This window comes from Lissotriton vulgaris, chromosome 3_1 (assembly GCF_964263255.1).
Source record: "Lissotriton vulgaris chromosome 3_1, aLisVul1.2, whole genome shotgun sequence".
Taxonomy (NCBI): Eukaryota; Metazoa; Chordata; class Amphibia; order Caudata; family Salamandridae; genus Lissotriton; species Lissotriton vulgaris.
The window spans coordinates 1,307,708,914-1,307,853,092 of record NC_141689.1 but is presented as its reverse complement, the minus strand read 5'-3'; positions in this window follow the sequence as shown (position 1 = coordinate 1,307,853,092).

Sequence of the window (144,179 nt, the reverse complement as noted above, 5' to 3'; positions counted from 1 at the left end):
TTCATCTGCCTCTCACTTTGCTTGGACTTTTCACCTTTCCTCAGGTTTAATAAGTTTGACATTACGCTATACTACAAATATTCTTTTCTATACTCTTATGCACCACGTGCTCGTTCAACCCCCCCCCCTTCTTTTTAATACAGATCATCCGAACTGGCACACTGTGATACAGTTATTATCTCATCTCACTTTATTTTATTGTTACATATTCCGTATTCCTTTTCGTACACCATCTTTTCACTAACCAAACCATTCACTATCCATAATGTCAGAGACGTGATGACATTATCCTCATTTGAACCGCGGTCCTAATTTGAATGAACACTATAAACTCACTTCTCTGGGACAATCACTGCCCCACCCCCATATTTGCACATTTCACTTGAGGTTGGTTGGGTTTCCACGTATGGATTAATCACTCGTACTAGTGATGTACAGGGCTTATGTTGTAAAGCCCATGGAAGTTTTTGCTTAAGACATAATCAATCATGTATATTCATTGTATCTGGTCCCAGCCCTGAAGAGGTAGCAGAGCATCACTCCTTTGTGTGACAAAAACATGTGTCGGCTGGCTTATTCTACGTGCCTTTAATGTTGAAAAAGAATTAAAAGATTTACGTATTGAACATTACACTCAAATCATTTGAAGACTTTTTTCCCTCCATCCTGATGATACTTGTTTTCTCTTGACATTGCTTTTCACTTCAATTTGATTCTCGTTTATGTGTGCCTAGGCGTTTGTTTCTGTACAGGACGTTGCCATAGTCCAACTGCGACACAATCATTGCTGACACTGCCATTTGTAGTGCAGTAAATGAGGAGGGGAGCCATCCTCCGCAACTGCCTCAGTAAGCCCACGCAAGTCCCAGCCACAGTGGACACCTGGTTCAGCATGGAGAGCTGGGTATCTATTTTTATGCCAAGGCTTTTTACAACCAGGACTGGGGTAGGGGTAGTACCCAACACTTGTGGCCAGAAGAGGTCGCTCCACGGGTTGTTTCTAATGGTGATGGCCAGAACCTTGGTCTTGTCAAATGATTTTAAGTGAATTGGCTTTTACACTGTTAACAGTATACCTGAGTATATTTTGCATGCATGCGTGGGCAGAAGAGGAATTATCAATCTGGATGATTATTTGAGTATGATTAGCATATTTGAATACTTGGCAATCCATGTGGGCCAAAGCCTCTGCGAGCGGCTGTAGACAGATGTTGAAGAGAAGGGGGACAGCGCTGAACCCGGGGGGACTCTGCATGTTAATGAGCCGATGTTGGACACATGGTCACCCAGCTGGATCCTTTGGGACCAATCTGACAAGAAGGACGAGATCCATTGATAGCCCACAGATTCCCAGCTCTGAAATCTGCAACAATAGTTGGTCATGATTGACCGTGTCGAATGCCGCGGATAGGTCTAGTAACTCAGGGCGACTGGCTTCCTGCTGTCTATTGTGAGTCTAAGTTCGTCCATCACTGCCAGCATTACCAGCTCTGTGCTGTGATGTGCCCTAAAACCATCATATCGCACCTAGAGCAGCTGCTGTTCCTCAATGAAGTTTGATAGAGTTTTAAGGACATATTGTTCCACGGATTTTGTCAAGAAGGGAAGTTGGGAGATGGGGCAGTAATACTGAAAGTTGACTGCATCTGCCCCTGTTTTTTAGGTTTCGCCTATTATCATTCGCTTGCGAATGTAATAGGTGAAAATTCAAGGGCTTGATCGACTAGTGAAACCACTGGTGTTTCTTCACAGTGCATGTGAGGTCACGTGACCACAAAAGCGGGTCACGTGACCACAAAAGCACGCGCATCTCCCTAATCCGCCTGCCTCCCCTCGCTCGCATTCACGCCCCCCCACCAGGCTCTCCCGCCCCCATCAGGCTTCCCTCCTAATCCACCTGCCTCCCCTGGCGTATTCACGCCCCCCCACCAGGCTCTCCCGCCCCCATCCGGCTTCCCTCCTAATCCACCTGCCTCCCCTCGCACGCGTTCTCGCCCCAGGCTCTCCTGTCCCTATCCGGCTTCCCTCCGCGCACATAAAACATCTCGCGCGATGGCTGTAAAATGCTAAAGTCAGCATTAGTACAGAGCTGCGGTCACAGGGCATTGTGCGCCTTGTTCACTTTCTTTCTCTTTCTGTATCCCCCCATCTCCTGTCACATTTCTTCCTTTGCCTTTCTTCCTTAACTATTTCACGCTTTATATTTCCTTTTCTTTATTTCTGGCTCACTGCATTTCTCTCTCTCCGGATACCCGTCTCAACCAATTTTTTCACATCAGCCCAACATTTTGTCGGATCTTTCTTTGTTTCTTTTACCCAATTTTCACCCTCCCATCCATTCCGCCTTTTCTTCTGTTCCTTTTTCCACCCACGTTTCCATCCCTCCGTGGGCCCATGGTCCTCCACCCACCCCCGTCCACATGTGCCTCAGTGAGCCCACACCCTTCCACGGTACCTAACGAGGTAGAAATAACTCCGGTTTTAAACAAACAACCACCCCCAAACAGCAGAACCGCAGAGGATGACAAATCCATGGCCTAGGGGCCCAACAGCCACAGTCGGGCAGGTAGAGGCGCCGGCATGTGAGGCTCGTTGTGCCAAACCCGTGGCGAGGAACGCGAGACCTGCCGCAACACGACCCGTGGCAGAGCGCGTGCATTCCTCCACGCGCCATCTCCACCCCCGTTCCTGCTGTTATCACCTTCAATGCAAACACGTTGACCCAGGCAGGGCTATAGACAAAAGATCTAGCATTCCAAAGCCTACTTGTCTGGAGCAGAGTCACTCACGCGTCAGATCAGAGCCTCGCTTTTGATTGACCCCAGCCCAGACAGGCAGGGCAGAGCAGACCCGATCCGACCCGTGCTTCTGCTGCCCTGCAAGTTCAGAGATCGGACAAGAACTAGCTGAGAGAAGATTTATGGGAGCAGGTAAAAGAGTTCTACATGACCATCTCTTCCGATCAGCAAATCAATCATTAACAGTGGAGTTAAAGGGACTCATTACAAGTTTGTTGTATTTTGACCCGTGTGTAAATCCCTGTTTACACAGAGGTTCGAATTACCAGTTGACGATAATTCGTCGATAATTCGTCTAACTGTCCGAACTTTAAAGTGGGACAGGCACGCAGTATTCAATCTATCCTGCAGATTTGAGTTTTGTAAAACACTAAATCCACATGTTATTCGCTACCAACTGTAAATATTGTAAATCCGTTTTTGTAAAGCACAAACTACTCACCCTTATGAGTCTCAAGGCGCTGGGGGCCGTCGTGGAAATTAGGTGAGCTATTGCCCAGAGCCCCATGGTGCTGAGCTGCCGCCGGAGCCAGGGATCGAACCGTGAACCCTGTGCTCCAAAGTTAGCTGCTCTGGCTGATGCAACCACACCTCTCCATAGGTGTTCTTTATTACACCCAAAACGTACCCTGGGTATTGTTATTTATAAGGTGCAATAAATTGGACCTAAACTCAGGGCACAAGTCCTAAAAAAACAAGCACTGGCGTTGCCAATAGGTTTCGCATTTGGAAAGTTGGAGCTATTGGTTTTGTAAATGACATTTTATATATATATATTGTTATTGACAATGCCAATAACGATATATAAATATAAAATGTCATTTACAAAACCAATAGCTCCAACTTTCCAAATGTGAAACCTATTGGCAACGCCAGTGCTTGTTTCAGTAGGGGGGTAACCCTGGCTTCCTTGAAGTTGGCAGGGACACAACCTGTTTCTAGTGACCTATTGAGTAGTTTGAGGACCTCCCTTTCTACCCTGGGTAGAGCCATTCGGACACCCTTGGTGGGCAGGGGTCCGCTGGCGAGCTGGACTTGACACGGCCCATCATATGGATCAGAGAGTCGCAGGCAACAACCAGGGGCCCTGGTCAACAGGCAGATTGTGTATGTCCGTTAGGATGTCCCTGACTTAATGGAGGAAGAATGACTGGAACTTATTACAATCTTCCAGGCTAGCAGTGGATTTCTGTTCTTGTTTCTGTTTAAGATCTTTTAGAATTTAGAAAGTTTCATTCTGCTTATTATTAGAGTCCAAAATCCTGGACTCATAGTATTCAGCCTTCTTGGTCATAATGGCTTTTTTATTTGTAGCAAACACATCTTTGTATTTTCAGATAGGGAGAAAGATAGAATTGTATTATCTTTAAATATGGTCACCATTTCTCGATATGTCCCACTCTCTACAACCTTGGATATTGAGCCATATGTTAGTTGGATAGTGACCCTTGAGTTAAGATTTTACCTGACCTGTTTAAGATTATGTTTTTTTTTTAAATAAAAATTTATCATAAAAGTATATACATTTTCTAACCATAAAAACAGTCCAGAAAATACATTTAGCCAAATTACAAGACAATAAATACAATAAAAAGGCGTATATACAATAAAAACCAAGAGGCCTAAAGTACTACAGCAATATAATTAAGGACAATAATCATTATATCCTGCCGTCATCTAGATCGTATTGCTCTTTATCAGCTTTGTGTGCTTCTGTCAGGCATTTCCCAAGTACTTTGCTACCCCACACACGATGGTCAAAGATGTGGTGTCTGTTGTTAAAATACGTTGGGCCATCCTGTGGTGCCTAAAACCCATCTCTTTGCATATTGCTTTCAGCCATCTTCGTCTAGCCACCCTATAGGCTTTACATGCAAACAGAAAATGGGGTAGTGACTCGCTGGGAGCAGGGCACCCTGGGTAAGAACCGTGAGGGAACCTGGACTTTTTCCAACCCTCAGTAAATTCGTTAAGTGGGAGGGTCCAATACCTCAGCTTTAAGTAGAGCGACCTGTCTCTTGGGTTTTGGATGAATTCGAGAAATGGTTCAAGCTTCCTAACAGGTTTATGCTCCAAAAACTGTTCAGTTAAGGGCCCCCATTTAGGGCCATGTAACTCCTCTGCCAGCACCCAATCCCAGTATATTTTCTTAACAATTTGTTTGGGTGGGGGGCATTGGCTCATCCAGGTTTCACCCAGCCCCAGGTTTATGACCAGCTGCCTGTTTACTCAACCACAAAATCTTGTTGCAGCTGTTCAATTTGATGAGTTCATTAAGGGCTGCCGCATAGTTTGCCAATTCGGGCGTCCTTCTCAGGCGCACCCAGAATAATAGAGGGCAAAGGAGAACTATGTCTTTAATTGAGCCTTTACCCAAATCTTGGAAAAGGGGCTTTAAAGGGGTAGAGACTGGGAGGGAAGTTAGATCTCTCAGGAACTTATTCTCAGATCTGACCAAGTCAGTAGTGTTCTCAAACCCCCACAATTCTGACCCGTACACTGCTGAAGACAGTGCCTTACCCTCATATACCACAAGAGCCGGGGCTATTGGTCTACTGATGGATCCCTGTTGTTCTCTTAGGATTGCTCCTGATACTCTTTTGTGCTTGAGGAGCATTTTGTCCACATGGGAGTTCCATTTCATCCTGTTATTGACCCTAACTCCCAAGTAGTAAAACGCCTCAACCACCTCTAGCGGAGTCCCATTAAGGGTGATGTTATTCCTCCTTGATCTTTTTAACAGTGACAGTATCATTAGCTTTGTTTTGGAGGTATTGATGGTTAATCTCCTTTCTTCGCAGAACAAGCTAAACCTGTCCAACAATTTCTGGAGGCCCACAGGGGTTTTGGACATCAGGAGGGTGTCATCGGCGAAAAGCAGGTTGGGTATTTTCTCCCCCGCTAGGACTGGGGCATCGGCTGGGTTCTCTCTCAAATGGTCTACCACCCCATTAACAAAGAGAGAGAACAAAGTCGGGGCCATCAGACAGCCCTGGCGAACACCCCAGTTCACAGCTACCCTCTCTGTCAACTGACCCTGATTCCCCAATCTAATTTTAGCGTAATTACCCTCGTGGAGTCTCTTGATAAACTCAAGGAGATAGATGGGAAAGCCCAGGTCTTGTAGCACCTGCCAAAGTTTGCCGCGGGACACCAGGTCGAAGGCGGTCTTTAAAGCTATAAATGCCAGATATAGGCTGCCTTTCCCGATGGACACGGTTTTCCAGTAGACGGCAAAGAACCTGAAATCCTGGTCCATCGTGCCCACCTTCTGCCTGAATCCGGCCTGAAAATGCGTCAGAATGTTCCCTTCATCCACCCATGACCATATTCTAGAGACGATGACCCTGCCAACTACTTTCTGGACGACATTGATTAAACTAATCGGCCTGTAGTTGGCAGGGTCCTCTCTTCTTGAATATTGTTACAACCTCGGCTCCCTTCCACGAGTCGGGGATAGATTGCCCCTGTGCAATCAAGTTCATTAATAGGGAAATTAAGTTGGCCCAAAGCATAGGGTCGTATAAGAGTAAATCCCTCGGCAAGCCATTTGGCCCCGCAGCCTTTCCCGGGGCTTTGTTCTTAATAGCCAGGTGTACCTCTTGAATTGAAAAGGGTTCTGCTAGAATGGGGTTCTCTAAACAAGGTCCTACAGGCACACTTTGCGGTATCACTAGTTCTACCTCACTACAGTACAGTTTAAAAAAATGGCTGTACCATTGATGTTCTGTAATGTGGTTTGGGATGGGGTCGGCTCCCCTTGTGTTGGATTTATTAATAAGTTCCCAGAACAACGTTGAATCTTTTATCGGGGCCGCGGTTTTGAGCTCCTGCCAATGATGTTCCTCCCAGTCCCGCTTTGCTAATTCTATAGTTTTGGTACACTCCTTTCTAGCCACTCTTGCTGATGTAACATCTTTTTTGCGCAGGGCTATAGTTAATGCCTTTCTCTTTTCTCTGCACAAAGCCGTATACTATAGGTTACCAGATTTTGCTAGTTTACTTCTGTGCCTTCTGGACTCCTTGGTAGTAAAAAACGATCCCAGCTTCACTATTGTATTTTTGTAAAATTCGTTCAAGTGGAGAACCTGCATTTTTCCCTGGGCAGTGTTGAGCAATGCCAGTTCTGTGCTCTTCTGTTCTACGAGCTCCCTAATGCTGGATAATTTATCCTCATGACATGCAACCTTGTGCCATTTCAGTCTACGATTACAATTGGATGGGACTACCTGCTTGGTTAGTAATAACGGGGCATTAGATCACTTTTCAGTGATTCCCCATCTAATTTTCATATATAGAGGGTTATGATACGCTGTCCTGCGGCTGCTTTACCTCCATGTCCACTAGGTCACCCCAGAGGTGAGTATCGAGCAATATGTAGTCTATGCGCGAAGGACAACTAAGTCTGTTATAGGTATTGGCCCCTTTTAGATCAGAAAGTGTCCTGCCATTTAATGCTCGTACATTATATTCTAATGTTAAAGCATTAATTTGGATCACCCTGGGTGACCATTTCCTGATTGGGGCCAGAGTCAGAGTGGGAATAGACTGGTTAGCATCCTCTTCATTAATTCCCAGGAAGTCTTCCCCACTTAGGGGTTCATATGTGCAGTTTAGATCTCCTCCCACGATAATATTAATCATTGTGCCAGCTAGTTCTGTCTCTAGAAATGCTATAGTGGCTGAGGTTTGGGCCCCTGCAGATCCTCTTGCATACACATTGAACAACTTCACGTTGTTGTCATTATGAGGACCTTTAATTGTTAGATGTAGAATGTCCTCCGAGGGTGAGTTATGCATGATAGTAGCCCAGTTCAGAGCGATAGTAACCCATATGTGGAGACCCCCCGATGGCCGACCCTTCCCTATACTTATGGCGGGTATGAAGAAGGTGGTATACCCTGACTTATGTAGGGGAGTCATGCTCCAGGTCTCCTGGAACAGGCAGACTTCGTGCTTATCGATGAATTTGTTCCATTCCGGGATGGCCGTTTTTTTTTTTTTTAAGACCTGCTATGTTCCAGGAGAGGAGCTGAATCACCCTTGGGTTAACATTCTCTATCCATGCTAAACCATGTGTGGTCCATCCCTTCCCTTCCCTGCTAAGGGGTCTTGGGATTACTCTGTTTGTGCAAGGAATGCATCCATGCTCTCCCATATCTTGTGTTTCAAGTGGGCGATTCGAGCAGTTGTCCTTGGTTAGTCAATCTATTCTATTAAGGTCAGATTCGTCTGGTTCCCTGTCTATAGACCAAGTGGCAAGCGTCTAATTTGGATATCCAAATGCTTAGGGGGGGAGGTACGGTACTCAAGGGCTGCTAGGTTCTCTGCAATTACTGGTTTGCTTAGCTGCAAATCAATGCAGTCTGTATAGGAGCTAAACAAGGACATCCTTTTTATCCTAATCATATCTTCCCTGATGATTGATCTACAGCCCCTCACATGACGCAGCCAGTGGATTGCCTTATTATGGATGGATTCGCTACTTTCGTGGCCAGCGCTGCTACTAAGCTTTGGGTCCTTGGTCATATAGGCATTTGTTGCTGGATTTCTAAGGAGGGTGCTATTTGATGGGACACCCAGGTCATCTCTCACACTCTGTATTTCTCTAACCGGGGGACTTCTGCTGCTGCCCATGTTGCTAGGATGAGGATCCGTACTCTTGACTCTCTCACCCCGTGGTTTCATAGTTTCTCTATATGAGCTAAAGCTAGTATGCCCTGAAGAAATAGTCGTACCAAGTGGCCTTTGAACTGTGGTCCCTCTCAGGGATGACCTCACTCCTGTCATTGGTTTAGTGGGTGGAGGTCCCCTGGTTACTATGGCCGATTGGATGGATGTTAAGGGCTGGCGATCTGTCGCCCTAGACACATCCGCTTTCCGTATTAACTCCTCCATCGATTTTCTTACGGCGGCCAAGTCCCTTTCAAGATTTTCCAGTTTCTGCAGTAATACCTTATTAGAATAAAGGCATTTAGTGCATGCTAAAGGGCCATCATTGAGGGGCTCTAATTCCTTGTTTTCATACACTATATCAACTAATAAATCTCCTGAATCCAATTCTAAAACAGCAAATCTTTTCGAGCAAGTAATACCTTTCTCGGCTGGTGCCTCCTGTGAAACCTTTTGATTGGGGTGCTCTAATATCTTATTGGGGGTTTCAGTCACATTAAATATCTCCGTGGGGCCTTCAAGAGAGCTATGCACTTCACAGATGAGAGGAATGAGTGATGTTTTTTTTACTAAAAATGGCGAATATCACTTTTTTCCGATGCTGCTTTAAAACCTCGGTAAGGGTATCAGTATTTTCCATTGCGTTACTTATAGTGCTCCCCACTAGAACATACTTACACTCATTGACAATGGCTTCAATTCTTGTGAGGGCGCAGTTGGTGGCTGCATGTGATACCTTTTTTGCCTTTTTCCCTTTTTTAGCAAGTAAGGCTGGTGCTCCGCCCTCCATTGACTTCCTTTTTCCCATTTTTGTGCCAAACTTATAGTGTTACCCACTCTTGCACGGCTTAACACCCAACGCCATGCACCTGTATAGGAATGATTCAATCAAGGGGACGATGTTCGATATTTTACCAGACCACAACCCCCTTCAAAATCCCCACAGTACCTTTTGTCCTTACATGTCGTATCCCCGTATTCCAGATGTTAGATGGGGGCCCTGCCCTGCCTCTTTCTGTCACGGACGGGCACGTCCTGGCGCAGCCGCGAGGACGCGGGGGCCCGCGACAGCTGGGGCCGCCAGGAGATGTAGTTGATTGTTGCAGTTCCCCCCGGACTGGTAAATGGCCAGGTAGGTCCGGTGCCAGTTTCAAGGGGCCAAGGGTGCTGGTACTGGCGTCCCGCGCCGCGGGTCCCCTGGTGCGATCTTAAGGCTCCTCCTGGTGCTGCCGCAATTACGCGGGGGCCCGCAGCAGCTGGGGCCGCCGGGAGATGTAGTTTCCTTAGCGCGCGTTAGCTGTGCGCTTGTTGCACTACCCCCCGGGACTGGGAAATGGCCAGGTAGGTCCGGTGCCGGTTTCAAGGGGCCAAGGGTGCTAGTACTGGCGTTAAGATTATGTACAATTCATTACCTAGGGGCTTTTCCTCGAACAGTGTCTTGGTTTAAATCACTCCTGTGTTGCCCATGTGATAGCATTTCAGCTCAATCTACCTTAGACTTAATGCTTTTTTGCACACTGGATCACACTTTTCGAGCCCATTATTTAAATTGTTTTTTACGGGCCAGGAATTTGGTGGCACACATAGTAAAATTGGAGCGAAACAGAGGAGATTATATGGCCCCTGCGCAAGGCCATGCTTGATGAACACAAGTGCAATAGCAGAGTGAGAGATGACCCAGAGAAAAGAATCAAAAGCAAAAAATTTGACATCAGATAAAGGGCAGAACAGGAACGCATAATTTGCAAAAAGAATTTGAATTTCTTTTTTTTTTTGAAAACCTTTATTGAATTATCAAAGCATTACAAGCGCAGGCCTACAACCACATGGGCCGGCCGCAAACTCAGGATATAGATTCAGGTGGCATGCAAATGTATACGACCGCGTAATATCAACGAGTCAAGTATAGCTTATGATTGCATGTGCCATTAAGCAAAGGATATCAAAGGTTTCATTTTTTTGGTTATGAAGAAGCAGTAGTGGCTGCACTATCGATGGCGTCACACCATAGAATAGAATTAAGAAGAGATGGGGGGGACGCACCCCGCAATGTAATCAGAACCAGGTGATGAACATTACAGCCTTAAACATACTACGCCCGCTAAGGCAAACAAGGAGCCGAAATCAGTATAATAGCGAGCGATTCAGCTAGAGCATCATCCCGAAAATCCCACCCTCCAGAGAAGTAAGGCATAGGCAAGTATAGACGCCAGATAGAGAAAGAAGTGAGATAGAAAGAGACAGCCAACCTACTGAAGAGGAAGGAAAGCCCCACCTGAGAGAAAGAGAAAAGAAAGAGAAAGAGACCATAGAACAAAACAAACTAAAATAATAACCCCCCCCCCAACACCCACCACCCTGCACCCCTGTAATGGCTACGGCCAACCCCACTAACAGCGTGCCTGTCGCCCCAGAGCTGCCCTAAAGAAAGGAAAGAAAGCGGAGGAGGAGAGCAATAGACACACTCCCGGTCCTCATTACACCCCACCAGCAGCAGCCTCCCCAAATTCCATGTCAACTATTAAAGCAAGTATTGAACACGTACATGGGGAGAACTCCAATAAAAACCTCCCGTCTCCCAGTAGCATACACGGTGAATATCTGGCATAAAACAGATAGAAAAGCTAACCCCGAATGTCAAAGTCAACCTTGACCAGTTCGGTTCTTCACGAAAGCCCATGTCGTCCAAGCCACAACAATCGCGAAGAAGGCGAAGCGTCCAAGACAGTTCAAAACAATGGCGACAGATCGAGGAGAGGAGACAAAATGGCGGCATCTGAAAATTCAACAATTGAGGATAAAGAAGGAAGGCAAACCTCTCCAAAAGTCACTGAAGAACTGTCCTTGGCGGTAAAAACCTTTAGCAACAATGTTACGTCGAACAGGAATGGAGCAGGGAAAGCCAACGACGATCACAGGTGCACCCTCCATAAGGCCAGAGTCATCAAGATAGGCTAAAACAGGCTTCCGTCCGGGCGTCTCTAAATGGTGCGGAGAATAATCCACGGGGTCCAAGGCATGCTGACAGCTTGTCGGATTATCCGCTTCCGGTTCCAAGTGCGCGTTATCCAGCTTTACAGACATCCGTTGGCACAGGACAGCAAAGTGAGAGTGGAGCGCCCCAATGGCGGCCATTACGGACCTCAGTGTAGGTGTACCGTCAGTATCCCCCATTTCCTCCGGCATGAGACGAGGCAGGATTCGGATCCCTGAAACACCGTCCAGGAACCAGGCACACACAGGGCGTATGACAACAACGAGCGCTCACACAACAGGCAGGGTCGGTATTTCGCAAATCGCGGGGGCCAGCCCGACAACCCGGGCTCCCTAGGGGGTCACCGGGCATAGGACCCCCGACCGTGGTCACCGATATCACATGCGTCACTGTGCCGTGTCCTTGAATGAAGTCGATTACTCAGTTGCCAACTGGAATTAGATGGATTGGACCGAGGTCGGGAGACCGGAAGCAACCCTGGTCCCACAGCCGATGTTGATCACATCCAACCCGGATGGGTCAGAAATCGAGGTCCCGGTGGAAGCTCTGGAATAGGCCGAGAAGTAAATTCGACGTAACTTTGTCACCCGGTAAGTTGGAGGGTCCGGGTTTGCACCGCAGGAGTCAGGAGCACTTCATACATGTGGGAGTCCGGCGTGCTTGAAGGATAAAGGGCAGGATATACGAGCTGCCGGTGGAGGTCGGCAGAGCCGGGAGCTTATGCGGCCATCTTGGATCGTAGCGTAGCTCCTCCGAATTTGAATTTCTTAACCCTAAAGTCACTCATATCCCAGTTATTTATGGGGTCCCAAAAACTCCTAAGAACTTGTTGGATCCACCTCTTCGTCCCATCGTATCAACAATTGTTGCGGCCACTCAACCCCTATCTAAATATATTGACATGTTTTTCAAGCCATTGTTTGAGCCTTCTACCCTCATATATTAGAGACACTGGCCACCTTATTTCCAAGATAGAAGGGATTCCATTTAACAAGCAAAGACAAATATTGGCCACAATGGATATCGAGCCCTTATACACCATTGTGCCTCAACAACAGGCACTTGAAGTGGCCCAAAACTGTTTGATCTCGGTCAGGATTGAACATAAATGCAACTTTCTTAATCAGTGCATGGATATTGCCTAAATAAAAACTTTTTGGAATTTGACTGAGAGCTATACAAACAGATCAAGGGGGTCAGCATGGGGGCAGCCTACGACCCCAGTGTAGCTAACCTGTATATGGGCAACTTCTAAAAACAATTAATTCATAAAAAATTGCACACTTTTTTGAAAATATACCAGCCTATTACCAGTTCATCAATGACCTCTTCGTCGTCTGGCATGGCGAAGAGGATGATTTGGATCAATTTCTGGAGTGGGTCAACAACGCACTCCAGAACAAATCAAACTCAGATTCACTCCAAAAAAAGTAGTGACAGGGTCAAATTCTTAGATAACTGGAGAGAGCAGGATAATCAACATCTTTCTGGATCTCTCTATACCAAACCCACCAAAAGAAATACATTACTCCATTACAGCAGCTTCCATCCACGTGGTAAGAAGGATGGCATTCCTTTTATTCAATTTCTACGACTACTCAGAAACTATGTAAACATCTTGGGGTTCGTTAGACATGCTGAGACCCTTAAGCACCAACTTTTAGCTCAAGGATACCCTAAAAGACTGGTTTGTGATTCATTCAAAAGAGCGAGATATTATAATAGGGTAACTGTTTGCCCCCAAAAATAATAACACGGAAGAGAAATTAGTTTGTGTTACCCGACACTCAAGCCTAGACCAAAAAATCAAACAGGCCATATAGTCGGAGTGACATCTCCTCAACATGAGAGGATGTCGCCAAGTTACCCAGACCCACGTTTGCCTTTAGACGGAACATGAATCTACGTAACTTCCTAGTGAGAGCTAAACCTAAGGCAACAAATACATTTGCGCAGAAATCTATTGCAGGCACCAATCCCATCAATGGCAACCATAGATGCTGGGCATGCCAGGCATGTGACAATGCCATTACATCTGACCGAATCGACATTGGCCATAAAACTATTTAACTTACCAGTATGACCAACTGTAGGACCTCTATGTGGTATACTGTATCCTCTGCCGGTGTAGCCTTTGTTATGTGGGGGAGACGGGCAGAGAGATAAGAACGCGCATTGGAGAACACAAGTCGAAAATTCTCACAAAAGATTTACTGCTCCCCTAGTCCAGCATTGGCTTGACCTAGGACATACCGACAAGGAACTTTTTTTTAAAACATTTATTTAAAATTTTTCCCAACAAAGACAATCAATACACCATGAGATCCACAATTATACACTTCCACCACAACATGACAGTTTGTTTCATTCTGTTCCCCTGATTACATACATTGTAGAGCGTAAGAAATACAACAAGTACATTATTACGGCTCAGTAGTGGGCTCCGGGTCAGTTTGCAAGCTCACCGAGGTCTGGACTAACAGGTACGATTTGTATGGCTGCCAAATATCAAGACGGTGGGAGGCATTGGGCTGTAACTTGTGTACAATTCTGTATTGGTGTTCCAATAAGTTATGCTATACAACCAGTCCTTCAAAGTGGGGGAGCATTTGTTTCCCCCAAAAATAGTGACCTCCCTTTTAATCCAACAATAGTGCGAGTGCACAAAAATGCCTACAGGTCTTGGGGAGATCTCCAACATATCCCAGAAAGGCCATAAGGGGGGAAGGGGAGGGGTCGGTCAAGCATTGAAGATATCACCTTGAGCACTTTACCCCAGAATGAGGCAACCTTGGCACAAGGCCTTGCCATGTGTTTGAAATCTGCCATGGGGGTCTTACACCGAGGACAAGTGTGGGGCCTAGAGGAGTCCATCTGGTGGACCATGCTCGGCGTGACATATGCCCGCCCAAGGTATTTGAAATGGAACAGTTTATGCCTATAACTAAAGGAAATCTTATGGGTTTGTTCACAACATTAGTGCCACTGGGCATCTGAAAGGGGCTGGCCCAGGACGTACTCCCATGCCTGTCTCAGTTTCAAATCCCTGGGAGGAAGAAGTGCGATAGCGGGCTCGTACATTTTGGACCTCAAGTGGTCACCACTGGTATCCTTGAAGAGGAGTGACAACGGAGGAAAGTCAGGAGGCTGTATAAGGTAAGTCGGGATAGTAGACCTCAGTGCACTCAAGAACCAGCACAATATGAAATGGTCAAGAAAGGTGGCCTCAGAGAAGTTGGTGTCCTCACAGCGTGAGAAGACATGATTATTCGGGAATAGATCTCCAAATGTTCCCAGGTTAAATTTTGAAATGATGCACTGCACTATAGCCTCCTTGGTGATGGGAATCCATAGGTTCACAGCCAACGGGAGGGATGGAGAGTAAAGCAATGCCGCCTGGTAACATGGGACAGTTGTTTCCAAGCCCAACTGGTTGCGGAAAGGGTTTGTTAGTCTTGAGGTTCGCAATGCCATCCCACCGGCAATAGGGTTGATAGGGGGGAGGGGAGGGCGAGGTCTACTTCTGGCCTGAGATTCAGAATTCAAGCGTCAGCGTGGAACCAGTGACGCGATAAGCTACACTGCACAATCAAATAATAAATATGGAAATTAGAAACCCCGAATCCCTTGCTTTCAAAGGGCAGAGTAAGAGCGTCCAAGCTGACCCTAGGCTGACCACCCCTAACACCAAGCGCAGAAGCTGAGAGCGAAGAGTCACAAAGAATCTTCCGCACAACGGAATAGGGATATTCTGAAACAAGTAAAACAATTGCGGGAGCATGACCATTTTAAAGAGAGCCATTCTGCCAGCCATTGATTTATTTATTTATTTAAAACATTTATTAAGCGCAACTGTCACCTTGCAGGTATCCTGGCGCTGGTGGCTACTCCTGGGTTTATAGACAGGGAGGTTGAACTTTAACTAGCAGGCTAAAGGGGTGAAGGAAAGAGCCAAGTTTTGATTCGTTTCCTAAAGGGTAGGAGATGAGTGATTTGGCGGACATCGGCCGGCAAGCTGTTCCACAGCTTAGCTGCAGCCACTCTGAAAGATCTGCCTCCGACCCTGGACTTCTTATATTTGGGGACTTTCACCAGGCAGGCAGTTGTAGACCTAAGTGTTCTGGTGGGTGTGTACCACGAGAACAGGCGTTGGAGAGGTCTAGGTCCTGCACCGTGTAGTGCCTTGAAGACCAGACAGAGGGCCTTGAAGGCAATACGCTGCTTCAGCGATAGCCAGTGCAGCTCGGCCAGCGCAGCGGTGGCAGAGGATCTTCTGGTCCAACCAAGAGCCAGTTTGGCTGCTGCCGACTGAACTCGGCTGGAGTCTGTCCAGTAGTGTCACAGGGGATTCAAACAGGAGAGCATTACAATAGTCAAGGCGACTAAGAATAGTACACCTGACTATCAATGCTCGGGCCGGGGGTGGTAAAAGAGGCAGAACCTTGCGCAGTGAGCGCATGAGGGCTGAGCAGGTAGCAACTGTTCTTGAGACCTGCGTTTCCATGCTCAGCTGGTGGTTTAGCATGACGCCCAGATTGCGAACACTGGTGACGGGTGATGGGTTATTAGAGTTTTCCGGGGGCCAGAACTCAGCAGGCAGAGGGCGGGGAATGCGGCTCGCCGGACAGAACAAAACCTCGGTTTAAGGGAATTATGCTTTCGGAGAGTTTCGCCAAGGCCGGACTATAGTTGAGTTGAATAATTTGTGATTGATCTCTTTTAATGTGTTCACCAAGATATTTGATGGAGTCGTCACACCACTTGAGGGGAAACTCCAAAGTGCAGTAGCATTGGGCATCTGTTAGAGGAAAAACCTTGGACTTTTTGAAGGGGGAAGAGTGTGTGACATTTAACCGTATTCTGACCATTGGACGTGTGTATAGTAATGAAATCACAGAAATAAACCTGGGTGAAATGCCAAGTCTAATCAGAGTAGCCCTAAGAAAGGGCTACTCCAGTGAGTCAAAGGCTTTCTCAGCGTCCAGTAGGACCACCGCAGCCGGAAGAGGATTGACTTGATGGAGACTGGCGAACAGAGGTTGCAAATTCAGTGCGGTGGACCGGCATGGAATAAAACCTGCCTGTGCGGGCGATATCATCTTATCAATGATCAGGGAGAGCCTTTTGTCTAGCATTTTTGCAAGAATTTTGTAATAAAGATTCACTTGCAAAAGGGGCCTGTAGGATTCGCACTGCTGCGGGTCTTTGCCAGCTTCAGGAAGGATTGTCACAACCGCTTCACAAAGCATGTGGGGTAGTTCACCACACTCAATGGCCTCCTGAAACAAATCAATGAAATGCGGGCAAGGGTATTTTTGAAGAATTTATCAAAACAATCGGGGAACACATCAAGACCATGCGCTTTTGAACCATTCATTGTTAATGTGTATACTAAATTGAAAATAGAGCGTTGATATTATAGTTATTAATACTACACTAATAATATAATTCAGGCTTTATTTTTACCCGATCTGCTGAAGACTATATCTTTGAACAATATGGTGAAAAAGAAAATGAATAAATCGATCACGGGAAAAGCCTCCCTAGATCTGAAATCAGATAGCATGTCACTGGTGAAATACCTAACTGGGGCAGTGGAGGCGATTGAAAAACAAATTTCCAGCGTGGAAGGTGCACTGATCAAAGATAGGGAGGCTTTGAAATCTGCGGAGTGCAGTAGAGCCCTGAGTCCCGCAGGGGACCTATCCCCAGAGCTGCTCAGATCTCCAAAAATACCATTGGACTTAAACAACGGTTGCTTCCTTGTAGGGGGGGACGAGATATCGGCAGACGATTCAGATGCATTGTCATGCCCACCTCCTAAAGAAGCGTATATTAAGACCAAGAAAGCACTGCCTATAAATCTTTCTCCTTTAGTTCATAACAACCCTGTGAACACCCCGACCATGGTAATTGATCCTACTCAAAAAAAGATATTTCCACCCATAGGTGCCAATAAGACGAAGAGTAAGATAAATCAGGGGGAAACCAGTAATAATGGAAAAAGTAACAATAAGGGTCAAAGAACCACTATTAGTACAAACGAACTTGAGAGTCTCTTTTCGGATCTTAATATCAGGTTGAGGGCCCTTTTAGACCCTATAGAGAACAGGCTAACACAGATCGAGTTTAACCAAACGATCCTCCTGAGTAAAGTAAGTGAATTAGCCCCTAGAACCCGTGTGACAGATGGTGTAAATGACGACTTAACAACTAGGAATAGTACTAACAAGTCCCCGATGAAAAATGTACCTAAAGGAACTAAAGAACATAACAACGTCCAAAATAGCACCATACATTTAGGAAGGGAGGAAACACATCTAAGGAACAATAGGCTATGTCAGCAGGGAGAAGGGGGGGCCTAAGAATTACACAAACCTGTACAGAAGTAAACAAGCACAGTGTCCATAGAGAAGGGATTATGTTAAACCTACCGCCCGCTGCGGCCCCTTATACTATTATTCTTGCAAACGTCCCAACATTAACAGAGCCTGACAAAGAATCCTGGACTATGCTATGGAACAAAACCATCCACCATTTAGGCAACAAGAGCGGTCTAACAAAGGAAATGTTTGGGGCCTTCAAAATGGTAAGACGAATCCCTTGGGTGGGCGCGGGCAAAAAGTCCTTTAAGGGGGACTGTGTAGTTTTAACGTTGGGTTTGCCAGCCCTGGTCCATGAAGTTTTGACCCGCACTAGCCTCTACAACCTGAATCAGGAAGGTATAAACGTCCTTCCCCTTGGCTTCTTCTACAGGCCCTACATAGACGGGAGAAATTCTTTCATGGGGAATCAATACCAGGGGAACCCCAAGCAAGCATACCATCAGTTATATAATGTCCCAATAACCAACAGGTTTGACTCACTACATTATTTGGAGGACGTGGATTGACTTAAAAAGCACCCAAATGGGATACGTAGTCGTAATTCAGGTGGGGATATAGATAGCAATCAGCACAAAAACAGCGATATAAATGAGGCTCAAATACACGCTTCTTGTACACGGAAATTACTGCCCCCCCAGATGATTGACAAACAAAGGGCAAATAGGGAAAACCACCACCTACAACTTACTATCCCAGATATAAATAGGGGGGAACCTAATATTAGAGCTGAGCCCCATCCTGAAATACCCTCCATACGTAAAACAAAAGCAGATAGTGATCCTCGGGCCGAAGGGAGGAGGAAACATGTTGAGGGCACATCTGAAAAATTGTTCACACACACATCAAACCTGGGAGTAATAAAAATTATATCATGGAATGTCTGTGGTATTAAGTCAAAAATGGCAAATTGCATATGGGGGGACTTTGTCAGGAAACATGACATTTTATGTCTACAGGAGACATGCTCACTACTAGAGCAGCACTTGGATGGATATAAAACTTACCATGTACCAGCAATTCGGTCCATACATGGGAGAAACAAGGGAGGCATATGTATCTATTTGTCAAACATGATAAGAGCTTTTTATCAATGGGGAAAGGATCACTTGTCCTGCGAAAAACTTAGGTCTGCAGGTTTGGTAACTGGGTGTCTCCCAATAAAATGACCCTCATACACGTGTGGTTTTAGATCGTTTGCGGTAGCGGTATATGAGGTGTCCCCGCTTATGGCACACGTGCGTGCGTAATCATAGGGTCAAGTCATTCGTGTGCACCCTCCACCAGGAGGTTTTACCTTAGTTTTAAGGCAGTAGTGATCGTGGAAATGGGGTGATTGAAGTGGTGATAAGTGATTAGATAAAAAAGCTAGACTCTCAGAACAAGGAATTTATTAAGTCTGGATACCAGCTTTGGTTAAAAGAAAATTCGTGCTGCTACCGAATCTGTTTATGGATTCAAGCGCACTCAAAGGTCATATAAAATGGTCGACATGTTTCAGCTGTGAAAGACTTTTGGTCTAATAGCTTTCTTCAGGACCAGGGGGTGTAAAATAGTGAATTAAGTGTTAGAATAGGAAAATTATAACCTGATTCTTGAAGTGAAGAGAGGTCTCATTGTACCTGTAAAGAAAAGCACACAACAAGAAAGAAAAAGAGGGGGAGACAAAAAAGGGGTTGGGGGTAGGGGAAATGAATAGGGTACAAACTTATACACATTCGTTTAAGTAACCGTAAAATGGCAATGCTTCGCACAAATTCACTCTCATGTCAGGTGTCAACTCACCCATTCTCATATCAAAAAACGGCGTGAGGTGACTGTGCAATACTGTATTGTGGTGCTCTTAGATCTAGCCGGTCACTGGTGTAGTAAAATGCTCTCATACGGTGATGTGGCATGCTAATGGCTCAGAATATCAACATTGTGGCATTTGTCAGAGGTTATTTGGTGCCGTTAGTGTTTGCGACATCTTTCACGTGGTGTTTGCTGTGGTATCCAACGTACAGTGGCTTGACTATACTTTGTTGTGGTGCTCTTAGGTGTAGCCAGTTATCGCTGTGTATAAATATTTCTCATGCAAGGATACTGGCATGCTAGTAGCTCTGAGTTTATGTGCTATTGATGTTTGGCAGAAATTTTCATTGGGCCGTTTGTGGCATCTTTATCACGCGGTGCTCTAGCGTGATTTTATGGCTTGATTATCTGGGGTGAATGCGGACGGCTATTTTGAATATCGGATTGAGCCTACCTCTTTGTTTTAAGCTACTTGCTTCATCAGGAGGTGGAGGTTGTGAACAGGACGGTAGCGCTAGGGGAAGGTAGATAGTTGTTAGCATAGAGGTAATACTTGCGTTTCGCGTATGGCGGAGAGTCAGGGCTTCCGTCTTTTACCTTGTGCAGTCGCGTCCTCGCTCGCAGCATGTGCTGTCTCTGCCTCCGTCCACCCGGAAATGGTGGCGGTCGGCGAGGTGGATGTTTTTAAGAGCAGAGAAATGAGAATGGAAAAAAGACTTGGTGTTGCAAAGATGCTCTTATTTACAAACTATTTTTTAAGTTGATTAATATCACTAGTAAATTTTTAAAGACAAGAGATATCTTATTTATTTATTCGAACTGCAGAGAAATTTGGCAAATATAAGGTAGTTCGGCAGTTGGCTACCTCAACTTGTTTGTTTTCTCAGGTATCGCCATGTAATATGGTATGACATGTGGGTAATTGATAGACCGGGTTTTGAGAGTGGGTTGATAAGCCTTATTAGGACCGCATAGGTGGTATTGGGAGCAATTGTGAGTGGCACTAAGAGCAAATTTAAGGGATGAACTTGTTTAGTTAAGAGCGAGCCAAGGAATGGAGTCATTCAGTCCATGGGTATCTGTTTTGAGTCTGTGTACCCAACGTTGTTCCTTTTCGAACAATATTTTAGAGGCATTTCTGTCTATGGTGTCTAGAGTTTCTAGAATGACCCACTGCAGATCTTTGACTGTGTGTCCCAATTCTTTAAAGTGTGTCGACATTTTCATCTGGCACGGACATGTTATCATATATATAACATGACTCGTAGCTCTTTGGTGGGTTTTGTTGTTTCACAGGCTAGGCAGGTGCCACAGGGATAGTGTCCTGTTATGGGGGTGGTGTTCCATAGGCCTGGTTGTTCTTTCTTCTTTTGGTGGTCTAGTATGTACTAGTAGATCTTTGAGATTCCTGCTTCTTTTGTTTGCAAAGCGAGGTTTGGGCCACCTCGCTTTGCAAACAAAAGAAGCAGGAATCTCAAAGATCTACTAGTACATACTAGACCACCACCGAAAAAGAAGAAAGAACAACCAGGCCTATGGAACACCACCCCCATAACAGGACACTATCCCTGTGGCACCTGCCTAGCCTGTGAAACAACAAAACCCACCAAAGAGCTACAGTTACTACCAGACCTGCTTTGGAAACTCAAAAGACACACCAACTGCAACACGAGTCATGTTATATATATGATAACATGTCCGTGCCAGATGAAATACATAGGCATGACATGCCGAAAGGCCAAACAACGGATGTATGAACATCGCAGTAATGTGAACTGCAAGAAGACAACAACAAAAATGTCGACACACTTTAAAGAATTGGGACACACAGTCAAAGATCTGCAGTGGGTCATTCTAGAAACTCTAGACACCATAGACAGAAATGCCTCTAAAATATTGTTCGAAAAGGAACAACGTTGGGTACACAGACTCAAAACAGATACCCATGGACTGAATGACTCCATTCCTTGGCTCGCTCTTAACTAAACAAGTTCATCCCTTAAATTTGCTCTTAGTGCCACTCACAATTGCTCCCAATACCACCCATGCGGTCCTAATAAGGCTTATCAACCCACTCTCAAAACCCGGTCTATCAATTACCCACATGTCATACCATATTACATGGCGATACCTGAGAAAACAAACAAGTTGAGGTAGCCAACTGCCGAACTACCTTATATTTGCCAAATTTCTCTGCAGTTCGAATAAATAAATAAGATATCTCTTGTCTTTAAAAATTTACTAGTGATATTAATCAACTTAAAAAATAGTTTGTAAATAAGAGCATCTTTGCAACACCAAGTCTTTTTTCCATTCTCATTTCTCTGCTCTTAAAAACATCCGCCTCGCCGACCGCCACCATTTCCGGGTGGACGGAGGCAGAGACAGCACATGCTGCGAGCGAGGACGCGACTGCACAAGGTAAAAGACGGAAGCTCTGACTCTCCGCCATACGCGAAACGCAAGTATTACCTCTATGCTAACAACTATCTACCTTCCCCTAGCGCTACCGTCCTGTTCACAACCTCCACCTCCTGATGAAGCAAGTAGCTTAAAACAAAGAGGTAGGCTCAATCCGATATTCAAAATAGCCGTCCGTATTCACCCCAGATAATCAAGCCATAAAATCACGCTAGAGCACCGCGTGATAAAGATGCCACAAACGGCCCAATGAAAATTTCTGCCAAACATCAATAGCACATAAACTCAGAGCTACTAGCATGCCAGTATCCTTGCATGAGAAATATTTTGACACACCGATAACTGGCTACACCTAAGAGCACCACAACAAAGTATAGTCAAGCCACTGTACGTTGGATACCACAGCAAACACCACGTGAAAGATGTCGCAAACACTAACGGCACCAAATAACCTCTGACAAATGCCACAATGTTGATATTCTGAGCCATTAGCATGCCACATCACCGTATGAGAGCATTTTACTACACCAGTGACCGGCTAGATCTAAGAGCACCACAATACAGTATTGCACAGTTACCTCACGCCGTTTTTTGATATGAGAATGGGTGAGTTGACACCTGACATGAGAGTGAATTTGTGCGAAGCATTGCCATTTTACGGTTACTTAAACGAATGTGTACAAGTTTGTACCCTATTCATTTCCCCTACCCCCCAACCCCTTTTTTGTCTCCCCCTCTTTTTCTTTCTTGTTGTGTGCTTTTCTTTACAGGTACAATGAGACCTCTCTTCACTTCAAGAATCGGGTTATAATTTACCTATTCTAACACTTAATTCACTATTTTACACCCCCTGGTCCTGAAGAAAGCTATTAGACCAAAAGTCTTTCACAGCTGAAACATGTCGACCATTTTATATGACCTTTGAGTGCGCTTGAATCCATAAACAGATTCGGTAGCAGCACAAATTTTCTTTTAACCAAAGCTGGTATCCAGACTTAATAAATTCCTTGTTCTGAGAGTCTAGCTTTTTTATCTAATCACTTATCACCACTTCAATCACCCCATTTCCACGATCACTACTGCCTTAAAACTAAGGTAAAACCTCCTGGTGGAGGGTGCACACGAATGACTTGACCCTATGATTACGCACGCACGTGTGCCATAAGCGGGGACACCTCATATACCGCTACCGCAAACGATCTAAAACCACACGTGTATGAGGGTCATTTTATTGGGAGACACCCAGTTACCAAACCTGCAGACCTAAGTTTTTCGCAGGACAAGTGATCCTTTCCCCATTGATAAAAAGCAATTCAACAGGAGTTTAAAAGGATCTTCTCTCTTTCTCCCTACTCCAATTGATTACCACAAACATGATAAGAGTACAGAGCATTAATATGATAAAGACTACTCCCTATTACCAAATGGTCTCTATCGTTATGTCATCCCGTATTAAATTTTTAACTGTTAACTTCTATAACAATATTGACAGTGACAAATATATGACTGTGCTAACAAGTTTAAGTGAGGACTTAGCTAACCATTTGAATAGTATAGCAAATGATGTAATCTTGGTGTGGGGGGGGGGGATTTGGATGTTAGTACTTGTAATTTGAACTTGTGTATACCAGGCAAGAATTGCAAAGATGAACTGGGACCCACCAAACATTTTGTGCACACGTCCAGGGGTGAGAAACTAAATGAAGTCATGGCAATATTTGATCTTGATTTTGTTAATACTATATGTTCCTTAACCAACAACTTTGATCCCACCTACATCGGAAGGGACTTTAGAACTGTGATTGATTTAAATATTATGCCAGCGCGCTACGCTGGCATGGTAAAGAAATTTAGGATCCACCCGGTTGGATTCAGTGACCATCTACCCCTTAGCGTGGATTTACTGGTGACTGGACATATTATTAGGTCCACAATAGAATGCTTGTCATGGGTTCAAGACCTGGTATTGTCTCCCCAAAATGTTTTCACATTAAGATTGGGGGGCGAAAAACCCGGCTCCCACCAATAAAAACAGTAAACAGACATAATATCGAATCCAAAATATAGACTGGACATAATATCGCTGAAAAAATATAGACTAGACAAAATATCGACCAGACATAATATAGACTACAAAAATATCGAGTTATATCGATATTAATAGCCAAAATATCGAATCAAAAATATAGACTAGACATAATATCGACTAGATAGAATATAGACAAAAGAAAATGGAAAATAAGGTAAGTTTTTACAAATTTTTAATAATTGTGTAACATAAATCTGTAGCGGGTAGTGGGTTTATAGGGGAATAGGGTGGGAAGTAATTTAAATATAATTAATTAATTAAGTAATTAATAATAATAATTGTAAAATAATTAATAATTGGTAATTAAATAATAAATAATTGGTAATTAATAATAATTGATTAATTGATAAATAATTAATTTATAGTAAATTAGTTTCCGTAGCGGGTAGTGGGTTTATAGGGGAATAGGGTGGGAAGTAATTTAAATATAATTAATTAATTATGTAAATTATTATTAATTGTAAAATAATTAATAATAGGTAATTAAATAACAAATAATTGGTAATTAATAATAATTTAATAATTGATAAATAATTAATTTATAGTAAATTAGTTTCAGTAGCGGGTTGTGGGTTTATAGGGGAATAGGGTGGGAAGTAAATCAATAATTAAATAATTAATTAAGTTAATTAATTAAATTGTTTAATTAATTAATAATTGTCCATGAAATTATAATTAATGTGGAGAAGTGTGGCTCAGGGGTTAGAGGCGGCAGACCCGGAAGCTGAGATCGGCCCTGGACCAGGGTTCAAGTCCCCGCCTCGACGGGGCTTGGGCTCAATAATTCCACGGACTCGATAATTCTCGCTCCGGTGCCTACTCGACTCACGGGTTCACACTCTGCGACTCTGGGCAATAGCTTGCTTAATCTCCACAACGGCCCCTCGCGGCGGGATGCCTGGCTTTCACCTTGTGGATACCCTGCCGGGGTTATCTCACAGGGGAATACCAGGACGGGTTCCCTAAGCAAGCGCTTAGATGCCTGCGATGTGGGTGGTTTGCGCTATATAAATACTTGTACATAATTAATTGGTAAATAAAAGTTATTGGTATAGGAAATTAAATTTACTTGGTACTAATCTTTCTATAAACTATAATTAATTATGAAGTTTTGCCTTTTTATACTGTTGCACTCACTGGAGTGGGAATAGTAATTCTAACCCCTACGCTATCCAACGCTTTCCCTACTGTTGCACCCACTGGAGTGGGAATAGTAATTTTAACCCCTACGCTATCCAACGCTTTCCCTACTGTAGCACCCACTGGAGTGGGAATAGTAACTTTAACCCCTACGCTATCCAACGCTTTCCCTACTGTTGCACCCACTGGAGTGGGAATAGTAATCATTACCCCTACACTATCCAGCGCTTTCCCTACTGTTGCACCCACTGGAGTGGGAATAGTAATTTTAACCCCTACGCTATCCAACGCTTTCCCTACTGTTGCACCCACTGGAGTGGGAATAGTAATCTTTACCCCTACACTATCCAGCGCTTTCCCTACTGTTGCACCCACTGGAGTGGGAAAAGTAATTTTAACCCCTACGCTATCCAACGCTTTCCCTACTGTTGCACCCACTGGAGTGGGAATAGTAATTTTAACCCCTACGCTATCCAATGGTTTCCCTACTGTTGCACCCACTGGAGTGGGAATAGTAATTTTAACCCCTACGCTATCCAACGATTTTCCTACTGTTGCACCCACTGGAGTGGGAATAGTAAATTTTACCCCTACGCTATCCAACGCTTTAGCTATTGTAGAATTCACTACAGTTGTTACAATAAATTTTAACCATTTTGCTATGCTATGGTAAAATTATTATATATGTTTATTTAATAAAAAAAATTATATAAATATATACGTAGTATTTTTTAAATATTTTTTTTAATTTACAATAAATAATTATTAATATAACATTAATTTAATAATTTTAAGTAAGTTTATAATAAATATATTTATTATTACATTAGTTTTAACTTAATTTAAAGACATTTAAAAAAAACGATATTTTTACAGTCTATATTTTAGTAACTCGATATTTTATAGTCGATATTTTAGTACTTACCTGTTTAAAGATAGCCAGTCGATATTATGTCCATCGATATTTTATCAACAATATTATGGCAACTCAATATTTTTGAGGTCGATATAATTTCAGTGATCCAATAAAAACATAATTACAAAGGCCCTAACACCCATTTTTAAATGTCTAGATGAGGACGCATCTCATAGCGACGTCTTAAAAGCCTTCCTGCAGATCACTCAAACCATCCAGGAGATTATGACTACCCCTGGATATAAGAGACAAGTGAAAGGCAATGGATGGTCTGATAGACAATGTACTAAGACATATAAACTACTTAAGCTGGCTCTAAGTTCATCAACCAGGGATAGGGACGAAGTTAGAGAATGTAGAAAGGCCTACAACCTGGCAAGGAAAAAACGTAAAAAGGAGATTAAGGAGCAGGCATGGGAAAATTTATACCAGGCTGCCCAGAGCAGAGATACTTGCCTATTCTGGCAGGCCGTGAAAGCAACCTTTCTCGCGAACAAAGAAAGTGCAAGGTTAGAAATCGCTATTGACAAGAATAACTGGATCAAATTTTTCTCAAAAGTGTATAGACAGAAAAATAATAGTGAAACACTTACATTAGGGAGTGAAGAGGTGAAAGAACATAATAGTATGCACTCGCCAATCATTATCGAGATTACTCAGGAGGAGGTGCTGCTGGCAATAAACCAAAGTAAGGGCAAAAGCCCCTGGCCCTGACGGGATTCCAATTGATTTATTTAAATCTATTGTAGATCTTTGGGCTCCACTTTTAACACGCGTTCAAGAGGCCTGTTGCTCCGAAGGTTATTTAAGTTCCTGGTCTGAATCAGTAATCGTACAATTGTTGGATGTTGCCTGTAAAGTCACAATTTTACTGTATTGATTGTGAGAGTGTAGAATACTCCAAAGTAAGTGTATACACCATGCATGTGGAATTTTCACATATGCAAAGGGGTAAAGAACCTTTACAACAAAACGTTTACAACGCACTACCATTACGACACAACTTTTACAACGCAAATCATTACAACGCATTGCGCTGGGGGCGCTCTAGGATAGGGAATAGGTTTAATGTACTATCCAACACCTTCCCTACTATCCACGGGGACTGGAGTTGGAATAGTAAATTAAACTATTCACTATCCAGCGCCCCAAAGCACTATGCGTTGTAAAGGCATGCGTTGTAAAAGCATGCCTTGTAACGTCATACATCCATGCAAAGGTTCGTGAGGAATGCAGAAAGAGAATCCATCAGTACAACGTGTTTTGTTGGTCTTAACCCCAGCAGGCAATGAGTGCTCAACCACATTTAGAAACAAGATAGCGGGTGGCTGGCAGAGCCCCTCTGGCAGACCCCCCCCATGCAGAACTTGTCCTTGTACTTCTCCAGCAGGGGCAGGGAGCGGAAGGCCATCTTTCACTTCCGACAGAGGTAGATCCCCAGCTCGTCCATGTTGCCCCCAACAGGGTCAGGAGTGGGACGTGGGTCAGTCAGGTCGGGTAGATACCTGTGCTCTGGGAGCTTCCTGGGGGCTGGGGTCGTGGTGGTCGGTTCTTCTCGAAAGGGTGCCTGTCTCTTCTCAGGGCCTCATTTCTCTTTTGATGCACTGCTGCCTCTTCTTTTGCTCTTGGGGTTGTCTCCTCCTTCAGTTCTCAGCTTCCTCTCAGGGGCTCTGTCTTTTCTGTCTGCGCTACTCCTCCCAGAGGCTCTGTTTGTGCTGTCTTCTCCCGGGATCTCTGTCTCTGTCTGTCCTCCTCCTCTCTTGGGCTCAGCTCTGTCTCTGGGGCTGCGCAGTGCGCTGCCCTCTTTGTCCTCTCTTGTTATGCTGATGCCTCCTCTTGTGTTCTCGGGGCTGTCTCCTCTTTCAGTTGTCTGCGTCCTATCAGGGGCTGTCTTTTCTATCTGTGCTCCTCGGCCCCTCTCTGTACTCTCAGGAGCTCTGTCCCCTCTGTCTGTGCTCTCTCTCCTCTGAGAACGGAACCACTGGAACCACCTCTCCCCAGGGACCGTGGCTCTGTCTCTGCTCTCTTCTTCCCGGAGTTCTGTCACTGCTCTCTCTCTCCTCCGGGAGGTACTGTCTCTGTCTGTGCTCAATCTCTACTCCTAGAGTCTCTGTCTCTCATCTCTCATTTCTCATGGGCTCTGTCTCTGCTCCCTCTCCACTGGAAGGCTCTGTCTTGTCTGGGAGTGTGCACTGCGCGCCCCCCTCTCTGTCCTTTCAGGAGCTCTGTCCCCTCTGACTGTCGCTCTCCTCCCAGGAACCCTGTCTCTGTGTTCTTTCTCCCTCGGGGGGCTCTGTCTCTCCACCCGCTCTCCTCTCAGGGGCTCTGTCTCTGCTCTCTCTCTTATCAGGGTCTCTGCTCACTCTCTCTCGGGAGGCTCTGTCTCTTCTGGGAGGGTACCCTGCACTCTCTCGTGTGCTCCTCGTCCGGACCCCGCTGTCTCTGTCCGGGATCCGAGGCGGGAGGCCGGTGTCTCAGGGCGGCGACTGTCGTTGCTGTGGTAACGCACCCGGTCCAAGCCCTGCCCTGGGACAGGCCGCTCAGCCAGGAGCCTGAGGGCCTTGGACACATAAGACAATCCGGGGAGCTCTCAGTGTGACATTTGTAGACAGGTCACGTGCATTTGGTAATATCAAGCGTTGGTAGCAAATATGTCTTATTTAAACATTAACGTACCGCATAGAAACAAGCACGCTCCACAGAGCACTCAAGGGAGGGGGAGGAACAGCAAAGAGTGGGGTGGACGTAGAGTAGCGAGGAGAGGGAGGGAATTCCACTTCTTTTAAGACTACAGAGTCTGCTGTGATCCCTCTGTCCTCCCCATGAACTCCTGTGCCTGTGAGCTCCATGCCTGGCCGGAGTAGTTAATAAATCACTCCTCCACTGATAAGAAAGTTAGTTACTACAGTTGTAAAGCAGGCCATGTTGTCCGTAGGGGCTGTCTAAAAAGCGGACAGGGTGGCACCTGAAAACACTCCTGTCCATTGGGAAGCCAGCATTTACCATTAACGCTGACGCTACCCAATGGAAAGGAGGGGCAGGGCTTACAGTACCCTTTTTCTAACAATATCTCTCTCAGGGCGTTGCAGATTTGCTGCTCCGCCCAAGAGACACCTAAAAAAACTGCATTGATTTCTCATGCATGCGTACGATATAAGGCATCGTGCGCATCTGAAACAAAGAGTGCAGTTTGGACCACCAATCAGAAAACAAACAAGCACTGAAAATGCAACACGACTCATATTTAGGCGAGCCCTGTTGCATTTGAAACAGAAGTGCGGGCATTAAAGAGGGCACAAATTGGAGGGAGTGGGGGCATGCTTGTGTTGAAAAAAATTACGGACGGCAGGAGGGAACGGTTAAAGGCAGGGGAACAAAATGTTTTTTACAGTAAAGGGGTAGCCAGCTTCGGAAGAATAATAATGATGACCGTCAGGAGGCGGGACTAAGAAGCTAACAAACATTTGCAATGCAATAGGTCTTGCATTTGGAAAGTTTGAACTATTGGTCTTGTAAATGACAATTTTTTTATTTATGTATTGGTTTCGAAAATAGCTAAATTAATAGCTTTGTTATTTACAATGCCAATAGTTATAACTTTCGCAAATGTGACACCTATAGCATTTGTAATGCAACATGTTTTGTATTTATGTGACTTAGACGTATTGATATTACAAATAACAATGGCTTTTAATTTTTTTAAATAATTAATACTTAAATAAAAGTGATTCTAATTCAGAATGGCAATAGCTTAAACTTTTGTAAATAACTTTTGTGAAGATTATGTTCAGTGTATTTTATTGTGATGAAAAACCAAGAACAGAAGTGAAATATTAACATCTTTTTGTGACATTTGTAATAAAGTTTGAAACATTGAGAGAACATATTTGAACCAGTTGTTGTTGAATGGTTGCAGAGATTGAGGCTGTGATGGCGTGGAGTGATGCTGGGGTTGCGCTGAGTGATGCAGGGGTTGCGCTGAGTGATGCAGGGGTTGCGCTGAGTGATGCAGGGTTTGCCCTGAGTGATACAGGGGTTGCGCTGATTGATGCTGTGATGGCGCTGAGTGATGCTGGGGTTGCGCTGAGTGATGCTGGGGTTGCGCTGAGTGATGCTGGAGTTCCGCTGAGTGATGCTGGGGTTGCGCTGAGTGATGCAGGGGTTGCGCTGAGTGATGCGGGGTTGCGCTGAGTGATGGTTGCGCTGAGTGATGCAGGAGTTGCTCTGAGTGATGCAGGGGTTGCGCTGATTGATGCCGGGGTTGCACTTAGTGATGCAGGGGTTGCGCTGAGTGATGCTGGGGTTGCGCTGAGTGATGCAGGGGTTGCGCTGAGTGATGCAGGTGTTGCGCTGAGTGATGCAGTGGTTGCGCTGAGTGATGCTGGGGTTGCGCTGAGTGATGCTGGGGTTGCAAGGGGAAAAAAAAGAGTCTAACAGAGGGCAGAAGGGCACAAAAAGCAAGTCTAACAGAGGGCAGAAGGGCAGAAAAACAAGGGAAAACGAGTCTAACAGAGGGCAGAAGGGCACAAAAAATGAGTCTAACAGAGGGCAGAAGGGCAGAAAAACAAGGTAAAAACGAGTCTAACAGGGGGCAGAAGGGCACAAAAAACGAGTCTAACAGAGGGCAGAAGGGCACAAAAAATAAAAAGGAAAAAACAAGTCTAATATGGGCAGAAGGCAGAAAAACAAGGGAAAAACGAGTCTAATAGGGGCAGAAAGGCACAAAAAAAACGAGTCTAACAGGGGCAGAAAGGTGATGCTGGGGTTGCAAGGGGGAAAAAACGAGTCTAACAGAGGGCAGAAGGGCACAAAAAACGAGTCTAATCCACTGGGCAAGAATGTAGATATTGCCTTATTGCATCCCCGAATTCCTGGTAGTTTAAGCATTTGTGTAGTGTCCGCAGTCATGGCATTTCTATGCAGATTGAACTGAGCAGCTCAGAACATAGTGAGTGTTTCATTTACGGGGTTTAATTATCAAAAACCGTATATTTAAAAAAAAGCCACTAGGTGGAGCTGCAAGCATAGAAAGACAAACAAAGTTAATTTTAAAACACCCATGCACGCAGCGTCTGATGAAAAAGGAAAGAAACCAAGTTGTAAACCAGAACATCGCCGAAAAAAGCTTTTAGGGGCGGGAGAGCGGATCCCTTTGAAGCACCGCCTCGCGGCCGTGAAAGAAGTGTGAAACAGCAGGTATGTTAATTAGGGGGGAGGAGAAGTGAGGCCGAGCGTGCTGGGGAAGCAACAGATGGCTTTGATGTGGACGTGCTTTCCGCTCCACTAGTTCACAGGAACTGTCCAAAATCCGCAATGGTTTCAAGCCTTGGATTGCCTACTATAATTCTCGACAACAAGCATTGCTAAAAGCAATGCTTTTAAGTCGAGACCTAAAAAACAATCAGAATGCTCAATTTATAATGGAAGCCAATGAAACTTATAGATGGAAAGTGGGCGGAACTTTCCCCAGCTATAGTGTATGCTTAATGCCTCGCAAAGCGATGGCAGCGCTTTCGCGCTGCATCACTAAGCGAGACCTAATAAGGAAGATGTCCACTAATTGATTATGACTGAGTCCTGATCTTTTGGCAAATTAGTTTTATTACAACACTTACATTTCTTTTTTAAAGGTATATAAATGGTTTACGCTACACTAGCAATTTTTGGATAACATAGCCAGGTTTCTCTGTATCTGTCCCCTGTGGCATGTTTGGGAGACTACCATTTAGTTTTGACTTTTTAAGCTTTAACTTTTCCTTGTGTATTGGTTATTCATTTTTTCATGATGTACATATATTATATGTGTGTTTTTATGGTCATTAATTTGGCCGAATAAAGAATTTTGATTTGATTTAACTATCAATTTGAGAGGTAACTATTTTTATGAAGTCTTACAACTGTATACTTTTGATATTCCTAGTATTGTGAGTTATTCCACTCTCACTATTAGTAATTCACTATAGAATTACCGAGCGCTATATACTTAAACTGTGTTCTCTTTTCATGCATAAGATGACATAAAGGTAACAAAACGCGTTCCACCATTCATGGATCTGTCATTAAAAACATTCTATTCTGTACTAGCACGGATGTGGTGCTTTTTACCTATTCTAAATATTGGATAGTCATATACTGTGTGTGCATGTAATCTAATGTATCATTTGTTTAGTTGAGACCAAATGAATTATAACTAAAATAATCAAAGGAGGAAATTATTTGATAACTATGTCAGATGCCTGGCTTTTTACTGACTGACGGGAAGTTTTAAAAAACATTTTTGCTGACAAATTTAAATTGCCTTTGTATTTCTTTAGCCGCTACTAACCAATCTGAGGCGACCAAGTGGTCCAACACATGTAACCTAATAATCCACTGCAGGAAAGTGCCCTTTTTGGAAAGTGAACCTCACTTTTTGCACTAGATGCTGTGGTATTAGATCTGAAAGTGCACTGGGCCCCAATGCCAGTGCTCTTTCCCTCAAATTGTATGTGAATTGATACACCCAATTGGCAAGATACTTTAGCCCCCCCTTTGAAGTCCTTAGTACTTAGTACCAGTGGTGCCCAGAGCAACTGGATAAAGGGATCATCAGTGCTGCTGCACTAGCTGTGCAACCCTAAGTGACCCGAGTAAAAGTAAGGTCTGCAGGTCTGCTATTGTACCATGCACAATAAGTTCTGCTTGAGTGCGACACAGCACAAACCATGTGTGACAATGTCCCCCTCACTGACTTGATATATATGTCACCCCTACGATCAAGAAGCACTATGCACTTTGACTAACCACTTCTACTTTTTTTGACTATTTATGCTTTTACTCATGTTATATATGATACCTGCTGGTCGCCGTTCATGTTCATTTTTAATCTTTTTTGATCTATTTTAAACTGCTTTCATGGTGGGTCTCCCTTCCTTAATTCACTTGCTTTAATTGATTGATTGATTTACTGATTGATTGATATATGTCACCCCTAAGGTAGGCCGCTTGGAGCATAGAAGACTGGGATCTTTATATTAATGGTGCAGGTATATATGTACAAACATATATACCTCTACAGTAACCTTGCCATTCAAGTTAACTATAAGTGAACGGCGGACCATAGGTTAACGCGGTCAGGCTACCGGATAAAGTTGAGATAGCCAGCTCCACAATGACACTGGCGACTTTAGTCATGTTTAGTATCAAACACTGTGCTTTTCACACTAGACACATTTCTTGTGTTGAGGATGAACTGGCATGCACCCAGGTGCAACCCTTAGGGGGTGCCCGCCAAGTTACCAAGTTCCTTTTGCCTTGGTGGGCTTCTAGACCTATTTGCCACCAAAACAGAAGTATGACCTCCTGCTGGTGAGTGCTATCACTCCCAGAGGACATGATACAAATGGCCTCCACAGGAAAGAGGTCACACCTCCCCCTTCCTAGGATGGCTAGTGAATGACCCTGCAGGGGGGTGATCCTTATAGGCTTTGCCGCCTCTGATATGTAAGTGGCTTGTCCTCCAGTGGAGATAAAGTTCTTCCCTACCCCCAGGCACTTGTGTTTGTGAGCAGGAGGGAAATTAGGTATGCAGGATGCATACAGCTCCCAAAGGCTAGCCACACCTCTAGGGTGGCCTAATTAGCATGTACAGCTGAGAATGGTTGTGCTATTTCAAAGAGTCACAAGAATAGTGGTAGATTGGTGACATATACCCCAGAGTTGGATTAGCCACAGGACTAGTAACCCATTGGCTACTAGTCCTCACACCACTAAACACCCCCTAAATCCAGGATTTAATGGGTTCCACTGACACCAGAACTCCAGATCTCCACTGAAGAAGAACGAAAAAGTAGAGACCCTTGTCAGCACAAGGTAGGGCTCCACAAAAGAGAAGGTACAAGCTCTGTATCCGTGGCAGCTCCTTGCACCACTCGACTATGACTCGTCCAGAACCAGAGACCAGTTCCACAAAGAAGGCAAACCCCTCTACAACCTAAAGACTTCATCAGGATTCCTTGGGGCAAGAGGTACTAGTCCCCTCCAGTCTACAGGCACCAACTGCTCTTCCACAATCTGAGACGGACTGGTCACGAGCCCTATCATAGGCCAGCCCAAACGTAATGAGCCAGGTGCCTTCTGGGAAGCTTAGTCCTGAGCCTATTCGAGTCTCAGCCCTGTACAGTGTTACCTGCACCTCTGGAAGAAGATTGACCTTGTTTTGACCCTTGCCAGAACCAAGGCTTTGGTTGACCCCCTCCTCTTCTGTGGTGCAGTTGTCAAGACCTTGCATCCGAAAGATTGCGTTGTTGGCACGCCTGGTGACTTAGAGCTAGATGTAGGTAATTTAGATTTACCGATTCTAAAATACCGAACTTTACCGATTCGGTATTTTAGAATCGCAAAATCTGATGTGGGTAATAATTCAGTATTTTTTACCGAATCGGTAAGATTCGGTGTTTACCGATTCGGTAAATTCCGAATCGGTATTTGCTATTGAATCCTATGGACCTTGAAGCCCATAGGATTCAATAGCAAATACAGATTCGGTATTTACCGAATCGGTAAAAATACCGAATTGCAAAGGGGGACAGGATGTCAATTTGACACCCTGTTGCACCCCTGTAACTGGCTTGTGCGCCATGTGGCACACATACATGCCCTTAGGGCATGTCTGTGTGCCACATGGCACAGGTGTACATGCACAGACGTGCATGTACACAAGAATTCGTTATTTACCATGCAATTGTACTACATGGTAAATAACGAATTCTAAAGGCCCTGTAGCACTGTTAGAAGTGCTACCTACATAGGAAAACAGATTCAGTAATTTTACCGATCGGTAAATTTACCGAATCTGTATGTTTTCAGTGCCCCTACATACCAATGTCAAAATACCGGTCGAAAACGGCCGAAAATCGGTATTTTCGGCCGATTCCGGCCGGTATTTTGACACCTACATCTGGCCCCAAGTTCCTGCAGTCCTATTCAGCACCACGGAAAACCAGTTATGTCCCTGCACCCAAGACGCCAGAGAAGAGAGTTTTTCTATAACTGAAAGAAAGATAAAGCCGACATGTTGGGTCAGTGAGTTATGAGGTTTCTTCTGACAGCTGGATGTAACCTCCAGGTCATGTCTTTGTGCACCTTCATGACTCAATAAGTCTTTCATCCTCCTGAGTTTGATATGCTGGGCACCCTAAAAAAGGGTGTAATAAAAGCAGTTGCCATGTACGAAGGTTATAAATAGCAAAAGTGTGGCTTTGTTACTGGCACTGCAGGGAAGTGGTAAAACAAAGACATGGAGGAGAGAAAGTTATTCCTCTTGTATTGCAACATTTACCTTGCTCTTTCTACCCCATGTGGTGCGCTAAGGCCCTTGCCTACATATCTAGTTTTTTTGTCTTTTTTTAATCATGTTTTGGAAGTGTTTCCACATCATCTGTGATGACCTCTGAGGTCTGGTCATTGTGCTATGGGATGCAGAAATTAGCAGTATGATGGATGAAAAAGTGTGAGAAACAGGCGAGCAGTTTATGGTTTTCAGTAAGTTGGCAGCTTTGACCAGCTCTGTACGTCCCTTTGTGGCATTTCTTAGGATCACAGTCACTCAGCTGATTACTGTATCACTATGTCTATTTTGAGATATTTAAGTTAAGGTTTATAGTCCCGAGCAGGCATAGGGTGAAGGAAGACATGGTGTCAAGCAGTGTGTATCTGTGTATGAATATATATGGAATTTTTTAAGTGGAACCTAACCAAAGGCAGCAGAGAGCTGTGCAGATCAAGGTTAAGCGTAAAGTCAAGCGGTGATAAGATAGTTAACTGTAACATGAGCGATTTATGTACTGTGATATATTGTTCTTCAAAAATGTGATTCCTCAACTCTTTCCTAAATGTGAGCAGTGTTGGAGCAGTCTTGATGAATACTGAATGTTATTGTTCCATACCCTGGGTGCATAGTTATAAAACGGCTGCTGCCTTGTTTTTTCTTTTTACATTTTTAAGTCTGAAGTCTGACGATGTTCATGCTTCAGGTGTGCCATGAATCACCATAGTTGATGATCTTGTCTGCAAAATAAGCCATGGTGTTCAGTTGTGATGGCTTTGTAAATAATGCAGCTGGTTTTGAAAATGGTGTGGGCTGGCAGGGGCGTGATCCGAGTTCGGTCATGATGGAATGATGTGGTCATATTCTTGCAGGCCCTTGGTGAGACATACTATGGTGGTGTGTATCACTTACAACGCAACTATTACAACGTAATGCTGTTACAACGCAGCTATTACAACGCAGGATCCATTACATCGGATGCCATTACAACGCATGGCATTACATAGCAGATGGTATTACAACGCATACCATTACATCGTAAGTATTGGTAAGTATATAATTTTTTTTTATTTTATTTAATATTATATAATTGATTTAATTATTATTAATTATAAATAAAAATATTTATTTCGTTCTTAAATATTATAAATTAAATATATTAATTTAAGTAATTTTTTAAATAAGTATGAGTATAGGAGTATATGTTTTGGGGTACTGATGTATATGTTTTGGGGTGTTTGGGTATTTTTAGGTTTTAGGGCAGGGTTTGGGTTTTGGGGTACAGGGGTGTTTTTAGGTTTTAGGGCTGGGTTTGGGTTTTGGGGTACAGGGGTCTTTTTAGGTTTTAGGGCAGGGTTTGGGTTTTGGGGTACAGGGGTGTTTTTAGGTTTTAGGGCTGGGTTTGGGTTTTGGGGTACAGGGGTGTTTTTAGGTTTTAGGGCTGGGTTTGGGTTTTGGGGTACAGGGGTCTTTTTAGGTTTTAGGGCAGGGTTTGGGTTTTGGGGTACAGGGGTGTTTTTAGGTTTTAGGGCTGGGTTTGGGTTTTGGGGTACAGGGGTCTTTTTAGGTTTTAGGGCAGGGTTTGGGTTTTGGGGTACAGGGGTGTTTTTAGGTTTTAGGGCAGGGTTTGGGTTTTGGGGTACAGGGGTTTGTGTTTTGGGTTAATTAAATTATATTTACCATTTTTAAATTAATTAATATATATTTAATAAATTTAATTAATTATTTTACATTAATTACATTTTTAAATTAAATTAATTAAATTAAATAAATTATTATTATTAATTTAATTTAATTTCAATTTTAAAAATATGTACATTAAACTAATTTCATTATTTTAATTTATTTAAATTAATTATAATTTTTATTAAAATTACATTTATTATTTAATTAAATTAAATTAATGACTATTTTAAAATGTATTTTATTTAATTTAATTAAATTAAATTAATTAAATTAACTTAATAACATTTTAAAAAAAAAGGTATACTTACCTATACTTACGATGTAATGCCATGCGTTGTAATACCATCTGCTATGTAATGCCATGCGTTGTAATGGCATCCGATGTAATGGATCCTGCGTTGTAAAATCTGCGTTGTAACGGAATGCGACGTAATATTTCGCGTTGTACTGACACCAATCCACTATGGTGTGTAGGATGCCCTTAAGGGGTGCCCGTGTGGACTCTGAAAGGCCCTGGAGCAGTGTGTTGCTATAGTACAAATTAAGAGTACAAGAACTTTAAGTTGTAGGTCACTTTCATCAAGAATCTTTTTTACAGTCTTTAGATGGGATAGCTGGTACCAGGCCTTCATTGAGTTTGTGGTAATGTGTTCCTTGAGGGTGAGATTGATGTCTGAGGTGAATCCAAGTGACTTAGCATTTGGGGAAAGCTGGGGTTCTAAACTATCAAGGTTCATGTCATTCAGCCAGGTTTGTAGGGTTTCTTGTTTATTATTATTGACAAATATGAAGATTTCTATCTGGGTTGCGTTTCAGGTAGGCAATGGGCATCCAGGTCTCGATGATATGCAGGCAGTGTTTGAGGCTTTGAATGCCTGAAGCAGGGGAGACCTTTAAGTAGAGCTGGCATATTGGTAAATCCTGATGCTGTTATCTGTGAATAGTGCACTAAGTGGCTCCATATTGAGGTGAAGATGACAGGAGTCAGTATAGAACCCGGTTGATTTGCAGGGATGCGCCAGGAATCGTAAATCTCCGGTAGAGACAGCGGTAGAGACAGTGTATATGGCGCACACACCTGCAGGAGAAAAGCCACAGACCAGCTGGATGTATGTCGTTACAACGCATACTTTTACAACGCATACCTTTACAACGCATTTTTTACACCGCAACATCCATTACAACGCATTCCATTACAACGCATACCATTACAACGCATACCATTACATTGCATGTATGGTAAGTATTGGATAGTGTAGGGGTTTTACTATTACTATTCTAACTCCAGGGGGTGCAACAGTAGGGTAAGTGTTGGATAGTGTAGGGGTAAAAAGTACTATTCTAACTCCAGAGGGTGCAACAGTAGGGTAAGTATTGGATAGTGTAGGGGTAAAAATTACTATTCTAATTCCAGGGGGCGCAACAGTAGGGTAAGTGTTGGATAGTGTAGGTATGCATTGTAATGGTATGCGTTGTAATGACTGCGGTAATGACATGTGTTGTAGTGGTATGTGTTGTAGTGACATGCGTTGTAATGGTTGCATTGTAATGGCATGCGTCGTAATGGATGTTGCGTTGTAAAAGTTTTGTTGTAAAGGTAGTGCGTTATAAAAGTTGCGTTGTAAGTGTTGTTTCCCGACCAGCTGCACCAGCGCAAATCCATACTGTTAGGGCAGGGGACGCGCTTTGCTGTGCCATTACTTGCCACTATTTGCTGCCACTTATCGGATCTCATTGCCAGCACACCGGGAGACTCAGCTTTGGCCAAGGGGAACCGCTCGTCCACACGCGGTGAATCTACTCGCTACCCTCCATGTCCGGGACTACAATACTCAGAAGTCCTGTGGGTGCAGGCCTAGCTTGTCACTGGGAGCGCCGTGAGGTGCTCAAAACACCCGAGCCCTCATGCGCTCGTCAGCTGCCGGCGGAGGCTGGGCTGGGTCACCCCCTTTCATCTCTACACTGGACTGCTCATCGATCTGGTTAGTGACATTATTGGTCTACTTTATTGGAGTACTCGAGCTTTGACTGTTATTTTTTTGACTGCTTTGATTATTCTCCCTGTTGGGTATTGCAAACTATGAGCAGTCATTTATAAGAAGATAATTGTTGTTAATACTGCCACTGTTGTACTACGCAGGGTTTACTGAGATCCAGCTAACTGATGGTCATTTAAGTTTGACTCATGGGGAAACGCAGGACCCAAGTAAACCCGGTTGAGGTCTTGGGTAAGGCCAAAGTAACAGTGACCACTATGGATGCATTTCTGAGTAGAGTTTCTACAGTGATAGATCGGGAGATAGAGATGGTAAATAGGCGCCTCTCGAGATCTTCAACTGCCGGCCCAGTGGTACTTTTAGAGGGGGACGCAGTCCAATCAATTATTCATTCTGTTTATGTTTATGTTTATGTTTACGTAATGTGTATTGCGCGACAAATACCCTAAGGTGTCTCAGCGCATTTAAAGATTTCATGGGGCAAGAGCCAACTGGTGGAATCATTGATCAAATAACCAGGTCTTCAAGGATCTGCGGAAGGAAATGAGTGTGGGACAGGTTTTGATAGCTATGGGTAGAGAGTTCCAGAGTCTGGGAGTTCCCACCAAGAAACGTCTGTCTCCCCAGGTGGTGGTTCTGGTGCGAGGGACAGGTACTAGGAAGGTGGAGGCTTATCGCAGATCTTCTAGGCACATAGATCCGAAAGGCTTGCCTAAGGAAACCAGGTCCAGTCTCGTGTATGGCCTTGTAGGCGATACAGAGTGCCTTGAACTTAATCCTGCTCCTGACTCGTAGCCAGTGGAGGTGGCGTATGTCCAAGGAGGTTGAGTGGTGTTTAGGGATACCAAGCAGGACCCTGGCTGCTGCATTCTGAATGGACTGCAGCTTATTAAGATTTGTTCTTGTGAGTTGAGGAAGAGGGCGTTACTGTAATCAATTTTGGAAAAGACCGGGGTGGTGATCAGTGTTTTACCTGCTGAGGCTGGAAGGTATGGAAGCAACTTTTTAATTTTTCTCAGCATGTAATAAGAGGACGAGACCACGGTGTTCACGTGATGTTTAAAAGACAATTTGTCGTTGAACATGACTCCCAGGTTTCTGACCTTGGTCACCGGGACCGGGGGGGGTCCCATTTGCTTTGGTCACCAAATGGGAGACCAGTCCGGAGAGAGGTTGCCAAAGGTCATCACCTCGGTCTTATCAGAGTTTAGTTTCAAGCAGTTCCTCGACATCCAGGAGCAGATGGCTAGCATCCCCTCCTGGAATCTCGAGGCAACTGCTGGACCATCCCTGTGTACAGCCAGCACCAACTGAGTGTCATCCGTGTAGGTGGTTAGAGACAACCCATGTGCCTTTATGACCCTCGCTAAGTCCGCTACATATATATTAAATAATGTAGGGCTCAACGAGGATCCCTGGGGCACCCCGCAGGGTAAGGTGAAGAAGGGTGAGTAAAATTCCCCTAGCCTAACTGCCTGCGTACTGTTGGCCAGGAAGGATGTGAGGAGGTTTTTGGCCAGATGGTTAACCCCCAGGGATGCGACACGGTCGATCAATATGGAGTGATCGACCGTGTCGAAAACGGCAGACAGATCTAAAAGTATAAGGACTGCCGCCCCACCTTGGTCTAAAATGGCCCTGATTTCATCAGATGCCTTTATCAGGGCGGTTTCTGTGCCGTGGTCCTTCCTGAAACCAAATTGAGTGTCATCCAGTAGTTGATGCGTGTCAATGAACTCAGAAAGCTGCTGGTTCATTACAAATTCAAAGCTTTTGGCAGAGAAGGGAAGACAGGCGATGGGTCTGTAGTTAGCTGAATCTCCGGGTCAAGAGAGGGTTTTTTAGCAGTGGTTTGATAACTTCTTTTTTCCATATTTCTGGGTAAATCCCTGTTTGGAAAATGGAATTACAGATGTCCGTCAGCGGAGGCGTGATGACCTCCATGATGGAATTGGATATGGAGGGTGGGCATGGATCTAAGGGGGAGCCAGACTTGATTGCAGTGGTGAGTTTACTGATTTGTTCTACTGAGACTGCGTGAAAGAAGGAAAAGGTAGGTCTCTGTGAAAGAGACGGAGGATGGGAATGGGAAGTTTCAGGACCTTTGGGGGTGGAAAAGGTGGAGTATATTTTGGTAACTTTGGTTGCAAAGAAAGTGGCTATGGAATTACAGAGATCTTGAGTTGCCTCAATGGAGGGTCCTGTGGGGGGATCAGCAAGGAGATTAACAACTTGGAATAGCTTCTTGGCTGAGTTCTGAGCAGACTCAATTTGCGCTGAGAAATTGGCGCTCTTGTGTGTAACGATGGCTCTTTTATATATCGCCAGGGCACTTTTGTATGTGAGTTTATCTACGGGGCTATAGTGCTTTCGCCAGTGTCTCTCGAGGTTCCTACAGTGCAGTCTGTGAAGTCTGAGTCCTCGTGAACCATGGCGCAGATGGCGCTGCTCGATTAGGCGAAATACGTTTGGGCGGGACTAACTGATTAGCCGCCTCCAGGATCCATTTGTGGTACCTTTTGGACCCTAGACTAGGGTCGGAGGAGGCCTCGTAGGGGGAATTGATAAGGGTAGTGGAGAGTAGAGGGATATCAAGGTTCTTCCAAACTCTGGTGTTCTTGGGAACGTGGGTTTTGGGCTGAGGGGGGTTGGGATTATGAGCTGGCATGGTAAAGACAACTGCGAAGTGATCTGACCACGCTAGAGGGAGGATAGTAAGCAGCGAGATGTCCTTATTGTTGGTGAATAAGCCATCGAGAGTGTGTCCTGCTTGGTGGGTAGGGCCGGTAACTAATTGTTGAAGTCCTACTGATTGAAGATCAGTGATTAAGTGGGTAGTGTCTTTGTCATCTGAGGCTTCTAAGTGAAAATTAAAGTCTCCCAGAATCGTATAGTCAGGGGGTTCTAGAGTAAACTCTGTGAATTGGTCTAGAGAGGCACGAAAGCGTATGCGTGGACCGGGGGGACGATATAGCAGAATGCCTTTAAAGGCTTGATTGTGGTTAAGGGATATGGCGTAAGCCAAAGCCTCACAGTCAGAGCGATGGACAGGTTCTATTTTAACTGAATATGTAGCCTTATAAATGATAGCTAGGCCACCTCCATTACCGACAGCTCTTGTCAAGTCTTGCCACACCGAAACCATCAGAGGTTGCTGCGTAAAAATCTGGGCCAGAAGCCGCATCCCCCCATGATTCTGTGATGAAAAGAATGTCTAGTTCCTGGTCAGTGATGCACTCCCTAATTTCCAGATGATGTTTGGGAAGGGATCGAGCATTGATCAGTTGCATGTGGTAAGGTGGTCTGGGATTCTGGATTTTAGGCGGGGGACTAGAGACTGAGAGGGGAGAGGGGATTGTGAAAGCACAACCTGGGCAGATTTCAGGAACTGAGGTGCAAGAAGCAGGGAGTGGCAGTGTCTTACACCGTCGATTGATCTTAATGATGTTAAGATCCCTTAGATGTCTCGCAGAGTAGCGCAGAGGGGTGCCAGTGGAGTGGGCGATCATAGGACCAGGGGGTGTGGCCCTGAGCCCGGTACAGGCGTGGACGGGCGCAGACGGGCTTGCCTTAGTCGCGCCTTCGCGTCCCGGGAAGCATCCGGTTTTTATGCTGGTGGTGGTGAGCAGCTAGACTGCTACCTCGGCGCAAACAGGAAATGTAGATTACACACTTCCTGTTTAGGCGATCTATCCCTCCACACTATCTGAAAAATCAGTGGTGGACCGGGGAACACGCCTGACAGAGCACAAAGTAAGGTCTTCAATCAAAATACATTTGTGACAGTTAGGCAAGAATATAAGTGACTTTCAATTTTAAAAACCGCTAGGGCGCTTGTAAATGCGTTTCCGTCGGCGATTTAAAAAACAGGTTAAAACAAGAGTGAGGAGTGCTTGTAGGTAGCGCTTGTTAGCTGGGCCTTGGTAATCAATGCTCCGTTCAGCGTGGAGGTGTCCCAGAAATAATCCACGACCTGAATGATTCAGTGGTTTTTATGCCGGTGGTGGTGAGCAGCTAGACTGCTAACCTCGGCGCAAACCGGAAATGTAGATTACACACTTCCTGTTTAGGCGATCTATCCCTCCACACTATCTGAAAGATCAGTGGTGGACCGGGGAACACGCCTGACAGAGCACAAAGTAAGTTCTTCAATCAAAATACATTTGTGACATTTAGGCAAGGATATAAGTGACTTTCAATTTAAAAAACCGCTAGGGCGCTTGTAAATGCATTTCCGTCGGCAATTTAAAAAACAGGTTAAAACACAAGTGAGGAATGCCTGTAGGTAGCGCTTGTTAGCTGGGCATTGGTAATCAATGCTCCGTTCAGCGTGGAGGTGTCCCAGAAATAATCGGATGTTACTGCGAATCCCACTTCTGCGCAGGGTCTGGAGAACAGTACTCTAAATTCGGGAGTGCTTTCTCCTGTCTCTGAGTTGCAGTCTGAAACTATTCCTGCTCCGCTAAATCCTGAGGTTATTATAAACAACAACTAGGGGGATGCTGATCTAATTCAACCAGCTCTGTGTAGTACTGGTGAGGGGAGATGTTTGCCCATTAACACACATAGTAATACTAAGACTGCTAGTGAGACAAACCATCTGGCTCAACTGGGGGGGGCTAACTGCTTTACTGGCAGCACAAAACAAAAAGGTAAAGAAATGGGCAGTACGGCGAAAAAATCTAAAATTTCTGTCCTAACACCAAGAGATGGGGCTGTCCTACTTGAGGCCAATCCCCCTCTAATATAAGTATTTAAATTAACCCTGCTCAGTGTATTGGAGGATAAACTACGCCCCATTATGACCAAACTGTAAAATATTGAGTAAAGCATAGCCGATCAGCATAACATTCTACAATCCTTGCAATGCCATAGAAATACAGTAGTGGTTGCTCCCCCGGTTGCTAACCCAGAATCAGCTAATGTGCCGGTAGAGTGGTTGATTGATGCCTCCTGTCCCCAAAATACCAACGCTTCAAGAGCAGGGGGTCTTAATAGGGACCAGGGTGGGGCCACAGCAAATGATCAAACAACGGGGGTAGAATGCAAACAGCAGGGAGCGCTAGTAGTGTATCCACTACTGGTGTTAGCTACGCCAATCCTAAGCCTCAACAAAGGTCTCTCGGGATTGCTGGGACCCGGGGGCAGGCCGATAATAGTAACGATGGTGGGCCAGACAAGCTCCCTTACCTCCACCTCCCACCAGAAGCAACCCCCTACTCAGTTATCCTATCAAAGGTCCCACCCCTCCCTTCTGGGTCATGTGAGCACTGGTCGGCACTTAAACACAAGGCCCTCCATTTTTTGAATAAGAAAACTGGCATCGGGGATGATTTATTCCACGAGTTCAAAATGGTCAGACGTATAAAATGGGTTGGCCACTCTACTAAGACCATGCCAGGCGACTGCGTGGTCTTGAGCTTTAGGTCACCAGCTCTGGTTCGCTACATCCTCGACATGGGTGTCCAATTCCCATTTTTCCCGGCTTCCATTAGAATACTCCCCCTCTGCTTTTTCTACAAACAGCATATGATGACCAGTGCAAGGGAGTTTAGAGCTCCTCGGGGTGGTTGCACCTGGCCTGACCTGCCCATCCAGCTTAGCAATCGCTTTAATGTTCTTTCCTCCCTCGAAAAAAAATGACTGACTGGAAATAGACGTTCAAGTGTGACTTGCTGGTGGAGTAATGAAGGGGGGGAAGAGGGCCACATAAAATCAGGCTACCCAACCGCAGTAGTTTTGGAAGCACAAACCCCCAACCCTACTCCCGTGCCAATAGAGCCTGAAGTCTGCCCATCGAGGGAGGTAGCAGCTGTAGGGCGTGGTGAACCAGGATCGTTGAGGGAACATCTGGTTATTTCTTCTTGGAATATAGCGGGCCTTGAATCAAAAACCACCTCTGCAGACTGGATATCTTATCTTGAAGGTGTTGACATCTGGGTATTCCAAGAAACTTGGACTGTGGTTGATGTGTTTCAAGCCGGCTATCTAAATTTTGCCAAACCAGCTAAATGGGGCCCTAGGGAGAGATCAGTGGGTGGGCTAACTTGTTGGGTAAGGCAAGCCGAGGGAATAACTGTGGAAGAGGTTAGTATAGATAGCCCAGATATTCTAGTATTAAGGATCAGCAAAGGGCCTTGATTTACTCCTATATAATGTATATGCTAGGGGACAACCGGGAGGTAGAAACTCACAGGTTATTATGGCTCTAGAACATCACCTGACCCATGGAGCATCCAATGCCAACTTAATCATAGCAGGAGATTTTAACACTTGCTTTGAACCCTTAGACTCTGAAAATGGTAGACTCAGAGATGAGGTAGATACACTCTGGGGGGTGCCACAACTGGATCTCCCGCCCATAAAAATGGACTGAGGCAGCACTACAAGTAAAAGGGCTGTGTCTAGAACGAGGTCTAAGGGCGGTTAATGGCAGGACTAACCCCCAGATTCATCAAAGTGCTGTTTTGGAAGTCCTTAATAGCGATTATTAAGGAATCGCTATTAAAGACTCGCAAAATGGGATGCATGTAGAAATCGCAATATTTTTTGCGATTTCTACTGCTTCCTCATTTGCGATTCGGTAATTAGCGAATCACAAATAAGGAAGCGATTTCGAGGGTGCCAGGGTGTCCAGAGCACCCCTGAAATGCAACTGTACACTGGTGTTGCGCACACACATGTCCAAAGGACATGTGTGTGTGTATCATACAACTTAGAAAAATGCACTAAAATGCATTTTTCTAAGTTTTCGCTATTTACCATGAAATTACACTTCGCGGTAAATAGCGGACCCATATTGCGAATTCGCAATTTTAAGAAGGTTCATGAATAGCATTTAAGGAATCTCTAATTGAGATGCCTTAAATGCGATTTTTCGTAATTTAGCGATTTCTTATAATTGCGATTTTTGCATTTGGGATGATGAATCCAAAATGCAAAAATAGCGCTCGCAAAGGGCCAGATTCTCAGAATCTGACCCTTTGCGAGCCGATTTCAGCTTGATGAATCTGTCTGTAAGTCTGATGCCATGGGGGCAGTGACTTTTGATAATGGGCAGTCTAAAAGCCGCATAGACTACATTCTTGTGAATGTGGAGATGTGGTCCCTAGTTTACGATATGGTAGTGGAAAGGCGCCCCGAAAGCGATCATAATCCCCTGGTACTTAAATTGAATGATGGTAGTCTTCGGGGCCCAGCGTTATTGGAACGTGACAAATGCTGTAACCAACTACTCATTGTGAATGATTTGAGAAGAGTTTGTTGGGCTAAGGTGGTTTGAGAAGAGAGGAATGTGGTGCAATCAGGGCACTAGTCTCAGGGTCACTTGAGAAACTCCTAGACTGTGGCTCTCAAATGGTACTAAATGATAGAATAGCTGGGATTCATAAAAAGCTTTTTAGCGGGCTGAAAAGTTTTTTTATTAATGCTAAACCAGCTAGGAAGACCAGTAAGTTTAAGCCTGACTCCTGGTATAACGCCTCGTGTAGGCTAGCACATAAAGCTTTAGTGGTAGCCATTAAATCTAGGAATCAAATCAATATCCGACATTGTAGGGCTTCTTACAAGCTAACTTTAAGAATCGCAAAGAAAGATTGGGACGAGGAGCGAAGGCATTGCCTGCTTTTAGCATGCAAAAGTAGGAACATGACTCCGTTTTGGGAGCTCATTAAATGGGGGAATGGTCAAAGGTCAATTACCCTGAACAATAACGTTGATCCTCAGCAAAGGGTCACCTTCTTTGAAGCCCAATTCCAATTGGGCACTAAAAGTATAGGCCCTGTCCCGCATATCATCGTAGATGCTCCCCTATTGTTTAATACTAAAGAGGTTGAGGCAGTTCTGAAGATCATCCCATCTGGTAAGGCACCAGGGCCGGATTGTATCCCAGCTGATCTTTTTAAGCAGGATTCTGATCTCTGGACCCCGAACATCACAAATTTAATTAACTCTTTGGCAGGGGGGGGGCACCAATTCCTGCATCTTGGGCAGGAGCGTAAATCATCCCGATTTACAAGAAGGGTGATCTATCTGCTCCAGCCAATTATAGGCCCATTAGCCTCATCGACGTACTGCAAAAGGTATTCGCACGAGTGCTATTGGGCAGGATACAGGGCTGGATGTCCAAAGAAGATATTCTTTCCGCCTTGCAGGCAGGGTTCCGGTCCCATATGGGGACCCTGGACCAAGTCTTTCGTTTTGTCCTGCTTTTTTGGAAGGAGGTCCTTTTGGGCAAGGGTATGATCTTCGCCGCTTTCGTGGATTTAAAATCCGCGTTTGATCTTGTCCCTAGAGCTAAATTGTGGGAAGTCTTATTAGGACTGGGAATGCCTAAGAAGCTAGTCACCTTCGTGATGAGACTTCACACTTCTACTTATGCTCAGGTTCGATAGGGGAAACCTGGTGAAGTTACAGAGAGATTCGAGGTAGGGGAAGGCGTCCGTCAAGGGCGTGTGTTGGCTCCCACACTGTTTTCACTATTTATTAATGGTGTGGTGCAGTATTTTCCTAACCATCCCACGGATGCGCCTATGCTAGCTGGCCAAAGGGTGCCCTTGCTCAGGTTCGCAGACGACACCTTGATACTATCTAAGACGAGACAGGGGCTACAGTCGACCCTGTCTCGTTTTGAGGAGTTTTGCTGCAATCATGGGCTAGTGGTGAACGTAGAGAAGACCAAACTTATGATACTTCATGGGACTAGGCCTGTCAAAGCAAGAGTCTTCATGAGCGGAAGACTCTTGGAGCAGACCGATGTCTTCACTTACCTAGGTGTCACCTTTGGCGATAAAATGAGCTGTAAACCCCAAATTAACATACTAGCTCTGAAACACTCACAACTAGCAGGAGCTCTAACTAAGGAACATAGGGTTTCATTAACTAAACCTGTAGCCCCGGTCGTTAAAATTTATAATACTAAAATCATCCCCGCCATCCTATAGGGTGCTGAAATTTGAGGTTTTTGTAACTATCGGTAGCCCAGAATAAATTCATGAGAATGGTTGTGGGTCTACCCTAATCATCCCACTCCTCCTGGACCTTGGCTGTCATTTAATTGAGGATACCGCAAGGTATAGGCCATTGGCCTTTTGGAGAGGCTCTGGACCACCCCAGAATTACATTTATTCGCTAGGGCTTTGATCGAAGTAAGGGGATTGGACCGTTCGCATAAGATCTCCTGGTTGACTGGTATCAAAGCCTTGCTTATTGATATGGGGATGAGAGACTTGTGGGACAGTCCAGAATCTGCGGAATTTCCTTCCAAAGAAATATATAGAGCTGCATATTGGAATCTTAAAAGAACTAGGAGGTATTCCAATCGGACTAGTGCTTCACTGACTAGAGATTTTTGTGAGTTCAAAAATGAACCCTGTTTGGAAAGCTATTGGGATTTAATAACAAAACCCCGAGATCGTAAACTCTATCACCAGTTCAGAGTTGAGACGCTCCCGCTTAGGAAGTTCACATGCAAATGGCTACCAGGAACTAGTGATAAATGCCCATTTTGCCCGGATTGTGTAGAAGATATCGACCATTTTCTATATATGTGTCCGGATTACCAGCAACCCAGAAGTACGTGGCTTAAACCAACATGCAGAAATATGGGGACGCGATCTGCGCTGTCTGCCAAAAGGCTACTAAAAACCGGTTGTAATGACATCGAAATAATAGGGGTATCTAAGTTCTTGAGTTGGGCTTGGGCTTTGCGGGAGAGAAATGGGGTGTTGCAATAGCTATACATTAATTTCTCCAGGGTTTGGTATTTAGTAAAGTATTTTGCGTGTGATATATTTAATCCTGTTTTAATATATTGATTCTTAAAATTGTAAATATGTATTTATATTCTTATCAAATTTGTCGGACAGTTTTTATGGTGTTTTAACAGTTGAATTTTGTTGTAACATGTAATTATTTAACTGTCCCGTCTTTTAAGGTGAGAAATCGCAATGAAGACTTTTTGAATTGAATTGAATATTCTCTGTGAAGTCTGAGCACAAAGACGCCCTCTTACCTGTACTACTCTCTGGCAGGCAGTCTTACTGATGCTAGTCTGCTGAATGGTGTGCACTCAGGTGGACATCGAGAACCTAAGCAGTCTGAACAGTCGACTCATAGTATGATAGCAGTCCAAGATAGGAGCAATAACACCTTCTACCTTATCACATCATTTTATTCAGCAAAAGAGCATGTGCAAAGTTGCCCATAATAGTGCCATGTACTAATGCCGATTAAACAAAGGTTTTTGTGAACATTACCTTTAGGATAGCAATTGAAAGTTCAGTTAAAAAACAATTCAGTTAAAAAACAATTCGACAGATCAATTCTTTCTAATAGAGTTCAACAATGTATCTCTAAACGAATAGACCTATCCCAGGTGGGATTCTTAAAACACAGGCTCTCTAGTGACAACACAAGTCTGTTATGTCATATCATAGAAAAGACTATACTCCTCAATTTCCCCAAGGTTGCCTTCACATTTGATGCGGAAAAATCCTTTGAGAAGGCTGTTTCAGAGAAGTTTATTTTGGGCGATAACCTGATCACAATGATAATGGCTCTCTACCTCAATCCCCCGCTAAAGTTAGAGCTGGTAGTATAATCTCCCCTACTTTCAACCTGAACCAGGGGACAGAGCAGGGCTGCCCCCTCTCACCGCCATCCATTTTTCTCCTGGCTTTGGAGCCTTTCCTCCAACATATCAGTCAAAAATATAGACATTGCTGGTGTCTCCTTTGGTGACTCAAACGTAAAACTTGCCACATACGCAGACGATGCATTGTCACTGCAGAAGCTCCACTGCAATCCCAGCACTGATGAATACCATGCAACATTTCCAGAAATATCCGGATATTCCCTTAACAAGGACAAATCTGAGGGAAAACTACTCAGTCGCTACGGTGATTAAAGTATTCTAGGCTCATCGGGACTAGCCTGGCAACAGAACTCTATCAAATATCTAGGTTTTGAGTTCACAAATGAACTGATCACCACTCTACATACTAACAAAAACAATTTTCCAAAAAAATAGATTCACTTCTAGACAACTGGTCTCCCAAATTTTTATCATGGTGGGGAAGAGTTGCAACCCTGAAGATGATAACCCCTCTAATCAATTATCTTATTAGCATGCTGGCCATGTTCCTATCAGAAGTATTCTTAAAAAACATTGACCAAACATTTAGCAAATTCCTATTGCAGGACAAAAATCCCAGAATCTCTTACAAAAAAGTTCAAGCTGTCCAACAATAAAGTGGGCATCTCCCTACCCATTTTCAGAAACTATCAAATGGCCTTCTTTTGCAAGCATGATGCAAATTGGTTTATTGATAACCCTCCATATATACCACCCTGGGTGGCGATTGAAAAGTCCCAATACAGAGCATGCCTCTCGCTGCATTAGCTACGATGGACATATCCCATTTACCGCACTCAAAGAACATCATACAGAACACCAAAAGAGCCATCCTACTCCTTGACCCCAATCTGTAGGTCAAGATAAAACACTCTGACCTATCCTCCTTATGGTACAACCACACACTCAAAATTGACGGTTCTCCATTTTTCGGGACAGACTGGTTACGCAAGGGCATTAACTTAGTACAAGACATCTTTGAAAAAACTTCTCATATACCATTCTCAACCTTGCAAAATCGGTGTAAATCCAGGCTCTTACTAACCTGGATTTCTAGAAATTCCTTCAGCTTAAAGTAGGGCTTACCAAATTGAATCTATCAGGTTCTAATCCTTCTATCACTACCCTCCTGATTCATCTATCTAACACAGGGTACCTGGTCTCGTGCATATATAAAATACTCTTACCGAACCATAACAAAGCTCTTTCTGGTAATCAACAGAAATGGGAAGCCCATTCTACCAAGTTAAATATTGCTTTTAATTGGCCCTCAATCAACACATCTGCCTTCTCGCATAAAATTGCGCCTTTCCTTTCACAAACTAAATTTATAGTAATAAATAGGACTTACTGGACTCCCGCAAGACTCAAGGTCGGCCTTACAAAAGACCTCAGCTGTTGGTGCTGCCGCAAACATGAGGGCTCCCTTGCTCACATGCTATTCGAGTGCCCCCCTCCTCCATGACTTTTGGGTTAAAGTGTTAGAATTCATCAAACACACTCTAAAGCAGAGGTCTTCAAACTGTGGCGCGCGCCCCCCTGGGGGGCGTGAATGGGTTCCCAGGGGGGCGCGAATGCCTCTGTAATTGCATGTAAATTAAGATGGTCTGGAAGTGCAGCGATGTTTATTTGCTGCATTTCCAGGCTGTCTTCATTTACTTCGAGCCCTTGTGAGAACAGGGATCAGCATGCCAAGGGGGCGGAGGTCAGGAAGTGTTCTGGAAGGGTCAAAAAGGTTGCTAAAATCAAAAGACATGTATGTATTTTTAACAACTGGCTGTTTTTATTATGATGCATAAACATCAATAATTTTCAAAGCACCTGATGCCACGTTCCTTGCCCCAGCAATTTTCAAAGTATCAATAAAAATGCCAGGATAACTGCAGTGATTAATGTTCTTTCTGGGGAGAGACGAGCTTTGTCTGGAAGTGGAAGTTTCTTTTGACTCATCATAGCACAGAAGGTTAATATGCCTGCTGCACAGAACATGTCCGATTCAGATCACAAAGTACATACACTTTAAATAGGTCAATGGGTTATGGTTTTTCTCTAAGAGATCTTTTTGTTACTTACAGTTTAAAAGTTAAAATACTAATATATAGCTGAGTGCTATTAACTGTCACCAAAGAGCTGCATGCAAACTGCAAGGAATATATTACAGCTACATATTTTTTTGACCAGTTTTTCCTTATCCTAGTATTGCAAAAAGGGTTAATTTGGGTAGACATCAAGGGCCAGATGTAGGTGGCCATTTGAGGCCATTTACAGAGCGGTAACGGCCGATTTTGGCCGTTACCGATCAGTAAATGGGTGACAGGTATGTAGGGGGCATTATTTTACCGAATCGGTAAAATTACCGATTCGGTAATTTTACCTATTCAGTAAAATAAAAATTCGGTAATTTTACTGATTCTGAGGCACCCAGATGTAGGTGGGACTCTTCAGAGTCCCAGAGGCCTTACCGAATCGGTATTTTACCATCAAATCCAATTTGATGGTAAAATACCGATTCCGATGTGCATGCACATGTGTGCATGCACACCTATGCCATGTGACAGGCAGACCTGCCCTAAGGGCATGGATGCCTGCCACATGGCACCCAAGCCTGTTTTGGGGGTGCCAGAGGGTGTCAAAGTGACACCCCCTGCACCCTTGTGAAAATCGGTATTTACCGATTCGGTAAATACCGAATCGGTAATGCCCATTCATTCCTATGGGCTTCAAAGCCCGTAGGAATGAATGGGCATTACCGATTCGGTATTTACCGAATCTTTAAATACCGAATTCTTCCGAATCGGTATTCCAGCACATCTGGAATACCTACATATCTACCCCTTAGATTTACCAATTTTTAATTACCGAATCGGTAAAATTCGGTAATTAAAAATCGGTAAATATATTTTACCTACATCTGGCCCCAAGTCTTCTTATTAAAGAAAGCCACTCACAATGGTGTTACATTTTAAATTCTGAATTTGTGCTTTTCCAGACCAAGGACTCTTAAACTATACTGCCTACCAGTATGCAGGACATGTGACTCCTACAACTTGTAGGCCGCTGTCTTATGCAGCATTTCCCATACACAGATTAACACTTGTATGATTGTCTCAGTGCAACGTATGTGTGATGTAACGTGTTCTGACACCTTAAACTGGTATGAGTGGCGCTATAAAACTAAATGAATCTAAAAGACAGTGGTAATGGAGACTTGGGGGGCATTGTCAAACTGTGGTAGTGAGGTAATCCGTGGCGAGGTGGTCATTGGGGGGTGAGGGGGGAGTCACCAAACATTGTCGCACAGGGTGCCACCAGGACTAAGGCCGGCCCGGAGGCCTTAATTACAGAAATTTCCTTAGTCCCGAATCTTGTAGTAGCAGTTTTTTTCTGCTTGAATCATGATTATAAGAAATGTGGTAATTACAGAACAACAGTGTTGATAAATTCAATTGTTATTTCCTATGAGGTTTAAATATGCACCACACAAGGAGGGACTTGCAGGGCACTGGGTGGATTGGTAGGTACTGCCCTCTTCACCCCGGGAGATTTGGGAGTGTCTAATTGCTTCACAGCACTCAATTCACAACCAAGCAGTTACTCTAGGGAAGCACTGAGCCTACTAGCCAACTCTGGTACAGAACAACAGGCTTCAGCAGCAGGTTGAGCACTGGGAAAGAGCTGCAGTCAGAGAAATAGGTATTAGTTATAGAGGTCAAGCTCATCAAAAGGCACCAAGGACGAGTTTAGAGGTAACAGGGAAAAGAGCAACGGAAAGTAAGAGGAGAATGGTGGAATGAAAGGATGGCAGGCTTGGTTCAGGGGCAGATAGGCTGATTTGGTGCAAAGAAATATTGGAGTCAGGAGAAAAGGCAAAAGGGTTCGTCACTAACGGAAGTTGTCAAGATGAAGTTAAAGAAGAAATTGTTAAAGGAGGTGGGAATTGTTTAGCGGCCAAGGGAATAGTTAATGTTTGTTTGAGTGCTGTGAGGACATATTAATCTGAGCGGCAATAAGCAGATGGTTTTTTTTAATGTACCTGAGCTCAAACGGCCTTTTGACAACAGCAACAAGGTGTACGTGGTGATCCAATTCCAAAGTATGTTTGGGAGATTAAATGGATGCTGAATCCAACCTCAACATATTTAAAAAAACATGGCAGAAGACCACAAAAGAAGTGAATTCTGCAGCAAAATAAACCGCAACATACATAGAACTAGGTTCACTTAAATACACAAGTGTGCAAAAAATGTATTTGTCTTCCTGTACTGCACAATAAAGCAGAACTTTCGAAAAGACATAAATCTGTCCACCAGAATAGAATGTTTGTAAGTACTAGTTTACAGCATTGAAGAATTGGATATACAGTACTATGCAGCAGATGATTGATAACGTAGCAAATGCGGTAATAAAAGTGGCCTTTTTTTTTCTTTAAAAAAAGGCCATTCATTAGTGAAGCAGGTACTGCTGCCAGGTGTGTAAGTGGCCACTGCTGATTATCAATAATTAAGCAGATGCAGAAGGACTGGGGCCTATGGGTTTGAGGGGCCCACTGCATCACAGTTATCACTGTCTACCTTTAGAAAAAGAGGCATGCAAGCTTATTTTCCTTTTTAGCATTTGGACCGAGGGCACCTTTGCAGAAAAAAGGGAGACCTGGTGTGGGAGCTTTGTTTTTTCTGAAAGGAACAGAGAACCTCATTAAAAATCGGAGAGATGGGCAGGCATGGTGGGGAAGAGGTGAAAGATGTAGAGGAGATAGCCTGCTACTCAGGACTGCTGTTATCGATAATACAGCAGGTGTAGTTGCATTTGGGTCCAAGAGTGTGAGGGGCTACAACACCGCAATAATGGGGAGCAGTATTTTTGGGACCACACATGTTTTTGTTTGATGCATTTGCTGTTTTATAAGTATCATACTTAGTGTGGTTAATGAGCTATAGAAAAAGTATTCCTGAAATCGTCTCATAAGCCCGTCCCTTGCACACAGCCATGTCCCTCCCGCTCCACCAATCATTGCCTTAAAATTTTGTAGGGGGGCCCGACATCAAAATATTTTGCTTAGGGGGGGCTCGGAGCAAAAAAGTTTGAAGACCTCTGCCCTAAAGAGACTTCTCATACATTATACTTGGCCCCTTGGATCCCCAAATCAAGGTCGACAATGATCGGTTCCTCCTGAACCTAATGCTTACTCTAGCCTGCAAACTAATCCTATACAACTCGAAAAACTTCAAAGCGGTCTCTTTTTCTAAATGGCGAAAGTTTCTAACTTTTCTTAGAGGCGCCGATAGCATTGCTCTCTAAGCCTCCCCATGGAGATATTCACAGTGCACAATTTGGAATGCACTAGACACACGTGCCTTTATGTATGGCATTATTATGGCATTATCAATCTACACCTACCAAGTCTGAGTCTTTCAGAATCTACATGTGTCATCCCAGTGCCAGATCATCTTGGCACCAACAACAGTTACACTGAGGAGGGAAATAAACAGTTATCTGCAGCAGGTCAGTAAAGGTAGAATATAATGAGCAGACTGGGAGAAGAAATGGAACTTTATAACCTTTATGTCCCATATTCACCAATTACTCTGATGTTGCTGATAACAAAAAACATTCTGTGGCCTCTTTCCTACATCAGGAGAGATTACACAATACCTGTAAGCCAGTCAGTCAGTCACACAGCTTTATTCAATCTATATAGACAGACCATAAAAGCACATAAATACATATAAAATTTCTGGACCAATAAATATACATATATACATACTTAAAATGAGTATTAAACAGATTTGCTGTGATCCAAGTAAGACCATTAAAATCATTTAGAAAAAACAGTTAATAATTAAAGTTACACAATACTACTAGGATGTGAGCCTGCCTTTTTCCTCTTCGTAAAACAGGCCCATAAAAATGAAGCAACACAGAAACATACAAATGGGTCCAGTAAGGCCTTTAGAAAATACATGGTGACCCGGCATTGCCTAAAATTATGGTGCCCAGGATTAGAGGTATAAATGTTTTCCTTTCCTCCGAATAATTGTTACAGAATAATATGATATGTAAGTCAGACTGCACGGCATGGTTATTGCAAGGGCTGGGAGCAAGATCTGCTAATCTGTATTTATTTTGGGGGTATCCCAGGAGTAACGGAATCATATTCAGTCGGAAGCGCAATAAAATAAATCTCTGCTGCAAGGTATTTATACCAGATAAATAATGAAAACCTTCTCCTGATATTGGTGGCACCAGATTGTATGCAATGGAGGAATGAGGGATACGATTCTTTTTTTTCTTCGGACATATTTTAATCTTTGGGTATATAAATCCATTTCTTCATGACCTCTTTAAAGGAGTAAGGGTCCTGAAAATGTTTTCGCAGCCCTAGAGCTTTCAATTAAGTCTCTATGTAATTTAGGCACCCGATCCTTTTGTAGCGATCTAGATTGCAGAGTTCCCTAATGATAGTATGGGTCAAGTCCACCGTAGTTCTCCGCCATATTGAAAGCCACAAGAGGACTGGTGCCAACCTTCTGGTGTCACTCAAATAGGGAAGCTCCAATTCAAGCTGTAAAATGTAATTTGGGGCTGATTGGGGTAAAGACATGTGATTTTAAAAGAAGGAGTCCTCCATTTGCTGTCACAAAGCAGCATTAACCATCCCCCAGACACCTGCCCCATATGTTACAGCGGACTGTGCTTTAGCTAAATAAATATTTTTAATTACATCCAGTGGGCTTCCTCCCAGATTGTTTCCAAATCTCTTAACAGCATTGAGGCTCCTTTGCATACCCTGGCCTCTTGTTTTCACTAATTCAGACCATGAGTGATCCTTATCAAAGAGCACTCTAAGATATGAAAAGGAGTCAACCACCTTGATTTACTTACCTGCCAGCTGAAAGTGGGGATGTTTCTCACGTCTAGTCGCTCTAGCCACAATTATAAATGATTAGGATTCATTAACTTTTAGTTCAAGGGAGGCCATAAAGATGGAATAAGCTTTGATTAATTTTTGTAAGGCCAACCCCGATATAGCCATCAGTACTGTGTTATTGGCGTATGCCAAGATCGGAAGGGGGGTTTGATTGAATTTAGGAATGTCCAGTGAGAGAGCAGACAGGGAGGACTCAACTCCATTCGTATAGATTGAAAAAAGAAACGGGGTGAGCACACACCCCTGTCTTACTCCCTTTTCAATTTTAAAATGACGAGTACACTCCCCCTTCCTGCCATACCTTACACAAGCAGTGGCGTTGTGTTAGACGGACCGGGAGGGTCGGCCGAGGACAAGGGGAGAGGCCTCCGGTGAGGACCGTCTCCAGCGATCGTACAGACAAGTAACTTCCCCCCCACAGACGTACACCACACAAAGATAAGGTTTAACATTCTTTATAAGTAATCTTTAGGTACGAGAAGATGGTACAAGGAGGTCTGGACTCAGGGGTCCCCTCGATTCTAGTCTCTTGGATGGGACAGGGGGTAGCGGGAAAGTCTTGTTACTAATCTGGTAGATGCGATGATAAGATGGATAGCTCACAATCCTCGAGCTCGGCGTTCTAGATGGACGGGCCGCGGCAGCGCCAGCAGGTCCCGAGATGATCGTAGGTAGCGACGGTCCGCGGCGGCGCCAGCAGGTTCCGGAGAAGGTGGTAAGGACAACGGTCCGCGGCAGCGCCAGCAGGTCCCGACGAGGATGAAGGATGCAGAAGGTTGCGGCAGCGCCGGCAGGCAGGACAATAGTTCACAAGGCAAGGCTACGGCAGCGCCAGTAGTCCGTCAAGGATGAGTTCTTCTCGGTGTCTCTCGACTCCAGGATACAACTGCCTTCCTGCTCTGGAGCTGCCCCAGTTATAGGTCTGGCCTCCTTTGATGTCCGGACCCTCGCACTTGGAGGTCGGGAGGTCCGGGATGAGGGAGTCCAGACACCCGGCAGGGGGGTGGAGCCAGCGCCCGGGGGAGCTGGGGGCGATCGGCACCTGGCGGGGGAGAGCCATCGACACTTCTTTCTCCCATTCACCTGCCAAGTGGTCCGTTCACCTCCTGGGTGGATGGTGGTGCCGGGATGTCGGGGCCTGGCCAGGCCCAGGGTTAGGGTCGAGCTGAGGCCACGCGGCCTCGTGGTGCAGTGTCCAAGATGGCGGGGGGGGTCGGGCAATGGAGCTGGTGGTGGCTCGGCCCCATGATACGGAGATGTCCGGGGTCAGGAGTCCCGTAGGAGACGGGGTGCGGGTCACTTCTGTGGGTAACACCTGGAGGGCCGGGGCTCAGGCCCTGTCATGCGGGGAGGGAGCAAGACCTTCACGTGGCCTGTCCAACATGCGTCCCCCCCAGCTGAAGGCGGGGAGAGTCACCCATCCTCTTGGGGACTCTCCTCGTCGAGGCGGAAAAATCGTGACAGGCCATCCGCGTTGGCGTGGTCCTGGCCAGGTCGGTGTTCCACAGTGAAGTCCATCCCCTGCAGGGAGATGGACCATCGCAATAGTTTGGGATTTTCCCCCCGCATCTGCATTAGCCACTGCAGGGGCCGATGATCCGTTTGCACCCGGAAGTGGGTACCGAAGAGATAGGGCCGGAGCTTCTTGAGGGCCCACACTACGGCGAAGGCCTCCCTCTCGATGGTGCTCCAGCGCTGTTCTCAGGCCAGGAGGCGTCTGCTGATGAAGGCCACCGGTTGGTCAAGTCCTTCGGGATTCAACTGGGAGAGGACCGCCCCGATGCCATGGTCGGAGGCATCCGTTTGTAGGATGAATTCCTGGCTGTAGTCGGGGGCTTGGAGCACCGGGGCAGTGCACATAGCGGCCTTCAGTTTCTCGAAGGCCGCTTGACAGTCGGGGGTCCAGTTGACCATCTTCGGGTGGTTTTTGGATGTGAGTTCTGTGAGGGGCCCCACAATGCTGCCATAGTCCCTCACAAATCGCCGGTAGTAGCCGGTGAGCCCCAAGAAGGCTCGGACCTCTGTTTGCGTGACGGGAGGCTGCCAGGACTGGATGGCAGCGACCTTGAGTTGAAGGGGGGCCACCAGACCGCTTCCCACTTGGTGTCCGAGATAGGTCACGGACCCCTGACCAATTTGGCACTTGCTGGCCTTGATGGTGAGGCCAGCCCGTTGGAGGGCCTGCAGGACCTCTCGGAGGTGGTGGAGGTGGTCGGTCCAGTGGCGGCTGTACACAGCGATATCGTCCAGGTAGGCGGCGCTGAATTCCTCGAGTCCCGCCAATACCTTGTTCACCAGCCGCTGAAAAGTAGCTGGAGCATTCTTCATGCCGAATGGCATGACCTTGAAGTGGTAGTGGCCATCGGGGGTGGAAAAGGCGGATTGTTCCTGGGCCCGGGGTGTGAGACCGATCTGCCAGTAGCCCGCTGTCAGGTCAAAGATGCTGAGGTAGCGGGCAGCCCCCATGCGGTCGATCAGTTCATCTGCTCGGGGGATGGGATGAGCGTCGGTTCTGGTGACAGCGTTCAGGCCCCGATAGTCGACGCAGAATCGGAGTTCAGGAGTGGTGCCGGGGGCGGCAGCTTTGGGGACCAGCACGACTGGGCTGGCCCAGGGGCTGTCCGAGGGCTCGATGACCCCGAGCGTGAGCATCTTTGACACCTCCCTTGGATGCAGGCCCGTACCCGATCTGGTACGCGGTACGCCCGATGTCTGATAGGGGGACTGTCCCCAGTGTCCACGTCGTGCAAGCACCAGGGGGTGACCCCTGGGGTGAGGGAAAACAGGGTCGCAAATTGCAGCAGGAGGTCCTGGCAGTCTTGGTGCTGTTCTGGGGTGAGGGCATCGGAGAGTCGGACCCCGTCTACGGAACCATCTTTCTCACGGGTCTTTAGAAGATCAGGGAGAGGTTCGGAGTCTTCTTCCACTCCACTGTCTGTAGCCATCAGGAGGCTGAGCTCCGAGCGCACAAAGTGGGGTTTGAGTCTGTTAGCGTGGAGGACCCGGAGGGGGTTTCGGGGAGATTCCATATCGATGAGATAGGTGACGGGGCTCTTGCGCTCGACCACTTTGAAGGGCCCCGTCCACTTGTCCTGCAAGGCACATGGTTCGGTGGGGGACATCACCCATACTTGTTGGCCGGGTTCGAATTCGATGGAGGAGGCATTTTGATCGTACCATTTCTTCATGTCCTCCTGACTGGCCTCAAGATTCGCTTTTGCTACCTCCCTGAACTGTCTGGTCTGATTGCGTAGGGTCAGGAGGTACTTGAAGACGTCTGGAGGGGACTTCAGGGGGGCCATCTCCCAACCTTCTTTGACTAGGCTGAGGGGCCCTCAAACAGGGTGTCCGTACAAGAGTTCGAAAGGGCTGAAGCCGAGGGACTTCTGGGGGACTTCCCGATAGGCGAAGAGGAGGCACGGAAGCAGCACATCCCACTGGCGACGGAGGGGCTCTTCCAACCCCCGATCATTCCCTTGAGCGTGCGGTTGAACCGCTCGACTAGTCCGTTTCCTTGAGGGTGATAGGGGGTCGTGAATCGATAGGTGACCCCGCACTGTTGCCAGAGGGATTTCATATATTTTGAGATAAAGTTTGAGCCTCTGTCGCTGACGACTTCTCGGGGGAAGCCCACCCGGGAGAAGATCCCCATTAAGGCCCGGCCGACCACCGGGGCTGTTACAGTTCGTAGGGGAACAGCCTCGGGGTAGCGGGTGGCATGGTCCACCAGTACCAGGATGAACCGATGTCCTTGTGCTGTTCGGGGGTCCAGGGGCCCCACAATGTCTATTCCCACCCTCTCGAACGGGGTGGTGACAACTGGGAAGGGTTGCAGAGGTGCTTTGAGTTTGCGGCCGCTCTTTCCGCTGGCCTGGCACATGGGGCAGGATCGGCAGTGGTTGAGGACGTAGTTTCTCATCTTTGGCCAGAAAAAGTGGGTCACCAGGCGACTGTAGGTTTTGTCCTGTCCCAGGTGTCCAGCCAGAGGGACATCGTGGGCCAAATTTAACAAGAAGTCTCTAAAACGGAGGGGCACCACCAACACTCGACTGGCCCCTAACTCCGCGATTCTCTGTTCACTATACAACAGGTCGTTGTCCCAATAGATCCAATGGGCTCCGGTGGTGTCCCCTGCGCTCTGGGCGAGGGCTTGCTGGCGGAGTCCCTCGAGGGAGGGACAGGTCTTCTGCTCTTGCCGGAACTGCTCCTGGGTGGGCCCCCCTTCTTGACACCACTGAGCCAGATGCTGGCCATTCAGTTTCTTCAGGTCGGGGGATGGCACGGGCGGCCATGGACCGGGTGGTTACGCACGCCCAGTCCGGGAGGCCCAACATCCCCAGGTGCTCTCTTCTTTCCACGGCGGCCCACTGGGAACTCTCAAGATAGTTCCCCAGGAGACAGTCCACGGGGGCATCATCTCGGACCGTTACCTTCAACATGCCGGAGACTCCTCCCCATTCGAAGGGGACGCAGGACATCCGACACAGACTCTCGGAATTGTCGGCTGAACGGACGGGGCAGAGGATGTTCGGCAGGATCTGTTCCGGGGTCACCAGGTGACAGTGGACAGCCGTCACACTGGCCCCCGTGTCACGTAGTGCTTCGGCCCTGCGCCCATTAATGTTCACCCACTGACTATATTTTCTGGTGTTGGCGGGTAGGGGAGCCCGCGGGATCATGTCTCTTCCCCCTAGGCATGCCAGGACCATGGCGGCCGGTTCCCACTCTTGTTGTTCTTGTTCGCATTCTTCCTGTTCTTCTGAGATTTGCTCTCCCCCCAGGGTGGCGGCAGCTACCTGGCGGGGCCGAGGAGTCTGGTTCTGCGGACAGTTCGGGTCATTGGCGTAGTGACCGACTCGCTGGCATCGATGACAGGTGATATTGGCTCGGAACCCCGGGCGCATCGGGGGGTTGCCCCGGCTGGCCGGGGGCTGGGTGCTGGCAGCGGGAGCAGCCGGGACGGTGTCTCTTCCTCGTCCCTGGCCTCCTCACCCTCCTCGGGGACGGTGCTGACCTTGGTTGTTCCGGTTCTGTTCGTGCGGCCCATTCCGGCCTACTCAGGTGCTCTCCCAACGGTCAGCCTCGGCGGCGAGCTGTCGTGGGTCAGTCAATTTACTGTCGAGGAGGTGCTGCCTGAGCTCGATGAAGCAGTTGTTGGAGAGGTGCTCCCACACCATGAGATTAAAAAGTTGCTCGTAGGTTGTTACGTGGCTCCCCTTGATCCACCCCTCGAAGGCTCGGCTGAAATAGTTTACATACTCCACCCACGTTGTACCCGGGATCCGGGTGCAGTCTCGGAACCTCTGGCGGTACATTTCGGGTGTGAGCCCATATCGGGTGAGGAGGGCAGCCTTCATGTGGTCGTAGGAGGTCATCAGATGGTCTGGGAGCTGTAACAGGGCATCGCGGCCTTCATTGACGAACCTCCCCCATAGGCCGGCTCCCCAGTCACTTCGGTCGATCCTGTGGGAGGTCATGGCGATCTCGTATGCCTTAAACCACTGTTGTATGTCGTCATCTCGGAAATACTCTCGGACGACATCCTTGGGGATGTGGACCTTTTTTTCTGTTGCTCCTGGGGTGCGCGGTTGCTCGGGTACCCCCAGTTCTTTGTTTTGCTTCCGTAGGTCTAATTCTGCCAGTTTGCGCTCGTGTTCGTACGCTAATCTCTTTTCTTCGAGCTCTCTCTGCCTCTGTTTTTCTTCCCGTTCTTCTCGGAGCCGCAGATGTTCTAGGTTTAGTTTCTGTTCGGCTAACTTTAGTTCACCGTCCATTTTGAGCCGTGCCATTTCTAACTCATGTAGTCTGCTTCTTTCTCTCTCTTGGACCTCCTCCTGCGAGATACCTGTTCTTCGCTCCTCGGGAGCCGTGGTGTTCTTTTCTGATGCTGCAATGTTTTGGTCCGGGGGTCTGGCGGCCCCGGTTTCGGCCCAAGACTCAATAGCGTGCTTGAAATCGTCTTTAGTGCTCAGACCGGTGGTAGCAATGCCTAGTTCAATGCAGAATTGTTTCAACTCACGATGGTTGTACTCCTTCAATTTCTCCATCTGGAATTTCTCGGTGGATCCGCTCTCTTTGGTTGTCATTGTGGTTTAGTTGTGGGGTGAGCTACTCTCTGTACGATTACTCGTTGATTCGGATAGCGCCGCTGGCCACCAATGTTAGACGGACCGGGAGGGTCGGCCGAGGACAAGGGGAGAGGCCTCCGGTGAGGACCGTCTCCAGCGATCGTACAGACAAGTAACTTCCCCCCCACAGACGTACACCACACAAAGATAAGGTTTAACGTTCTTTATAAGTAATCTTTAGGTACGAGAAGATGGTACAAGGAGGTCTGGACTCAGGGGTCCCCTCAATTCTAGTCTCTTGGATGGGACAGGGGGTAGCGGGACAGTCTTGTTACCAATCTGGTAGATGCGATGATAAGATGGATAGCTCACAATCCTCGAGCTCGGCGTTCTAGATGGACGGGCCGCGGCAGCGCCAGCAGGTCCCGAGATGATCGTAGGTAGCGACGGTCCGCGGCGGCGCCAGCAGGTTCCGGAGAAGGTGGTAAGGACAACGGTCCGCGGCAGCGCCAGCAGGTCCCGATGAGGATGAAGGATGCAGAAGGTTGCGGCAGCGCCGGCAGGCAGGACAATAGTTCACAAGGCAAGGCTACGGCAGCGCCAGTAGTCCGTCAAGGATGAGTTCTTCTCGGTGTCTCTCGACTCCAGGATACAACTGCCTTCCTGCTCTGGAGCTGCCCCAGTTATAGGTCTGGCCTCCTTTGATGTCCGGACCCTCGCACTTGGAGGTCGGGAGGTCCGGGATGAGGGAGTCCAGACACCCGGCAGGGGGGTGGAGCCAGCGCCCGGGGGAGCTGGGGGCGATCGGCACCTGGCGGGTGAGAGCCATCAACACTTCTTTCTCCCATTGACATGCCAAGTGGTCCGTTCACCTCCTGGGTGGATGGTGGTGCCTGGATGTCGGGGCCTGGCCAGGCCCAGGGTTAGGGTCGAGCTGAGGCCACGCGGCCTCGTGGTGCAGTGTCCAAGATGGCGGCGGGGTCGGGCAATGGAGCTGGTGGTGGCTCGGCCCCATGATACGGAGATGTCCGGGGTCAGGAGTCCCGTAGGAGACGGTGTGCGGGTCGCTTCTGTGGGTAACACCTGGAGGGCCGGGGCTCGGGCCCTGTCATGCGGGGAGGGAGCAAGCCCTTCACGTGGCCTGTCCAACACGTTGGCATACAGCTGGAGGATGAATCCAATAATCAGTGGGTCAAAGCCCATACCCTCCATCATGGATCACAGCCAAGAGTGTGACACACACTCAAGGGCTGATGTTAAGTCCATGAAGGCCATATATAGCTTCCCGCTTTTAGCTTTCAAGGACTTCCCTATGGTTGGGAAGAGGTTTAGGCACTGGTCGACTGTCCCCATTCCTCTACGGAAGCCATATTGTGCCTTCATAATTATATTATGCGATTCTGCCCAGTCCTCCAGTCTGGCCAGGAGAACTCAACCCATTAGTTTAGCGGTGGTATGGAGGAGTGATATAGGGCAGTCATTCTTTGGAGAGCCCCTATCCCCTTTTTTATAAATTGGCACAAATACGCTCTGATTCCATGATGGACCTGCTATCTGATTGATGGTAAAATATTTGTAAGTAAAGGGACCCACATATCGTAGTTATGCTGAAACGGGTCAATTGGTACTCCATGTGGCCCCGGAGCCTTCCCGGGGGAACAGGAATCTAACGCCTTTCGGCCCTCGGATACAGAGAAGATTAGTCCTCCCTAAGGTAAAGATTCTGGGCAACATACTGAAGTAGATGAGGGAGTTGGTAGCCCAAATATTCCTTCAAAATGTCTCACCCATGACTCTTCATCTACATGCACATCTAAAACGAGATCACTGATGTCTTTAAAATGAGGGACAGTCACAATTTCCCACAAGTCTCTGCTGCTGGCAGAAATAGCTGCTTGCTCAAGGTCTTCCCATGCCTGTGCCCTAAGATCATTATCTCTCGCCCTCCTGGTGACCCTGTAGTCATTGTGTAATGAGCGTATATTAGAACAATCTCTGGGAAGAGTTTTTATGGTATTTAACAGGGCTATTTTTCGCTTTGGAACAGGCAGAGTCAAACCACCCCTTATTAGCAGAAGCATTTGATGACTTTACCCGAGTAAGTGCTATTGTCTAATGACCAGGTCTGCGGGCATTATCTTTTCTCCCCAGCATGCTATTATGTCTTCCTTTACCCGCACTAAAATTTCGGAGAACACATTTTATTTTTGTACCAGTGGCCAAATCAGTTGACAGGTTCACAACCTCTGCAGTCTATTTGTGTTCTTTAGGTTTGGATAACATATTTAAGTAAGTCAATAGCATGGCATGATCACTATGGGATGAAAATTGGAAACTTTTAAGGGCCACTTTCCGAAGTAGATGTCCGGACACTAAGACAAAATCAATAGTGGACTCTTCGGTGCCCCTTCTGAAGGTGGTCCCTTGCCCACTCTCGTTCATTATATTTAATATAGACAGATTCCACTGAAATAACAGGCAGTTCAGAGTCTCATCATACTCGTTATGTGAAAAATGTGAGAGGAGAATACCATGAGCATCTTCTGCTCCACATGCCCCGGTCCCATTAAACTTGCAAAGGTGAATATTGAAATCCCCTGCCCATATAAGATTCACATTGCCCCCTTTTTTCCCTTTGTACAATTTCTCGAACTCCAACACTAGAGCATCTACCACAACCCTGGAGTTCCTCCCAAACTCATTAATATAAAAGTTAACAAGAGTGCAAATGGCTTGTTTCCTGTTGCCCAACTCCAAAATCTGGAAATGAGTATGTAAGGTACCAACTTGTCTGACCTGGAATGGAATAGTATTTGAAATAAAGTAATTAACCCCCAATCACCCTTCCAGAGGCTGAGAGAACAGCTGGAGAGTGGAAGGTGTTAAATCCTGTGAAGAAGGGAGGGTCCTTTGCCCAAGTTTCCTGAAATAATACCATCTCCATAGATTGCCACTCATTTAACCAATGTGGGTTACCAATTATGGAGGCTAAACCTGCCACATTCCATGATATCATGTTCGCCCTAGTTCTCTCAGTATTATTCATAGAGAATAGTTGGGTCTGCCCATGTCCCTGTGTACTTGCCGCTAGATGTACAGAGGCAGGGACAACCTCAACACCTGTAAGGATACGTGCCCAGGCCAAAAATGTAGGAGGAGAGGGAGTCAAAGGACACTCTTATTTAGATCTTTGCTGATTAACATGCTTGGTTGCTCATAGTGGTGCCTCAACCAATTTTTGTGCATGTTGCTTCAAAATCATCCTTATAGACCAAACCATTTTATAACAAGCTGCCACTTAAAACTATCAATACCATTCCAACGTAATGGACCAAAACCTGCTCCAGGCCCTGGTGATCATGATCTACCTGCAAGTGATATTTGAATCTCAAGCTGTTGGATAGAGCTAGTGTGGCACTGGAATGGCACTGAGCAAGTCAAACACACATGACATATTAAAACAACTGAATTTGTTTTCAAACTGTTTTACAGAACAGGGGCAGGGCGGACACAGACAGAGTTGACTATGGGGCCTGGTCTTGAACAGGCACTGTGAACTGCCCGATGTGAGCAACACATTTTTGTTGTACACAACCTTTGACTAGGCTCTGCTTTGATTAATTGTTTTCTTAGGGTTTGGGTATACCAACATTGAATTTGCTGTACCCAGTGTAGCCCTGCATCAGCTAAAATGGCTGGTATTATGACCCTAGAGCAGTGGCAGCTGCTAAGGACCAGAGATGGTGGGGCAGCTGGGGAGGTGTGGCAGTATTGTGGGGTTGAAAAGGAAAGATCACTCACCTGTGTACCGCCGCCTCTCCTCTGTTCCTGGCTCCGGGCAGCACACCTTCACCCAGACTCCCTGAAACCAATCACAACACTGCTGTCATGCGGGTAATAGTATTGGTGATTGGTCTGAGCACCTATTGGCGGTATATACCGCAGTTGCAGAAAGGAAACAATTCCTTTTGTTGTTTAACCCTCACACACCCTATTGGTGTCATGCTTCATCATCGGGTTCATCCAGACTCCTAAAGGTCTGGGTGGGCTTGACCATTTTTCAGGGAGCTCTTAGGAGATATAAGCCAGGAGGTTTAAGGATTAAAATCCTACTACTTCCTCAGGTATCCCTATATTAACGGGGATGCAGTGGATATTAAAAAATGTAAAAGCGGGTCTTCTCAGAGTTTATGGTCCTAAGACCCTAAAGGTTAGCCAACATGTTTCAGCCCACAGGCAGAGGCTAAAAATTGGTCCGGGACTTTTGTCAGGGCTCAGAAAAGAGTTCCCTCCCTGGTTTATTCCAAAACAAATTACATTGACCTATAATTTGATTTTTGAAGGTACAGATAGCTTTTCCCTTCATAAACACCATACATTGTAGATTTGTAATAAAAAAATAATGTATTTGTTTTTTAAATCACACATCACAGTGAGAATATTATCCTCCTTGCTTCTGTAATAGAAAAATTCCACCTATAAACAGAAAAGAGAAGAAAAAGATAGAAAGAGAAAAAAGAAAAAAGAAAAAGCCTTAAACATTGAATTCCAACAATAGTCTTGTAGTGCCACTCCTATTCATGCTTGAGTGCACTTTATACCAATAATATTTATCAATGGAATAATATTGGTATAATGTGATATTGCGCACACCGCCCTAATTGGGTGTTTGAATTAACTTAATTCACTATGGCTCTGCCGGTTGGTGTAACATGAACATTGACCATGCATGAATTTGAAAAGTGTAGCCAAGCATGAATAGGAGCGGCACTACCCTCACACACCAATAGGGTGTGTGAGGGTTAAACAACAAAAGGAATTGTTTCCTTTCCGCAACAGGGGTATATACCACCAATAGGAGTTCTAGTGGCTTTAGGAGTCATTCTGGGTTTGGATACAATTGTGAGAAAAAAAAGTTTATACTTGGGAGGAGGTATCCATACGTCTACCTTTATTACTCCCTATGGTACCAGTGGATTTTTCCGCTGTCACCTATTGGTTATAAGATTAGTCTGAGCAGCCTGGTTTACCCCTCAGACAGTGCCTGGGAGCCTGGGACTGTTCCCAGCCAGCTGTGCAATAAAACTGGGTGGAGAAATACTAAGTGTGCATGACGGCTTGCCCATCCTAGGACGGCAGGCCAAACTGCCATGTGAACTTATGGTGCTTTCCACACGTCCTCCCTGCTGCCTGCTTCTGTCCATCAGGATGGCGCAGCCCTGCTCAGTGCTGAAAAATAAAACACTAATAACATTGTATTATTATCATTATATTTTTCCTTTTGCACAACTCAGTGAGTAGTGGTCCAACACTTCTCCTTAATGGAGGACTCGCTGCTGCTGTAGAGCAAACTTCATAGACCTTCACTGGACCAGATCTGAAAATCCTAGTTCAGTATGTGTCCATGAAACTTGCCCTGGTTTTACAGTGTGTTGCCCATGAAGCTTTTGTCAGGTTCACAATTCCAGCCAGGATTTGTGGCACTTGGTTTTGAGAAGCGAGTGTGTGGGGTACAACCAAACTGCTGATAGGATCTGCAAACGCCATGGTAAATTTAACTTTTTTATATAAACTCAATGGGTCCCTTTGCTCGTGGCCTGGGGCCAGGGTATGCTCAACCACTTCCCTTAGTTGCCCAATCACATTTTTTTCAGGAGAACTGGAATTGCTCCCCGTGTATTTTAATGACAGCCAAAACATGTTTTTCCTAGGTTTCAAGGTGATAGTTTCAGTTTAGTAAATCCCACTCTGGATCATTGAACCCGCAATAGCAGATGGCAAAAAACCTCCCCTGGATAATAAGATTTGAGTATTTTGTCATGCTTAATGCAAGATTCTTATAAAATACTGATTTCTCAAACACTACTCAATGAATTTACACCAACCAGACAAAGTCACTTCCCTGAATTCATTCGAAATGTAATGTCATTCTGTTCAGCTGTTTTTATAGTCTGGCTTGACAGCGCAGCTATCACCAGGCAATTATGTGAGTATCATTAGAGAGTAGTTTCGGCTCCGCCCACATGTTGGGTGGCAGGGGACATGTCTTGATTGGGTGTAATTTGTGTGGTTCCACAAAAAAGTACTTGTCTTTCACTCAGCTGTGATAATTTTGTTTATTTATCTAGATGCCTGAGATTGAACTTTCAGGACCACACACATGACCCTGCAATGCTATTATATTGTCTCAGACAACTGATCATTTATGGTGTTTTCTTCTGGCTGCAGCACAAACTAGAGTAGGGCAGTCATTAACCTATCAATCAAGTCAAGTCAAGTCAAAGGATACTTTATTTGGCCACTGGAAGCCATAAAAGGAAACATTTTTAAACCATTCAATAAAAGTACTATAGCTTAAAATGATTCCACATGTACATTTAAAGATCCAAATTGCACAGGTGAATATAGATAGAACTGACAATACAGACAAATACGGATAAAAACTCATTATTAAAAACCAACACTGTGTGCTGTAATAAAGGTAAAATACTACAGGTAAAGTGCAAAGGTAATGAAACATTAGCTTGATAGACAGGCTGGATGGTTACTATGAGGGGTACAGAGTGGCACATCAAATTTCCAGTGCTCATTAGAAAGATGCAGCCTGGTAAAGCATAGACAGCCTCTTCCTATGTCTTAAAGCCCCTGTTAAGAACCTGTGATCCCAAAACAAACAATGGGTGAGGAGAGCATTTGTAGGTATAGAAATCCAGGACTTACTTGAACGAATTTACCAACTCTGAGCATCTGGAGTATGAATCTTTTGCACAGGGGGTCATAAAAATCTAGAAAAAGATAAAATGCAGAGTATCCTGCTCAGAGAAGTTGTCGCAAGTACATGGCTTTAAAGCACCAAGTTTTGTGTAGCCTTTAGATAAGGCTAGTAGCAAAGGTACCAGGTTCAATCAAAATCTGGTGAGCACGAAGGGATGGTGCACATAAGTAACCAGTAACAAGTAAGGCTGTACCTGTGTGCTCAGACTCCGTGTAAGAAACCGTCTCACAGTAGACTTGGCAAATTCCTTGCCCTCCCTTATCCCCTGCCACTTGGCCAAAAACTGGTGTTTGATGTCCCTATAGCCTGGGGTTGAAATACAGGTTGGGCAGCCTAACCATTTCATATGCTCCATAATGTACTTTAGAAAGAGGATGCATATGTCCCCTTCGTGTGCAGTGCAGTCCGCTACAACAAGTTGGTTTAAAGTAGGGGTGGGACAGTACCAGGTTCTCGGCCAATGCAGCAGGGGCGCAACGGCAATAAGGACAGAGATGTATCCCAAGCCAAACTCCTCATGTAAAATAAACGCCGGAGTGTTGGGGAGACGGCAAGAAGTTTTTGCATGAATTCGTTTTCTGCCCCTGGATGACCCTCACTTCTTTGTAACCCCAAACATCGCACCTGTATGTGGCCAAAGGGATAAATTTTTCTCTATACACCTTGAGCAGGGCTGAAACAGGATTTGACCTCTGCCTTTTTGCAAATCAATAGTAGCCCCTGCTGCTCTTGCCAAGGCATTCCTATTATATAAACTTTGTGCATCCCAGGTCCCACGACCATTGAACAACACCCCCAAATAAGGGAAGGTTGACACTTTTGTTAGTTCTGCCCCCTTGCAAAAGAACTTTCACCTAACAGCCTTCCGAGTACCTATCATCATGGTATGGGATTTTGAAAAGTTAGTGGCTAGATCAAATTAATCCTTAAAATCTATAAAAACTATGATATTTTTGGAGATCTACAGCAGTACTAGCAAACAGTACTGCATTGCCTGCGTACAAGAGTGCATGCATTGTCTTAGAGCCAGCTCTCAGGATATCTTTCTAGCTGGATGGCAGGAGGCCCCCTATCTCAATAATATACAGCATGAACAGCGGGGGGGGGGGAAATGCACCCTTGCTGGACCCCTCTCCTGACCTCCCAGGAGTTCTTCACGCTGCCATCCTCATTAAATTTCACTGCCACAATGGTGTTATTGTGGGCGGCATGTAGAAAGGCCACCAGATCTGTGTTCAGACCCAGACCCCGGAGAGTCAACCACAGCTTTGATCAATTTACATGGGTAAACACCGACGTTGGGTCCATGAAAGCCATATGCATAGTACCATTCTTAGCAAATGTGTATTTCCTGACCACCAGGTGCAGGTTGATACATTGATCGAGCATCCCTTTACCTTGCCTAAAACAATACAGTAGGTCAGAAATGACATTAAAATTCTTTATAAACTCAGCTGTCCCCAACAATCTGGCCTTACTGCCCCAATTACACAATTCTGGAATAACCTTTCATCCAGGCCAATCACAGACTCAGATTGGACCAACGCATGGATATCTTGCACGAGACACACAATCAGCCCTACACTATCACAGACAAAATACTGGCTCTTACATAAAGCCTTCTGGACCCCTGCGCGATTATTTGCACACAACCTCTCCCCAGATGCCTTTTGCTGGAATTGCAAACGCGCGGAGGGTGACTTGTCACACATCATCCTAGAATGCGACTGCGTGGCGCAATTCTGGGAGAAGATATTCGACTTGATCTCAAAGCTATTCCACATCTCGCCGGTAAAAGAGCTCCCTTACCTAGTTTTCAGGTTCACCGAGGACCCATCCCTTGATGCAGATGATAGGGCATTACTTGACCTCCTCCTCTCGGCGGCGGTTAAGACAGTCCTCAGCAACTGGAAGGATACCAGCAAGGCCAACTACGCAGAGTGGCTGAATTGGATAATCAGCTTACGTGGAGCAGACAATATTACACTCCTTCAGTCACCGTGGCGCCCTCCCACGAGAAAACTATGGTCGACTCTTGATAACTACTTCACGTCACGTAAGCCACCTTAGATTGGCCCACACACCGTCCACGACCCACCAACATATGATCCCCGACCACCTTCATTGCACTATTAGCTACCATAGATAATTGTCCTTAATGAATGAGTAAAATGCTGTTGAAATACAATGTCTGTTGCTGAATTGTTGTTGAGTATGTGATACGTGCTCTACTGTTCTAGGCTAGATGCCAGCCATGTACTTTTGTACTGACATTTACTATGATATATTGTAGCGTACAGTAATTTTGATTCGTAAACTTATGACTCATATTACGCTAATGGATTTGCTTTTTATATGTCTATGCTGAAACAACCAATAAAAAACTTTTGAAATAAAAAAAAAAAAAAAAGATATGACATTAAAATTATCTAGCCACAGTGATAAACAAGAAGTTGGTTTTGGCGATGGAGGCGTCCTCACTGAGTGAGATGATCAGTTGAGTGCCATCTTTGTAGGAGATTCTGTTAAGTTCATGAGATCTGATGATATGTGCAAGTGGGGTCATGTAGATGCTGACAAGGATGGGGCAGAGGGGTGATCATCATACGATGTCTTTGGGTGTGGAGGTTAAGGGAGGCAGTCAAATGCTCTGTGTGTGTTCTCTGAGGAAGGAGGTGATTCACTTTAGGTTGTCTTTTGTATGCCTATGTTGTTATGTCTGTTGATGAGGGCGTTTTCGGAGACTGAGTTGAACGTCACAGAGAGGTCTAGGAGGATCAGGGCCACCACTTCTCCATGGTTGAGGAGTGTTCTGATGTCATCTGTGGCATCAATCAGCCTAGTGTCAGTGCTGTGGTTGGCACAGAATCCTAATCGAGAGGCGTCCAGTAGGTGGTTTTGCTCCAGGAATTCGGTGAGCTGCATGTTGATGGCTTTCTTGAGTACTTTGGCTGGTTAGGGGAGCAGGGAGATCAGATGGTAATTTCTTAGATCGTTGGGGTCAGAGGAGGCTTTGTTTAGGAATAGTCTGACATATGCATGTTTCCATCTGTCCAGGAAGGTTGCTGTGTAGATGGTGGTGTTGAGGAGGCTTGTAAGTTGCATGCTGATTGGGTTATTTAAAGGTTGTAAAGGTGGTGGGAGTAGGAGTCGGTGGGTTCCCCGGAGTAGATGAGAGGCCGAATGGCTGAGGAAGTTAAAGTGGTGAGTAGTAACCAGGTAGTGATGGCTTGTTTTTGCTGGCTGGTTGAGGTCAACACGGTTGAGGGTGGCTGTTGGATGCTAAAATTGTTGATGTTATTGGTGACCTTGCTGTGGAGTAGCCTGAGAGAATGCTACAGAGATCTTGGGAGGGGTGGATGGTGGTTTCAATAGCTGTCGGGTTGGCAAAATGTTTTACTATTTTGAAGAGTTTTTGATGTGGTTGGCTTTAGATTCGATCCAGGTGGTGATGGCTGTTTCTTAGCTTCTTTGTTGTGAAAGATGCTGAGGGTGGTTTTGTGAGCTGGTCTGTCGACAGGGTTCTTGGTGGCGTACCATCATTTCTCCAATTTGTGGCAGTTGCTTTTGGTAGTCCTGAGTTCTGAGTTGTACCAGCTGTCATGTTTGGGGGTCTTGTTGGAGTTTGTAAGTTTCAATGGGGCAACTCTGTTGGCGCTATCGGTGATCCAGGTGGCAAAGTTCTGGACGGCCTGTTTGAGGTCTATTGAGGCATCGGGTTGGGAGGTGGTGAGGGCCTGTGATCACTGAGTTTCAGTGACCTTGCTCTAGCTACAGTGGGATGAAATCTGACACTTGCCAATAGTGATCAGTCCAGGTGACTTCTGTTGTATGGCTGAATTTGATTCTATCGCTGTAGGTGAAAATGGGGTCGAGTGTGTGTCTGGCTTTGTGTGTGGGCACAGTGGCCAGTGGGGTGAGGCCGATGTTGCTCAGATTCTCCATGACGGCGATTGTGCTGGCGTTGTTGGGATCATCAGTGTTGAAATTGAGTTTGCCAAGTAGGATGTAGTGAAGCAAATCAATTGCTAGGGGTGTGATGAGGTTGGGGATGGCATCGCAGAATGTTGCCCGAGGTCCCTGGGGCTCATAGGGAAGGGTGCCTCTCATCGTAGTCTTTGCGTTGTTTATAATAGGAATTTGAGTTGTTCCATATGTGATATGGGGTCGTCGTTGGTGATGGTTTGGTTGAAGATCATGGTGACGCCGCCACCCTGTCTGTGGTTTCAGTCATGATGTATCATCTTGTCCCCTTTGGGAGTGGCAGTGGTGATATTGTGGTACACGGAGAAGTTGAGCCATGTTACAGTGATGAAGGCAACATCTGTAGAGGGGGTGGTGATGGTGTCCCATATTTCTGTGTCGTGTTTGCAGAGTGAGTGGGCATTTGCAGGATGCAATGGAGTGGTTGCTGGGTGTTCTTGGTCTTGTGAGCAGGAGTGGAGCGGGATCTTTCATAGGTTGTGTAGCAGGAGACGAGGCAGTGTCGGCAGGTGAAGGGTCCTTTGGTGGATCATTGGGGGAGGAGACACAGCTATTGTTTTGGCATCTGGGGTACAGGTCTATGTACAGGTCTGGCTGTGTACCATTGGATTGGCGGGAGGGCCAGGGGTCCTGGCGCTGGGCGTAGTCCAACCAGCTTTCCTTTGGTGGCACGCCCATTGTGTGCATCAACTGCATAGTCAAGCGGCAGCCTCCATTAGAGGTCCTGATAGGTGGTTCAAGTGGAGGTAGCGCAAGGGCAGGGACAGTAGGCAGAGTAGGAGCAGACGCTGGGGCAGTGGGCATTTCAGGGGCAGTGGACAGTGCAGGGACAGTAGGCAGTGCAGGGACAGCAGGTGGTGCAGGGTCAACAGGCAATGCAGGGGCAGGGACAGTGGGCAGCACAGGGACAGCAGGTGGCACAAATGCAGAGGGACAGCAGGCAACACAGGGACAGCAGGCAGCGCAGGGAAAGCAGGCAACGCAGGCCAGGAAAATCAAGTAGTGCAGGGACAGCAGGCAGTGTAGGGACAGCTGGCAGCACAGGGGCAGGGACCGCAGGCAGCGCAGGGACAGCAGGCAGCACGGGACAAGGCCAGGGGGTACAGTACATCCAGGTGGGTGTCAAGTGAAAAACCTACATGCATTTTAAGGTTTGGCTTCAAAATGCAAATGTCACCTGACCTTTTAACCTATATTATTGAACAGTTTTTTGCTTCCACACAAATAGATATAAATTCTTATGCTATGTACTGTAAATGCTTCACATTACCATACAATATTCCTTTAAAGCCAGAACTATTGACATTGTTAATGCTTGTTTCTTTATAGAAAGCAAATAATCCAATGAGAATTAAAACGGGAAGCCATACCTTTGGAACCTCCATCACCCTCTTTTTCTTGTCCTCCCTTGATGGAACTGCATAAAATGTGTCAGGAAGAATTCAATGATGTATATTTTTGGGGAAGTTTCTTGCAGATTCGTTGAATTGTGCCAAAATAATTAAGAAAACAATGCCTTATTAATTTTACCAGTCTAACTTAACACAAATTTGCAGAGATGACAGAGATATAGTTTCATGTGAACATTAGACTTGAAGTGTTAATTTAATAAAGTGACCTAGCAATTCGGGGACACACGTGGACAGTTGTGAATACCTTAAGGAAATACATGTGTCAAAAAAGTGCATAATTTCTTCAAATCATCTAAAGAGAGAACTAAAGGATTCCTGGCCAAATATGGCACTCTCCAAAGGGAGGGAGTTTCTCTGTGACCCGCCCTCAAGGTACAGGGCGCCAAAGTATTTGTACCTTGCCCATTTACAGATACTTTCTTCCATTTTCAAGACATGAGTACTGAGTACCTGTATCCTATAATGTTAGCTGCAACATTTCTATTCTTGTCTTGAATGATTTAATACATGAAGTCATAAGCAGTGCATGGTGGGGTCGCAAGTTATAGTTAGTTCACTAACTGGTGAATTTTTGTCGTTTTTCAATACTGGTTCTAATTTCATTTTCACAAATTTGTGTGCCTGCGTTTATTAACGATATTGGTCACAATTTAACACCTAAGTGGGAACAGATTGCGGGTGCAATTAACGAGAGAGACACCTATTCTTTAGATCCTGATGATAAAGGGTCAAACTTGTAATCATGGAATAGTGCAGGCCTGAAAGGGAATTTAAAGTCATTGCGAGGGATCAAAGAGGATAGAAATACCACGATCATTTCATTGCAGAAAACCTGTGAAGAACATTAGGTGATGATGAGTGATTATAAAGTGTTTAGTACTAGTGCAGTTAGGGCAAGGTTGGTCGGCCCGCTGGAGGGCTTGCTGTAATGATTGGTATACAATATGAAATTGAGGGGAGAGTTTTTTTTCAGACAGTCTCAGTGAGTGGGATATTTCCTGCTAAGCAGGGTGCAAAGGAGGCAAAAGGCTGCCCAGATTTTATTTTAATTCATTGTTACTTTCAACCAAATAAAATAATGGATAACCAGCTGAAGGGGCTTGAAGCCATGGTAGAAAAGTGAGTTCAACATTTCCAATGCTCCCCATCTTGATGATTGGAGATTTTAATGCTAAAATCCCAGTTAATTTAGTAAAGGATGAGTTTCAAAGGGAGAAAGAAAACACTCTGGGAAGCCTGTATCAGCACTTGAAGTATCTCGGGGGTGATGAGAGAGGGAGTACATTTTTTTCTGGTCTACAGCCTAAATGTAACTATTGTGAATGGCAGATGTGTAATGGATCAGCCTGTTCACTGCACCTTTAATAATGGTAAAGTGACAACATTAATAGATTATGTTATGATCTCTCCAAACATTTTGATTTAGTTAAGGACTTACTGGTAGGAGGTTTATCCCTTTTGGTGCTCAAGACACAATGGTTCCATCATGAATACCACTGCTCCTGTGCTCATGATGGAACCATTCCGTCATGTCCACAGATGCACTAAATCCCTCTGCTGCAAACAGCAGAGGGATTTCCTTGTTTTAGGGGGGCCTCAGGGGCTGGGGAAGAGCTTCCCCAACCTCCTGAGGCCTGTTTATTATTTTCAGTGTAAGGACTATTGCGTGCATGGTAGGCTGTTGTCATTACATTGAGAACAAAACTGAAATGTAGTTTCAGTTTCAATGTTTGGGTGACCACATTAATAGATTATGTTATGATCTCTCCAAACATTTTGATTTAGTTAAGGACTTACTGGTAGGAGGTTTAACCCTTTCGATGCTCATGACACAATGGTTCCATCATGAATACCACTGCTCCTGTGCTCATGATGGAACCATTCCGTCATGTCCACAGATGCACTAAATCCCTCTGCTGCAAACAGCAGAGGGATTTCCTTTTTTTTTCAGGGGGGCCTCAGGAGCTGGGGAAGAGCTTCCCCAACCTCCTGAGGCCTGTTTATTATTTTCAGTGTAAGGACTATTGCGTGCATGGTAGGCTGTTGTCATTACATTGAGAACAAAACTGAAACGTAGTTTCAGTTTTAATGTTTGGGTGCTCATGGGGCTATTTCAGCCCCCAAGCACTAAACCATCGTTGGAAAGAGGAGAATCTCCCTTTTCAATGGTATCCTTCCCTAGTGGATTCCTGCTTGGAGATTGACCCAGGAAGGCGATCCCCAAGCAGGGATCCACCCAATAGCCACCAGGGAGGGGGGAGCGGACTCTTGGTCAAGGGCCTTTGCTCCCCCCATTAAATGTTGTCAGTCTTTCTGCCCCCCCCTCGGGAGCACATGAGGGCGATAAGTCCCAATATAACCCCCAGTGAGGCAGAAAGAAACCTAGATGCCAGGGATTTTAATTTTATAGGTCAGGGGTGGGAGCGACCCAGAATTGGCAGGCCAATGCCCCCACCCTATCCGTCAAAGAAGGCAAAAGACAAAGAACATTTGTGCTGGCACGGTGATCCCACACAAAACAGTGTGGAAAAGTGATTATTTTTCAGAAAAATTTGAGGTTTGCAGGGGACTTTGGGTAGGAAACCATTTGGGGATCTATGTAGGCCATACCGCCCTGAAACCCCCCAGATGTCTTGGTTTGGTAGGTTGCCCTACCCAGCATTCCCCTGCAAACCACAAATTTTGCTGAAAAAAATCACGCTTTTCTCTAATTTCTGTGGGGAAAAGTTGTGGGATCACCAGGCTGACACAAATTTCCTTCCACCCAGGATTCCCCCTGGACTCCCTACAAAAATGGTACCCCACTTGTGTAGGTGGGCCAAGTACCCGCGACAGGCAAGGGCCCAAAATGTATTGTGTAGACATCAAAATTACCTATCACAAAACGATATGGTTTTGCAAGGGGGGTCACATGAGTTTTGGGTGCCAGAATTGTCAACCCTCTAGGGAAACCTACCAAACCCCCACATTTCTGAAAACTAGAGACCCGGGGGAGTCCAGGGAGATATGGCTTTTGTGTCCCCCCCCCAAAAATTTTTCCTACCCAGATTCCTCTGCAAACCTCAAATTTTGCTGAAAAAATAAAAATTTTCTTAAATTTCTGTGTGGAAAAGTTGTGGGGTCACCAGGCTGACACAAATTTCTTTCCACTCAGAGTTGCCCCAGGTCTCCCGATAAAAATGGTATCTCACTCGTGTGAGTGGCTCATGTACCCCTGACAGGCAAGGGCACAAAACCTATTGTGGAGACATCAAAATTACCTATCACAAAACAAACTGGTTTTGCAATGGGGTTCACATTAGTTTTTAGTCCCAGGCTTGGCGACCATCTAGGGAAACCTACCAAACCCTCACATGAAAACTAGAGAACCTGGGAGTCCAGTAAGGTATGGCTTGCATGGATCCCCCAATGTTTCCCTACCCAGAATCCCCTGCAAGCCTCAAATTTACCTGAAAAACCACATTTTCCACATATTTTACCATGGGATCACTGTACCGGCACAAATGTGATACCACACAGCGTTCCCCTTGTTCTCCCGAGTAAAATGATACCACACTTGTGTGGGTGGGCCAAAGGCGTGTTAATGGAAAGGGACAAAAACATAGGGGCAGATTTATGTTAACTGGCGCATCCCGAGGGATGCCCCAGTTAACGTGCGCCACAGCTACGGCACCCATGGTGCGCCGCATTTATAATGTGGCGCACCATGGTGTAAAAACGGCACAGATGCCTGACGCATCTGTGCCGGAAATGTGGCGCATTGCTGGAGTTGCGTCGCAAGCGCGACGCAGCTCCAGCAAGGCTCGGGGGTACACCATGTGCACAATGCTGCGTCAAGACATACGCCTGCTTCAAGCAGGCGCAAGGTTTTGACGCAGCATTGCCCTGAAAGTGACTTCACTCATAGATTTCACTCAGCCACTTTCAGGAGGCGTTCCTGCGCAGGAACGCCCCCCCTGCGCAGGAACGCCTCCTTATGGCGCAGTGCTTTACAACGTGACGCATCTCCTAGATGCCTCACATTGTAAATAGGGCGCATTGTTTGAGCCGCAGTTGCAGCAAATAAAGTGACGCAATTGCGGCGCAAAGAGGCGCAACGGCCTCATAAATCTGCCCCTTAGGGATTAAGGGAATAGCAACGCAAATTCTAAGCACTACATTAAAAATAATAAACGTTTTTAGCTGATTCTGCATTGGCCAGCCACAGAAGGGAGGTATAATCTTACTCTGGTGTCCAAGGGGAACGTTAGGTGGTAGAACATGTGCCGGCACAGGGATCCCACACAAAAATGTGTGGAAAAAGGATTTTTTCAGCGAAATTTGAATTTTGCCGAGGATTCTGGGTAGGAAAACGTTGGGGAAATCCATGCAAGCCATACCTCACTGGACTTCCCAGGGTGTTTAATTTTCAGAAATGTATGGGTTTGGTAGTTTTCTTAAGATGGCCGCAAGACTGGGGCCAAACCTCCAGGTGTGTCCCTGCAAAATCCAGGTAGTTTTATGATAGGCCATTTTGAATTCTCCACAGAAAGATTTGGGCTATTTACTGTTACAGACACTATGCCTACCCACACAAGTGAGGTGCCCTTTTTATAGGGACACCTAAGCAAATGCTAGGTGGTAGGAAATGTGTGTCAGCCCGGTGATCCCACAACTTTTCCACACAGAAAAGTGAGAAAAATTGTTTTTTTTTCAGCTAAATTGAAAGTTTGCAGGGAATTCTGGTTAAGGAAACATTGGGAGATCCAAGCAAGCTATACCTCACCGGAGACAGCAGGGTAACTAATTTTTAGAACTGTGTGGGCTTTGTAGGTTTCTCTAGATGGCCGCTTAGCCTGGGGCCAAAAACCCAGGATCCACCCCCTTGCAAATCCAGGTCATTTTGTGATAGGTAATTTTGATGTCTTCACAATACGTTTTGGGCCCTTGCCTGTCACAGGTACTTGACCCACCCACACAAGTGAGGTGCCATTTGTATCGGGAGACTTTGGAGAATGCGGGTGGGTGGAAGTTTGTGAACCAACGCAAATTACAGATCTTTCCATCACAGAAATGTGAGGGAAATTTGTTCTTTTTGCCAATGTTTGAGGTTTGCAAGGGGTTCTGGGTAAGAGAACCTGGTGAGAGCCACACGAGTTAACCTTCATGGATTCCCTTGGGTATCTATTTTTGACAAAAATGTATAGGTTTGCTAGGTTTCCCTGGAAGCCAGCAGAGTTATTGTTCATAATCTACAGCTAGGCAGTTTTCAAAAATGAGGTCAGTTTTCACTGTAAAAATGTGGTGTGTCCACATTGCGTTTTTAACCGTTTCCTTTCACGGGCACTAGGACTACCCACAAAAGTTAGGTACCATTTTTATCTGGAGACTTAGAGAAATAGGATTGTAGAGGAACTGTGTTAGATTTGGGGATCTCTAGTTGGCACAGGTAGGTACTTGTGACAAATAGGGACCTTTGCCTCTAGTCAGGGTAAGGGAGTACACTCCTAAAATAACCCCTGCTCACCCTCTTGGTAGCTTGGCACGAGCAGATAGGCTTATCTCTGAGGCAGTGTGTAAAGCATTTGTGACCATATACAGTAATCCAGTGACAACACTACAGATGGACACCACACAGTTGTATATAAAAAAATGTATTCTTTATACAGACTTAACAAAAGACCACAAACGACAAAAATCCACAATACTATATGTATGGTAGTTTTACCTTACTTCAGTTCAGTTCTTAAGATGCTACACTTTAAGTCAATGTACCTTATGATGCGTGACGCTTCCATAACAAAAGTGTTGCAGCTATGGAAATGCGGCAAAGTTCCGGTGCTTAGAAATAAAGACTTGAAGATCTTCCAGATGCGGCACGCTTCTCCGATGATGTGAGAAGTCTCGGTTTGATGCGTAAACTGCAGCGGCGGCACCCTAGTTCAGCGATGCGACGGCAACAGCCTCGGGTGCGGCGCTCTTCTCCGATGTTTGCAAAATGCTTCCGCACAATGCAACAACTACAGCGGTGACATCCAAGATGAGGCGGCAGCAGCTCCGAAGGCGGCACGCTTCTCCATGGATGCGAGGCGCTTTTCTTGATGTGGTGCAATACGAAAGCTACAGTGGCGACATCCACGATGCGACGTCAGCAGCAGCGACGGCGACACGCTTCTTTCTCGTTGCGAGACGCTTCTCACGATGCGGTGGAACACGACAGCTACAGTGGCGCCATGCAAGTTGCGACAGCAGCAGCAGCGACGGCGACACACTTCTTCCTCGTTGTGAGACGCTTCTCTCGATTCAGTGCAATATGACAGCTACAGCGGCGACATCCCAGATGCGATGGCAGCAGCAGCGACGGCGACACGCTTCTTCCTCTTGAGTCGTGCTTCCAGCTCCTTGCAACAAGCAGTCCCTCAGAAGGCCCAAAACAGCAGCAGGCACTTCCAAAAGGAGTCTAGGGAGCTGGGGGTTGAAGTCTGTTGTCCCTGAGACTTCAGCATGAGGCAAGCTCTGGTCCAAGCCCTTGGAGAGCCTTCACTTTTAGAAAATAAAGTACACAAAGTTCTTTCTCCTTCCTTTGGCAGTCAGGCAACCACTGCTAGCCAATCCCCCAAGCAGCACTTCAGCTTAGGGATAGTCTCTCCTCAGTTTTTTCAGGTTCCTTTCCTCAGCAAATGTTTCTTCTTGTAGTCTAAATGTGATCTAATTTCTTGGGATCAGGTTCCCACTTTTTATACGCCAAAATCCTTTGTCCTCTGAGGGCAGACAGGCCTTTGCCCAGTCCAAATCAATTCTGGAGCACTCTGTGGACATGACTCCTTCTTTCCTTTCACAGTGCAGGGTAGAAACATCAGACGCCTCACAGGAGGTAGAGGCAGCATTATAGAGGGAAAGCACAGCCCTGGAGCACTCTGTTGACATGATTCCTTCTCTTCTTTCACAGTGCAGGGCAGAGACCTCAGACGCACCACAGCGGGTGAAGCCAGCACTGTGGGGGACAGGCAGAGTCCTTTCCAGGTCCCAGGTGCAACTCCTCCCTCCCATCTAGATGCAGATGTCTCTATTCACCACTGGGCTGACTCATTCAGTCTCCTGGAATCCCCCAGCCCTGTCACTCAAACTCCAGACAAGGAATACACAACCTAGCAGAGGCAGGCATGGATAGTTAGACAAGAAAATACCTACTTTCTAAAAGTGGTATTTTCAAACACAGAATGTTTAAACCAACTTTGCTAAACGATGTGTTTTGTCATTCTGAGTTCAGGCATACTAATTTTGAATTTCTACCATGTTCCCTGAGTCAGTTAGGATTATAAGATGTAATAATCTAACTGCCCATTCTGGCCTATGGAGAACAGGTATCCTTGCAATATTGAAAAATGAAAATGGCTGTAATTCACTATTAGGACAAGCCACACACACCAGGGCATGTCCTACCTTATACGTACAAGGCACCCTGCCCTTGGGCCTACCAAAGGGGTGTCTGATATGAAGGAAAAGGAAAGTTTAGGGACTTGCAAGTGGATGCACTTGCCTAGTCAGCATGGCAGTACCAGACTGCACACAGGCTCTGCAATGGCAGGCCTTAGACACACTTTTATAGCTGCTTCTGTGGGTGGCACAACCAGTGCTGCAAGCCCACTAGCAGCATTTGGTTCACACGCCCTGGGAACACTCAGTGCACTGTTCTAGAGTCTGACAAGTTAACCAAACCAGCCAATTATGGAACCACTAGTTCATACAGCAATTTACAATAGGGAGAGCATATGCACTTTAGCACTGATCAGCAATGGTAAAGTACCCAGAGTCATAAAACCAACAAAAACAGGTCAGACAAAATACAGGAGGATGTCCTATAATACACATGCTTTTATGGGTACCCACACTTTCAGAGAAGTGCAAATAGCTACGGTTTCTAAACTCTATATTTTGTTCCCGTTTTGGAAATACATAGGTGTCTTTCATACTGATTTTTCACAGTTTTTGTTTTTTCCAAATGAATTGCTATATAGCTGGTACACAATAAAAAACCATTTTAGATGCTGCTCATTTATTGGGCCTGGGTTCCTCGGGTAGTTGGTGAACCTACAAGTCCTATATATCCCCACAACCAAAAGGATTCAGCAGATGTAACAGTACATTGCTTTCAAAACTCTGTCGCAGTTAGAAGAACTAACAGGTGAAACATTGGCACAAATGGCTGTTTTTTTCAACTCATTTCCCTTTTTTCAGCTGTTTATATAAAAAAAACTTGGAAGATGTACACAAATGACCCCTTGCTGAATTCAGTTTATTTTTCTTAATTGCGTAGATGTCCAGAATCCATTATTGCTTTCATACCCATTTCTACCATTAACTAGGAGGTTGAAAACAGACAAAATAGCAAAAATGGGCTATGTCCCAGTAAACTGCCAAAACTGTGTAAACTTTATTGGTTTTCGGAAAAACATCTGTCAGTCCCTAAAAGCTGTAAGATAGTATTAAATAAAAACATAAAGGAGACTTATAAAGGAGGTGGGGTAAACAGGGATTTTTTAATTAAAGGATACAGGAGAACTTATAGGAAAGATTTTAGAAGAATTGTTTGGAAAGAGAAGAAGAATACATGGACTAAAGCAATATATATATATATATATATATATATATATATATATATATATATATATATTACCTACTGGCGGTCGCCAGTAGGTAGTTATAGTTAGGATTTTTTTCAATGTTAAATCTCAAAATTCTATTTGGAATAACTTTTGCGCCGGTTGACGAATCTGCCTGAAAATTTCCTGAAAATGGCCTCGCGGCGTTCCGGTCCTTCCCTGAAAGTTTGGGGGGGATTCGTCAAGCGGGGGCCGAGATAAAAGGGGGGTCCCAAAACGCGTTTTCCCCATGTTAATTTCCATAGGGCGGTCGATTTCACTTTTAGCCCGAACGGCTGAATGGATTTGTACGAAACTTGGCAAAATTGTAGGGACTGTTAGCCCGATGTGCCTTTGCTATGTCTCAAGATATGTGCTCCAGTGGATTTTGAGTAATTTATGTTCAAAAAAATATATATATCTAGAGCAGCGCTCAGGTACGCGCACCGGGGAGCGCTCCAGGCGCGCCACGCGACTTGCGCGCAGAAAGCTGATTGGCTCTCAGTTGTCTGTAAACATTCTAAACAGTCCGGAGCGGCCGCCATCTTGTCTATCGGTAAAATCTAGTCATAAGAGGTGGCAAAAACCAAGGGGGGAATTGACCATAAGGGGGCAGGGTACACCCCCCCTGACCCCCTAGGTTTGATGTGGGGGTCATAAAAAAGCCGTACGGGGCCCCAAAAATTTTTTTTTTTAAATTTGCGCCGAGGGAGCGCCTGGTACGCGCACCGGTGAGCGTACAATTGAGAAAAAGAATGACACTTTTTTTTTAAAAAAAGTGTCATTTTTTTTATAAATTGGAGGTAGTTCTGAAAAGAACTTTTTTTTGTTTTTTTTGTTTTATATTTTTTTTATACTTTTTGAAACGATTTTATATTTGTTTTGGTTTTTTTTCAGGGGAAAAACAAAAACAGGGATTCAAAAAATGCTCAACAGGAGCAAAAAAATGAGAAAATTTAGGGACGGGGAGAGCATTGGTGTTCCTGTTTCTTTATTGCAATGAGTTCAACGCTCTGCTCCCCGTAACAGAGTAGTTCGTCACAGTCCTTGCATAAAAATTTTATTCCTGCAAATACCGGCTGGACGTTAGGGACCATTCTTGCATGTCTTGAACCTGAAGGTGTTGGTCCACCAGTGGAGGTGCTGCTGCCATCTCTCCGTGCCTTCTCTGCCAGCTCCCTGACACTCTCCCTGGAGTAATTGTTGGGGTGTTTTCTTTTGACATGCCTAATTAAATTGGCATTTCCAAAGCTGTATTTTTTTAGAGGATTGCCTCTGGATAAAATACTGCCACATATTTTACAAGTAACTTTTCCAGCATTAACTTTTTTTTGTCCTTCAGGGATCTCATAAAATTTCCAGATGAAGTGGTTCTTTGTTTTCGGGTGAGGAGGGTCCTCTTGCACAAATCCATCTGAATCACTGCTGGATGACTCCCTTGCAGCCATTGCTGTAGATCAGGATATTAATGAGTAGACAATTCAGAAAACACCTCTTGCTCTCTCCAAGTGCAAATCAATAGTGAGAGAAATGGGTGGGTTTCTCTAAATTTAGAAAAAAATAATTTTTGAACCAATGAAAAGTGTTATTTACAGGTCACATGACCATGGGCTTCATCATTATGAAACCAAAACTGTTATGAACCAATGAAAAGTGTTATTTTCTGGTCACATGAACCGACGCGCTTACGCGACGCGCCTCGGGGCGCGGCCAGAGGCGCGCCGCGTAAGCGTGTCAGACGCCTACGTTGCGCGATCGTATTCGCTCGAGTGCTTCCGGGTGCGCTTACGCCGTGCGTATTACGCGGTTGCGGCTACGCGATACGTCACGATCATGTTTTCGTTTGCGATATTGGCGCTCACGGGACGCTCCCGGAAGCGCGCCCCGGGGCGCTTTTCAGAAATACGCTTTTCGGGGCGCTCCCCGAGGCGCGCTCCGGGAGCGCTCCCCCCAAAAATTAAAAAAAAAAATGGGATAATTGTAGGGACAGGTAGCCCTATTCTGAAGTGGTTTGTAAAAAAATTAACTTTAGAAAAATATGTATTGTGCTACATTGGGCTTAATATATGTTAGAGCCCAAAGTAGCCCAATGTAGCCCAAAGATGGCCACCAGAGACCAAAAATTGTAAATGTAGCCCAAATTTCAACTAGATGTAGCCCAACTGTAGCCCAATGACAGAATGTACCAGAGTGTTAAAAAGAACAACTAGAGTGCTAACAGTCTTATTTATAAAGTGAAACTTATAGTTAGGAATTAGCATTAACAAAACCTATGAAATTCACTGGAAAAAACATAGGTTTCACACCAGTTATAGTTAGGAATTAGCATTTAAAAAAGCTATGAAATTCACTGAAAAAACCATAGGTTTCACACTGGTTATAGTTAGGAATTAGCATTTAAAAAACCTATGAAATTCACTGAAAAAACCATAGGTTTCACACCAGTTATAGTTAGGAATTAGCATTTAAAAAACCTATTAAATTCACTGAAAAAACCATAGGTTTCACACCAGTTATAGTTAGCTGGAAATTTTACTGATATAAAACCATTGAAATTCCCACGTTATAGTTAGTCGGACTCACTATAACTTGCGCGTGCAATGCACTGCTGATGACATCACATATTACATCACTCATGACATGGTCAGTGACATCACTCATGACATCACTGATGACACCATCCTTGTGACACAGTGACAGACCTCCTCTCAGTGTGAAGTAACCCTTGAGACACATATTCAAAAATAGAAACTGAAATTTTAAAAAAATGGACATACCTATATCAGTTACAACAAGCAATTCTGTACTTCCACTATCTATATACACATCCACTCATTCACCAACAGTTCTATATAGTCACTCATACATATACTCACTCATCATATGAAGAGATACACCTATACATCCTGTTACACACCAACATTCATCCAAAAATTACTCACACACATATTCACACGTGCAAATAAACTATTGAACAACCATTTATTTGAATATAGAGTTATACACACACTTCCACCTTACTTCTATTGAAAATTACACATATTTATTCTCTTAAACAATCACTTATAGAAACACATACTTATTTAAACAGGAAATCTTACAATCTCTTACTCTCACATATACTCACTTATATACATCAATATTCATATATACTAGATTAAAACATATGTAGTTACTGATAAAGACACTAGTGAGACAGTCATTCACTCACTAACAAACACATATAGACACTCATCCACCCATACAGTCCTGTACATATGCTGTCTTCAAAACACATACAAACAAAGAGTCAGTCACTCATGCATCTATGTGCTAAGTAATACCCCCACCAAACCATATAGACACTCATACTGATACTAATAAAAATATCAAATAACCCATATACATACGCATGTAGCTACTTATCAACACATGTAGCCACTTATACACAAAGTGAAACACTAATATATGTATTTAAATATTTAAACATAACTCACTAATATTTATTTTTCAGAAAGACACATATTCACTGGATGGTGTCATCAGTGATGTCATGAGTGATGTCACTGACCATGTCATGAGTGATGTAATATGTGATGTCATCAGCAGTGCATTGCACGCGCAAGTTATAGTGAGTCCGACTAACTATAACGTGGGAATTTCAATGGTTTTATATCAGTAAAATTTCCAGCTAACTATAACTGGTGTGAAACCTATGGTTTTTTCAGTGAATTTAATAGGTTTTTTAAATGCTAATTCCTAACTATAACTGGTGTGAAACCTATGGTTTTTTCAGTGAATATATATATATATATATATATATATAAACTTTATTCAGTATCAATACAATACCATAAAAGTGCCAGTAAAAAACATTTAAAAGTATACATTACACAATAAACACAATTTCAGCTACAAATTCATATACCAGACAACCCTTAAAAAGGTATTAGCATCTTTGACTAACATTTTGATACTAGTGCAAAATTTCATGTTACTAACAGGTAGGCCTAATTGATTTACATTTCTATAAAAAGATACCCTTGCCCACACAATTCATTTATAGGGCTCTCAACATCATAGTAATAAATTTACTGTGGTCACTCCTCACATCTTGTCTTTCTCGAACGCAATGTCGACCTTAGGAAGTTCACAGTAGAAAAAAGAGTTAACACCTCAGAGGACAATTTCAGGAACAGTAAAGCAACCTTAGCCTGCTTAAAACACCCCTTTTTTTAAATTACTTTAAAAAAAATGCTTCCTAGGATTTTCATAATAAGGGCACAGTAACACAAAGTGGAGGGTGTCCTGCGGAGACGGTTGGTCGCAGCCACACAGACCCTTCAACTCTGTGGACCTAGTGTAGCCTGCCGGCAGCACTAGACTTTGGTGTAATAGGTCTAGCCTGAAGTGTGTCATTAAAAATATGTCTTGAGCATTGTATATTAAAGACAGATACTGTTCCATGCCCAAACAAGATTTGGTAAAAATATACGCTCTTACAGAGGGTTTATTCAATTCACTGTCCTACCTCCGGTCAGCCACATATTTTGTGAATACTGAGGTGACATAGGCCTTATCCCGCGGTAATAATTTTGTTGGATTAATAAAGAAATCTACACACCCCAGGTCTGACAAGGAATCCCTCACATATTTTAACCATGGAATATTCATTCCCTGGTCTCGCATCAAACAGTCCCTTATGATCTCCTTAGTTAATGATGCTTCGGGGTTGGTCCAAGTCTTAATCCAACACTTAACAGGGTTAAATTCTAACCTATCCCTCAGGTGCATTACACCCAATTCCTCATGAATGATGAATGACGATGTACCTTGCGGAACTCTCAGTACTTGTCTTAAATATTTATTCCCTTCCATTTGGACACTTGGTGAGTTAATAAAACCCCAAACTTCACTCCCATAAAGTATTTTGGCACAGCACTTTGCATTGTACAATCTTAAAATTGGATCCGGTGACCAGCGCCTCACCCTCCGTGCAAAATTCACAGTGGCGCCAGTACAACTCACTAGGGACCGGCATTTCACATCTAAAAGGGGTTTGAAATTAAGGTGGCTATAAAATAAAATCCCTAAATAAGAGAACATCTGCACTTTTTCCAGGACGTGGGTGCCAATCATGTATTGGTATTTCCTTTTTGGCTTCTTTCCTGCCTCCATGATGTAAGATTTCGACAGGTTTGTGCCCAAATCAAGACTTTCCATGAATCGAACAAAACCATTTATGAGGCATTGTAAACCTCAGGGGGTCCGTCCGAGAAGTACTGCATCGTCTGCATAAAGCAAGACGGGGAACCCCCTAGTTCCAATCCTTGCCGAGTCCACCCCAGGGCAACCAGCGCCCGCTCTAGATCGTTTATATGAAGTGTAAATAAAAACGGGGCCAATATACATCCCTGCCTTACCCCCTTTGTGCATTAGAATGGGTCACTCAGGCTTCCCTCCTCATTGTATCTTACCCGTGCGGAGGTATCCCTAAAATCTTAAAATATGCACTATGCCCGGGTCCATGCCAAGAGTCCATGGTTTATTTCGGTTCACGGGGTCAAAGGCCGCTGTGAGATCCATGAAAGCCAAGTACACGGTCTCCTGGCTGGCTACAGTGTACTTTGCTGTCAATAGATATAGGTTAAGGCATTGGTCAGCTGTTAAACGTCCTGATCTAAACCTGTACTGGGTGTCAGTGTGTATATCGTTTTCCTCCGCCCAATCTTGCAAACGATTTAAAATTGCCCTACCTAGGACTTTCACAGAAACATCAATTAGGGAGATGGGGCGGTAACAAAGTGGGCTATCTCGGTCTCCCTTTTTGAATATGGGTACAATTGTGGCTGTAGTCCAGGACTCAGGCATGCCTGACTCTAAAGCAGCATTAATAACTCTGGTCAGGATTGGCGTCCACAACTGTACCTCACTCAGAAAAAGATCAGGGGGAACCCAGTCAGGCCCTGGAGCTTTGTTCCTCATCAGCCGCTCTATCCCTGCCTGTATTTCGCCTAATGAAAATTTGATGTTTCCTACATTACTGCCCCCTTCCTCGCCCGCTATGTTTTCCTCTATCATGCCATAATTATATAGCCCACTGAAGTGCGCGTGCTAGGATGATGGTAAAATATGATTTGCTATCTTCGTGTCACTAGCCTCTTGAAAACAAGGGTCAATGATAACCTTCCAGAAAGCAGTCATATTCTTTGACTCTACCGCTTCCCTCATATTCTCCCAGGCCTCATGTTGCAAAGCGATTTTTTGGCATTTAACTGCCTGCTTGTAGAGTGCCCGACAAGTGGCCACCCAGCTCCTTTCCCTGGGGACTGTTTTAAGAGCCTTTTTCAATTCTTTTGCGGCCCTAGAGCAACCATGATGAAACCACCTGGGATCCTCCTTGCTCCTCCCGTCAGATTTAGTCCTTAGTAGGGGTTGTATGTCAATGTTTACATCCTACTACCATTACAACGCTGGTTTTACAAGCTGTAGGGTGCTGGACCTAGGAATAGTAAGACTTACTATTCCAACACCAGCCTACGTACAGTAGGGAAGGTGTTGGAATAGTAAATCTACTATTCCTTAGCCTAGAGCGCCCTCCAGCGCAAGTCGTGGTAACGATTTGTGTTGTAAAACCATTGTTGTAATGTTAGTGTGGTGTAAACCCTGCGTCGTAATGGATGTTCCCCTTAGTATGCTAATCTATGTACTTAGTGACGTCTTGGTATGCTGTAACCAGCTCATCCCCATTCACCAATGGGTCCAGGCACTTCCAGACACATTTTTGTTTGTCTACTAGTAGAGCTCTTTAGAAGGCGACGCCATCCGCCCAAGACCATCTAAGTCTCCTCCCCAGGTCAGTAACTGATAGAGCACCACTCTTCCCCATACAGGCCGGGGGCTTTGATAAATTTGGGTCCCTGAGTGAAACAACCAAAGGATTATGATCACTATACTTTGACTGTATCTCAAACCATTGGACCCTGGTCCTCAGTGGGATGGAAACAAAAATATAATCGATAAAAGAGGCACAGCCTCTACCCTTGAAAGTTGGGTGAACCAGACCGGTTTTCCCTATTTTGAACAAGTCTGTGGTATTTGTGAGGGCAAAGGATCCTAGCAACTTGTTTTGTTCTTTCCCTTCCTTTGTGTATTCTAAATGTGGGCCCTCTTCTAGTGGGCATGAAGACCAATTCCCTCTTCTGGGTTCCACGTTTGGGCATAAGTGACAATTGAAGTCACCTAAAAGTACCAACTGTGGCACCTGACCCCCCTGCTCATATATCCCACTTACCCTTGTCTCCAATTCCTTCAGTCTTAATAAAGGCTGTCCTGATAAAACAGCATTATAAAAGTTTACAAAAATTAACTTAAGACCCCTCATACGCAATCTTATCTCCTACACAAATTCTGATTCTCATCCGAAATCATCCCACCTCCCCCTCAGGTTTAAATCCACATATATAATTAGACCTCACTTCGTTCTTCCTATATTTCCCAATTCCCGGGACAAAGTACATTTTATTGCCCCCCAGGGCGGGCAAACTAGTATCCGTCTCCTATGTCTCCTGGAGGCAGAAAACCTGAAAGTTCTTTATCTAAAGTAACCATTCCTGGTTAGATAATTTGGATAATTTTCTATGTTCCATGAAATAATATTGATGGAGCCATAACTGTGGATGTCTGGGGAGGCTGCTGTTACCCTGGTTGAATGCCTGGGGGGGATGCTATTGACGGGAATGTTCCCTGTCCTAGTTAGACCCCGCAAAACTTCCACGTCAGTCAGCGGCTTGAACTCCTCGACCTGCGGCCTTAGTGTCCCTACCCCGCCTATAGTCAGGGGTACAGCATACAAGCCTCCCTCCTCCTCAGGTGTTATACTCTTCTTGCGTCAATCAATATCATCTAGTGCTGAAACATTTGCAAGCAGACCATAACGATTAGATAAAGGAACCGAAGTCACCCCTCGGGCATAACCTGTCTGAGCAGTCCTCTGATTGTCACTTACCTTTATTCCCTTCCTATCTCTACAGAAGAAACCCAATGGTAACATCTTGATAGTCGAGTCATCCTCTGCTCAAAAGAGCCCCTTACCCTGTGTGAGAAGGTCTTGTACCAGTTCGGGGAACCTGAGGGTTAACATCACTGTGTCTCCAGGTAAGCACTTCCTAGTACCACCAATCAAGGACACCCATCTCACCATTAAAATGAGCCTGTGGTTGGTGATTTTAAATTGCAGGTTTCTGTTCAACCAGTCGGCCGACTTATTAATTAACATATGTGGGGTTTCCTCTTTAGTTCCGCCAAGCCCAGAAACCCCTGTCAAAACTAATGTGTAAGGGCAAGCCGCAGGTAAAAGATCTATAACAGGCAAAGCCCTGGAACCTCTAACCCAATCATCTTGTACTGCCTGACTACCTGTCTTGCTGGTACTTTTCCTTCTCGGTCCCCTCTATTTTCCAAACCCTCAAATGGCTTCACAGTCTGTTCCACGGTTCCCTCTCTAGTGTGGCTAATGTCTTGCCTTTCTCGTCTTACACTTGGGGGATTTCCCCCCCTCGGCCCCGCCGAGAAGGCTTTATTGACAGCCTCTGTTAATTGCTGCTGTCGTTCATTGACATGTGCTGCGTTATTTTGTCTCTCTTGAGGAAGAATGGCACCTTGAGGGACACTGGCTTCTAAGGACCCCGAACTCTCTACTGTAGGTACCACTACAGTGTTCACATAATTACTAATCTGGGCTAGCAACAAGGTCACTTTCACTTCTGTTTGGGTGATTTTCTTGTGTAGGGGCTCAAGATGAGTACTCCAACCTGGTCCACATTTCTGAAACTTCTCCCCCCAGTACGCCTGCCTTCCTACACATTATGCACTAAGAATTCTCCGTTTGCTAAAGTTGTAGCTCTGCCCTGGGTATGAGCACCTTTCCTATTTGGTTTAATGTTATCACTTTTGTTCCCCTCCCCTCGAGTTCCCTTAGTTTTTGCCAGAGGATCCACTGATGGAGTAGTGATCCCACCGGTCTCACTTCCGTCTAGTAGGACCCTTTAGGACCTCGTAACCACCTCCCCACCTTCCCTTAGAGTTTTTCCATTTCTAATTGAGGTCGTGGCCCAGACGTGGCCTCCCCGTGTGACTTGACTGTCCTGGATCGCCAGGTGGGGCCACATGTGGGTCACGACCCACCTCCGTCTCCTCTCCTGCTGGTGTTAATGTGCATGATGCCACCTCTTGCACCTCTATAGTCTGTATTACCAGTTCGATCCCTTGTGGGTCTGTAACCTCTGTGCCAGTGACAATATAATCGCCATTAATGGTGTCTTTATCTGCTGGGTCATCGACTTTAGGTGACCGGGCCAGTGCTATGGGCCCTATAGATGACCTCTTCTGTAGTGCAAAAGAGTCCAGTGAGAGTCTCTTCTCTGCCAGTTGAATCTCGTGTACCAACAGCGACTCTGCCCTCACTAAAAAAGCGACCGATGTGCCTTTTTCACTCCCCCCCACCATTGAGTCCCTAGCTTTCCTCCTAATCATCCTCTTAAATTAATAAATCACAATTCCCGAATAATAACCCCAGAAGACCCAATATCCACCCACCCAGACCACGGAGTCCAAGGTCTGAAAAGTTCTATAGGGTTCCACTCCACTCCTCAGACTTTTCCCACGGAGTGTGTGTCCACGATAACAGTATGAACAAATCCAGTGAAGATGTCCTCACCTCGCTTTATCCAATAAGTCCGAGAGTCCAGTGAAGTCCAGGCAGTGGCGTTAATGCTCAGGTGATTTGTAAGAGGCTTCAGAGCTCCTGAGAGGTTAGTGGGGTGGCCCGGCCCAGCGTCTTCCGGCTTCTGATGGGCGCGGGACAGGCCCGCCCTTGGCCCGCGCCGCAGGGGCTCTCTGCCGAATTTATCCCCTGGGTTGCTGGCTGACACATGTCCCCTCAAGGCTCCTCATGCGAGACCGCACTGCCTTTTGGAGCTTGTAGTGCCCTGCAGTTGCGGTCGCGCCTAGGAGCGTGGAGCCAGGATGGCGGCAATTCAATTCCTCCACTGGGGCCACCGGGTCATGCAGATATGATGGCGCTAACAGGAAGGATGAGGGGGCAAAGAACTGGTAGGAGCTTCCCCGGGCAACTAGTATCAATGTGCACAATAGGGGGCTTGAATGATTGTGGGTTCTGTGTGGCCACACCTTTCAACAGTGGGGCAGCTGTCCATTTAATCTACCAACAAGCGCTCCAGCCCAGATAGGATCGCTCTAGATGACTGTAGATTATCTGCCCATCCGCAATACCTCCAGCTAGCCCCAGCGCCGATGTGCACGTTGTTAAAATGGCGGATGGTAGGGAAAGCAAATGTCCTCTCAAAATCAGAGATATGTGGGCGCTTACAGCGTATTCAAGAGCCCACTCCTGGAGTCAGTGATTAACAACGGACGTCTAGCCCCCAGGTCCGCCAGCCCGCACACAGCAGTAAATCCCCGAAACCTCCAGCAGTGCTCCCGCCACTCCGCACACCTCCCGTACACACTATACGTTACTCACACTTCGGTGCCACTCAGAAGGGCCTCAAGAGGTGCTGGCAAGCGGGAGGGGGGCTCCGACAGTCTCAGGTACGTACGCGAGTGGGCTCCGCAGGCAGACACTCCGCTTTGTTTCCTCCCGGCCGCTATGCGGCCCACGTGTCTGGCCTGAGACGACCGCTCTCGCTCCAGCGCGACCCGGACTGGCCCCCGCAGACCCTAGTTCAAGTTCAAGTTCAAGTTCAAGAATTTGTATAGCGCACTACTCACCCAGAGGGTCTCAAGGCGCTTGAGGGGAGGGTGGGTGCATTACTTATTGAAAAGCCAGGTTTTAAGCTGCTTTCTGAAGGAGAGGTGGTTCTGTGTAAGGCGGAGGTGAGTGGGGAGAGAATTCCAGGTTTTGGCCGCTAAGTAGGAGAAGGATCTTCCTTCCATGGTGGATCTATGGATGCGCGGAATTGCAGCGAGGGCTTGATAGGATGATCGTAGTTGGCGGTGGGTGTGTAGAAGGACAGTCGTATGTTGAGGCATTCGGGTCCAAGGTCGTAGAGGGCCTTGTGTGCGTGGGTGAGGAGGCGGAACGTTATTCTCTTGTTGACGGGGAGCCAGTGGAGGTCTTTCAGGTGACCGGAAATGTGAGCTTGACGGGGGATGTCCAGTATGAGTTTGGTTGAGGCGTTTTGGATGCGTTGGAGTTTTTTTGTAGTTTGGCTGTGGTTCCGGCATAAAGGGTATTTCCATAATCCAGTCGGCTAGTAACCAGTGCATGTGTGACTGTCTTTCTTGTTTCGGTGGGGATCCAACTGAAGATTTTTTTGAGCATGCGTAGGATGTAGAAGCATGAAGATGAGACGGCGTGCCCACCATGAGTCGTCCCAGGCAGAGGGGGATGATCCTAAGATGAAGACTTCTGTTTTGTCTGAGTTTAGTTTTAAACGGCTGTTCTTCATCCATTCGGCTACTTCTTTCATTCCTTCGTGTAAATTGGTTTTGGCGGTGTTTGGGTCTTTGGTGAGGGAGAGGATCAGCTGTGTGTCGTCTGCGTAGGAGATGATGTTGAGGTTGTGTTATCGCGCGATGGATGCGAGGGGACTCATGTAAACGTTGAAGAGGGTGGGACTGAGAGATGATCCTTGTGGTACGCCGCAGATGACTTCGGTGGCCTCTGATTTGAATGGGGGGAGGCGGACTCTCTGGGTTCTTCCGGCGAGAAACGAGATGATCCAGTCCAAAGCTTTTCCTTGTATTCCGACGTTGCTGAGGCGTTGTATGAGGGTGCTATGACTGTGTCGAAGGCGGCGGAGAGGTTAAATAGGATTAGGGCAACTGTTTCTCCTTTGTCCAGTAGCGTTCGGATGTCGTCTGTAGCAGCGATGAGGGCGGTTTTGGTGCTGTGTTTGGCTCGGAAGCCGGACTGTGAGGGGTCGAGGGAGTTGTTGGATTCAAGGAAGGCGGCGAGCTGACTATTGACGGCTTTCTCAATGACTTTAGCAGGGAATGGGAGGAGTGAGATGGGGCGGTAATTCTTAAGTTCAGAGGGGTCTGCTTTGGGTTTCTTCAGGAGGGCGCAGAGTTTGACATGTTTCCAGCATTCCGGGAAGGTAGCGGAGTTGAAGAAACAGTTGATGACATCGCGGAGACGGGGTGCGATGATGGAGTCTGCTTTGTTGAAGATGTGGTGGGGACATGGGTCGGTTGGTGAGCCTGAGTGGATGGAGTTCATCAGGCAAATGGTGTCTTCAGTAGTGATTGGGTTCCAGGTGCAAAGGTTGTTAGAGTGCTGTTTTGGTTCGGAGGTGGGTGGAGTGGACTGTTCTTCGGACTGGTTTTCAAAGCTGTTATGTATGTTGGCGATTTTGTTGTGGAAGAAAGAGGATAACGAGTCGCAGAGGTCTTGGAAGGGAGTGATGTCGTTGGTGCCGGCGGTGGGGTTGGTAAATTTTTGAAGATGTTGAATAGTTCCTTGCTGTTGTGGGCGTTGTTGTCAAGTCTATCCTTGAATGCTGATTTCTTGGTGGACCGGATCAATTGGTGGTGTTTGCGGGTGGCGTCCTTGAAGGTGGTCAGGTTGTCAGTGGTTGGGTTTTTTCTCCAGGTTTTCTCGAGGGTACGACATAGCTTCTTGGATTGCTTAAGGTCATCGTTGAACCAGGGGGCCTTTTTGCTACCTTGTTTGATCTGGTGGTTTTTCAAGGGTGCTAATACGTTAGCGCTGTGGGTGATCCATTGTGTGAGTTTGTTGGCAGCTTGGTTTGGGTCCGATGATATGGCAGGGGGGTTTTGGTTAAGCGATGTGAGAAGTTGGTTGGTGGTAATTTTATTCCAGTTTCTTCGAGGAATGGGTTGTGAGGGGTTGTGAGCCGTGGTCTTTTTGTAGCTGAAGTGAACGCAGCTGTGGTCCGTCCAATGTAGAGCTGTGGTGTGATCGAAGGAGATGTGTTTGCTGGAGGTGAAGATAGGGTCGAGCGTGTGGGTGGGGGTGTCAACAAGTTGTTTGAGTCCGAGATGGGCCAGGTTGTCCAGAAGGGTGTTGGTGTTGCTGTCGTTTTTCTTTTCAAGGTGGAAGTTGAAGTCTTCCAGTAGAATGTAGTTCTCAGATGGGAGGGCATGTGGGCTGATGAAGTCAGTTATGTCTTCGTTGAATTGTGTGCGGGTTCCTGGTGGTCTGTAGATGAGGGTGCCTCTGAGTGTGGTTTTGGGGTCGGTGTGGATCTGGAAGTGAAGATGTTCGGTGGTCGCGAGGTTGTCATCGGAGCTGGTCGTGATGCGAATGGTGTTCCTATGGACGATGGCGATGCCTCCTCCTGTTTGGTTGTTGCGGTCTTTTCGGATGATCTTGTAAGCGTCCGGGATGGCTATGGCGAAGCCGGGCGCTGATGAGGCGTTCATCCAGGTTTCTGTAAGGAAGGCGATGTCCGGCGATGCAGTGTCCAGTAAGTCCCAGAGTTCAGTGGCGTGTCTGTGGACCGAGCGGGGGTTCAGCAGGATGCACTTCAGGTGGTTAGAGTCGGAGTTGTGTTTGGAGGAAGTGGATTTGGTATGGGTCCTGATATGGGTGAACTTGCAGGAGTGGCAGGCGAATGGTCCATGGGTGTGTCCTGGGACGGCTTCGCAGCATTGTGGTGTACGACCGGGGTTAAGGGCAAAGAGGGTAGCGGCATCATACGTTGTGCGGGTGGACTGGGTTTTGCGAGGACCAGGGGGTCTGGCGCTGGGCGCGGTCCAGGCGCGGAGGGGCGTAGTCGGGCTTACCTTTGGCGCACCTTCGGCGCACATGGGTCGCGTTCGCTGCGCGTGAACGCTACACACAAAGGCATCTGACATATGTGGATAGTGGAGTGGGCGGGGGCGAGGGAGGGTCAGCTGGGAGGCGGGAGCTGGGTGGAGGGGCGGGCTGGAAGGCACAACAAACAAGATGGCAGCAAAACGAAACAGGACGAGATTGGGGTGGGCAGAGGCGCAGGCACAATCAGGCACAGATAAGTACACGCCCTACAGTATGCAGCACACTATGATTGGCACGACGTGGGCTGTACAAACAATAGCGTAGCACTAGATTAGGCAATGCGGTAAAATGCGGTAAAATTATCACAAGACACTCAATGCAGTGAGAGTGCTACGATACCAGCTGCTGGAGCCAGGGAGCGAGGGGAGCGACCGCTTCTGACGGAGTCAGGATGGTCACGGCGCTGTGGGGTATGGGATCGTCTTTACGTGTCCTGTTGGAAGGAGGGTCAGCTGGGAGGCGGGAGCTGGGTGGAGGGGCGGGCTGGAAGGCACAACAAACAAGATGGCAGCAAAACGAAACAGGACGAGATTGGGGTGGGCAGAGGCGCAGGCAAAATCAGGCACAGATAAGTACACGCCCTACAGTATGCAGCACACTATGATTGGCACAATGTGGGCTGTACAAACAATAGCGTAGCACTAGATTAGGCAATGCGGTAAAATGCGGTAAAATTATCACAAGACACTCAATGCAGTGAGAGCGCTACAATACCAGCTGCTGGAGCCAGGGAGCGAGGGGAGCGACCGCTACTGACGGAGTCAGGACGGTCACGGCGCTGTGGGGTATGGGATCGTCTTTACGTGTCCTGTTGGAGGGAGGGTCAGCTGGGAGGCGGGAGCTGGGTGGAGGGGCGGGCTGGAAGGCACAACAAACAAGATGGCAGCAAAACGAAACAGGACGAAATTGGGGTGGGCAGAGGCGCAGGCACAATCAGGCACAGATAAGTACAAGCGCTACAGTATGCAGCACACTATGATTGGCACGATGTGGGCTGTACAAACAATAGCGTCGCTCTAGATTAGGCAATGCGGTAAAATGCGGTAAAATTATCACAAGACACTCAATGCAGTGAGAGCGCTACGATACCAGCTGCTGGAGCCAGGGAGCGAGGGGAGCGACCGCTCTCTCACCGCAACAGCCGGAGCAGGCTCACCTCGTTGCGATGTCGGCACAGCACTAGCACTAGCACCGCGCCTGATGGTTCACGCACCGGTCTCCCTTCTGTCACAATCACCTTGGTGCGAAGCTCCCTCACGGCCAGAATGCTCAGAAGACGGAGCCCGCGCGCTCATGCAGTCGCCATTTCCCTTTACGACTAAAGCAATAGCTTGGTTGAGGGGGAAAATGCACAGGGTTTTTGAAACATAGTAATTAGAGTGCTGGGGGTGACTATAAGTATTGTAGCAGCCCCAGTACCGGAAGAAACTTGGGTGAGCTACTTACAGTCATTTAGAGTTATAGAGGCAGAGGAGGATGGATTGGGGAGTTGGTGGGTTGAGGAGTCGGAGCAAGGGGAAGAGGTCAGTTACTGAATTCCATCAGTCAAGGAGATAGAAATTCTCATAAAAGGTCTCCTCCTATATGATTAAACTTAACTCAAAATTGTGGGCCCAAGTTTTAGCACCATTTTTTTTGTAGCTATAATAAGCAGCAGTATAAGATTCCTGCTCTTTAAAAATGGGAAACTGGATCTGCCATCAAATTACGGTATGATCATGCCTCTTCATATTCTAAGTAAGATATATGCAAAACACATCCTATGGTTGTTAGAGGTTTGGGTAAGCAAAGCTAATATTCTCCCTAGAGTCCACATTGGGTTTCGAAAAGGTTATTCAACAATGGATGGTTGCCTCATATTAAATCTTTTAGCCCAAAAATATGCCTTTAAGGTCACATATTGAATTGTCAGGAGCGTATGAAATGATAAACATATTCCTACTTTGGGAGAAGATGAAGAAATTAGAGTGCCCATCAGGTCTGCTAAAAACTGATTATTCAGTTACATAAAGGCTCATGGACTAGAGTGGAATTGGGGAGAAATGTTGCATTAAATAGAAAAATAGATTCCCCTAATGGACTGAGACAGGGGGCTATTTTGGCCCAGCTTTTGTTGTCAATATGCATAGTGGACGCTGTGATAGGATTAAGTGTGGTCCAAACATTTCCCCCAAAACTTGGTAATGAGGCCATCCCAGTAATGTTTTATGCCGGTGGTACCGTTTTGTTGGATCTGAAGCTGGTCGGCCTGCAGAGACAATTGGATACATTCGCTGAGCATATCAGGTCCAATTTTTTTTAAATAAATATGGCTAAGGCTAAGGTAATGGTTTTAACAAAAGGGAGGTAACAGAAGAGAAGACGTAAGAGTTTGTTAATTGAGTCCGTGTAGAAGAGGTAAAAGAATATTGCTATCTTGGCCTTCTTTTTAGATATAGACCTCATTTTGCGTTGCTTATAGATTTACAGGAAGGAAGTGTTAAGGCCATTGCAGGAGCATTCTTTAGAATGGATGTTGCATTGGGTCATAAACCCATCAAAAGTGCTTAGAGAGACATACAATGCAAAAATAGTTAGATGTTGTACTGGTGCAAGGTTTTTCCCATCAGATATGTAAGAAGAATGCATTGAAATGAATGGGAGAAATAGTTGGGCTTACCTAGAGGAACTGTAAACAGTACACTGAGGCTTGAACTAGGCCTAACAAATGTTTTAAGAATAAGCAATGGTTCCTTAGTTAGTGGCTGGATCTTAAAGCGGATGAGGTACCTTGACACAATTTATAAAATCTAGCCTGCAGGAAAAGTATGCTGACAGGTGGGTGTCTAACTTACTGGATATTAAGTCATCACTAGATGTTGCACCAGGGGAGAAACTTCAAGGGTTGTCTGTTACACAGCCGAAACTAATTTTAAAGCACATAGCTAAGGAGGGCTCTAGGAGGAGTGATTTGGAAGACGTGTCTAAGAATGATAACCTCTGCTATTTAAAGGATTCAAGGTATGGGGGGCATATTCCTCCTTACCTGTGGGATATAAAGAGTTCCCCTATAAAGAGGTGGGAAATAAAGATTAGATTGGGGCAAGTACCAACTTTTATGCCATGGAAGCTGGTTCAACAAGCTTGGATGGATAAAGCTATGTGAGCCTTTTGTTTAAGGTGACCACTGACCTTTTTGCCTTTACTTATAATTTGCCCCAGTTTGGAAGCTAGTAGAAGAATATTGTAGCTACTGATCTTCAGATTGACTCAGATCCAACATACTAAGGGTCTCCTGCAATTAATTTTAGCATGTGAAAGTATACCTGTGTGTTATGCAGTAGGGAAATACTTGGCCTTAGTTTATGACTTGCCACATCAGAGATATGGAATGGATATATGGAAGTTGTTTTGCTTTAGTTATATTCCCAATATAAGAAAAGATAGTGTGAGGAACAGTGATTTTTTGAAATCGTATTATATAAAATGGTCCATGCACTTTGCAATTTGTTGTCTAATTTTGCACAAAGAAAATCACTTTTCACACATTCAATAGTGATTATTATTAGTGTAGAAAATGTTAATGTCAGTTTTATCTAAGGACGTATGGCCTTAAGGCAAGTGTTGAATTATAATTCCTCCTCTATTACCATTTAATTATTTTTTATTAAAAGAAATTGTTCTTTGCCGTTGGTGAATCATTTATCTAATGCCAATTTTGATTACTTGCACAAAAGATGAAAATAATCATATCCATGAAACTCAAGTTTGCACCCAATAGGATTGAATTTGGCACAAATATGATGTTAACCCTGTACTGAAATAAGATGGAAGAAATGTTACTGTGTTAAGGCCTGTTATTTTATTCTTCAATAGGTGAGACTTTAATGTTTTCACACATTGAAGGGCCGTGGGTAAAATGAATATTTGTTGGTTTTAAATGCTCGTAAGTGGCAGGTAAAGTATATTAGTAACACCATTTTTTATTTTAGAAGTATACATTTTTAAAAATGATTTGTGCTTTCTGTATTTGGCGTGTATATGGATTGTTTTCAATGCCATTTTAGGCATGATATCAAACTTAATAAACTGAAACCGAAACACCTAACTACAATGTCATTTTTAAGTCTCGCTGGCGTTGCAGCGCGAAGCGCTGCCGCCAACGAGGCTTATAGTCGCTGTGTTTGCCTCCAAGGGAGACAGACCTGGAGACAGACCTGTGCCCGAGCCGATTGTAGTATGGGCACGAGCCGATTCAGGTCTGTGAACGCGCTTCTAGCTTTGCAGGGCCGCCACTGGAGGGAGCCGCAGGGAACGTCAAAGTGCACGCTCACGGCGTCACGCTCATGCCCTTCCGCGTCTCTTAGGCTGTTCTCCGCTCCAGGCCCACTTGTTTGAGGATGACGCCGCGCCTGAACTGCATCCGCCTGTCCCACGGTCTCCGAGCAGGTGGATTTGGGGGTGCACCCACATATTCAGTATATGATGCCCCAGTTCGCCACGGTGGAGGAGGCCACAGACACAGTCCCGCCGGCGCAGGGTAAGTGATCTCAGCCGTCGGGTCTCCATCAGGGGCTGCTTCTCTGAGCTGGAGGGGGGGAGTGGGGCTTGTTATTGTTATTGCAGCAAAGGCCATTATTTCCCCATGAAGTCTTGTGCATGTTCTGTGTATAGTATTCCTTTTGTGGTAATTTAACTGTGCTGTATTTTCGAATGTTTTCACGAGTTATGGAAAGAGCGCCAGTTTTCAGATCTAAAAAAATGCAGAGTCTAAAATACATTTTTCCCGACTTCTTGTTTGGTGTGCTCAGGCCTCTAGTTTGTTCATCTGATCTTAGCTATTATCTCTGTTGAATAAACCTGTATCTCAAGTTTGATTTGATTGTTGTTATTGAGCCTTTAAAATGTGCACCTTTTTATGCCACAGACAGCGATAAGCTGCATTACAATTCACGGTTCTGTTGACGCTGAACGTCACTTTGTTACTGATGTAAAATTTAAAATAACTCTGGCTTTAAGAGCACACAGCTATTCTAGATCGATTTCAATGTGTTACCTCTCTTCAAGAAAGCAAATTCAGTCTTTGCTCTTTTACTTTATGGTGAGAGGGCCGAACTGCAGAACCCTGTGCACTGCACATGCTATCGTGAAGTGTTTGCGGGTGTAATTTCATTTCATATTTTTATAGTGCCCTTCTTTCCAGATGTGCTTCTTTAGTTGGACGTTCCCCGTCCTCTGCGTGTGCGAATCAGGTACAAACGGCGCCACTATAAATTGAGTACATTATGCAAAGGAGCAAGAACAGAGTACATGAAGGCCTTGCCTTGGAGTTTATTCTTTTGTATGTGACATTTCAGTACGCTTAAGGCATTTTGTAGCGACAAGTTCTTTGTTTATCCCAAGATGGTCACTCCTAAAAAAGCATAATACCCCTGATTCTGGATCACCCTGTTCAGGCGCCCTGTCAATCTAGTAGGTGTCTGTTGGGTACAAATAGATCTTGTGAAGTGTTGATTTATGTCACTATTTTAATTAACTGGGTCTGCCTCCACTCCCGGGTCAGCTTGTTTCACTCACACTAAAAGATTCTCTTTCAGGGGGTTACATATTGCACGTCCACCCTTTATGAGTGTTCATCTTCTGCCTGAGAACAATTTGGTGTGTGATGTGCACATGCTCTGCATGTACCGAGACACATTACATAAGCATGTATCACACAATTATAATATTTTAGATAGATGCTTGCCTTGGTGTCCATTTAATACCAATGCAGCAGTGGTACTCCCTAATTTCCTGCGTTTAAACCAGACATGTGGGACGCTGCACAAATGTGTCCTTTCCGGTGTGATGGTCAGCTTCTTATGTTTCTCGGAATATGGGACCCAAGTGTGTATGAAAGTGAGGGTGTGGAAGAATAGTCGATTGTAAGTCATTAGACTGTACTTTTTTCTCGAAGTTTCATTCTTGTGGTGGTCATACGGAGGCATACAACACTGGGGTTCTGTTAGCACCGTGAACATCTTTCCACAACTTCTTGGACAGTTTGGCCTCAGAGAAACGCATGTTCATAGTTGAACAAGTGAAGAGTGTATCACTGGGTGGGTCTAGTCATCGGACCCTTCACCAAACACTGTCTCTGTGTTCTTACCTTTAGTATCAAAACACTGTCGAACTCTGGGAGCTTGTTTCAGTTTGTTCGTCTCTGAGATGTCTCTTTGGACACACTCTCCCGCACCTGTAAACCTGACCAGAAGGTATTGGAGCGCTTTACTGAGCAGTTCCAAAGTGGCAGCTCGCTGCGCTTTGCTCCTCAGCTCAGATTACCTGTAAAGGGTGTGCTTTCCCCCCCAGTTTAATGTTGCTCTTGCTCATTTGCTTTTCTCCCCCTGCCGCCACATTGCTCTATTGTTTGCTTCCCTAGCCTTCCATGCCCTTACCCTCAGCACACCACGCCATAATTTTTGCTTTCCCACTCATGAACCCTCAGTTTTGCTTCCCACACACCCTCCCCGTCTGTGTTCCTTCTGCTACCTTCTGTATGAAACACACACACTTTTAAACAATCATCTGCAATGCAATAGGTCTTGCATTTGCGAGAGTTTAAACTTTTGGCATTGTAAATGACAATGCCTTTTATTTATGTTTTAAAAACCAAAACATAAATAAAAGGCATTGTCATTTACAATGCCAATAGCTCAAACTTGCGTGAATGCGAGACCTATTGCATTGCAAATGCTTGTTAAACTTTATTTTCAGTGACTGTCGAGGTTTTTGTACTGTAAGTTAAGATCTTATTATCATACCTAACTATAAGGAGACTTTAATCTTTGTTTTTTAAGTTAATATCCGTGTTTTTCTTATCATATTTTAAGTTAAGCATAGGCTTAAACCCATTTGCCAACCTTTGGCGAACCCCCTGGGTAGCAGCCACCTACCAGTGCCACAGGGTGTGACCTACAGCCAGTTACTTTGCCCAACCCACTGAGAGCAGACATACTTTCCTAGATGTAACTGAAAGCCATACGCAGTGGGTTTGGCAGCTGAGCCTGGCCTGTAGCTATGCCCTGTGCCCAACCGACCTCGGAGTGCCCAACCTTCAATATGCACAACCAATGGAAGTGCTCCGCAGGAGTTCACACTGTGTTTGGGCCAACCCCCGCTGCAGATGATGGAAGGGTGAGCACAGCGGTGGCTGGTGATTGGGCCTTCACCAACCCCTTTGTGGAGTGGCCAATTGCTGCTGCACACGGCTCACCCATGCTCTGTGGCGGATGGCTGCAGTGCATGGGGTGTGGCCAGGCATATCTTTAACGATTCCACTTCTCTGTCGTCTTGGGAAAAACCACATGTACAGAGGTTGTTTCTGGATTGGGAACTATTGGATAGAGAGCATCAGTAGCTGCAGAAACCATCAGAGCAGGGACACATGTTACTGAAGACTGTGCAGGGAGATGGAGCCGTCTCTAGTCCAGGTCTGCCATCAGCGAGATAGGTTTCTCATTTGGTTTAGATTCAACTTATTGCACCATCAAATGGCCTCTCAGTGTGGTAGGGTCATGCATGATACCAGGCTGCCCTGCAGGAGTGACACGTCATTTTGTGATGTTTTGCTCCTATTTTAGTTGGCCTAAGAAGTGGTTTTTAGTCCCCCTGTTGAAGTCTCTGAACTTCTCTGAAGCAAGGCCGGTCTTGGTTTACCTCCAGATGCTCCCCAATGAATGTGTTATTTTTAGGTCTGGCAGACCTGCGTTGCAGCGTGCATGCTCTGCGAGGCTTCTTGTAATCAAGCAGATTTCAGAAGTGGAGTGTAGGGTCCGCCCCTTCTTTCCATTGGCTTGCGTCATTGTTGATGCTAAATGCTGGCTTTCGTTTGTGAGGACTCTTAGTCCCTCCTTGTTACCACCCTTTTGGCCCCGCCCACCCAGACTGGCTATTTTACTTGCGGCAGTACACAGTGTCTTTTAATTACTGGGTAAGTACTTTTTTTTACCATTCGTGTAATAGCTGTTTAACATTGCGGTAGCTTCAATGCTTATGTTATTTTGTCACTTGTTTAAAGAGCGCTGTGTTTTCAAACGCATTACTGGCTACTTGAACTTCATTGTTTGTTATTAAGAGGGCGTTGATTCCTTTTAACCCGAGCCTGGCAAAGGCTTGTAGGTGACCGTATTGGTGCCTCCTGCCCCTGCAGGGTGCCGAGCTCAGCTGACGGTGAACTGCATCACCTAATCGTCCAGAGCAGCCTTGGGGCGTTTAAAACCGTCAGCCTTCCTTGCGGCATCCTCCTCTCTCAGCCTCTCCTCCCCTCACCCCCCAACATGCGCTCATCCCTCCTCTCACAATCCGCTGCTATTTGCACCTTGACACCCCCCCCATGTGCAATCTGCTCTCGTTCTTATCTCTGTATCCTCCTGTTCCTCTGTGACTGTGCCAGACACTCCATGTCCGTCCTCTCCACGGAATATTTCAGCTTTTTGTTCCTTTGCTATCTCTTTGTCGGTCTTTGCCCTTTGCCCTTTCTCGTTTCATGTTCTGTTGTCACGTGGCCATGTGCCTCTATCTTTTACCTCCTCAGTGCTCGTATGAGTAGATAGACATTGTGCATGTATATTTATCTGGGGGGGCGTGTATGCCCATCACTGCAGTCCTTGTGGACACAGTTCTGAGAACAGCCGCCGCTGAGAGGGAGCGGGGCAGCATTAGGCCTATCCAGAGTCTGAAGACCCGGATCACACACTCGCTTATCACTGACTGGAGAGCTATTAGTTGCCAGCTGTGCGTCCCACCACTTGTCACCCCCTGGCGTACCCTTGCCTTGGTGTGGGCTGGTTTCTCTCTCTCCCTCTGTGTCTGTTCTGGCCGTACTGACCCACACCAGGAAGCCCCGGAACAGAGGGCTTGAGGACAGGAAGTCTGGAAGGTCAGGACGCCAGTGCCCCGTGGAAGCCCAGTGACCACAGCTGGGGCAGACCAGGAACCGCAGGAAGCTATGAAGAGCTATAGACTGGCACAGCTCTGTAACAATGCACCCCAGAAAGGAAATACAAATGTCACAACCAATGCGTTACTACGACTCTTGACAACCAACCGCAAAAGTAGTTACAAGGAGCACAAGACGGCAAGCTTATTACGTGGCTAAGACATGCACACCCTGCAGACAATCCTGAAGACTTAACCCATGAGAGAACTCACTCACTGCGACTCACTCACACAGGTTAGGTTTCAGACTCACTATACTTAACCCACACAAAGAGAGAGCAATCCCTCACCTAACAAAATACATCACCCTCTATGATCAGATGTTTATGTGAACCTCCTGAGGCCCTCCGTTAATGAATCAGTCCACGAGAACCTAAAGCACGACCCAGGGCATGGCGAGACAAACATGGAAGGTAAGCTGGGCAATACAAAACAAGCATTTGCAATGCAATAGGTCTCGCATTTGGGAGACTTTGAGCTACTGACATTGTAAATGACAAACCTTTTATCTATGTGTTGCTTTCAAAAACATAAATAAAAGACATTTTTATGTGTTGGTTTTAAAAACAGATAAATAAAGGCATTGTTATTTACAATGGCAATAGATTAAAATTTCGCAAATGCGACACCTATTGCATTGCAAATGCTTGTTACTGTTTTATCCTTTTTAGGTCTCGCCTAGTGACGCAACGCATGCGCTGTGGCTTGGCGGGATCAACTGTTGTGGATTTTTCTTCCGAAGGAGGACAGGAGATGTGCTTGTGCCCGGACAGGAGATGTGCACACGTATGGTGTGCTGGCATGGCGCTTCCATTTACCAGCGTGTGAACGGACAGCATTCCACTCGTCGCTGCTTGTTACCATTTGTTATTCAAGTTATGCGTTGCATACTGTCTTTGCAATGCAGGCTTAGAAAATATCATAATTGTCACATTCGGTATTTGTTTAGAATCGATGACGTCTAAGTATCGGTTCAATTCTGCAGAGAAGCATGAAAAACAATACAGCAAAAATGAGTCCCCTGTGAACCGAGTTCACAAATCCACTGTCCCACTTACTGTCCCTGGGACGATTCAAGCCTATTCGGCCAGCCGCGGTCACGTTGGGAGCACGCTGCCAGGTGATTGGCCGGGAGACCAGGAAGCAGAGTATTTTGTGAAAGCATTTACCTACCGCAGCTGATCTTCACGGCAGGACCACGGCTGGCCGATTAGGCTTGAATTGTCTCAGGGACAGTAAGTGGGACCGTGGGTTTGTGAACTCGGTTCACGGGCAACTCATTTTTGCTGTAATGTTTTTCGTGTTTCTCTGCATTTGTTGACAGAGGTATATTTTTGGGGCCTTGGTCCGTGTTGGACTTGGCCCGCAGGGCAGGTTCACCCCTAGACTTTTTGCCTTATTTGTGACCCTGTGTTAGTGATTTTTGGGTCTCTGCGCACTTTCCCCTGAGTCCCAGAGTGAAAGTGCGTGCGTGTAGTATGGCTGGCCTGCCCTCCCATAGGAATGCATGGGGAATGTGTGTGTCCCTGGTAGTTCCTGATGCGTGGGGAGTGCAGGCTCGAGTTTGGTATGCTTAAACTCGTGAGAGTGAATGCTGCAAGATGGTGTCTGCGGCATGTGTGTGCCTAGTTGGGAAGTGCTACTTCTGGACATTGAGATATGTGTGCAGTGAGGGTGCTGGAGCGTGATTGGCTGGAGCTGGCTGGCATGCCAGGCTCCAGGAAGTCTGGATGGGTCTGCCCGGTGGTGAGTGGGAGATGAGCATGAGTGATGTGTGGGAGGAGTGTACCTGTGGCCTGGATGGGCTGGGTTTTCCCCACACAATGCTGGCTCCACCCCCCTGTGGTGTGTCTAATGACCCTGGCCTCCCCAGTGGAAGGAATGGGTGGTTGGGCCATCAAGAGTGCTCCAGAACCAGCTGCGACTGGTTTTCCCCCCACCCTGCACATTGTAACAAAGGATTTGTTGGTATAAGAAGGGGCTGTGTCCCCACTGAAAATGTTCTACTTTGGGATCCTGCCAGAGGGGGCTTTTGCTGCTGCTGGGGCCAGGAGGACCGCCACTTGGGGAGTCTCCCTGCCTGGAGACCCAGTGTGCTGGCTCTGGCCCAGCCTTGCCCCCCTGCCTGCCTCCAGTCCCTGCTGGAGCCCTGTCCTGTCCTCTAATTTCTAATTTAATTTCTAATTTAAAACACTTGTAAAGCGCGGCGTACACCTTGCGGTTTCTTGGCGCTGGAGGTTCAGTAACTGAGGGAGAAAAGACCATGGAGGGGTGGAATAGGTATTAGGCGGGGAAAGCCTGGCTGAAGAGGAAAGTCTTCAGGTCTCTACGGAAGGAGAGATACTGAGTGGCAGAACGGAGATTGGGAGCACTGAGGACTTCTTGCCTGCAGCCTGAGAGCGCTGCTCTCTGCCCTTCAGCGCTGGGAGCGCTGAAATCGCCTGCCTAGCGCTTGGAAGCGCTGGATTTTGCCATTAGCGATGTGAGCGCTGTACTGTGTCCTGGAGGCGCTTTGGAGCACCTGCCCTTCGCTGCTAGCGCGGCTAGCGCTTGGTGTGCACAGCCGGTGCACACCCGGCATCCGATCGCCCCGTGTGGCGAGTTGGCGGCGCGGGTGCCACCCCGCTCATTGCCGCGTTGTTGTGCCCGGTTTTATTGATCTACGAGGGAGCCCACTCCTCGGATCATCTGGGAAGCCGCCTGCCTGCCTAGAAGCGAGCCGCCGCGCTGCCCGCGGCGACCCGGAAGTGGAGAGGCGGCCGTCCAATCACCGCGCGGCCCGGGAGAGTCAACCCGGAAGTCCCGCCCCCGCTGCAGAGCCGAGAAGCAGCCTGCCGAGGCTCCCCGAGTGGAGAGGAGAGCCCCGGGACCAGCGGGAGAGACCCGCCTTCGCTGGAGAGCCCAGCGCGAAGCCGGTGAGTGCGGCGGTGCTGGAGGGAGGGGCGCCAGGACACGTTGTCGGTGTCCGCCCCCCCCCCTTTCTGGTAGCGCGAGATAGCGCTACAGTGCGTGTGTTTTGAGCCTGAGGGCTCAGGGAGCATCTCCGCGTTGTGGAGCCACGAGGTGCCCCGGGGGCACCCGTCGAGTTAGAGCCCAGTGAGGCTCTTGGCCAGCATCATTGCTTTGGGTCCCCAGAGAGGGGGACCCCACAGCCCAGCGAGGCTGCACCTTTTGTTGCTGGAGTCCTGAGAGGCTCAGCAGCACGCTTGTTTGTTTAAGAGCCTGAGAGAGGCTCACCAGTGCCACAGTGGTGGGTCTTTGAGCCCAGAGAGGCTCCAACGTTGCCCTAACTTTCCCTGCTCCAGTTGCCCAGCACTTTGTGGGCAACTGCCACGTTTAGGCCCTGACATTGGGGACACCGGGACAGTCACAGGTGGTGACTTGTGAGTTTGGCGCAATTGTTATTGATTCTGCACCTCTGAATGTATTGTTTATGCGTCATGTGCCTTTACACCTCTGAATGTTACGGCATCATGTGTTTTGCTTTTACACCCCTACAGGTAGTGTGACGTGTAGGTGGTTGTTTTCTCCCTAGTACAGGGGGTGCTAGTGAGGCCCTGTTACCAGTGATTACTGGTTGTATGCTCTACTTTTATGGTGTACTACAAGCGCTATTACTGAAGGTATTGCTAAAGTGCTATTACTGAAGGTATTGCTTTATTACTGAAGGTATTGCTTTATTACTGAAGGTATTGCTTGATTACTGAAGGTATTGCTTTATTACTGAAAGTATTGCTGCTAAAAGTGTTGATACCCTTGACAGTGGTCCAAGTGGCCCTGTCCTGTACAAATATCCCTTGTAAATTCCGCCCGTGCCTGTTGGCACAGTGTAATAAGATGTGTGTTTTATCTGATGTATATTTATGATAATACAAAGGCTATTTTCATATAACCTTGTGTGTGGAGTTTTCCTTTGTGGTGGGCCTTTGGTTGTTGTTGCTGGGGTGCGTGCGCAAACGCTTAACCTACATCGCCTCCAAGTTTAGCCTTGACTGCTCGCGCCACGTTACCTAGAGGGCGAGTGGGGGTTGCCTTGGTGTGTGAGTCCCTTGCCCTGACACTTAGAAGTGGCGATCCCTGACTGACCTCGACGCGAGTCTTGGTTGGCCAGGGTCCCGGTTCTAACAGTCCGACATATGTGGGCTACAGTAACTATGGGTGGATCATGTTTTTCTCTTTGCATTATCCTCTGACCTCCTAGGGTGTGCAATCAGAGATTCACCCAGCCCACTGCCATTGCAAGCCTGGGATTACAATAGACTCGGTGAGTGTGGCGGTCAGGTGCATATTCTAGTACGTTATGAGGTTAAAAACGTCACCTATAAAGTTGCTTTGGAATGTGAATAGGCCGTTTGTCGAAATGATTGATACCTGGACACTGAATAGACTAAGTCAGTAGCATCCAGTAATGCTATGTGGCTTATTTTGGCTGCAATAGGAGGCAATGTATTACAAGCCTTAAGACAAGGTCCTATGTTAATGGAGTGAGGACTCATTGTCTCATAAAACAGGGACCTCTGCAATGACTCCTGTTGTTTGTTCTTTATCTTTACAGTATATGTGTCCCGTGCTATAGGGGGAATACCTCCACAAAGCAGGCTTTCTGCATTTATTTACTCTGAAGACCAACCTGAATAAGGTAACAGGGTTGACTGGGCTAAGGCTAAGGAGTCCTGAAGAAGAACGGCGTGACCCTCTAATGTGGGCACAGGGTAATTTGGTCGAAACATGTTGACTTTAGCAGTCCTGGGGGGGCTGGCGTGAGTTCCTAATTCTCACAGATATACCCACCCCTTTCTACTTTTAATCCTGTCCATGGGACTCCGGAATAAAATTATATATATGAATGATAGAAAGAAATGGCTAAAACCAATGTGTAACCTCCTGGGAACCAGATCCTGCTCTATAGCCTATAGGATCATGAAAAGTAATTCAACCCAGCACATTGTATTTAGCATAAGTAAATTCCTTTACTCTGTTTATATAATCCGTAAGAAACAAGGACAGGTACTCTGAGTTGGACAGGTGTATATGTTTACAAAACCCTCATATTATAAATGAAAATTATCTTAAATGGTATATGTTTACAAAATCTTCACATTACCAAAATGAAATGTATTTTAAAATGAAAATGTAAAAACTATTTTTTAAGTGCCACTTTTTAATCAATTGTTGCCATGCATATTGCCTGATTGCTTATTTTTATGTATGTACGTGACTTTTATGGCCAAACTGGCCGAAATAAAGTAAATAAATAAATGAAATAAATAAAATTATATATAGAGTACCCATGAGGCAGTTTTAATATCACTTTCACTGCACCTGTCCTTTCCACGCTTTTTCAGTCTGGGTTGGTAACACTTTGTACTCACCTTCTGTATATGAACGTTTTTGTTTGTCTGTTGTGTTTTATGTTACCGCCTCCCCCAAAGCTCCACCCTGTGTGTAGCTACGCCAGGGTGTATTGTAAGCAGACCCGATGATGAAGCATGTCACACACAATTTTGTGTGTGAGTGAGGGCAACTTTTACAAACACTGTGTGTGTCCCTGCATTCTTTACCTAGATCCTTGTTCCTCTCTACTCCTCTTAGTGCATTTAGGTTATTATTGGAGGGTTGGGGTAGTGGAGTAGAATACCCTCTCCCCCTTGTTTTGTGTGAGATAGCTGATGTACTGTCCCAGTTGTCCGGGAAGTCTCTGTATGATATTGATTGTCATTTTACTGTGAAATATTATTGGGATGATCTTATATTTATGTGTTTGTACTCTTTTTTGGTTGCTTTTGTCAATCCAATAAAGATTTTATGATGATGGCATACTTTACTATGGCGCTGCTTGTGAGATACCCCTACTATTTTTAAGAATAGGTGTCCTATTTTTTAATTTTGTTAATTTCGTATATAGTGCACGCCCCGTATTCAGCACACTTCCTGTGTTTTGAGATTGGAGATTACACTAATTCTTCTACAGAGAATAAGGTCGATTTCTACATGCATTGTTTTTTTCTGTGGACTTGGCATTTTGCCATTATAGCAACGATATTTATTGATGAGCTGGCACTGCGTGTTGCCACCGATGGCTGCCTTAAGTGCACTATTCTATTTGCGCAATCCACCTTGATTTACTGTACATATCATAACTACACAACTTTGTTGCCTTTCATGTAGATGGACGTGGGCAGCAGTATAGTTTCTCAAGTGTATTTTCTATTCTCGCCCTTTGCATACTATATTGCTTTTACTTTTAGCATTAATATGGTTGTTTAGCATTAATCTTATGAACGTTCATCTTATAGCATGTTGCCTTTTCATCTTGAGTGTATTTTATGTCCTCGCCTTTTGCATATTATGCCGCTTTAATTATGTGTGTATGATTAGTGTAGTGACTATCCTAATGAATGTTCTGTTTGTGTGGAGGCTAGCTACCTGGCCTCAGTGAAGCTCGCATAGATTACCTGCATCGAGGTGAGTGCGGCCGGGCGCATCCCATAATGCTGACCTTATGTGGTGTGTTGACCCATATCACCAACTCACGTGAGCAAGAGTGTAAACAAAATGTCCATTGATTGTTTTGCTAAATTCCTCCTTCCAACATGCCCAAACCTCATCAATGCAAAATGCTTGGATTCCACTCGGTGAAAACATGTGAAGAAAAGAAGAGCATTTATTTATTTAAAACGTATTTGGGAATTGCATTAGCTATTTTCTGGTGCTGTTCCAAGCAAGCACTGCTGTGTGCTGTATGAAGTGGATAGTAAACACTGCATCACCCTCTTAAGGCCGGAATTTTAAATAGATCAGATGTGGGGCCTCTTAGTTTTATTATTGATATTGTAGTCTTTATGATTTCGTTTCTTAACATTCCAAAAACATATTCACAATCTTAAATGAAGTTTCATTATCATATTTTAAGCAATTAATGTGTGTTTTTTCATAAATTAGGCAACCAGCCCACACGTGTTTCCTGAACTACCCCTCTCTCCCTCGGTAGTCTATTGGTAGTATTGTAGATTGGTCATCGCTGGTAAATTTGGTAACCTGTGTTTTAATGCTGAATATTGTTCGCGCTGGTTCTCTTTCTGCAGTGCATCAAATGTTGATACTCTCTGATTGGCCAGTGTTGCCCACTGCGTTGGGGTGGCTGTGGTGTGTGGCTGTCCCGGTGATGAACGGACATAAAATAAAGGAACTCACTTTCTTGTACGTGCCCCGCACTGATTTACTTCTGCAAAACATAAGAGCAAACAAAACAGAAGTATATAGTTCATTAGCAATAGCTTTACTTGTTCTAAATTCTTATAATTTGGTAGAGATGGTGGATAAATTGGTAGTGGCATTAGTGATTTTGAATGAGCTGTGTGAAGTTTCTGGTGCTCTGCAATTAGGTTCGATAAGATAAGGCACTAATGTATTAGGAGTGACTTACAAAGCAGTTTTGGTGGTAAATTCGATATTCCTGTATATTCCTGTACTCTCACCTCCCTCTTGCATGTGCTATCCCTGTTCCAACTGTCATCTATGTATTAATTACGAAACCTTTAACCATGTGCCTTTCTTTCTCTTGTTAAACACAATAAATTGTATAGCAGCCTGCTCACTGCCTGTTTTATCCATTAGTCTTTTGTACTTGCAAATCATAACACTTTAACGATGTTTCAGTCCCTTATATTGCACAACTGCTCACCAAGCTACAACTTACAACAAAAAACAGCTTATAATTAATCGCATAGGCAAAACCTAATGCATTTACAAGTGCTTGTTGTACTCAGTGGGCATGTGCATATTGCTGATTGATGCTGTAATAACAATGAGCGGGCACGAAGTCCCCATTGTACCTTGGATCTCCCCTAATTTTCAAGGGGCCTTGGCCACATAAGGAAAAGGGGACACCTTTGACCAACTCCCTATGCGATGGTACTGATACTGACACAGCAGCGATCCAATTCTAAGAAATGGCACTGTGTGCCACATTAGAGTCGCATACACCTAGATTGCCAGTCTATGGCATCCTTTGGAATTGTGCCACTGGCCCTGAACTGAAGAAAGGATATGTTTTTGCCTCATTCCGGTGCACGGTCCCAGTTTGCGTACGTTGCACAGGCCTAGCCCAGTGAGGGAAAGTGCAGTCTCGGACCATGTGCCTGGCGCTAAGCATACATTTCAAAAATAATATTTGAGCACCGCTGATATAGACTGCATGTTTTTTGTAGTGTTTAGTTTGTAAAATAATAGCCTTCAGGACCCTGACCAGGAGACCGCTGCAGCTTGCACCACCCACTCTCCTGTCATTGCTGCCAAGACAGCTACTAACCATCTTTCTTGCCTGCAAGTGCAACAGTTCATAATATTCCAGATTCCCAAAGCTAAAGGAATGGCTGGGGAGGAAGGTATTAGCAATGTGTAATCTACGTTATATTCATAAAAACTGTTGTTCTGCTCATTTCTAAGTTAGATGAGTAGCGCCACCATGTGTCAGTGCAGTGTTGACAATTAAATGCCAGTGCCGAGCACCTGGAAACTGCTGGCTCAAATTAGGCACTGTTGTTTTGTCATCTTTAATGTTACAAATTATAAACTAAACAGCTTCTTTCTTGTTGTCCTCAGAGCCGAACTGACATGGGGTGATCATGTGGCCTCCGAACGCCATGGTATGTAAATCTGTCATTGTTGTCATAATGCTCCGACCATCACATATTGCAAAGATGACTTAACTTTTTTGCTTCTTCTTTGTAATTTAACACTATGCACCCTAAACTAGATATAATTATATATTGTTTTTTTATTTTATCTGGAATCTGTTCTGTCTGCCAGTGAATCACATAAAATGTAAGAGTATATATTTCATCAGCAAAAACATGCTTCTATTTTTATCCTTATTAAAAAAGAAATTTGGTCGCAAGTGAAATTCTCAAGATCAAGCCTGACGCGAGATATTATTCTGAATTAGACTGTATTAGAGTTCGGTGGTTACTGTAATGGGATAAAATGCCAGCAGTAGCCAAAGTGACGTCTCACATACTTTAACCTCATTGAAATCACAATAGTTTGCTTATGACTTTCCACCCATAATGCGGGCACAATTAATATAACAGCACAGCAATTACTAACACAAATACATGTCTGCTTTAAAAATAACCTTTATTTTAATAAGAATGTGAAGTAAGTAAGTAGTAAGTATTTTATTTGCACAATTAATTAAAATAGTTGCAAATCATGCAAACCACAATTAAAACTCAGTTCATATTATGTTTTAGTTTTTTTTTTTTTAAAAAGGTGTTGATGAGAGCAAGATAGTTCATATCTAGTAGGGCAAGAGTTCTTAGTGAGCATCTTCTGTTAGCAGGAGATTAATCTCAGTCATGAACTTTACAAAACGAGTGGCCATCTGAGCTGAGTCGCCCCCGATACACTCTTTTAGAGCTTCTTGACATGTCCACACGTTCAGGGCCCGCCAAATTGGACGCAACAAAAAGGTTCGTAAAGGGAGTAGGGTTCTGCAGATGCACAGGACTTGGATTAAGTTCTCTTCCCCTCTCTTACAGAAACGGCACTGTGTGGACACATCTTCCTTGAATCTACGGCCATACTTATACGCCCTCAGCGGGATTAGGCCAAAACTTAATCTCATTAAATGTTGTTTCACTTGTGGTTTCATGGATGACGACAAGTAGTATGGTGGAGTTTTAGGGCCATATAGTTTTGAGGCCCAAGTGCCATGGGAGAGATTCTTCACGTTAAGGGCATTGTGTTTAAATGACCAGATCTTTGCTTATTTGGTCAAGATGTTTTTGATTGGCCCAATAGGCAGCGAGCTTGTCCATATGTCTTGGACCTCTAGTGCATCCAAGCAGAATGTTAAAAATTGGTTCCAAGGAGTGCTGGGATTGTTTAATAGTGACCATATGCAGCTTTTTAGTGTAAGCTCACAAGCCTTTTTTGGCTTTTAAGCAATAGGCAATAAATCTTGCTTTCATTACCAAGTGGTGAGATGACAAAGAGAACTCCATGCGAATTTGGGCATGAGAGGTTGAGTTGGGTAGGTGGGACTCTGTCAAGCCAGGTAAGCATTTTGTCTTTGAAAGTTATGGTGCCAAAAGCTATTGTTGGCAGAAATTTGGCGCCTATCACTCTAATAATGGTGACAATAACCTGGGGGGGGGTAAAGGGCTTTCTTGGTTCTTACAAAAGCCCCCTCCAAACTGCGGGCCACTCCCTGCATTGCCATAATATGTTGCGCTGGTCTCCCTTCGTGGTCTATCCAAATTCCCAGATACTTGTAGGAGGTGACAATCTCTATTGGCTTACCTTCAATGTACCAGGAGTGCTTTCCGGCTCGTGAGCGCGAAACTATCATTGCCTTAGTTTTGCTAATGTTGATCTCCAGAGCGTTAGTTTTACAATACTGTACAAGTAAATCAAAAAGTCTTTGAAGTACCACCTGGGTTTGATCGAGGAGGATCGTGTCGTCAGCATATTGCATTGATTGAATTTTAGTAGAATCAATTTGTGGTGGGAATGCTTGGGAAAGGGCCAAACAATCGGGCAGGTCTGCTAAATATAGATTGAAAAGTAAGGGTGCCAATATGCATCCCTGCTTTAATCCTTTATTAGTCATGATTTTAATGGTGGTTGACCATCTTGAGGAAACTCTAAGAATGTGAACATTATAGGTCAAGTAAACATTTGATGGAGCCCTAGGCCCATCTTTCAGTTCTTCTTCTTCTTCCGTAGGTGAATCTTGATAGTTGCTTAATGGGTAAGAGGGAGTTAACTTCGATCCTAACAATTTATTTAACAGTGCATCCCAATTAACCACACAATAAAGAACAAGACTATTAAATTACATTAAAGGGTTTTATTACAGACTCAGAAACAAACTGATATAGATGAGTCTCATAAGAATGTTGTAAAAGTATAAAATCACCAATATAATTCCAAACCTCCTAAAGAAGTTTAGCCTAAACAATATGAAACACACTAAAAACTGTTGCTGCAATGGGGAAAATGAGAATAAAGTATTGCAAATTCAAATGCAGATTTCGATCCTCCTGCCTAGTCATGTGTAAATCTAAAGATATCTATTTCTCCTACTCTTTCTTAAAGCTGGTGAAACCCTAATTAATCTGAGAAACATGTAAAAGGTGTCAACATAGTGGAGACTTCTGTGCAAGTACTCCATCTAAAGAATGCATAGCATGAAGCCACACAATAGGAGATGTAGCAATGAGGTATTTACCTCTGAAAAGCCTAAAATGTCAGACGCTCTAGCTAGAAATACAATACCAAGTACATTCAACATTCAATGTAATCTATGTCATTGTCTCCAAGATGTTCTCTTCTTCCACAGTAACAATTGTCAACTTGCTTAATTTCTCCCACACTTGCATGTGAGAACATCATCTGCCCTTGAGCACCCCTTTCTCCACCATGACAGCTTGTCTCCTGCTTTGCTAACACGTCTCCCTCTTGCCAAACATTTCCTGCTGTACCTTGTGCATTAACAGTGCACTTCTCTAACTGACAAAGCTTTGGGTCTGTACCTGTAGAGAAGAGAACATGTAATAATCAACTTTCACATTGAAGTTTAAACACTCTGAATCCCAAAAGCGTAAGGCCTTTGTTCATGTTAACTCAGTAAAGTCAATGTACACAAGCCAATTTAATATATATGCACGTGGTAACAATCCAACAGAATAATAAGAATACATGCTAATGCAAGAAATCATGGTTATAAGTGTGCTAAAACATTCCAGTAAGAATTGTATATTAACGTATACGTGTAACTATGAGGGGGAACTACAATTTCATCAGTAATCTCTATATTAATACGCACACATTATATATTTCAACTGGTATATTATGGGACATTTCAGGGAATACATTTGAAACTCCATCTTTTATTAATAATAATATTAAGTGACACTGAGTATACAGGGTGCTAACTGCACCTCATTATTCTAAGTTTGTGACATACAGAGATAGGGTCAAATATACACTGCTCCAATCCTTCCTCTGATGGTGAATCAAGCCACATTTACAAACTAGATCTTATCAGATTAATCATTCAAAACCTTGTGGTTTTAATTGCTTTTCCCCTAAGTTCCTCTAGGCTCTAAATGTCATCATAGTAATTGCTCTATTTCTCTTTCAATTCCACATGTGCCCTCTTTCTTTTCACTCCCTTATTTGACTTCTTTCTCCTGTACACCTTAAAAGACACCACTACAATGATTGCACAAAGTGCAATAATGACAATAGGTTTCAAGCTAGAACCCACTATTTCACTTCCAGGTTTTCAAAGCATTTGCATACTGCACTAAATCCATTACCAATTGCTTCCCATGCACCTATTGTTGTCAAATCCTTCAAATTTCTCTGCGGAAAACAGTGTTTACAATTCTGTTTTTACAACGAAGTACCATTGCAACGTGGTCCTATCAACAACTGTGTTGGTAGTACGCAATACCTTTACAATGCAAGTCATTAGAACGATTTGCTGTAGCGGGTGCTAAGGTATTGTATATGAAATTCAACACCTTCCCTGCTGTTGCGCAAACTGGAGTAGGAATAGTAAATAATATGATTCCTAAGTCCAGCACACCTCCAAGAGCAAGTAGTTGTAATGACTTGCGATGTAAGGGTATTGCGTACAAACAACACGTCGTTGTAACAACCGCATTGTGATAGCATGCAATGTAACATGCTATATTCCTCTTTGCACATCAGTAATATTCTTAATAATTTTTGCCAATCCTTGCTGTTATCAGGAATATAAGTGCAACATTGCTGAACCATTAACATTCGGCAGACTCCGTCCTCTTTTGCAAGAGTAATGTCTAACACAAATCTATTCTGCAAAATGATAGCCCTAATAGAAATTTCCTTTTCTACAAGCAATAATGCTCCAACTATACTATTTGACAGTTTATCACATTCAGTGGACAATTTTCTTATCTTACTATCATTCAATATCACTCCTACTTTTTAGATAATAGCACCAAAAATATCTCCCACAATTTCTCCTGCGCTAACTCCTCATTTTGTGTCTGCTATTCTGTTCCTATACAGGATGATACAAATTCTTCACGTGCCAGATCTTGGTGAAAACTACTCCAAAATAGCCTGTACTATACCACTTCTTGGGCAATTTAAAGTAGACATACTTTCCATTAATAAAATAAACTCAAGGAGTCACAGGATCCTCCCCATCAAGATACAGTTGTCCTTTTCCCCGAACTTCAAATTCATGATTGCATTCCCTCTTCCTTACAAATAAGGTATCTAGACCATTCTTGCCATTGTGTACACACAACTTTCCTGTATGTTCCCAATCTAAGGTCAATGCTTCTATGTTTCCTGCTGTCTGATGATCCTTCTCTTCTTGTGACCTTGTGGGTATCTGGGTTAATTTAAGCACATTAGGTATCACTGCTCAAAATCTACTTGGTCTCAGAATTTATTCTCAACATCAGTTAGTATGCGAGTCAGATCATGTCCAAGCTTTTAACTGGGACAAGGTATATTCTAGCAGTGTCGCTTATTTGAGCATAGGGGTGCTAATTAAATGCTTAAACAGAGGCACCTCTGAAAGAACTAAATCATAAATAGAATAGTATTACTGAAAGTGTCACTGTCCATAGAAAAAAATAGACCCCAGGAAACACCAGACTTTAAAGGTGTTCACCTCCCAGAATAAGCATCTCTTGTGGAGTCCCTCAGGGCTCTTCGCTCTCCCCCTGTTATTTAATTTGTACCTTTTCCCCCTTGTCCGAGCCCTGAAAGAACGCAAAGTCTGTACATTCAATTACGCTGACAACTTTCAACTCATTTTCCCTATCAATAACTCCCCGGAGTCGGTTCTCACCTTTCAGTCCACTATGCTGTCCATTAGTCAGTGGATGAATAGCAATCACCTTAAGCTCAATCCGGACAAGAAGGAGTTAGTTCTTACTGGCGGCATTACTAAGAATCCCTGGGGCCCTCATTTTTGGCCCAGGGAATTAGGTCAATCTCCCTTGCCATCAAATTTGGCCGAGAGCCTGGGGGTAATCATCAGCCAGGACCTCACGATGAAGCCTCAGATAGGGTCAGTGATTTCTACCCGTTTCTTCCAACTCAGGAAAATAAAATAGATCTGTAGGTTTCCTACCTACGAAGCCCGGATTCAGGTGATCCTTGCTATGGTTATGTCTCACATTGACTACGCCCATTCACGTTACTTCGGCATTCCCCTCTATCTTTCAAAATGTTTACAATTGATTCAAAACCAGGCGGCTCATCTGCTTGTTCATCAACCCAGACATCTTCATGTCACTCCCCTCCTGAACCAATTCCATTGGCTTCCAGTAATCCAGCATTGCGCCTTCAAGGTTGGGTGCCTCATTTTCAAGTCTCTCAATGGGAAAAGTCCTAAATTTGTGAACAACCTGATCCACAAGTACGCCCCTACGTGAAATCTTCGCTCAGCACACAAGCTACTTCTGTCCACCCCCTTCTTCAGATTAAAGCGTACTGGTGGTGCCAGGTTTGCCATTCTGGCCCCCATGCTGTGGAACTCTTTCCTCCAAAATACGCCTCTGCACAACTCTCCTCAGTTTTAAAGTCTCTCTTAAAACCTGGCTATTTCGTCAGGCCTTCTATTTGCGCATCTGGACTTGGATTCTAAGCATAGTAGCGCCAAGAAACCTCCCCGGTGTATGTGCGCTTTACAAATTTATTTTAACATAACAAAGGTATATGGCGATAGGTTATGCCTTCCACCACTGATACAGGCAACTGCATACAGAAGTAGTAGTCTCTCACACCCATGCTGTTGTCATATTAATAAAGTAATATACTGTATGCTTTGAAAGTATAATCTCCACTAGAATGGAACTGTATGTAAGATTTGATCTTCTAATGAGTAAATGTCTTTATTAACTGCATGTGATATTATGGGTCTACATTATTTATTTACTGCACTAGATGTATGTACATACAAGCGTACCTACAAGCAGAATGATTAATACTATCACTACTATAAGTAATAAGGTAACACCTATTAAGTATTGACATTTACAGTAATAAAGGTTAGTTTCCTTTAATTTGTTAGAGTCAGACTAGTGGATAGAGAAATACAGCAGCAGAGTCTTCTCTGTCAGTTTCTATCTGTACAAACTTCAAAATCAAAATTCATAGGATATATAATTACTTTTTATGTACAATTCTTCGTGAGACTTCCATAGCCCAAATCTACGCTTTTCTAATGGCAACTCTCTTTCTTCTTCTCTGAGCCTAGGTACTCTTTTTACACGACTTTTGCAAAGTTTGTTAAATGTCTCTGAGAATGTTATGTCCAAGTTCAGTAAGACCTGAATACAAAAAAAGTATACCTTATCAAACCAGACTGGTTCCTTCAAGAAAAACAAATTACAGGGGATACCAAGGAAGTTTACGCCAGATTTTTCCTGACCCACTTTGGAGGGTGGGAAGGGAAAATAGCCCTTATCTTATTGTAGCCCTCACTCACTCTAATGGTGACATGCTTCATCATTGGGCTCACACAACTCCTAAAGGTCGGGTGGGCTCAACCATATTTCAGGGAGCACTTTTGAAGACTTGGGTTATGGGGGCATAACTTTAAAGATAAAATTCCTCACCCACTCCTAAAGTATCATCTGGGGAGGGAAGGTTAAAAAACGAAATTGTAAAGCTAGATGATGTAATGGTCCTATGACCGTAACTGAGACACCAACATGTTTCAGCTCTTCCTAATGGCCTAACAAAGGTCTGGGGTTTTCGTCATGGTGGGATGCGATGAAATCACTTCCCCCAAAGATGTGAGTGTAAAGCTAGAGGTAGTGAGCATGCAACTTACATATGTGATGTTTAAAACAAATTCTGTTTTGGAACAAGTCTAATACTTGCCGCTGTTCCTTCGAGGAATTACCTTTAGAAGAAGAAAAGGACAATCGTATACACATAAAATACCACTTGTAATCAATGTGCTGTAAAGCCAGGTGCAGCTGGCTTTTATTGCTGCTGAGCTTCACAATGCTGTCTCCTTAGGAAAGAAGGTGACTGGTATTGCATTAGGATGTACCAGAGAGGACCGAGTTCCAATCTTATGCCCAGAAAAATTATTTACACACACTAACCCCAGCAATGTTGCTGAGGGTGGGAACCAGAGGCGCAGGGCCAAAGGGCGAGCCAGCCTCCACTATCGAAGTAGATACCATCTACTTACATACAACTGTTGAGTGTATATTCTCCCCCTCCTTATTATACACTATAAACATTTGTTGTAGGTTTTTTCCCTGAAGAAGTCAAGTCAAGTCAAGTCAGTAGATTTATATAGCGCGCTACATACCCAGAGGGTCTCAAGGCGCTTGAAGAGGGGTGGGGAATTACTTCTCGAATATCTAGGTTTTAAGTTGCTTTCTGAATGCTAGGTGGTTTTGAGTGAGGCGAAGGTGCATGGGAAGTGAGTTCCAGGTTTTGGCCGCTAGGTAGGAGAATGATCTACCTCCCATGGTGGTTTTTGTTGACGCGGGGAACAGCAGCGAGGGCTTGGTTGGAAGAGCGCAGCTGGCGGGGGGGGGAGTAGAAGGAAAGACGTGTATTGAGGCAATCGGGTCCAAGTTCGTAAAGAGCTTTGTGTGCGTGGGTGAGGAGGCGGAAAGTTATCCTCTTATTGACGGGGAGCCAGTGAAGGTTTTTCAGGTGACCAGAAATGTGTTCTTTACGCGGGATGTCTAATATGAGTCTGGCTGATGCGTTCTGGATGCGTTGGAGTTTTTTCTGAAGTTTTGCGGTGGTGCCGGCGTAAAGGGTGTTTCCGTAGTCCAGGCGGCTTGTAACCAGTGCGTGGGTGACCGTTTTTCTAGTTTCGGTGGGGATCCAGCGAAATGTTTTTTTGAGCATGCGGAGAATGTTGAAGCAAGATGAAGAGACGGCGTTGATTTGTCTGGTCATCGAGAGTGAGGAGTCCAGGATGACGCCCAGGTTCCGTGCGTGATCCTTCGGGATGGGTGCTTTTCCAAGGGCCTCTGGCCACCAAGAGTCGTCCCAGGCGGAGGGGGAGGTACCTAAGATAAGGACTTCTGTTTTGTCTGAATTCAGTTTCAGACGGCTATTCTTCATCCATTCGGCTACCTCTTTCATTCCTTCATGTAGGTTGTTTTTGGCGATGTTTGGGTCTTTGGTGAGTGAGAGGATCAGTTGAGTGTCATCAGCGTAGGAGATGATGTTGAGGTTGTGTTGGCGAGCGATGGTCGCGAGGGGGCTCATGTAAACGTTGAAGAGAGTGGGGCTGAGTGAAGATCCTTGTGGTACGCCGCAGATGACTTCTGTGGCCTCTGACTTGAATGGTGGGAGGCGTACTCTCTGAGTTCTTCCGGCAAGGAATGAGGTGATCCATTCCAGTGCTTTTCCTTGGATTCCGATGTTTCTGAGTCGTTGTAACAGGGTGTTATGACAGACTGTGTCGAAGGCTGCGGAGAGGTCGAGGAGGATTAGGGCGACTGTGTCTCCATTGTCCAGTAGAGTACGGATGTCGTCTGTTGCAGCGATGAGTGCGGTCTCAGTACTGTGTTTGGCTCGGAAGCCGGACTGTGAGGAGTCGAGGGATTTGTTGGCTTCGAGGAAGGCGGCGAGCTGGTTGTTGACAGCTTTCTCGATGACTTTGGCCGGGAATGGAAGGAGCGAGATGGGGCGGTAGTTTTTGAGTTCGGTTGGGTCAGCTGTGGGTTTTTTCAGAAGGGCGCTGAGTTTGGCGTGTTTCCAGCTTTCTGGGAAGGTGCCGGAGTTGAGGGAGCAGTTGATGACGTTTCGGAGGTGTGGTGCTATGATGGAGTCTGCTTTGTTGAAGATGTGGTGAGGGCATGGGTCTGTGGGGGATCCTGAGTGGATGGAGTTCATCAGGCGGATGGTGTCCTCAGTGGAGATTGGGTTCCAGTCATTAAGGATGTTCAAGGGGGGTGAGGGTATGGCAGTGGGATGGGTGGGTTGGTCTTCAGGTTGGTTGTCAAAGCTGTTGTGGATGTCTGCGATTTTGTCGTGGAAGAACGAAGCTAGGGAGTTGCAAAGGGTTTGAGAGGGGGTGATGTCGTTGGAGTTGGCAGTGGGGTTGGTAAACTCTTTGACGATGTTGAATAATTCCTTGCTGTTGTGGGCGTTTTTGTCTAGTCGGTCTTTGAAAGCGGTCTTCTCTGCAGTCTGGATTAATTGGTGGTGTATTCGGGTGGCGTTTTTGAAGGCGTCCCTGGTGTTGGTGTTTGGGTCTTTTTTCCAAGCTCTCTCAAGGGAGCGACAGAGTTTCTTGGATTTCTTAAGATCCTCGTTGAACCAGGGGGCGTTTTTGTTGCCTGGTTTGATTTGACGTTTTTTCAAAGGTGCTAGGTTGTCGGCGGTGTTGCTTAGCCATTGAGTGAGGTTAATGGCTGCTAGGTTGGGGTTCGATGAGTGGGCAGGGGGGTTTTGAAGAAGCGATGTGGAGATCTGGTCGATGGTGATTTTGTTCCAGTTTTTTCGCAGGGAAGGTTGAGGATGGTTGTGGGTTGTGTTCTTTTTGTAGACAAAGTGAACACAGCTGTGGTCCGTCCATTGGAGAGCTGTGGTGTGACTGAAGGAAATATGTTTGCTGGAGGTGAAGATAGGGTCGAGAGTGTGTCCTGCGTGGTGTGTGGGGGTATTAACAAGTTGTTTGAGTCCGAGGTTGGCGAGATTGTCCAGAAGGGTGGTGGTGTTGTAGTCGTTGCTCTTTTCCAGGTGAAAATTGAGGTCTCCCAATAGAATGTAGTCCTCGGAGGGGAGGGCGTGTGGGGTGATAAAGTCAGTGATGTTGTCACTGAATTGTGCCCTGGGTCCTGGAGGCCGGTAGAGGAGGGTGCCCCTGAGTGTGGTCTTGGGGTCGGTGTGGATCTGGAAGTGGAGGTGTTCGGCGCTGGCTAGGTTGACGTCTGAGCTGGTTGAGATGCGGATGGAGTTCTTGTGGACGATAGCGATGCCTCCTCCAGTATGCTTGATGCGGTCCTTACGGATGATCTTGTATCCTTCCGGGATAGCAATGGTGATGTCTGGGGCTGAAGAGGCATTCATCCAAGTTTCTGTTAGGAAGGCAACGTCCGGTGAGATGGTGTCTAGTAGATTCCAGCGGTCGATGGCGTGTCTGTGGACCGAGCGGGTGTTGAGCAGGATGCATTTTAGGTGGTTGGAGTCCGGCCTATGGTTGGTGTTGGTGGATGAGGAGTTGGTTTTGGTGCTGTCGAACTTGCAGGAGTTGCAAGAGAACGGTCCATGGGTGTGTCCAGGAGCGGCTTGAACGCAGTTGAGGGAACGGCCGGGGTTTAGGGCTAAGAGGGTGGTGGCATTGTAAGTAATGCGAGAGGGCTAGGCATTACGGGAACCAGGGGGTCTGGCGCTGGGCGCGGGCCAGGCACGGACGGGCGTAGACGGGCTTACCTTTGGCGCACCTTCGGCGCGTCCGTAGCGCGTGGACGCTGCACGTTGGAGCATCTGGCATTTAATGGATAGTGGAGGGGCGGAGCGTGGGAGGGTCAGCTGGGAGGCGTCAGCGGGGAGGGTGGGCGGGACAAGGGAACACACAACAAACCAGGATCCAAAATGGAGAATGGAAAGTGAAACAGAGCTCGGCTCCTACAAGTTTCTATTCCACTAAGTAATAAGGCAGAACAAAAAATGCACAATGCAGATGACAGCAGCAGCCACAATCTAATGAAATAAAGCTGGGCACAACCGCAGGTTACAGCACGAGGTTCAGCGCTATGCTACAGACAATGCGCCACGTCTCGAGGATAATTGCAGTCAAGCGCGATGTCACCAAGAGATAAGCAATTAAGCGTGAGGCACGGATGTTGCTTTAACAAACGCGATAATTTTTACATGGAAAACAGTCTGGCGCGATGTTCCCAAAGCACAACCAATCAAGTGCGAGGTCCAGAAGCTGCTTTCACACACGCGCAAAGCTTAGAATGTAATGCAATCAAGCGCTATGTCAATAATGCAGTTAGCAGCGCGGTTCGAGTGTGTACGATACCACGAAGTCAGGCAGAGGCGTCCAGAAGCTAGAATTGCAGGCAGATTCCTTGGTCAGGACATGATAAATGAGAAAATGTTCTTTTCACATTGTATTTAAGTGGTATTTGTGATTTTGAATTTAGAATGATCAACATATATTGTCATGTAACAAAGACGTCATTTGTTTAAAGTCTATATATGTCTGTATTATGTTTTTGTGTGAATTTGAAACAGAACATAAAAATGGCAGATAACATATATTGAGGTTATGGAATATTTTTTGAAAACAAAACAGGGGTTTTGGTTCATAAACCCAGTGAACAGTGCATGGTACCGGTAGGTTTTCCTGCTGTTTTCTTTTGTTCAAGTTAGGCATCCGTATTGACAGCGGAAGCAGTACCATAGCACTTTTAACTAGAGTCAGTCAAAAACTAGTTGTTTAAAATATTATCCAAAATAAATGCATGTGCACCTTTAAACCACATATTACAACATCAACTAATCCAGGTATTGTGAGCAAAGTCTGATTATAGTGATAGGTAGAACTCACCCCACATTAACAAGTTCAGTAATAACAAGATCTAGAGTGAATGATTTCAGTTCATCAAGCAGCACAGGAAATTCCTTCAAACCCAGAAGATGAAATTCAGCTACATCCAGGATAAGGTGTTTCAAAGTGTCCAGTCTTGTTAACAAAGGAAGTTTCAAAGTAATATGATACTGGAGATCAACTTCTAGAAGTTTCAGTTGAATCTGACAGTAATGCCGGAATTTCCAGAAATCTCTCTCTGTCATTTGTAGCAAGGTATATCCATTCAGGGTAAGAGTACCTCCGAAAGGCACTTTCAGTCTCTTTGATCTCCTCAAGGCAGGGCCCACTTCATCGTCAAGACTCAGAAATGATTCTTAAAGGACACCCTGAATCATTGTACATTCGGGTTCTAGAGGCAACCAGTCTCCCTATTTCTTGTCTCCTCGGCCAACGTTCTCTAGCTGTCACTCACGGTTCCACAGTACTAGGTCTTTTGCTAGGGTCTGAATCTGGCTTATTCACCATCACTGGACATGGCTCTCCTACAACAGCAGTCTCTATATCATCTGATATTTTGTTGCTGAAATGACATACTCCAATTTGGTCTGTGTATTCTTTGCATACAGAAAAACTCTTATATTCATACTCCAACATTGTTAATTCACAAGGTTGCTTGAAATCAAATGGCTTCAATTGCGATTTATATATTTTTCTGTATACAAAGAATACACAGACCAAATTGGAGTACGTCATTTCAGCAACAAAATATCAGATGATATAGAGACATATGTCTCACCAGGAGTGCCACCAGGGCACAGTGTCATTGCTATGACATTGCACTTTTGATTTCCAAGTTCTAACTCCCCAGGGTCGGAGGGAGTTTACCCAGTGGCACCCAAAAGCAAACAATCGTATGAAGCAAGATTTAAGCAAGTTCACGAATCATTAACCAGAAGGAGTGCTGCAAACAACAGTTTTTTGTCTCCTGCATCAGCTCCACCTGTGGCTTTGTCCATACTACTCAAGTGCTTCTGTGGTCTCTCAAACACCACTGGCCTTCTGCGAGAGGTGCTATTATTTCATCAAGAGGAAACTGAACTCTGCAAGTATGAGCAGTGTGCACCCATTTAAGGAGACCTCCCAACCTTTTGAGTTTTGGTGATGAGAATCACATGAAAAGGACCATGCCAACAGGGCTTCAATCAACTTTTCCGTACATGTATTTTCACCAAATATCCGGTCTCCAGGACAAAGGTCCTGTCACTGTGCCATTTGAGGGGGGGCTCTGGCTGCTTCACCTTGATGAGACACAGAGCTCACCACATCAGCAAGTCCTTTGTAGTAATCAAGAACTGGGTCGGACAGGGAACCACAACCGCCCCTGGCAAAGTGCTCGGCCACCCCCACCCCCTCCCCCCACTCGGGGGGGGGGGGCGGGGGGGAGGTGCCACTGAGTTCTTTGTCGGGGCTGGTTTTCGGCCGATTTTGGTACAGGGCCGATTTTGCAGCAAAAACGGCCCTGTACAAAAAAGGCCCCCAGGGGCCCAAAACCAGACCCCACCCGTGCGGCCCACTGGGGAATTGCCCGGTGCCTGCTATGGCTGGTCCAGCCCTGATCAAGAATCCTGTTATCTGTTTCATTCACAAGCACATTTACAGGCATAGCTGGCAGCTGCATAGCTCTCCCCATAATGATCTCATGGGGCGACAATCCTGTCCTCCGATCAGAAATACTGTGAAGACTCATCAGCACAAGAGGTAAAGCATCAGGCCACTTCAAAGATATTGAGGTGCACGTTTTAGCCAATCAGGATTTCAAAGAGCCATTGACCTGCTCTATAATTCCTACAGCCTCCGGTTGGTAACTGTAATGGAAACTCTGTTCCACTTGTACGGATGCACATTGTAGAATTCGATCCTCCTGCCTAAGTCATGAGTAAATATGAAGAAATCTAACTTCTTCTACTCTATCCTAAAGCTGGGGGAACCCTAATAATTCTGAGAAGCGAGGAAAATGTGTCAGCATAATAGCGACTTCAGTACAAGTGCTCCATCCACAAATGCACAGCCTAAAGCCACACAATGAGATATTTAGCAATGAGGTGTGTACCTCTGAAAAGCTTAAATGTGTCTGATGCTCTAACTACATATCTAATACCAATTAACACTCAACATTCAAGGTAATTCACGCCATTGTCTCCAATAAATACCCTTCTTTCACAGTAACAATCAGCAACTTGAATAATTTCTCCCACACTTGTAAGTGGAAAAATCGTTCAAACTTGATCATCCATTTCTCCACCATGATACCCTGTCTACCGCTTGCTTCATTAACACGTTTTTTTCTTGCCCAAAGTTTCATCCTGTACCTTGCAATCGCTACATGATTGATTCCCTTTTCTAACAAACTAAACCTTGAGTCTGCACCTTCAGAGGAGAGAACATGGAAGCAAGCAGTTTTAAGGTTGATGTAAATTACAATTCCATCGGTTACCTCTACATTAATATGCACACGTTCTATAATTCTATTGGTATATCATGGAACATTTCAGAAATATAATTGAAACTTCATCTTTTATTACTAATATTAAGTCGCACGGAGTATACAGGTTACTAACTGCATCTCATTATTCTTAGATTGTGATGTATAGAGGTAGAGGCAAATCTATGCGGCTCCACATTATTGGTCCCCTAGTGTACACCAAAACCTTAACCTGTAAAGAGTTCTGATACCTCCGGGTCTAGCCAGCGCTAAATAAAACTCTGCAAATACATAAATACATAAATTACACCCCTGAAGAGTCTGCCTCTAATTAGACAAAAAATACAGTAATTCAAGATCCGTCCACCTACTCCTCTCCGCAACCACCTCAGACTGAGAAACACAATTCTTATTCACTTTATGAGCCCAATTACGTAAATGTGCGGACCTCTCCGTAAAAACCTGAGAGCGGATATACTCTTCTTTTCCGACTTATCCTGCCCATCGTCTCCCGAATCTTCAGCTGGAGCCGTTGGCGAAACGTACGGAGGCGGTGACCGATCTAGCAGTGAAAAATCATCAATTTCATTATTAAGGACAGGATAAAGCGGTCGGCGAATAGGAAATTGACCAGTCGTTTGCAATTTACGTTCCCGTTCCTCCCTCTCTCTTTTCTCCTGAGCCTCTTTTTCCTCAAGCTGTAAAGCCTTATCCCGAGCAGCCTTGCGCTGCTCTTTGTCCGCCAAGGCAACTTCACGCTTCATTCGCTCGCGCACCGCTTTCTCCCACATTCGCACACAATCAAACATGTTTTGTCTAGACCTGCGTTGAAACAAACATTGTTCCACAAACTGTACTTTACGTAAATCGAACGACCCATGTAGAGGCCATTGCAATTCAGGATCGGTTTTCGTGTACTTATGCCATAATTTGCTGTACATAATAGGGGGAAGGCCAAATTTAATGTACATCTCACGGTTTGGTGTTCCTTCTGGGGGAGCCGGCTGTGCTTCTGCTAACCTAATTGTGGTACCATTTCCAAGACAGCACATCCCTCGGAGTGTGCTGAAAACAGGCATGTTCAAAAAGTATCACGAAAGCGTGACACCGTATAAAATGGCACTTACAGTACTTCACACAAATGTGCCGCTCAGAGGAAAAAAACAAAGTTAGAGAAACATCTCTACATGCCTGCCTATGTGAAGTGCACTACACATATATGTTCAAAGATCACAAATTCACAAACGTTAGCTAACTCAAATCAAATCATAGATCATAGGACTTCGGCAAGCGTCCGAAGACTACCTTACCGATCACAAATCATAGAACTTCAGTAAGCGTCCGAAGACTACCTTACTGAACACAAATCATAGAACTTCAGTAAGCGTCCGAAGACTACCTTACCGAACACAAATCTTACCCAAATTCTCAAATGTCCAGATTCCAACTGCCAAGGTCTTGTGATCAAATCAGCCAAACGGCACTTTCCCAGCAACGCAGACACTCGAAAACTCAGTCGGAGACCGGCGCCACCTGGAAGGTCAGATCGGAAGGAAAGGAAGAAACACCGTGGGAGCCAAGACTCGGGTCACTCAGTGGCAGCGCGCGTCCATGGCGAGTTTCCAAGCCTTCGTCACGACCTCTCCTTCGGGCATCCGAGTCGCCGATGAGTCCCTGGTCGTGGTCGCCAATTTGTAGTAATCAGGGTTCCCAAGGCCTACATGCTCCGAAGATAACCCACTTACATTCAAGAACTGTTGGCACGGAAACTGTAAAAGGCAAAGAACAAGTTTATTAAGACCCCATGGGGTGGTGGTACACTCATACAGCACCCTTCGGCAATGCAAGAGGTATCACACCGAACACCGGTGTGACCCTGATTTATATACAGTGTTGGGGCAATAAAAGATAGGCGGCACAAGTTAGAACACATTTATGTACATATATGGTCATGTTTTGGAACACAGCCAGCTCATTGGAGGGGGCACAACTCCGCTGGTCAGTTTGGCGCACATTCCTGAGGGGTAACTGGTCAGTTGGGACTGCGCATGTTCAAGCTTGACCAGTACTAAAAATAGCCTGTTGCTGGGCAGACTGAAGTGGTCAGTGGTACGGACAACGGACTAAAGGCACGCCGGCCACGAGGCCGCTTATGGTCTAAGATGGCCGCCGCAACATTCAAAATGGCGTTTTCATATATAGCCAAGTTAAGGAGGAAAACGTGTAGTTTCAGCTAATCGCTAACGCGGCCATGCCAATTACGACAGACGACCCTTTTAGCGTTTAGCTGAATCTACCTTATAGTGAACATAATCAGGATGTTCGTCCTCGATGTCTATTAACATTATTTGTGTTACTTCTTTATGAAGCATCATTTTGTCATGGGCAAGAGCTCGTCTTGATGGTATGCAAGCTGATAGGCACATGTAACATAAAGCTGGGCCACATTGGATGCATAGACATACAAAAAACAGTGCCCCCACAATTATACATAGAATCGTTAACAGTTTCCAGCCCCAAGTAGTAAGCATTGACCAGAACCATCCTGAAAGTGTCCAAGTTCCATTGTCCGGATGTATCTCAGCTGCGATTTTATGGAGCTTTGATAAGGCATCATAAACAGATGGAGAATTGTCCGGTATATACACACAGCAGCTACTTCCGATAATTCTGCATGCCCCCCCACGGTCAGCCAGAACTACATCCAACACCATCCTATTTTGGAGCGTAACTATTCTAGAGATCTGTAGTTCCTCAGTGATGTTTCCTAGGGCAATGGCAGTGTCATTCGCTACAGCCTCGACAACACGTGTCAATCGTCTTATTTTCCGGCTGTTCAACGCGGCCCCCACGAAGGAAAATAGTCCCAAATTGAAGTCCACATACTGTTGCAAGGCAGTATCAGTCTGGTCTATGTCATCCAGAACAACAGTCTGCTTGACTCTATTCAGGACAAAGTCGTGGTACAGGATATAGTCATTGTGATACATTGGTGGGGTAATGAATACAGGAGGTAGCAGAAACGATACATAGCACGTGCCCAACCATCCCAATGGAAGCTGATGATAACCCTTCGTTCCACAAATGAAATACGTGTTTCGAGATGCTACAAATGAGATGCCATTCGGGCTATCAAAAGTAAGTGTGGTGTTGCATTCACTTTTCCCTACCGCAATCGAACCTTTATTTCTAATACACAAATCGGCTTTAGTAGCAATGACATTAATGACATGTGAGCTAGATACATTGATATTTCGTTGATTGCTGTACACACGCGGGGCAGATAAGTTGTCGGGCCTGTACTCTTCCCATTCAAATCGAGTACCCTCAGCCCGTGGAAACCCATCCTTGTCATGGGAGCATATTTTATTCAAACGGAAAAGCACCCCCCCTTTTGTTGGCCATCTCAAAGTAAAGAGGAGGGTGTACCAGGCATTGCAGGATCCATTATGCGAAAACGGGAGTGGAATGAGTGGGGTGCCCCCTCTCTTCTGGTGCCCCGGTAACATCCCACACACCCAGCAATTGGAAGTATTGGTCATATTATGTGTGTGATGAAGAATCTGAATAAAACTGTTATTCAGATAAGTTTGCCGATGTCGTTCTTCATGGTAGGGTAAGGTAAAGTGAAAATGTTCAGATGGAGCCGGGGTAGTCGGCAGCAAATGTTCACGTGCGGGTACCACAAGTTCAACTACCCAGGCTATTACAGCTATCACCACAATAGTCAAGACAAAGAGAATGGCACCTAATATTCGTTTATCTCGTGATGCTGATGATGCCATAGTTCAGAAAAGTTCTTGCAAAGTCTCAAATAGTTCAAATTGTTCACAAAGTCTCAAATACACATGCGTGTATACCTAAAAAAAGAAAAAATACGGTGCTGAACTCCGAGGTAGCCGTTGTTTTCTTCTCCGGGCCAAGACGGGTGTCGCTACACAGGCAGAACTGACCCCCCCCCCTTGGAATTCCCGGTTTCCGTTTCACAAACCTGGAGCGGTAACCAACCAGTCATATACAAAAAACCAAAAAATCTTCTTATCGGGGACGCAGGTTGTAGTGCTCTCGTCCGGCAACAGCGTGGTCCGGGAAGGCTCCCTCAACTTCGGCCGACGTCACAGCTGGGCTCTTTTCTTTCTCCAGAATCTCTTTGTAGTCAGTCAGCACAGCAGGAGTCACCAGATCCGGAGAGACACGGCGGCAGTGTGTCGAGTGCACCCACCGCTTTCTGTTGGTCACTCGTACAGCGGTCCGGGTCGCAAGGAGGACCTGTTCGGGGCCCTTCCACCTTGGCTCCAAACTGCTCGCTCTCTCAAATGATCGGATCATCACATGATCGCCAGGGCGAAGATCATGGCCCTCTCCAGTAGAGTTGTCAGGGAGCGCTTCTCGAACCTGTTGATGAATAGAAAGCAAACCATTTGTTAATCGTGCCAAATAGTCGTTCATCATAACACAAGGCACATCATGTATTAATCGCGGCTTGGGCACCCCCCAGATATTCATGGGGCGCCCAAACACCACCTCATATGGTGTAAGGCCAGTTCGTGAATGGGGTACTGATCTAAGAGAGAGCAGTGCTAGCGGCAAAGCATCTGGCCACTTCAACGACGTGGATGCCACAATTTTGGCCAGTTTAAGTTTCAACGTAGCATTGTACCGCTCAACCAGACCTGCCGACTGAGGGTGGAACACAGCGTGGAACTTCTGCTGAATCCCTAACCCCTTCAGTACATACTCCACAATCTTCCCAACAAAATGAGGCCCATTATCGCTCCACAAAAATTTACAAACTCCAAAGCGAGGAAAGAATTCCTTAAGCAACACCTTAGCCGTTGTTAGAGCTGTGTTGTCTTTCGTGGGGAAGGCCTCAACCCATTTGCTAAAGGCGCATACCACCACTAGGACGTACTTCAGGTTGTTGCAGCGCTCGAGTTGGATGTAATCCATTTGGAGTACCTCAAATGGTGCAGAAGGTGGAACGAACCCTCCTTTCGGAGTATGGGTCCCCTTTCCAGGATTGTGTTGTAAACAAATCAGGCAGGTCTGCACTACTCTCTTAGCTGTATTAGCAATCTTGGGATGTTCCCAGACTCGTGTTAACAATCGAGTGATTGCAAGAGCTCCGACATGCGCCAGTCCATGTGTCATCTGGACCATCGCCTGCAAGTAAGCCGCAGGCAATTTCCATTTCTCCATGTCTTTGCTTCTCCAACAACCCTCATCATCTAGTACCCCATCTGCTGCCCATGCCGCAATTTCTGATTCAGTAGCCGATTTTTGAATATCCAATATTTCTGCTCTAGCATCACTCCATCGCTCAGCCTGCGATTGTGTCACATACATAGGGGAGCTAGTCCGGGACATAGCCGTTTGTCTCGCTATGCTGTCTGCGAAGGCATTTCCTTGGCCCACTTTATCCGTGATCTTTTTGTGGGCACTGCATTTTACTATCGCTACTTTCTTTGGGCCAAGCAACGCGTTTAGGAGGTCACGCACTAGTTCTCCGTGCATAATGTGTTCTCCATGAGACGTCAGAAACCCACGCTTTCTCCAGAGTAGCCCGAAGTCATGTGCTACTCCGAAGGCGTACCGGCTGTCTGTGTATATGTTCACACATAGGCCAGCACTCAATTCGCAGGCTCTTGTTAAGGCTATCAGCTCTGCTGCCTGAGCCGATTTCTGTGGTATCCTAGCTGTTTCTACCACTGTCTTAAGTGTCGTGATCACATAGGCTGCGGAAGTCGTACCATCTGGCAGCCTTAAACATGATCCATCAACCCACAGTTCCCCATCCACATCTGGAAGTGGCACATCCTGTAAGTCGACACGACCCTTTGTCTGTTCCTCGGTCAGGAAAACACAGTTGTGATGTTTTTCTTCCTGACCCTCCTCAACCGGATAGGGCAATAAAGTGGCAGGGTTCAGAGTAGCGCATCTTTTCAGTGTAATATGTGGCGCCAAAAGTGTCAGCTCACATCCTGTTAGCCGCGCACTCGTAAGGTATTGGGTCTTTGTTTGGTTTAGCAGAGCGTCTACTGCGTGAGGAACTAACACCAGCAGTTTATGCGATGACACTATTCCCTCACTCTGCCGTATGGCTACTGCCGTTGCTGCTACCGCTCGAAAACACCCAGGCAACCCTCGTGCTACAGGATCAAGAATGGCAGAGAAGTATGCACATGGTCTCTGCTTGTCCCCATGTACTTGTACTAACACTGACAACGCGCACCCATCATTCTCGTGCACGTACAATGTGAAAAGTTTCGTGTAGTCTGGTGTGCCTAACACGGGTGCAGAACAAAGGGCCTGCCTCAACTGTTCAAAAGCCTTCTGACATTCATCTGTCCACTCAAGGGGCATTGGTGTAGCTTTGGACAGTAACGCTAGCAAAGGTTTTATGATGTGTGAAAAACCCATGATCCACTGTCTACAAAAGGACGTCAACCCTATGAAGGCACGTACATCTCTCTGCGTGCGGGGGACAGGTGTGTCTAAAATTGCTTGAATTCGATCAGATGTTAATGCACGCCCCTCCTTAGACAACAGACGACCGAGGTAGGTCACCTGGGGTCTACAGTATTGGAGCTTTTTCTTCGAAACCTTATGATTGTTCTGTGCCAAAAAGGAAAGCAACGCAATTGTACTTTCTTCGCATTGTGCATAAGAGTCTGCAGCAAGCAGAAGGTCATCCACGTACTGGATGAGAACAACGCCAGTCTGCAACTCAAAGGAATCTAACTGTCTTTTCAAAGCCTGGCTGTAGATGCTCGGACTCTCAGTATAACCTTGGGGAACACGACAAAATCTGTACGATTTATTATTTAACGTGAAGCCAAACAAATATCTACTATCAGGATGGACAGGGATGGAAAAGAACGCATTTTTAAAATCAATTACACTAAACGTTGTGGCAGTTGGTGGGACCAATGTAAGCAAGGTCATAATATCGGACACCACCGGGTATTGGGGAATGACAATTTTGTTGATCTCTCGCAAGTCAATAATAAAGCGATAGACTTTGTCGTCAGTATCTCTCTTAAGGATCGGAAGAATAGGACTGTTGCAAACATTATAAGGGACCTCCTCCACTACTCCTGCAGAGATCAAATCCTGAACAATATGTGTCAATGCAATTTCACCTTCTCTCGAAATCTTATACTGTGGTACTCGTGGTAGAGGGGCCCCCTCCTTAACTATTGGTGGAATACGCATCTCTCCCACATCCGTATCTGAGGTCGCCCATAACGTGTGCGGTAGAGAGGCCAAAGCTGGAATGTCTAAGATAGTGTAAAACCTATCTGGGTCAGGATAATTGTCATTCAGGATAACCCGCACTCCCTCAGGAGCGCACCGTATCGTTGCTCGAAAATATTTAAGCAAATCGATGCCCAGGATATTATCTGGTGTATGGGGCGATAACAAAAATTGGCCAAAACTGAAAAATTTGTCAAGACATAGTGCAAGGGGCTTTGACAATGGGCTAGGGGAGGGTGTGCCATCGAACCCTACACATGTTATCATTTCGCCAGACAGGGGAGCCCTCGGAACCAAGTTTTTCGACAAAGCGCTACGAGTAGCTCCTGTGTCAACTAGAAATTGATCAGTAGAACCCAGAATACCCGCTGTTACATATGGACCCTGCTGATCTACCGGCACTTCAATTGATTCCTTACCCCATCCTACGCAGTCCTATGCATGCACATAATCCTGGTGCTCCACATTCTCACCCTCCGAAATCTGATATTGATTTCGTCTATCAAACGTGTTTCGTTCATCCTGGCCACGGCCCCTCTCCTCAACTCTTCCACGATCACTTCCGCCGCCTCTCGCTCCCGTATAACCTCCTCTCGACCTACCACCTCCTCGACCACGCTGACTACGCTGCTCACGAAGTACCGGACAATCATCAGCCCAATGCCCAAACTCCTTACAGTAGGCACACTGATCTTCCGCTATATCCGTACGACCATACGACGTATTCCCTCCACCTCGTCTACCTCTATCATTCCCTCTGCCCTGTGTTCCCCGAACCTGCGCCAACATCACCTTCGTTTTCAATTCTTTCGCCTTTTTATCAACACTTTCTTTAGCCTCCAATTCCTGCCGCTCATAATACTGAGCCATAGTTAACAAAGACGCAGGGGTCGCCGTGGCCCAGGAACTTTCACTCGATTTCAATCGTTTTGCAATCTCCGGTAGGAGATTAGCCACATACTTATCTACGAACAAATGCCGGCCCGTATCGTCTGTTAAAGATTGACCACTGTAATCATGGAATGCCTCCTCGAAGCGTGTAAAGAAATCTGAAACCGTTTCATCGGGCTTTTGTTTGCACGAAGCTAACATAGTCCAATCGATCTTTTTAGAAGGAACAAGCGTTTTTAATTTAATCAAGATAGCCGCCGGAAGGTCTAAAATCAACTGACAAGGCTTACATGCCGGTTCCCTATCTAAATCGGCAGCATTTATTTCTTTCCATGTCCCCCCCAGTATTGTTTCATCATTATTTTTACGAATTTGCCTCCACATATCAGGTGGAAGAATTAGCCCAAAAAACAAATCTATGTCAACAAGAGTCATCACACAAGACGAGATAGCCCCTTCCACCCCTTCATAAAATGCCGCCGGATTTTTTCGAAGGTCAGGTAGAGAATTTTTCAATGCCATAACATCTGCTCTATTCCAGGGCGTGTACACCCAATTATATATAAAATACCCCTTCGCATCCTTTGACAATTTATCCTCATCTGTACCTTGCCCTTTAGGAGGGACATACAAAGGTGCGGCTTCACGCATAGGCATAACATGCAATGCAGAACTCTTATCTGAACCCCGGAGAGAACACTGTTTAATCTGCTCGTCAAGCTCCGGCTCCTCCTCCTTTTGCCTCCTTTTTCGCTCCTCCCGCATTCCGGTGGTCTCGTCTCGCAGCTGGATCAGTTGCTTGTAAAAGCCATCGACATCTGCAAGATCAAACACACCTTTATCCAAATTCTCACGATATACTGACACAGATTTAGGTTCTAACGTGTCTGAAAGTTGACGATACGCGGCAACAACTTCATCCGCCAAATTAGACAAAAAATACAGTAATTCAAGATCCGTCCACCTACTCCTCTCCGCAACCACCTCAGACTGAGAAACACAATTCTTATTCACTTTACGAGCCCAACTACGTAAATGTGCGGACCTCTCCGTAGTAAACCTGAGAGCGGATATACTCTTCTTTTCCGACTTATCCTGCCCATCGTCTCCCGAATCTTCAGCTGGAGCCGTTGGCGAAACGTACGGAGGCGGTGACCGATCTAGCAGTGAAAAATCATAAATTTCATTATTAAGGGCAGGATAAAGCGGTCGGCGAATAGGAAATTGACCAGTCGTTTGCAATTTACGTTCCCGTTCCTCCCTCTCTCTTTTCTCCTGAGCCTCTTTTTCCTCAAGCTGTAAAGCCTTATCCCGAGCAGCCTTGCGCTGCTCTTTGTCCGCCAAGGCAACTTCACGCTTCATTCGCTCGCGCACCGCTTTCTCCCACATTCGCACACAATCAAACATGTTTTGTCTAGACCTGCGTTGAAACAAACATTGTTCCACAAACTGTACTTTACATAAATCGAACGACCCATGTAGAGGCCATTGCAATTCAGGATCGGTTTTCGTGTACTTATGCCATAATTTGCTGTACATAATAGGGGGAAGGCCAAATTTAATGTACATCTCACGGTTTGGTGTTCCTTCTGCTAACCTAATTGTGGTACCATTTCCAAGACAGCACATCCCTCGGAGTGTGCTGAAAACAGGCATGTCCAAAAAGTATCACGAAAGCGTGACACCGTATAAAATGGCACTTACAGTACTTCACACAAATGTGCCGCTCAGAGGAAAAAAACAAAGTTAGAGAAACATCTCTACATGCCTGCCTATGTGAAGTGCACTACACATATAAGTTCAAATATCACAAATTCACAAACGTTAGCTAACTCAAATCAAATCATAGATCATAGGACTTCGGCAAGCGTCCGAAGACTACCTTACCGATCACAAATCATAGAACTTCAGTAAGCGTCCGAAGACTACCTTACTGAACACAAATCATAGAACTTCAGTAAGCGTCCGAAGACTACCTTACCAAACACAAATCTTACCCAAATTCTCAAATGTCCAGATTCCAACTGCCAAGGTCTTGTGATCAAATCAGCCAAACGGCACTTTCCCAGCAACGCAGACACTCGAAAACTCAGTCGGAGACCGGCGCCACCTGGAAGGTCAGATCGGAAGGAAAGGAAGAAACACCGTGGGAGCCAAGACTCGGGTCACTCAGTGGCAGCGCGCGTCCATGGCGAGTTTCCAAGCCTTCGTCACGACCTCTCCTTCGGGCATCCGAGTCGCCGATGAGTCCCTGGTCGTGGTCGCCAATTTGTAGTAATCAGGGTTCCCAAGGCCTACATGCTCCGAAGATAACCCACTTACATTCAAGAACTGTTGGCACGGAAACTGTAAAAGGCAAAGAACAAGTTTATTAAGACCCCATGGGGTGGTGGTACACTCATACAGCACCCTTCGGCAATGCAAGAGGTATCACACCGAACACCGGTGTGACCCTGATTTATATACAGTGTTGGGGCAATAAAAGATAGGCGGCACAAGTTAGAACACATTTATGTACATATATGGTCATGTTTTGGAACACAGCCAGCTCATTGGAGGGGGCACAACTCCGCTGGTCAGTTTGGCGCTCATTCCTGAGGGGTAACTGGTCAGTTGGGACTGCGCATGTTCAAGCTTGACCAGTACTAAAAATAGCCTGTTGCTGGGCAGACTGAAGTGGTCAGTGGTACAGACAACGGACTAAAGGGCACGCCGGCCACGAGGCCGCTTATGGTCTAAGATGGCCGCCGCAACATTCAAAATGGCGTTTTCATATATAGCCAAGTTAAGGAGGAAAACGTGTAGTTTCAGCTAATCGCTAACGCGGCCATGCCAATTACGACAGTAAGTCAACCTTATAGACCAGCTATCCTAGTGGTAGCGTGGACAAAGCAGTCTTAGGCTAAACTCTGAAAGGCATGTGAAGCAAGCTGTTTTACCATACACAATCCCCATGAATACCAAATGAAAGGACACCACACAGATATATATTGAAAATATATATATATATATATATATATTCACTGAAAAAACCATAGGTTTCACACCAGTTATAGTTAGCTGGAAATTTTACTGATATAAAACCATTGAAATTCCCACGTTATAGTTAGTCGGACTCACTATAACTTGCGCGTGCAATGCACTGCTGATGACATCACATATTACATCACTCATGACATGGTCAGTGACATCACTCATGACATCACTGATGACACCATCCAGTGAATGTGTGTCTTTCTGAAAAATAAATATGTTTTATATATGTATATGTAAAGGTCGATGGGAGAATAAATGTTTAAATAAGTGTCTAAATGGATGGTTTTAAAAAAAAAAATATTGAATAACTGCCTTATTAAGTGTATCTTAGTGAATACATATATTAGTGAGTAATGTTTAAATATTTAAATATATGTATCAGTGTTTCACTTTGTGTATAAGTGGCTGCATGGGTTGGTGAGTAGCTACATATGTGTGTATATGGGTTATTAGATGTTTTTTTTAGTATCAGTATAAGTGTCTGTATGATTTGGTGGGAGTGTTACTTAGCACATAGATGCATAAATGACTGACTCACTGTTTGTATGTGTTTTGAAGACAGCATATGTGCCGGACTGTATGGGTGAATGAGTGTGTATATGTATGTGTTAGTAAGTGAATGACTGTCTTACTAGTGTCTTTATCAGTAACTACATATGTTTTAATCTAGTATATGTGAGTATTGATGTATATAAGTGAGTATATATGAGAGTAAGAGATTGAAAGAATTCTTGTTTTAATAAGTATGTGTTTCTATAAGTGATTGTTTAAGAGAGTAAGTATGTGTACGTTTCCTTAGAAGTAAGGTGGTAGTGTGTGTATAGTTGTATATGCAAATAAATGGATGTTCAATAGTTTATTTGCATGTGTGAGTATGTGTGTGAGTAACTTTTGGATGACTGTCGGTGTGTACCAGGATGTATAGGTGTATCACTACATATGATGAGTGAGTATATGTATGAGTGACTATATAGAACTGTTGGTGAATGAGTGGATGTGTATATAGATGGTGGAATTACTGAATTGGTTGTTGTAACTGGTATGGGTATTTCTATTTTTTTGAAAATCTTAGTTTCTATTTTTGAATATGTGTTTCAAGGGTTACATTACACTGAAAGGAGGTCTGTCACAAGGATAGTGTCATCAGTGATGTCATGAGTGATGTAATATGTGATGTCATCAGCGGTGCATTGCATGCGCAAGTTATAGTGAGTCCGACTAACTATAACGTGGGAATTTCAATGGTTTTATATCAGTAAAATTTCCAGCTAACTATAACTGGTGTGAAACCTATGGTTTTTTCAGTGAATTTAATAGGTTTTTTAAATGCTAATTCCTAACTATAACTGGTGTGAAACCTATGGTTTTTTCAGTGAATTTCATAGGTTTTTTAAATGCTAATTCCTAACTATAACTGGTGTGAAACCTATGGTTTTTTCAGTGAATTTCATAGGTTTTTTTAATGCTAATTTTTAACTTTTTGTAGGGCTTCATACCTATGTACTTTTTATTGAATTTCTAAGCTTATTTTTTCGCAAATGTCTTTAGCTGAGAAAGGTATGTTTTTCTAAAAATTAACCCTATAATGTATATTAAGATACTATTTTTATTTTAAAATAGTTTTTTCCTTTTTTTTTATATTTCACTCTGGAGCGCTCCCGGTGCGCGTACCGGTGAACGTCCCGGTGCGCGCACCGTCAGCGCACCAACAAAAAAAAAGAAAAAAAAATAATGAAGGAGTGAGCATGAGGAATGGGGACAGAGAGAGTGGTGTTAAGAGAAAGAGAGCTAAAGGGAGGAACACAGAGGGACTGTGTAATAGATAGTAAGACAGATAAAAAGTGTAAGAGGAAATAACTGAGAAAAAAAAATGAATAAGGGAGCAAAAGAAACGAAGAAATAGGAAGAAGACTAAAGCAGAGGTTCTGGGAGAATGTAAATGGATGATGAAAGTAAAAGGAAGGACAGTTAAGCATGTGAATGACAGGTAGTGACGGAATGAGAGGAAAGGAATAGTAGTGATGGAGGGAAAGTAAATAGCAGTGAATATAAGCAAAGAGGAGTGAAACAGGGTACATGTAAGTGAATAAGGGTAAGACATGGGGAATAATAGAGCGAAAGAAGAAAGAGAGTAAAAGAAGGAGTGTCACAAAGGGACTAAGTGAACCAGTAAAAAAGGTAAGTGAAGGAGTGTGCATAGACAGAGGTACTGAAAGAAGTTGAATGTGGTAGGAAGTAAACATGGAAGAAAAGAATAAGTGAGAAAAGCAAAGTAAGGAAACAGGGGTGAGGTAGGGTGAGAGAAAAATAGTGAAAATAAAACCAAAGGTGATAACAAAAAAGATTTTGTAAACACACTTACCATATAATCAATGCAAACTTGTATCTGTGAAAGATAAAAGAAAATACACGTTATAATTACTGAAAAATATATAATAAAATAGAAGCAACAGTTCATGAGGTTTAAAAATCTACAAAAGTTTACTAAGAAATTAAGCAATAGTGAATGGTACAAAAACAGAAAGAAAGTAATGTAGAAAGAGAAAAAAAAGGAAAAAGAAATAGAAAGAAAACAAATTCCTAAAGATAAATAAGATACTAAAAGAATGTAAGATATCAAATCAAAATCAGTAAAGATAAGAAAATAAAAGAAAAATGAGTGTAAAGGAGAGAAGTCTTATTGAGAAACTATAAATAAAAAAGAGGAATAGAAGATGATTGAGAGTGAGTGAAGTGAAGTCACAGAGTGAAGGGATGAAAGGAATGAAGTTAGTATAGAACGATGGATAAAACAGAAGTGAGAGAGTAAGTACACAGAAAGACAAAAGGAAGAACTAAGTGAACTACAGTACAATGAGTGCGAAAGAAAAAAAAATGGAGAAAAAGAAAGAGAGAGTTAGGAAACTAAAGCAGTGGTACTGTGAGAATATGAAAAAGATAAAAAGTGGTGGAAGGAACAGAGGAAATGCAGACAGTTCCTATTAGATTGAGAAGTTGTGAATAAAGTGCACTAAAGAAACAGCGATGAAAAAAGAGTATAAATTAGTAAAGAGAGGTAAATAAGGGTGAAAAAGAAAATGAGTGTAAGACAATGTGAACACAATATAAATTACACAATGCAAACTACACAATAACTTCTACAATATGTTACATTATTTATTTTTGCTGTTCTCAGAATATATTGAATTTCACTTAAATTAGTGAGATCAAAGTCTTCATCATATAACAGCGGGAAAAAAAAAACACAATCTAAAAGATTGTGTTTAAAAAAACCCATTCAAACATACATCTCATATATGTACACTAATCTTTGATTCACTTACTTTTCCGTGAGGCCAAATTGCAGATAGTGAAGGTCCTTTTGGTGGAAAAAAAGTCTGCTGTGCTCTATAACTTCCATTTCATCGACTTCCTATGAAAAAAGATCTAACAACATCATATCTTACACTTTCCTCACGGCCAATTTGTGTCAGATATATCAGTATTTTTTACTTTGAGATCCACTTAAAGTATCTACATGAGATTGCAGATAGTGAAGGTCCTTTTGGTGGAAAAAAGTCTGCTGTGCTCTATAACTTCGATTTCATCGACTTCCTATGAA